At 54.6% G+C, this 140,604-nt stretch overlaps 2 protein-coding genes and 1 non-coding gene across 7 annotated transcripts; 1 reads left to right on the top strand and 2 right to left on the bottom strand.

Annotated features, from left to right (window-relative positions):
* Positions 1 to 25,968: 25,968 nt before the first annotated feature.
* TRMT44 (tRNA methyltransferase 44 homolog) lies at positions 25,969 to 54,029 on the bottom strand. The gene is made up of 11 exons (XM_055589224.1): positions 53,388 to 54,029; positions 51,129 to 51,243; positions 48,335 to 48,554; positions 45,891 to 45,959; positions 44,699 to 44,806; positions 43,588 to 43,659; positions 39,215 to 39,321; positions 38,055 to 38,238; positions 35,471 to 35,888; positions 33,127 to 33,243; positions 25,969 to 26,670 (listed from the first exon to the last, which is right to left on the bottom strand). Exons 1-11 carry the CDS (start codon positions 54,004 to 54,006, stop codon positions 26,438 to 26,440), a joined length of 2,262 nt encoding a protein of 753 aa, XP_055445199.1. The 5' UTR covers positions 54,007 to 54,029; the 3' UTR covers positions 25,969 to 26,437.
* Positions 54,030 to 70,824: 16,795 nt separating this feature from the next.
* Positions 70,825 to 70,896, bottom strand: TRNAF-AAA (transfer RNA phenylalanine (anticodon AAA)). The gene has a single exon. It is a non-coding gene; the product is annotated as a tRNA-Phe (tRNA).
* A 4,473-nt stretch (positions 70,897 to 75,369) lies between these two features.
* On the top strand, positions 75,370 to 124,216 carry ACOX3 (acyl-CoA oxidase 3, pristanoyl). 5 transcript variants are annotated; one of them, XM_055589221.1, is made up of 19 exons: positions 75,399 to 75,505; positions 75,892 to 76,105; positions 79,169 to 79,328; positions 79,631 to 79,864; positions 80,860 to 80,934; positions 81,438 to 81,527; positions 84,443 to 84,586; positions 92,660 to 92,748; positions 99,616 to 99,712; positions 101,683 to 101,865; positions 103,830 to 103,952; positions 105,514 to 105,634; positions 107,959 to 108,081; positions 108,325 to 108,438; positions 112,877 to 112,992; positions 116,808 to 116,982; positions 118,458 to 118,525; positions 120,910 to 120,996; positions 122,689 to 123,513. In XM_055589221.1, the coding sequence occupies exons 3-19, from the start codon at positions 79,185 to 79,187 to the stop codon at positions 122,896 to 122,898; spliced, it is 2,193 nt and encodes a 730-aa protein (XP_055445196.1). In that variant the 5' UTR covers positions 75,399 to 75,505; positions 75,892 to 76,105; positions 79,169 to 79,184; the 3' UTR covers positions 122,899 to 123,513. The 5 variants fall into 5 exon arrangements, 4 of the variants coding, with proteins under 4 accessions (XP_055445197.1, XP_055445195.1, XP_055445198.1 ...); XM_055589222.1 differs by lacking the exons at positions 75,892 to 76,105; positions 122,689 to 123,513 and adding an exon at positions 123,550 to 124,216 and having other exon boundaries at positions 75,370 to 75,505; XM_055589220.1 differs by lacking the exon at positions 75,892 to 76,105 and having other exon boundaries at positions 75,370 to 75,505; positions 122,689 to 123,512.
* The last annotated feature ends 16,388 nt before the right edge of the window (positions 124,217 to 140,604 follow it).

Here is a 140,604-nt window from a genome sequence, read left to right as displayed (position 1 = left end):
AAAGAGTCGGACACAACTGAGCAACTGAACTGACTAATTGACTGCCTCTCAGGTCCCGAATTGGCCACTGGGCGGTGCACACACAGGGTAAGTCACTGCAAAGACTGAAAACAGAACTGATGTTAAAACCATGACCTACAGAAAGCTGGCAGATTCTTGTGAGCTGGACCCAGCTGCACCCATTGCCTGCTATAACAAAATTATCAACATTCTGTACAGGATTTAAGCAAGACCCAAAGTCTCATAACATAGTATTCTAAATGTCCAGCTTACAATCCAGAATTACTTGGCATACGAAGAACCAGGAAAATTTCAGCTTGCCTAGGAAGAGACCACCAACAGATTATGAAGATTCCAAGATGTCATAACTGTCTGATTAAAACTTCAAAGCAAGTATTGCAAAAAATAACTCAAGAAGAAAAGAGGAACACTACTGAAGTGAAAGGAAAGAATACAAATCTAGACAAAGAAATAGAAGATATAAAGAAGAACTAGATGAAAATATTAGAGCTGAAAGAAAAATTGCAAAATAAAAAACTCATTGCACATGCTCAGTAGGAGAATGGACGTGATGGGAGAATACATGAGTGAACCTGAGGATAGAGCAATGAAAATTATCCAGTATGGATGAAAGAGATAACGGAGATTTTAAGATGAACATAAAGTCCAGTTCTCTTCCATGATGAACCCACTTAACGAGCTGGGACAGACCCTGATGAAGGACGTGTCTGAGACAAACACGCCATCATCATGCTCAGCGGTGAAGACTGAATGCTTTCCCCTCAGATCAGCAACAAAGCAAGGGCATCACCTTCACTGAACATCATCCTAGAGGCTCTAGCCAGGGCAGTCAGGCCAGAAAAAGATAAAAGGCATCCAGACTGTAAAAGAAGAAGTAAAACTATCTCCATTCATGTATGACATGATCTTATATACAGAAAACCCCAAGAATCTGCAAAAACTTCTATCAGAGTAAATAGAAAGCTGAACGAGGTTGTAGGATATGCCATTAACATACAAAAATTAGTTGTATTCTTATACACTAGCCATGGGCAATCCAAAAAATTAATTCCTTCAATAGCATCAAAAATAATAAAATACTTAAGCATAAATTTAACCAAACCACCAAAAAGTGTTGAAAGATATTAAAGACCTGTATAAACGTGAAGACATCTTGTGTTCATAGACTGGAAGGCTTAATATCTCAGGCAATACTCCCCCAAATGATCTACAGATTCAGTGCAATTGCCACCAAAATTTCAAATGTCTGTTTTGCAGAAATGGATACACTAATCCTGAAACTCATTGAAAGGAAGGCCAAATAGCCAAAACAACCTTTAAAAAAAAATAAAAAATTGAGGGATGCGCACTTCCCAACTTCAAAACTTACAACCAAGCTAGTGCCATTGAGACAGTGTGGTATTGGCATGAAGGTAAAGATACAGATCACTGGAATAAAATTGATAGACCAGAAATAATCTGTACAGTTACAGCCAATTGATTTTCTACAAGGACATTGAGACCATTCAGTGGGAGGAAAGACCAGTCTTTTTTAACAGATAGTGGAGGAATAATTGTATAGCCACATTTGAATGCAGAGTTCCAAAGAATAGCAAGGAGAGATAAGAAAGCCTTCCTCAGCAATCAATGCAAAGAAATAGAGGAAAACAATAGAATGGGAAAGACTAAAGATCTCTACAAGAAAATCAGAGATACCAAGGGAACATTTCATGCAAAGATGGGCTCAATAAAGGACAGAAATGGTAGAGACCTAACAGAAGCAGAAGATATTAAGAAGAGGTGGCAAGAATACACAGAAGAACTGTACAAAAAAGATCTTCACGACCCAGATAATCACGATGGTGTGATCACTCACCTAGAGCCAGACACCCTGGAACGTGAAGTCAAGTGGGCCTTAGAAAGCAGCACTATGAACAAGGCTCGTGGAGGTGATGGAATTCCAGTTGAGCTATTTCAAATCTTGAAAGATGATGCTGTGAAAGTGCTGCACTCAATATGCCAGCAAATTTGGAAAGCTCAGCAGTGGCCACAGGACTGGAAAAGACCAGTTTTCATTCCAATCCCAAAGAAAGGCAATGCCAAAGAATGCTCAAACTACTGCACAATTGCACTCATCTCACATGCTAGTAAAGTAATGCTCAAAATTCTCCAAGCCAGGCTTCAGCAATACGTGAACCATGAACTTCCAGATGTTCAAGCTGGTTTTAGAAAAGGCAGAGGAACCAGAGATCAAATTGCCAACATCTGCTGGATCACTGAAAAAGCAAGAGAGTTCCAAAAACACATCTATTTCTGTTTTATTGACTATGCCAAAGCCTTTGACTGTGTGGATCACAATAAACTGTGGAAGATTCTGAAAGAGATGGGAATACCAGACCACCTGACCTGCATCTTGAGAAACCTATATGCAGGTCAGGAAGCAACAGTTAAAACTGGACATGGAACAACAGATTGGTTCCAAATAGGAAAAGGAGTTTGTCAAGGCTGTATATTGTCACCTTGCTTATTTAACTTCTATGCAGAGTACATCATGAGAAACGCTGGGCTGGAAGAAGCACAAGCTGGAATCAAGATTGCCAGGAGAAATATCAGTAACCTCAGATATGCAGATGACACCACCCTTATGGCAGAAAGTGAAGAAGAACTAAAGGGCCTCTTGATGAAAGTGAAAGAGGAGAGTGAAAAAGTTGGCTTAAAGCTCAACATTCAGAAAACTAAGATCATGGCATCCGGTCCCATCCATCACTTCATGGCAAATAGATGGGGAAACAGTGTCAGACTTTATTTTGCGGGGGGTGCTCCAAAATCACTGCAGATGGTGATTGCAGCCATGAAATTAAAAGACGCTTACTCCTTGGAAGGAAAGTTATGACCAACCTACACAACATATTAAAAAGCAGAGACATTACTTTGCCAACAAAGGTCCGTCTAGTCAAGGCTATAGTTTTTCCATTGGTCATGTATGGATGTGAGAGTTGGACTGTGAGGAAGGCTGAGTGCCGAAGAATTGATGCTTTTGAACTGTGGTGTTGGAGAAGACTCTTAAGAGACCCTTGGACTGCAAGGAGATCCAACCAGTCCATCCTAAAGGAGATCAGTCCTGGGTGTTCATTGGAAGGACTGATGTTGACGCTGAAACTCCAATACTTTGGCCACCTGATGCGAAGAGCTGACTCATTTGAAAAGACCCTGATGCTGGGAAAGATTGAGGGCAGGAGGAGAAGGGGATGACAGAGGATGAGATGGCTGGATGGCACTGACCTAATGGACATGGGTTTGGGTAGACTCAAGGAGTTGGTGATGGACAGGGAGGCCAGGCATGCTGTGGTCCATGGGGTCGCAAAAAGTCAGACATGACTGAGCAACTGAACTGACATGCAAAAGGTAATTTAGAGCCCTACCTCACACTCTATATAAAAACTGGCTCAAAATTAACGCAAAGACCTCAATGGCCTATTAGGTATTAGTATTAGGCCTAATAGGCCTATAGCTATTAGTAAAATTACAAAACTCTTAGAAGGAACTAAAGATATAAGACTTGGTGACCTCAGATTTAGCAATCGTTTCTTAGATAAGAAACCAAAAGCATAATCAATCAAAGGAAAAAATACATACTGTACTCCATCAAAATTAAAAATTTTGATGCCAAGGACATTCTCAAGAAAGCAAAAAGGCAGCACACAGAATGGGGTGACGTGTCTGCTGACTGCCTGGTGTCCAGTACAAACAATAAAACCCAAATGACGCAACTTTAACATGAGCAAAGGCTCTGAATAGACACTGACCCAAAGAGACACAGAAATAGCCAACAGATACCTGCAGCCCATGGGGTTGCGGGATGTTGGACACAACTTAGCGACTGAACAGCAGCAACAGCAAAGTGAAAGAAGTCAGACACAAAAGCCTCACACTGTGTGATTCACTGATAAATCTCCATAAGGGGAAATCCATAGAGATAGACAGAGGATTGGGGGTGCTAAGGGATGAGGAAGAGGGGGTGCGACCAGTGGCAGGTGTGGGGTTTCCTTTGGGGATCATAGAAACGCTCTGGAATGAGATCACAGTGGTGATTGCGTAACACTGCGAACATACTCAAAACCACCTAACCGTGCACTTGAAAATGGCTAACATGGTGCCTTTTGTGTTATGTGAATGGTATCTCAATTAAAAAATTCAATTTAAAAAAAGGGGGAAAAAATGCACAAAGTTTCACAGACCTACGAGGAAATAAAGTAAGGTGAAATGCTTGTGTTGTCCGAGTCCTAGGAGGAGAGGAGGAAGGGGGGAGTGTGGAAAAAATCTCAAGAAATAATTGCTGAAAACTCCCCAAATTTGGCAAAAGACACAAGCTTGAGACAACCCAAAGGTCCTCCGAGGGTAAAGAGATGAAGAGCGAGGCTGCATCTGCAAGAGGGAGCACCTCCCGGCACACGAAGGGACCTCTCGCCAACACAGGCACCTCCTTGTCTGGCCCCCAAGGCGTGGCGCTGAGGAAGGAAACCCTCCAGGTCTCCCTGTCCCCTTTCTTTCGTAGTTGCTGCTTGGAGGCCTTTGTCAGATAATCCCAGGGTCTTATTCCATTTTATAAGACATTCAGGAAAAGACGTGAGGTGGTGATGGAGAGCAGGTCACTGGTTGCCAGAGCTCAGGACTGGGGGGACCACAGGCAGCACTGGAGTGGCTGACCGGACCACAGGGCCCAGAAGAGGAAGTCCCAGCTCCCAGGAGGGGAGAGTGCTAACGGTCGACCTCTGACGTGTGGGCACCGCACGGGTCAAGGAAGGAGCTGGGGGGGCACATGGAGAGGCCAGCACCAGCTCCCCAAGGAGCCACAGGAAGATACAGAAGCAGGGGGTGCCAAGACTCCAGTGCCTGGGGAACGAGACCATCACACTCACTGCCTGTCCCCACTTTGCCGTGTCCACCTGCACCCCCCCAACTCGAGCTCAGCCAGGCGGCCACCCGGACCCCTCAGCTCGTGGTCACTAAACGTGTCTTCAAAAAGGAGATGTCTGGCACTGAGACGAAAGTGCTGTGTCTGGTTTCCCGGGCAGTGTTCTTGCTCTCTTCCTGCTGCTGCTGCTGCTAAGTCGCTTCAGTCATGTCCGACTCTGTGCGGCCCCTTAGACGGCAGCCCACCAGACTCCCCCGTCCCTGGGATTCTCCAGGCAAGAACACTGGAGTGGGTTGCCATTTCCTTCTCCAATGCATGAAAGTGAAAAGTGAAAGTGAAGTCGCTCAGTCGTGTCTGACTCTTTGCGATCCCCTGGACTGCAGCCCACCAGGCTCCTCCATCCATGGGATTTTCAAGGCAAGAGTACTGGAGTGGGTTGCCATTACCTTCTCCGTCTTTCTCTCTTAGCAGCGGGGAAAAGCGGAAGCGTCCCGCAGCGGTCGTGTCTCAGCCTCAGTGGGATGTGCTGGTGGTTTACTCCTGAGGCTGACACGGGCAGCGAGCCTGCTGGGTGTCCCCCAGTAAGCCAGCAGGGGTGTGGGGTTCACTGAGGACCCAAGTCCCAGCCCAGGGCCGTGGACCCTGCAGTTCCACACAAGCAGGGGGAGTGAGGGTCCCACTCTGAGCTCAACTCCAGCCTGATCCCCCGCCCTCCCCAGACACCCACCCTGCCCTCCCCGAGCCCCTCTCCGAGCCCCTCCCCAGCCAGCTCCAGAGGCCTCCCCAGCCCTCACACCCCGGGAACACAATCCTTCCTTCCTCTTAAACTGGGAATATTTGAGATTCCACACAATGCCCCATTGAACTTTTCCAGAAATTATTTCCTGAGCAGCAAATTCTTGAGCCTCTTTTGAAATGCATTTTCCGTCTGTCCTGCTTTCTCTGCTGTGGCCCAGAAACTTCTCTGGTTCACGGGAAGGCCTGCGTCCTTTCGAGCAGGGTTCCCTGGAAGGGTCTGATTTGAGAGGTGTGAGTTTTCAACCTCCGTGGGTCCCACGAGCCTCCATGGAGACGGAGCCTGAACCTTGTGTCCCTTCGGGAAACACCTCCCCCAGGAAGCCATCCTGACCAATACTCCAGACCCTGAGGGCAGCACCCAGGCAAGCTGTCTGTGAGGAAGAACCACCCCATCCCAAGCTGGACCCTACAGGTCCTACTGTGTGTGTGCGTGGAGCCACGCCTCTGGGCCATGGCGGGGGAACTGACGTGTCTGCATCGGGATGCCATTCGATGAGCACGTGCTGCTGGGCAAGCTGTGACAAAGTCTCCCAATACTTGCCAAGGACACGGGACAAGCATTCACAGCCCCTAATGTGAATTGTGCAGAATCGCCCCTTGGGGACTCCCGGCTCTCCCAGGGAGCGTGGGCGCCACGACCGGCATTGATGGTGAGGGAGATGGCAGGGAGGTTCAGAAGGGAGGGGCTATATGTATACCTATGGGTGATTCATGTTGAGGTTTGACAGAAAACAGCAAAATTTTGTAAAGCTATTTCCTTCAATTAAAAAATTTAAAAAATAGATACGCAAAAAAAAAAAAGAACGCATGAGTGCATGTGAGCCAAGAAGCAGAAGGAGCCAGTGTGGGGGAGGAGGGAGGCGCTCGGCTTCCGGAAGGGCGCCGGGAGCGCTGGGTGCTGCGCTTCCGGTCACGTGCAGTGTGGACGCCCCTCCCCGTGTGTCTGCGCCCTGCCACGCTGCACTGTGCATCGCTGTGCTCCCTTACGGTCTGGCTTCCCCGTCCTGGTGATGAAATCCTCCCCTAATCCGAGATCTCCTGGATGTTCTTCTCAGTGTCTTGGAGTTTGGCTTTTCCCATCCTGACCTTGAATGCATCCAGAATTTGCTTCTGTGCCTACTGTAAAATAGGGCTTTACAGTCTTTCCTGCTCACACAGATAAGTGATCATTTGGGCCCCATCTGTCAAAGTGCCTGCCCTTTCCACACCTGAATGACAAAGGGAAGCCAATACCAGCTGTCTGATTTGGGGTCTAGAGTGCCCTCCCTCACCCCCTTCCCCCGACCAACTCTTATTCATCCCTCAATACCCAGCCGTGTGCCCACTGCTCCCAGGCAGACTTTTCTGATGCCACCTTAGCTTTGGTGCCTCTTTCTAGGCTCCCGCAACCTCTCTGCTTCCGTCTGCCATGGCAGAAAACACTGGGAAATGCAGTCTGACCACCTGGGATTGGTTATAAAAGGTTGAATTCCTGCTCCTCATTCAGCTGTGTGACCTTGGGCAAGTTCCTTAATCTCTCTTACCTCAGTTTCTTTGTCTATAGTGAATGAGTGAGTGAAAGTCACTCAGTCGTGTCCAACTCTTTGGGATCCCATGGACCCTAGCCCACCAGGCTCCTCTGTCCATGGGAGTCTCCAGGCAAGAATACTGGAGAGGGTTGCCATTCCCTTTTGCAGGGGATCTTCCCGACCCAGGGATTGAACTCGGGTCTCCTGCATTGCATCCTGTGCTGCAGGCAGATTCTTCACCATCTGAGCCACCAGGGAAGTCCTTAAAACGAGGGTAATAATACGTGCCTTCAAATTTGTCGCAAGTCTTAGATAAGGTCATCTCTATAAGTTTCCAGGAATATTAGAAAAGCCACATAAATGATCTTTATGGCTGCGGTGCTGACTGTGGATGCTATACCCACCTCTTCCCTTGTCTGTCTCCCCCAGTAGACAGAGCGCTTCCTGGGGGTAGGAACTGGATCTGCCCCATAAAGGGTGTGGTTTGCATTTGCTGAACAGAACACAGCCTGGCATCCTGGGACAAATGACGGGACGTGGCCTCGGCCATCCTGGTGGGGAGGAGATGGTTAAAAGGAATAGCGGCCTGGGCTTGGCTGGGAATGGGGCTCCAGTCCACGTGGCCACCTGACTCCTTCCAGAGAGTCTCTTCACAGTGGAAACGCCCTGGCGCCCTCCCCGCTGGAGGCACGGCCCTGGAGGGCCCTGGAGACACTTCTCCAGATGGCCCCCAGGCACTGCCTCTACATTCCTGCCAAGACCGCTCTCCACCCACAGCGGCTGCCCTGAGCCCGGCGCAGAGGGTGGGCTGCCCCCTGCCCCCTTGTTCCCCGCCCCCCACCCCCACCATGCCCGTTGGCCCACCGGGGACACGGGGTCAGCATGGGGACCCAGGACGCTGACTTCCTCTCCTGCACTGAAGGGCAAAATGGGAAAGCTGAAAAGTTTCAAACCCACTGGTCCTTTCAACAAGACCTCCCTGTCCTCTCTGTGTCCAGCCTGGGATAGGGGTGGGGCGAGAGAGGACGGAGACTGGCCCCCGCCCTCCATGCGGCAGAGCCCACCCACGTCCTGGGCCAAGACCCCGTTGCTGAGAGAGGAGGGGGCCAGACCCAGACACCCACAGCAACACGGCACAGGGCAGCCGCTGTCCAGCCCGAGAGGGTCTGTCCTCTCCACTCAGCACGTCCACACCGAGCTACCCACCTGCCTTCAACCAAACCCAGCTCTTCATGTCAAAGGACAGTTCCAGCAGAGCCCAGGTATGGCGGCCAAGTGTCCCTTCATCCATTCCTCCATCTGTTCATTCATTTGTTCCTTCATTCATCCATCTCTCTGCGCTTCCAATTCTGAAATGTGAGGACAATGATCGTGCCTGTCCCACAGGGATGGCGTGTGGTCTGCCTCCAGGAGAAAGAAGGTCTTCACAGTTGCACTCATCTGCTCTGCCCACGACCGGAGCCAATGGGGGACAAAGAAATCTGGCAGATGGGGCTGGGAATACAGCATCAGCTTTATCACTTCATAGTAAAAATCAGACATTACTTTGCCAACAAAGGTCTGTATAGTCAAAGCTATGGTTTTTCCAGTAGTCATGTATGGATGTGAGAGTTGGGCTATAAAGAAGGCTGAGCACCAAAGAATTGATGCTTTTGAACTGTGGTGTTGGAGAAGACCCTTGAGAGTCCCTTGGACTGCAAGGAGAACCAACCAGTCCATCCTAAAGGAGATCAGTCCTGAATATTCATTGGAAGGACTGATGCTGAAGCTGAAACTCCAATACTTTGGCCACCTGATTCGAAGAGCCGACTCATTGGAAAAGACCCTGATGCTGGGAAACATTGAAGTCGGGAGGAGAAGGGGATGACAGAGGATGAGATGGTTGGATGACATCACCAACTCATTGGACATGAGTTTGAGTAAGCCCTGGGAGTTGGCGATGGACAGGGAGGCCTGGCGTGCTGCAGTTCATGGGGTAGCAAAGAGTCGGACACGACTGAGCGACTCAACTGAACTGAATAAAAATACATGGTGGGTTTTATCAAAGCTTTTTTGGTCTCTATTGACATGATCGTGTGATTTTTCATTTTTAGCTTATTAACGTGATAAATTACATCAATTGCTTTTAAAACGTTAAACCAACTTTGCATTCCTGGGATAAGTTTGCCTTGGTCATAATATATGATTCTAGGTACATATTATTGGATGCAATTTGCTAAATTCTTGTTTAAAGCCTTTTCACCTATTCATAAGAGAGGTTAATCTGCACTTCCTCTCTGTGATGTCTGTGTCTGGTTTTGGTATCAGGATAATGCTGGCTAGAATGTTATTCCTTCCTCTTCTATTTTCCAGAAAAGTCTGGGTATAATCTGTATTATTCCTTCCTTAGATTTTTGGTAGAATTTTCCAGTGAAGCCACCGGGGCCTGAATTTTCTGTTTGAAGAGGTTTCAATTCAGTTTCTCTCATAGATATAGGACATTACTCAGAAAAAAGAATCTTTTTCATCTTGAGCTTTGGTATTTCATGTCTTTCAGGGAATCTGTCCTTTGTAGCCAGGTTGTTGAGATTATTGACATGAAGTTATCCATACCATTTCCTGTTTTCCTTTTAGTATCTGTGGAGTCTATAGTGGTGTTGCGACTCTCATTCCTGATATTGGTAGTACCGACAGGCTTTGCCCAGACACTATCTCCTACAAAATAGTAAAGACATGCTGAACAGACTTCTCCAGTAGCTACTTCTGGAACCCCTAACACTTCCCCTGCTTCCCTTCTGCTTGTACCATCTGGTCCTGCACCCAGTTGGGCCCCTAGGATGGCTGGGCAAGGGAGGACTGGGTGTGGCTGCGTTCAACAAAGTTCAGTCAGTTCAGTCGCTCAGTCGTGTCCGACTCTTTGGGACCTGATGGGCTGCAGCACGCCAGGCCTCCCTATCCATCACCAGCCCCCAGAGTTTACTCAAACTCATGTCCATTGAGCCGGTGATGCCATCCAGCCAGCTCATCTTCTGTCATCCCCTTCTCCTCCTGCCTTCAGTCCTTCCCAGCCTCAGGGTCTTTTCCAATGAGTCAGCTCTTCGCATCAGGTGGCGAAAGTATTGGCGCTTCAGCTTCAGCATCAGTCCTTCCAATGAATATTCAGGACTGATTTCCTTTAGGATGGACTTGTTGGATCTCCTTGCAGTCCAAGGGACTCTCAAGAGTCTTCTCCAACACCACAGTTCAAAAGCATCAATTCTTCGGTGCTCAACTTTCATTATAGTCCAACTCTCACATCCATAGTTGACTACTAGAAAAACCAAAAGACGAAATTAAATGGCTTAAACAAATCAGCAGTTTACTTTCTCAGGCAGAAGATGTCAGGAGGCGTGAGATCAGCAGAGATCCCAGAGCCTGCTCTCTTTCTGCTTCAACACACTCAGTGTGTGCTGTCTGTCTTCAAAGTCACAGTCTGGCTGCTGCAGCTCCAACTAGCACGTCTGCATCCCAGCCAAGAAGAAGGGACGAGCAGAGGCTAAGGGGTGAGCACCTGCTGTCTGTCCCCTTTAGAGAACATTCCTTAAGTTCTACTTGGGTAGCTCCGCTGCACTTCATGGCCACACCTGCAGCTCCAATGTGACCTGCTTCTCCCTTCAGCCTGTCTGCTGGGGTCCCAACCAAGCCCACTCATTCCTCAGCTCAACTCCGCCCCAGACTTCTGCACCCCATCTCCTTCCCACCAGAAGCTCAGAGGATTATCCTCACTCCCCATCACTCTACAGGCCCCAAGAAAAGAGGCTCACCCAGGGTCTCCCAAAGTTGGTGCCCCAGCAGGGTGACCTCCCCAGCCACTATTCCCACCCAGAACTCTAGCTGGCTCTGTCCACCTGGCTCTCTCAAGATGACATTCCAAGAGACTGGTTGCAGGGTCCAGGGCCACCCAGTAAGCGACTGGATGAGTCCTCTCACAGGAGGGTGCGCCCATGGGGGTTCTCTCAACCACTCCCCTAGCACAGGCCAGACATGGTGCTGAGCATGGGGATTCAGCAAAGGGTCCTTCTGTCTGCCAAGAACAGTGCTTTAGTCCCCAACGCAGCTCCATTGTCCCCATCTCCCAGAGGGCGGGAGCTGCTGACCCTTGACCTTGCTCATCTCCTGGGCTGAGGGCACACCGGGACAAATGACCCATAGCATGGGCCCATCCCGTCCTACCCTCCGATTGCCAGGCGAGAAAGACCTGGAGGAAGTCCTGGATGATCCTCCAGTGGCCCCTCCACCTTCTGCCACCACCCCCAGCCCCTGCTCACAGGCAAGGAGACTGAGGGTCCCAGAAACGCCTTGTCCAGGCTGAGGTGGCCACAGGCCTCTCTGTGAGCAGAGAGGCGTCCACACCGAGGACTACTCTGCACCCCTGGTTGTCTCCAGGCCTCCCTGCATGGGGAAGGCCCTTCCTCACTCTGCAGATGAGAACTTGTTCAAGTTGTAGAAGGCACTTCAGACCCCGAGCTCCGCTGTCCCGCCCAGAACCCTCACTCTCCGCCCGCGCGCCCCCCGCCGTCCCCTGGATCAGGAGGACCTCGACAGACTTCCTGCTCCCCTTCTGCCCTAACACCCAGCTGTAGCCTGGATGGACAGAGTCAGGCCAGAGAGGCCAGCGCAGGAAAAGGGCGCTGTCAAGGCGAAGAGATTCCTGAATGCGGCTCAGTTCTTGGAAGTCACTTTTTCCTTCCCTCTCCCCAGGCACCCGCCCTCTTCACGTCCTGCCAAACGTCTGTGCCTCATGTAAACCCTGAGCCATGGAGCCGCCTCCCAACACGGGCCTGCTGTTGACGTGGCCCCCGAGCCTGGCCACCGCCAGGAGGGCGAGAGAGCCCGTGTAGGGGGGAAGCTGAATTGCCCGGGCCCAGCCTCCAGCGGGCATGTCTTTGAGGGTTTTCTGGGCTGGGGGAGCTGGAGATGGAGCAGGCAGACCCCCTCAGTGGCAGCTGGGGCCCCCTCTGTTGTCTGGCTCCAGGGGTGCACAGACCCTGCAGAGACTTCCACCCCAGCGCCCGCCCCCAGCATGCCTGCCTACCCCACCTCCTCCCTGCAGATGGGACATGCTGCCCTGGCACCCACCTGTGCAGGTGTGGGCAGGGGGTCTGACCCAGGTTGCTCAGAGTGCATGGCAAGCCCAGGTGTCTGATCCCTGGGCTTGCTTCCTCTCCAGCCATGGACTCTTGGGGGCTGAAAACAGCCTCTGAAGGAGCAGGAACCCAGGAGAGTGTCCACATCAGAGGATACCTGAGCTGGAAGAACCAGAGAGCCCCCTGGCTTGCATGGTCCTCAGGGGAGGACTCGGAGGCCCAGAGAAGCTGGGGGACCCTGCCTCTCACAGCAGGTTGGTGGCAGGGCTGGGGCTCGCCTGCCATTGACTGACTTCCAAACCCAGGAGACCCTGCACTTGGTCGGCCCCTCCCTCTGCTCCCTTCCTGACGCCGGGGGAAGGGAGAGAACTTCTCCAGGGCCTGGCCCTGGTCACTACTGGAGAGAAATGAATTTCAAAATACATTTCTGGATGAATCATTGCACCAGGAAACCTCGAAAACTGCCCATGTCTGCTGAAGGCTCTGTCCTGCTGTCTCCCTTATAAAATCCTGGAAAGAACTCTCTGCTAATGGTCCATTTGGAAAAAATGCTGTGCGGCTACAGCGCTGGGGCCACCCAACCCGTAGAGCCGCGCAGAAGGCTCCTGGTAATGATGGCCGAGCCCCCAGGACTCCGCACCTTCCGCGGTTGCTGTTCAAGTCCGTTCTCTTCCCAGACGGTAACGAACCGGGTGACGGGGCCTTGCCCATCAAGAAGAGGCTCCACTCTCACGCCAACCCCCTTGTGCAGTGCTTAAAATCTGCTAGGAGAGGGAGGCAGAGCTTCTCAAGGAATCGATCGTGTGCTGGTTACACTGTTGCAAGGTTTGTTACCGGTCAGTCACCAAGCGATGCTGGACTGTTCGCGACCCCACGGACCCCAGCACGCCGGGCTTCCCTGTCCCTCACCGTCTGCAGGAGTTTGCCCAAGTTCACGTCCATTGAATCGGTGACCCCACCCACCCAACCATCTCAACCTCAGTAACCAGCACGACTGAGCACTTTCTTGAGAAGTTGCGAGGTTACATTATTGCAAATGTCACTAGGATGCCACACAGAATAACACAGTGCACAGTACGTGAGATGTTCCTGGTTCAATATCTTAAAAAAATTTTTTTTATTTAAATATTACAAAAACAATTTTACAACATTGTGTGGGTTTCTGCCATACAACAATGCAAGCCGCCCATAATTATACATATGCCCCCTCCCTTCCTCGCCTCCCTCCCCTCCCCCCACCCCATCCCTCTGGGTCATCACAGAGCATCCGTCTGGACTCCCTGTGCTGCACAGCAACCCCTCAGCAGCTGTCCAGCTTGCGCCTGGTATATGTGTTGACGTGTATGTGTCATATATACGTCGATGCTACTTTCTCTGTTTGTCCCACTCTCTCCCTCTTGTTGAACTGAAGGAAGAAAGCAGGGAGGGTGGTAAAGAGGAGGGAAGGAAGGAAAGAGGGGAGGGAGGGAGAGGGGAGGGAGGGAGAGTGAATGGATGGACGAATGGCTGATGGGTGGATAAAAGGATGGATGGATGAGTGGGTGGATGGATGAGTGGGTGAGTGGATGGGTGGATGGGTGGATGGATGGGTGGGTGGATGAGAGGGTGGGTGGATGAGTGGGTGGGTGGGTGGGTGGATGGGTGGGTGGATGGATGGGTGGGTGGATGGATGGGTGGATGGGTGGATGGATGGGTGTATGGATGAAAGGGTGGATGGGTGGGTGGATGGGTGGGTGGATGAGTGGGTGGACACGTGGGTGGATGGCTAAACAGGCAGATGAATGGATGGGTGGGTAGGTAGCTGGATGAATGGGTGGATGGATGGATGTTGGATGGCTGGAAAGATGGATAACTGTGTGGATAGATCTTGTGTCCCCGCAACACGTGCATTTGTTCATCCAGTCATTCATTCCATTCAGTTCAGTTCAGTTGACTTCAGTCGCTCAGTCGTGTCCGACTCTTTTCGACCCCATGAATCGCAGCACACCAGGCCTCCCTGTCCATCACCAACTCCCGGAGTTCACTCAGACTCACGTCCATCGAGTCGGTGATGCCATCCAGCCATCTCATCCTCTGTCGTCCCCTTCTCCTCCTGCCCCCAATCCCTCCCAGCATCAGAGTCTTTTCCATGTCAACTCTTCGCATGAGGTGGCCAAAGTACTGGAGTTTCAGCTTTAGCATCATTCCTTCCAAAGAAATCCCAGGGCTGATCTCCTTCAGAATGGACTGGTTGGATCTTCTTGCAGTCCAGGGGACTCTCAGGAGTCTTCTGCAAACACTTACTGAACGCCTATTAAGCACCAAATCCATTCCAACCACTGCGGATGTGGGGGTGATCAGGAAAGACAGACACTGTGTCTGTGTTTCTGGAATTCACAGCCTGGAGCCAAAAGGGGAATAAGAAGTCAGGCTCCATTTCCACAGAAGAAATGTAGAAGGCAGTTTGCCCATTTACATAAGCCAGTGATGTCCAACCTTGACTGAATACATCAGTGTTTGTGTCATGAACAAATGCACGTGTTGTGGGGACACGGGATCTATCCACACAGTTATCCACCTTTCCAGCCATCCAACATCCATCCGTCCATCCATTCATCCATCTACCTACCCACCCATCCATTCATGTGCCTGTTTAGCCATCCACCCACGCGTCCACCCACTCATCCATCCACCCAGCCACTGATCCATCTCAGTCGTAACAAAAGGCAGGGTGGTATGCCAGAAGGAGCCAGCCTCTGGAGTCCGATTGGGTTAAATCAATGCCTTGATGCTTACCTGCTGTATAGCACACACAGGTCAGTTCATTTCTCTGGGTCTCAGTTTCTTCACCTATATTGTGGAAGTGAAAGTGAATATCACTCAGTCGTGTCCGACTCTTTGTGACCCCATGGACCATACAGTCCTTGGAATTCTCCAGGCCAGAATACTGGAGTGGGTAGCCCTTCCCTTCTCCAGGGGATCTTCCCAACCCATGGATCGAACACGAGTCTCCCGCATTGCAGGTGGATTCTTTACCAGCTGAGCCACCAGGGAAGCCCAAGAATACTGGAGTGGGTAGCCTATCCCTTCTCCAGTGGATTTTCCCAACCCAGGAATCAAACTGGGGTCTCTTGCATTGGAGGGAGATTCTTTACCAGCTGAACTATCAGAGAAGCCCATAGAAGTAACTGTCCCCATTTGCAGGGCTGTCATGAACCCCCCGTGCCCCCAGGCTGCTCACAGACTCTGTTCAAGGGCCCCCTTTCCATCCCCCACCCCAGCAACCATCCAATCTCTTGCAATTTGCTGTCTTCATGCTGCTGGGCTGCCCTGGGCTATCGGAGGGGCAAGGAGCAAACCCTGTTCCCCCTTTCTCCCCACCCCTCATTTCTCGCATTGGCCCTCCTGCCCAAGCTGTAAAGAGCCATGAAACTCCCTCAGAAGGCTAAGAAACTAAAACGAAGGCTCAGAAACTAAAACGAAGGCTCAGAAACTGAAAGGAAGGTTCAGAAACTGAAAGACACTACAGGGCCAAAGGGAGAGAATTGAAACGTGTCCGATCAGCCTGATACCACGTGGTCCAAGGGGAGCCACCTCCCAAAGCTAAGCCCTCCTTCCCACCATTTTATCTTCGGAGGCAGCCTCTCCACCTGCAAACCTCGGCCCGCGTCCCCCTCATCTCTCAGGGTCACACCGGACACGGCCCTGGCCACTCCCAGGCACTCAATGACCTTAGCTGCACTAGGCCTGCAGCTCCGCAGGGACCCTAGCCTCCAGGACACTCAGGCCCCTCAACTCCAGGCCACTCGCCGTCCTCTGCCAGGGACGAGCCATCTTCCTGAGGCCGACCCCACTGGGCCAGCGTGACTCCGAGTTGGCCCTGGCCCAGAACCATCTGCAGACCATTGCTGCTGGTCGGGAAAAAAGACGCAGAGATTGAGAGTCAATAGAAGCGTTTGTGACAGTTTGACAAAGCGATTTTATGTCTGTTGTTAAATTTTACCTTTCAATAATTTTATCTACTTTTAACTGTGCTGGGTCTTTGTCACTCCACTTTCATTGAAGCAAGCAAGGGCTGCTCTCGAGTTGGGGTTCGAGGGCCTCTCATTGAGCTGGCCTCTCTTGTTGTGGAGCAGGGCACCTGGGGCACGCGGGCTTTGGTAGTCGTGGCTCTGGCTCTGGCGTGCAGGCTCAGTAGCTGTCGTGCATGGGCTTAGTTGCTCTGTGGCATGTGGAACCTTCCCGGCTCAGGGATGGAACCTATGACCCCCTCTGCCCCAGCCCCCAACTACACAAGAAGGTGAAGGTGGACTCCTTACTCCAGAGCCACCAGGGAAGCCCTGTTGCTAATTTTTTTAAATAATGATTTTTAAATGGGCCTGCCTCTTGAATGATTCTCTTTTTATTTCATTTTCTAACAGTTTATTATATTTTAAAGTATTGGTCTGACAGATTGGGAATTTTTTAAAATGGTTCTTCCCTACAGATCATTTGAGAAGGGCTGATCTGAACGTATAAGGGAAAGAGGATCTATTTCCCTGAGGGTCTATTTTCCTCCCGGCCACCACGTGGGGACTCAAGGTTGTTTTAGAAGAGGCAGAGGAACCAGAGATCAAATTGCCAACATCCGATGGATCATCGAAAAAGCAAGAGAGTTCCAGAAAAAGTTCTATTTCTGCTTTATTGACCATGCCAAAGCCTTTGACTGTGTGGATTACAATAAACTGTGGAAAATTCTGAAAGAGATGGGAATACCAGACCACCTGACCTACCTCTTGAGAAATCTGTATGAAAGTCAGGAAGCAACAGTTAGAACTGGACATGGAACAACAGACTGGTTCCAAATATGGAAAGGAGTACGTCAAGGCTGTATATTGTCACCCTGCTACCCTGCTTATTTAACTTATATGCAGAGTACATCATGAAAAACGCTGGGCTGGAGGAAGCACAAGCTGGAATCAAGATTGCCGGGAGAGATATCAATAACCTCAGATATGCAGATGACACCACCCTTATGGCAGAAAGTGAAGAGGAACTCAAAAGCCTCTTGATGAAAGTGAAAGAGGAGAGTGAAAAAGTTGGCTTAAAGCTCAACATTCAGAAAACGAAGATCATAGCATCCGGTCCCATCACTTCATGGCAAATAGATGGGGAAACAGTGGAAACAGTGTCAGACTTTATTTCAGGGGGCTCCAAAATCACTGCAGATGGTGATTGAAGCCATGAAATTAAAAGATGCTTACTCCTTGGAACGAAAGTTATGACCAACCTAGACAGCATATTGAAAAGCAGAGACATTACTTTGCCAACAAAGGTCCATCTAGTCACGGCTATGGTTTTTCCAGTGGTCATGTATGGATATGAGAGTTGGACTATAAAGAAAGCTGAGCACCGAAGAATTGATGAACTGTGGTGTTGGAGAAGACTGTTGAGAGTCCCTTGGACTGCAAGGAGATCCAACCAGTCCATCCTAAAGGAGATCAATCATGAGTGTTCATTGGAAGGACTGATGTTGAAGCTGAAACTCCAATACTTTGGCCACCTGATGTGAAGAGCTGACTCATTTGAAAAGACCCTGCTGCTGGGAAAGATTGAGGGCAGCAGGAGAAGGGGATGACAGAGGATGAGATGGTTGGATGGCATCACTGACTCAATGGACATGGGTTTGGGTGGACTCTGGGAGTTGGTGATTGACAGGCAGGCCTGGTGTGCTGTGGTTCATGGGGTCGCAAAGAGCTGGACATGACTGAGCGACTGAACTGAACTGATCTGAACGTATAGGGGAAAGAGAATCTATTTTCCTGAGGGTCTTCCTGAGAGTCTATTTTCCTCCAGCCACCACGTGGGGACTCAGGGTCTCTCATTCTCAAACAGAGCCAGGTTCCTTCCTTTGGCCCACCCCTCCCCCACCCCCGAACTTCACAGCTCCAGGACTTACTGGGGATAAAACCCAGCTTATATCAAGAGTCCTCCTTAACAGCTGCTCCCTGTAACCTCAGAAGCCCCAGCAAACCTTCATGATGACAGTGCAAGAGACCGCCCCCCTCCCGCAGTCAAGTCAGAAGGGCGTGGAGGCCAGGCCATCAGCAGCAGAGGCTGGGGGGCAGGGTCTGCCCCGTCTGTCTGCAGAGGAGGAGCCAGCGTCTCCACCACTCACTTGACTTCAGTAGAAGAAAAGCAGGCTGTTTACAAATAGAAGATAATGTTGGTGCAGATGGCGGCCCTGAGTGGAGCGGGGGTGGGGAGACACGGGCAGCCTGCACTGTATTCCTGGTCACCAGACCCGAGGCCATACAAGAGGCCATACAAGCGGCTGTGCCGGTCAGCATGTCAGCCCCCAGGGGCGCGCCGGTCCCTTGCAGGCGGTGGCCATGGTCCTGCCTGCTCGTCTCTGAGAGTCAAGACAGCCCGATCCTGTAAATAAACAGTCTCATGCAAAACAAGCCTGGTGTGCTGCAGTCTGTGGGGTCGCTGCAGTCCGTGGGGCGGCTGCAGTCCGTGGGGTTGCTGCAGTCCGTGGGGCTGCAAAGAGTCGGACACGATTCAGTGACTGAGCAACAACAACAAAGCCGCAGTGTCTCCTGCACCCTCTGAGCCCCTGCCGCGCCGGGCTCTGATCAGGGTGGGGGCTGGTGTAGCGCCCCAGAGACACCGGGGAACCCGAGGCTCAGGAAAGAGACGTGTTTTTATCCGAATCACAGAGCACTTAACAAGCCTTAGTGCTGAGACTGGGACTTGCAGTGTTGGTGGCAAAATCTCGCGTGTTTTTAGCCAGAAGGCCCGTCTCACAGGCACAGTAAAGCCGGCCCGGAGCGTGGGGGTCCTGGCTGCGACGCCAGCCAGTCTATCAAGCGTCAGCTGGACAAATATTTCTTGAGCCGCCAGGACATACCAGGCCCTGGGCTGGACCCCTAGGGTACCGTCCTGCTTCCAGAACCAAAAGTGAACCAGCTCAGACCATCCCGCCCAGGGAGGGGATATTTGAGCCAAGGCTGAGGGGAACAGAGTGAGCAGCTTGAGTACTTTGGGGAAAGGAATGCGGCAGCACCAACTCCCAGCCCAGCCCCAGCCTCCTTGAGGCTCATTCCAGGGTCACCTCCTCCTGGAAGCCTTCCCTGTTTCATCCCTCCTCCGCCTGGGCCAGGTGCTCCTCCGGCTCCCACAGCTCTGTGTTCTCTTGTTACTGTGTCTCTGAGTCCCCACCAGCCTGGGAGCAGCTTGGGGACAGGGGTTCGTCTGCAGTACTGTTTCCGAGCCTGGCGCTGCCAGCCACCAGGCACCCCTCACTGGTTGGTGAGCTCCGAATGGTCAGCTTGGCAGGGTTCAGCTCGGATTCTTCAAGATGGCTTCCTCTGAGCCTAGAATAGGACCCAGCCAGGGTAGGTGTTCAGAGTTGTTGTTTGGTTGCTAGGTCGTGTCTGATTCTGTGTGACCCCATGGACTGCAGCACACCAGGCTTCCCCGTCCTTTACCATCTCCCAGAGTTTATGATGCCATCCAACCATCTCCTCCTGCCCTCAATCTTTCCCAGCATCAGTCTTTTCCAATGAGTTGGCTCGTCGCATCAGGTGACCAAAGTACTGGAGCTTCAGCTTCAGCATCAGTCCTTCCACTAAATATTCAGGAGTTCTGCATTTGTTGAATAAATGAACTTGGAGTCCCGGTGCACGTGGACAGGCATCTCACTCGGTCCTCCTGACACACCTGTGTGCTGGAGGGTCTGGTAACCATGCAGGCTGAGCTAGGGGTGTGGTTGGTACATTTCTTCAGTTCGGTTCAGTTCAGTCGCTCAGTCGTGTCCGACTCTTTGCAACCCCATGAGCTGCAGCATGGCAGGCCTCCCTGTCCAACAGGGAGCCCACCCCAGAGCCCACTCTGGACCAACTCCCAGAGCCCACCCAAACTCATGTCCATTGAGTCGGTGATGCTATCCAACCATCTCATCCTCTGTCGTCCCCCTTCTCCTCCTGCCTTCAATCTTTCCCAGCATCAGGGTCTTTTCAAGAGTCAGCTCTTCACATCAGGTAGCCAAAGTATTGGAGTTTCAACTTCAACATCAGACCTTCCAATGAACACTCAGGACTGATGTTGCAGTCCAAGGTACTCTCAAGAATCTTCTCCAACACCACAGTTCAAAGCATCAATTCTCTGGTGCTCGGCTTTCTTTATAGTCCAACTCTCACATTGATACATGACTACTGGAAAAACCATAGCCTTGACTAGATGGACCTTTGTGGACCTACCCTTCCTGACTGAACAGCTGGATGAGGTCTCATGAAGAGGCCACACGCCTGAAGCCACCATCCAGATCAGAAATCGCAGAACAGAGCTCTGAGGCCTCTGCCCGCCTCCCGCAGTAGTACCATGGCCCCCCAGTAGTAAGCTGTCCTTCCTGCCGTAGACGGCCTTGCCTGGGTGGGACCTTCGTGAAGGCAGCATGCGACACGAGCCTCCGTCCGGCTGCCCACGCGGCCCTGTGCCCAGGACCCACCCGTGCCGTGCGGGGTGCTACATCACACTCCTCTCCGGCTGCCCACGCAGCCCTGCACCCAGGACCCCCCCGCGCCATGCAGGGTGCCATGTCACACTCCTCCGCGGTCCTGTCGCAGGTGTGTTGGATGCTCGCCGTTGGGAGCCACTCAAGGGGCTTCCAGTGGGCGGCTCCTGTGTGTTTCCGCTGGGTGTCCACCCGGGCGTGGGCGTGCCGAGTCACAGCCCAGCGCTGGGTGTCCACCCGGGAGCGGGCGTGCCAAGTCACAGCCCAGCAGATGCTGCCAGACGGGGCGACCAAACTTTGGCTCACAGCGCCAGAACCAGCTTCCCCCAGCAGTGACCTGTCTGCACATCTCAGGTCTTCTTTCTGGGGGGCGGTTACTGACCCTCGGCGTGGTTCGATCTGTACTTCCCCGAGGATGAAAAAGCTGAGTGCCTGCTCAGGCTCACCGATAGTCTGAATATCCTCTTTGCTCAGGTATCTTGTGTGTCTGCTTTATCTGCTTTCTTCCTTCATGATTCGCGGTTGTTCTCTATTCTAGATTCAGATTTGTTTTTGTTTTGGTCCCACGTAAGTACTGCGAACATCTCCATCTTTGGCTCGCGGGTTCCTGGTTCCGAGCCTAGAAGAGGACCCCGCCCGGAGCAGGCATTCCACTGAGTTGTTGTTCAGTGTCTAAGCTGTGTCTGACTCTTTGCGACTGCAGAGCCTGCTCAGGGCTCAGGGCGCCGTGGCCCCCTGCTCACGGCAGGGCAGGGCAGGCCCCATTCCGCCTCTTTCAGAGGGAATTGCCCAAAAGGGTTAGGGTTAGGGTTAGGGGAGTCCATTCCCCTGTCCAGCCCAGGGCACCAGGGGTACAAAGGGGGCCCTTGCTGCCAGCTGGGCTGGCTGGCTGGCTGGCACTGCTCCCACAGCTCCCGAGGGATTGGGACTCCCATGTGAGCCCACCCGAGACCTTTTCTTGCCTGATCCCTGGCCCTTCCCAGTCCTGACATCACCAGGATCCTGCCTCACGCTCCGCGTCTCAGGGAGCCAGACCCCTGCTAAGCCCAGGCTGAGTGTAGAGGTTACCAGGGCCTGTCTGGTGTTAACTGTGTGCCCCTTGTGCTGGGTGGCCCAGAGGTCAGCGGCTGCAGCCCTCAGCTGTCCTGCCCACTGGGACACGCAGGGATGGGGGGCAAAATCTACTGAGAAGTACAGGCTCAAGCCGCGGGCGCCCCCTCCCTCCTCACCTCCTTGGGCCCCCTTCATGGGAGGTGCTGGTCCTCAGGACGGTGCAGAAACCCCGCTGCTAAGCCTAGAGTTCAGATCTATGATTGCTTTGTGCTCCTTTGGTTAACGCCAGGAGAGGTGCGATCACAAAAACCTCAGGCTTATCTGCCTTCTGGTTTCTGTGGAAACTCCGAAGGCTCTGGGTCACGTGCTGGGGAGAGAAGTGGCTGTCTGGGCTCCCTCTGAGCCGGCCGGCTGCCAGCCCCTTGAGGGCACTGCAGGATGGGTTGCGAGGCTGGCAGGCCAGCGCCTGGGCTGGGAAGGGGCAAGGGCCCCAGAGGACCTGGGCAGCCCAAGGCCCTAGAAGTGACTGGCCTGGAGAGGGGCTCTTCCCTCCACTTTACAGGTGAGCAAACTGAGGCTCGGAGAGGGGAAGGGACACTTGCCCCAAACCCGGCGGACCGGAGTCTCAGGGCCCCAGGAAGCCTGTGTTGTGGGCACCTTGCTGGGAGTCACATCACAGTGGCTGTCCATCTACTGAAACTGTGTGACCTCGCTTGGGGCCGGCAGGGTTGAAACAGACCTCCCTTCTACCCGGTGCACCTGGGGCTGGAGCGTCCGCCTGCACGCCGGTGACCGGGGCCACCTTCAGATATGTCGGAGGCCTCACCCCCGACTGATGAGGGGGCTCCGAGGCTCCTGCCGCCTTCACCCGCCCAGTGCCAACCCAAGGCCACAGGCAGAGCCCTCAGCGCCCCCCGTCCCCAGCCCCCCGACGCGGGTCAGCAGCAGCGTGAGCTGCCAGGACGTCACCTTCCTGCCTCTCCCAGCCCCGTGCGGCTCCACTGCAGGGACTTAGTGCTGGAGGCAGGTGGGCGGTGTGAGGGGTGTGCTGTCCCCAGGCTGGGCTGGGGGAACCGGTGTGGTCACAGCTCCAGTCCTGCCGGGCTGACCCCTTGACCGGGCGCCGGGTGGGCTCTGAAGGCAGCTCCATCGGCCGCTGTAGGGGGAAGCCGCCGGCACCAAGGCCCGCCCACCCCCCTCACCCCCACCCCCAGGCTGCAGCCAGGCCCTCAATGAGCCCTTGAGTTGGGGTTTTCACTTGTGCCAGGGAAGGGCTCCCAACACCCCCAGCTGGGCCCCTGCTGGCGCCTGGGGAGTGCGGGGAGGCGGGCAGGCTCAGAGAGGAAGCGCCTGGCCCGCTTCCCTGGGCACGCTGGCTCACAGGGACCCCAGCAGGGGGAGGGACCTGAGGTTAAACCAGGCTAAGGGAGTGCTGAGCGCCCTGGGGCGCTGGCCAAGGATGGCTGGCGGTCCTCCCCGCTCCCAGGCAGCACCGGGCAGGCTGAGAGCTGGGCTCCGCTTTGTTTTTAGTGGCGTCGAGTCCCCATGGTTTAAACAGACTGTTTTAAGAAATGGGGAATTTGGGTAAAAATCTGGGGCACTAAGGATATAGAAGAAATTCCTTCCAACCCCCTGCTGTTGAGGAGTCAGGGATGGGCTGTCTGGCTCTGTGACCCACTCCCCCCACGGCTCCTGAATGTCCCACTGGGCGCCCCTCTCCTTGTGAAGTACCTGTGAGGGCAGGGAGCCCTCTCTTTTCATGACCTGTGTGCACTCCAGCCAGACAGCCTCAGTGCGGCCATTTCCTGTGTGGCCTTAGGCAAGTGTTTCACCCTCTCTGTCTCTGACGTCAACATACAGAGTGATGACAAGGACAGCCCTGGGGGTTGAGGATGAGAACCCGGCTAGGCCAGCTCCCTGCTCCTCCTCTGCGCCAGCTCCATTTCACCCCGTGACCACACCGCGCCACACTGCTGCCTCTCCAGGGCCACAGAGGAGCCCTGGGGGGTCTCCGCCCACCCCACGCCTGACAAGCCGAGCCTGCAGCACTGCCGCTACCCCCACGCAGGGCACGCACCCACAATCCATCTTCCTGGGCAGCAGAGGCTTGCCCTGCCCCTCAGCAGTGGGCACAGGACGCTGCCAGCCTTTCTGCCCAGGGACCCCCACCCCCCACATCTCGCTCAGAGTCCCACCGGTGAGTCTGTTGCTTCAGGCTGGTTCCCCGGCGTCAGCCCCTCAGGCCTGGTCCCATGGGCTGCGGGCCGGGCGGGTGTGAGGTTGGGACTTCGAGTGAGAACTGTATCAGGTGCGCTTTCCTGCTGGCTCAGACAGGCAGGAATCTGACTGCAGTGTGGGAGACCAAGATGGGCCGGAGAAACAACCACCTCAGATATGCAGCTGACACCAAAGGGCAAAGCAAAGAGGAACTAAAGCGCCTCTTGATGAGGGCGGAGGAGGACAGTGATAGAGCCGGCTTAAGACTAAATATTAAATAAAAGAAACAACTAAGATCATGACACCTAGCCCCCTTACCGCATGGCAAATAGAAGGGGGCAAGGTGGACACGGTAACAGGTTTCCTCTTCTTGGGCTCCAAAATCACTGCAGATGCTGACTGCAGCCATGAAATCAGAAGATTGCTTCTTGGCAGGAACACTATGACAAACCTAGACAGTGTACTGAAAAGCAGAGACATTACTCTGCCAATAAAGGTCTGTATAGTCAAGACCATGGTCTGGCCAATGGTCACGCACGGTTGTGAGAGCTGGCCTTAAAGAAGGCAGAGCGCCAAAGAATTCACGCCTTCCTACTGTGAAGGAGAAGACTCCTGAGAGCCCCCTGGACAGCAAGGAGAAGACTCCTGAGAGCCCCCTGGACAACAAGGAGATCACTCCTGAGAGCCCCCTGGACAGCAAGGAGATCACTCCTGAGAGCCCCCTGGACAGCAAGGAGATCACTGCTGAGAGCCCCCTGGACAGCAAGGAGATCACTGCTGAGAGCCCCCTGGACAGCAAGGAGATCACTGCTGAGAGCCCCCTGGACAGCAAGGAGATCACTCCTGAGAGCCCCCTGGACAGCAAGGAGATCACTGCTGAGAGCCCCCTGGACAGCAAGGAGATCACTCCTGAGAGCCCCCTGGACAGCAAGGAGATCACTCCTGAGAACCCCCTGGACAGCAAGGAGATCACTCCAGCAATGAACATGAACTTGGGCAAACTCCGGGAGACGGGGAGGGGCAGGGAGGCCTGGCGTGCGGCAGCCCATGGGGTCGCCAAGAGGTGGACACGACTGGACAACACCAGGCTTACCTCCACCAGGAGTGGAGTACTGAGTCTCAGGTGGATGGAGGCTGGGCCTGCACGGGGTGGACCACGCGAGCCTCCCACCTTCACAAGGCTGGTGTTCACATTCCCATCTCACAGACAGGAAAACTGAGACTCCCTAGCCTGCCCAAGGCACAGAGCTCAGAGGAGGGGGCCCACATTCAGACCAAGGTCTGCTTGGGCCAGTTTTGTTTTCTCAACACTGAGCTGGCTGCCTTTTTGTGCCCTGAACCTGTGCCCTCTGCCTCTCTGGTGGACAGTACATCCGGCCAACGATGCCTAGGTGTAGGGCAAGAAGCAGAAAGGCCCCACACCTGGGGCAAATGCCCAGCAGCCCTCACCCGGGTAAGCTGCCTGGATGTGCCAGGAACTGCAGCTCTGTGGCTTCAAGGATGGACACCCCTCATCTCTGGCAACAACAGCTCAGAGGCTGAGCAGGGCTCAGAGGCTCCGAGGACCTGGGCTCCTCCCAGCGGCCCTCGCCCCCAACAAGCCAACTCCGCCCATTCCTGGAGCCTGGCTGGGCACCTGCTGGCTGGCCTGTCCCTGACCTGACTACCACGGTGTGGGAGGTGGGGGGCGGGACCCTGGCCTCCTGGGGGTCTTCCTTAGAGCGGGGGCCTCACACCTCTCGGCAGCTCCCTCAGGCTGCCCTGAGCAGAAAGGAATGGGCTTTCTCATCCCCCATGAATGAACCCAGGGCGCCCCCAGGAGGAACCCTCCACAGGGAGAGGCCGGTGGGCACATTCCTGAAAATCAGGGGGCGCAACAGAGTCATTGACACGATCTTCTGTGTAAAACTGTCAACAATTTACAACAGAAGCACATCATCAGGATTTTTTTTTTTCTCCTGGAATCAAGAGTCAACAGTATCTGAGGGGCGAAGACCTAGCACAGGAGGAAGCCGGCCCCCAGGCGCTAGTGGTGGGGGGCTGGGGGTCGAGAAGGGCCGGCTCAAGTCCTTCCTGCACCTGAGGCCGTGGCTCTGCGACTCTTCGCGACCCCATGGACTGCAGCCCACCAGGCTCCTCCGTCCATGGGCTTTTCCAGGCGAGAGCACTGGAGTGGGGTGCCATTGCCTTCTCCGGAGGCCGTGGCTCTGCCTGCTGTAAAGACGCAGAGCAGGAGCGACGCCAGCATTGGGGCGGAGGGCGGGGGAGGATCGCAGGGTCTGCAGGGCGTGGTGGGCAGAACCTGGAGGAAGGCGGAGCCCACGACCTCCACCGCGGCCAGGACGCAAGCCCCCCGCTCGGCCCCTCACAGAGCCGGCTTTTTCTTCTTGGTGCGGGGCGCCGGCCGCAGCTCCCCAGGCCCGTGGGCGAACGGGCAGCAGTCCGCAGGCAGGACGCAGCCATCGGGGTGATGAGCGAAGAACCAGCAGATGCGGGTTTTGAAGGTGTCGGAGGACGGCCTCCGCTTCGCCTCCGGTTCCTCCTGCTTCCGCGGCCTCTCCTCCCTCCAGTCGCGGATGCGCACGCGCCCGTGCAGAACTGGGGTTGGAACAAAGAGACGCGGCAGAGTTAGCTGCGGGCCGTGGGCTCCCGGGGTGGGGCGGGGGTGGGAGAGGGCTCTGTGGGTGCAGGCGTCCCAGGCCGGGGGCACAGCCCCCAGGAGGCGTGGCAGGGGAGGCAGATCGAGCTCCTTACCCGCCTGAGGCCTGTAGTCCCCCCTAAAGTGGAGCCGGAGGCAGGGGTGAGGGGGAAGCAGGGCAGGGTGGAAGCGCGGGGCTGGGGGTGGTCAGGAGGAGCTGCCAGACACCCTGGGGAGAGGCGAGGAGCCTGTGCCTGAGACCCTGGTGATGACAAGACCAGAGTGACCACAGAGGGCTGGGCAGCACGGGTACCAGCTCGAGGGACGGGGCTAAGGACCGAGCGACCACGAGCATGGTCCTGATACGGGCAGGACATCGGGACATCTGCGAGGCAGCCCTGGCCCCGAGGACTCGCGGCCACATCACAAACAGAAGGCGGAGTGAGACGGGGTGGGGTCCTTTCTGGCCGGTGAAGACCAGGGGAGAGGTTTACAACCAGAGAAAGTCGGGGCTCGAGGCAGCCCTGTGGCGGGCGCTGGGTGGCGGAGTGACCGCAGAGCTGGGCGGCTGAAGGGCCCCGGGGAGGGGTGCGCCCGTCAGCTGACCATTGCCTAGCAGCCTCCTGAGCTGGTGCCCCGACTCGCGGAAGCTGCTCCGAGGGCTTCCACTGGCCATCACCCTGTCCCAAGTCAACATCCCCACAGAAATGGGCTGAAGTAGCCAAGCCCTGGTGGTTTCCCCTGGAAGCGCTAAAACCACGTGGAGACACAACGGCTCTGGGAGAAATAAAGGCCGCTCACTGAACAAATTTGGCTCCCCAACTTCTAAGGAAAACTTCAAAGTGGGAATGAAAGCTTGAATTTCCCCTGCAGATTGCCTCCTGTTATTGCAATAATGGGACTGCCTGTCTCTGGAGACTGATGATTTATTAAAACTGACCCTCGAAGCCAGAGGAAGGAAGCGCAGAGGCGCCTCTGTGTGTGGAGGACACAACGAGGGATTCAGCCTCGGCACGGCCGACAAGCACCTACGAAGGGCCAGGCAGGCCCCGCTCTTGGCGGGGCGGAACAAACAGCTTGGCTCCCCGGCCTGAGAGCCGGGCAGGAAGCCACGGCCTTCATGGTGTGCCCACAGCAGCCCCTCCTGGTGCAGCCGGGAATGACATGGCCGGCCGGAGCAGGGTGCCCGGGGCGCCCCCTGCTCCACACACGCAGGGGGAGCCCCGGGGCGAGGCGCCCCCAAACTCCAGCAGTGTGCATCTGAAAGACGGGGGGCCCCTCACTGCCTGGATGGGGTGCGAGGCACCCCCAAACTCCAGCAGTGTGCATCTGAAAGATGGGGGGCCCCTCACTGCCTGGACAGGGTGTGAGGCGCCCCCAAACTCCAGCAGTGTGCATCCAAAAGACAGGGGGCCCTCACTGCCTGGACAGGGTACGAGATGTCCCCAAACTCCAGCAGTGTGCATCCGAAAGACGGGGGGCCCTCACTGCCTGGACAGGGTGTGAGGCGCCCCCAAGCTCCAGCAGTGTGCATCCAAAAGACGAGGGGCCCTCACTGCCTGGACAGGGTGCGAGACGTCCCCAAACTCCAGCAGTGTGCATCCAAAAGACAGGGGGCCCTCACTGCCTGGACAGGGTGCGAGATGTCCCCAAACTCCAGCAGTGTGCATCCAAAAGACGGGGGGCCCTCACTGCCTGGACAGGGTGCGAGACGTCCCCAAACTCCAGCTATGTGCATCCGAAAGACAGGGGGCCCCTCACTGCCTGGACAGGGTGCGAGATGTCCCCAAACCCCAGCAGTGTGCATCCGAAAGACGGGGGGCCCTCACTGCCTGGACAGGGTGCAAGACGTCCCCAAACTCCAGCCATGTGCATCCGAAAGACGGGGGGCCCCTCACTGCCTGGACAGGGTGCGAGATGTCCCCAAACTCCAGCAGTGTGCATCCAAAAGACAGGGGGCCCCCTCACTGCCTGGATGGGGTGCGAGGCGCCCCCAACTTCCAGCAGTGTACATCAAAGACGGAGGTCTCTCACTGCTTAGACGGGATACAAGGCACCCCCAAACTCCAGCAGTGTGCATCCGAAAGATGGGGGGCCCTCACTGCCTGGACAGGGTGTGAGACGTCCCCAAACTCCAGCAGTATGCATCCGAAAGACGGGGGGCCCTCACTGCCTGGACAGGGTGCGAGCCACCCCCAAACTCCAGCAGTGTGCATCCGAAAGACGGGGGCCCCCTCACTGCCTGGACGGTGTGCGAGACGTCCCCAAACTCCAGCAGTGTGCATCCGAAAGATGAGGGGCCCCTCGTTGCCTCAACGGGATGCAAAGCACCCCAAAACTCCAGCAGTGTGCATCCTAAAGACGGGGGCCCCTCACTGCCTGGATGGGGAGCGAGGTGCCCCCAAACTCCAGCAGTGTGCATCTGAAAGACGGGGGCCCCTCACTGCCTGGACGGGATGTGAGATGTCCCCGAACTCCAGCAGTGTGCATCCGAAAGACAGGGGGCCCTCACTGCCTGGACAGGGTGCGAGGTGCCTCCAAACTCCAGCAGTGTGCATCAGAAAGACGAGGTGCCCCCCACTGCCTAGACAGGGTGCAAGGTACCCCCAAACTCCAGCAGTGTGCATCCGAAAGACAGGGGGCCCTCACTGCCTGGACAGGGTGCGAGGCGCCCCCAAACTCCAGCAGTGTGCATCCGAAAGACAAGGGGCCCTCGCTGCCTGGACAGGGTGCGAGGTGCCCCCAAACTCCAGCAGTGTGCCTAAAAGACGGGGACCCCTCACTGCCTGGATGGGGTGCGAGGTGCCCCCAAACTCCAGCAGTGTGCATCCGAAAGACGGGGGGCCCTCACTGCCTAGACGGGATGCAAGGCACCCCCAAACTCCAGCAGTGTGCACCCAAAAGACAGGGGCCCCTCACTGCCTGGACGGGATGCAAGGCACCCCCAAACTCCAGCAGTGTGCATCCAAAAGGTGAGGGGCCCCTCACTGCCTGGACAGGGTGCAAGACATCCCCAAACTCCAGCAGTGTGCATCCGAAAGACGGGGGGGGCCCCCTCACTGCCTGGACAGGGCGCGAGGCACCCCCAAACTCCAGCAGTGTGCATCAGAAAGACGGGGGCCCTCACTGCCTGGACGGGGTGCAAGGGCCCCCAAACTCCAGCAGTGTGCATCCGAAAGGCAGCCTCCCGCCCCCATCCCTGGACAGGCGCAAGAGAAATTTGGGGGAAGACAGTGAGGGGTTTGCTGCAACCAAAAGTAGGGACAGACCCTGGCGTCCAGAAGGCGGCTGGTCCCCGCCCCTCAGGGCCGGCAGGCTTGCAGCAGGCCCTCCACTGACCGCGTTTCTGGAGCCGTCCCTGCAGGGTCGGGAGAAGGGGTCCAGCCAGGACTCGTAAGGCTGGGAGAGTGGGTGCTCAGGACGAGGGGCGGCCCCCGAGAGGGCAGAGGCCAGAGGCCAGGGCGCCCCGGGGCCGGGATGGCTGATGGCCCCTCCATCCCCCAGGACACGGCCGCCTCTGTGCCCCCCACCCCCTGCCTGGGCAGGCCTGTGCCCTGCGTGTGTGCCCCTCCAGCCAGCTCTCGGGCCAGAAGCAGCCTTTCCCCGGGTGGAAACATGCCCTGATTTTCAGGGCGTCACAGGCAGGAAACAGGCCGTGCCAGGTCACTCTCTGCCCACCCGAGCCCATCGCCTCCCGCGAGTGCGAGCCCCACGGACTCACGAACCCACAGCTCTGCCCCTCCGCCATTTCTGACCACAGACGTCACCTGGACCAAAATATCCTGAGGAAACGGCAGGAGGGTCTCCCAGAAACTCTCTGCGGTGGTTTAGTCGCTCAGTCGTGTCCGATGCTTTGCGACCCCATGGAGTGTAGCCCGCCAAGCTTCTCTGTCCATGGCATTCTCCAGACAAGAACACTGGAGTGGGTAGCCTATCCCTCCTCCAGCAGATCTTCCCGACCCAGGAATCGAATGAGGGTCTCCTGCATGGCAGGCAGATTCTTTACCAGCTGAGCTACCAGGGAAGCCCCAGAAACTCTCTGCAACGGTAAATTTACTGGGTGCTGGGGTGCGCGCGGCAGCACCCGTTCTGGGGTGTCTCAGCCAGGTGACCAGCCCCGCCCCCGACTCACTGGACACCCTGCGCTGGGGACTGCCCTCCCTAGCTGGGTCCGCATCCTCAAGGCTGGGCGAGGACACCAGCCCAGCCCACGAGAGGCTCAGCGCAGGCGGAACTGAAAGGTCTGAAACTGCCTTCACCTCCTCACTCGTGTAACCGTGACTGGAAAACCAGCCATGTTAGTTAAAAAAAAAAATCTACAGAGAAAAGCCTGAGCTCAGGCATATTTATTGCGTGACTGGGAGCAGCATGTTTACTGGCACTCAACACCCAAGCCTCTGACTCAAAAGTGTTTCCAGAAATAAATGAATATGCCCCTCAATGCCAACCACACAGAAAGCAATCATGCACACGTGTATTTATGATGGGGGAAAAAAGACACGATTTCATGAAATCAAACCAAAAGTGCACCAGGAACAGCAGAGGGCAGAGTAGCGCCCGGCATGGTGATTTTTAAGCCGCTGAAGCTCTGTACAGCAGAGCCCAGCCAGCAGGGACGCCCCCGCATCTCCACTCACCAGTGGGCTGCCCGCCACAAGCACCCTGGAGCCGCAGCTCCTCCGCAGACCCCCCCACCCTTGCAGCAGGAGCGCTTAGTCCAAGTGGAAATGAAAACAGCCCCGGAAGGCCAGCCAGGCCACCCAGAGGCACCGCGGGCGTGACCACCCGCGCGCTCCTCCTGGGGGTGCTTAAGGGCTGTGGGAGGGGTCGGAGGTTGTGCTCCAGCCCTGCGCCTCCCCCCACCCACCCTGGCCCCATGCTGCTGCTGCTGCTAAGTCGCTTCAGTCGTGTCCGACTCTGTGCGACCCCATAGACGGCAGCCCACCAGGCTCCCCCGTCCCTGGGATTCTCCAGGCAAGAACACTGGAGTGGGTTGCCATTTCCTTCTCCAATGCATGAAAGTGAAAAGTGAACGTGAAGTCGCTCAGTCGTGTCCGACTCTTCGCCACCCCATGGACTGCAGCCCACCAGGCTCCTCCATCCATGGGATTTTCCAGGCTAGAGTACTGGAGTGGGGTGCCATTGCCTTCTCCATCGGCCCCATGAGAGGACCACAAAGGCGGGCTGGGAGGGGCACTCGCCCACCCCTGGGGCTTGGATGGCTGCCCATGTCCCCGCTCGGGACCCACGGGCCCTGCCCCCTCAGCTCAGGGCCCTGTGTGCAGAGGTCTCAGGAAGCCAGGCCCTCCTCCACATGGTCACAGGGGAGTCACCTCGCCCTCACCGGTCAGAGGCCCAAGGGCCGCAGCCCGCCAGCCCCAACCACGCCCACCCCCTGCCCCTTCCCACACGCTGCTCCCTCTGCCCGAAACGCTTCTCCTTGTCCCGCTTGGCACGACCAGCGCAGACGCCGCGTCCTGAGCGCAAGTGTCCCTGACAGGCCTCCCTGGGCAGGGACGTCACCCATGACACAGGGGCAGCGCAAGGAGACGCCCACTGACTTCAAAGCCACACACGAAGTACTTAGGAGTGAAGAGTACGCCAGCTGCGGTGTGCTGTAAGATACTTCCAGAAAAAAGAAAGTACACACAACCAACCACAGACCCCCTGGCGGAGGGGTCCGCAGAAGCCCCCTTGTGCGGCTGAAGGTAAACAGGCCTCCTCTGAGCCCCGGTGCCATGTACACATCTGTGACACACCCCCAGCAGACCGCAGGGAGGGTGGGGACTGCTCCCCACCCTGCAGAGCCCGCAGCCGGCGTGGAGGAGACTGCGGGCCCGGGCCCTCCTGCTGCTCGCCTGGAACCGGGGGCGGCAGGGCAGGGCTGGCTGGGAGCTCAGGGTGCTTCCAGTCTACAGGCAGCCAGAGGCCAAAGCAAAGCAGGTACTCGAGCGCCACCAGAAATGCTCCAAGACAGGAGGCCCCACCAGCAGGCTCGTCCCTCCAAGGGCGAAGGGGCACACCCTGGACAGGGTGGGGCTGAGCCTGGGGCCAAGGCAGAGGCCGGGGGCATCAGAGAGACAGCAGTTTGACCCACGCACCATCCCCACGTGAGATGTACATGAGGGAGCCACGATCTGGCTCCAGACTCCTCTAAGATGGAGTCACTTCCTCAGAAAGGGGACGGGGGCCCCCCAGGGCTGGAGCTGGGGCTGCAGGGCAGAGTCATTCCTCAGGAAGGGGACGGGGCCTCCCCAGGGCCGGAGCTAGGGGCGCAGGGCAGACAGAGTCATTCCTCAGGAAGGGGACGGGGCCCCCCCAGGGCTGGAGCTTGGGGCGCAGGGCAGACAGAGTCATTCCTCAGGAAGGGGACGGGGGCCCCAGGGCCGGCGCTGGGGTGCACGGCCGCGCCTCACCTTGGAACACCTGCGGGCTGTTCCTCAGCAGTGTCTGCAGGCCCCCGCACTCCCGCTTCAGCCTCTGCAGAGTCTCCCGGTCCAGCTCCCCGGCCACCTCCGCCAAGGACAGGCTCCCTGTGGGAGATGGGGTTGCCCCCAAACATGAGAGCCGTAATTGAGCCCGCAGCTCCTCTGCGGCACACAGCCAGTCGGCCCCTCCACGGAGCGCGGCTCCAGCACGGGCTGCCACTCAGGGCCGGGAGGGCAGGGCCACCCACCAGCGACCCCCAAGCCCCGCTGAGAGGATCAGGGGAAAATTAAATGCAGGCCCAGACAGTCCTTGCTGCCCCCGGGGCTGCCCCTCAGGGGCTCCCCGACGCAGGCTCATACACGCAGCCCCGCACGCTGCCTCTGGCTAGCCCTTCCACATGTGTGTGTCCCGACCGGACCTCCGGGGCCAGCCCACTCCCTTCCACCCCATATGCCCTTGGCCAGGCTGCGGAGGGCAGACACCAGGCCCTGGGTCAACGAGCCCTGGAGACAGACCTACTCACTGGTCATGCAGGGCTCAGACACACGGGGGTACTGGGCCCGGGGTCACCAATTCCAGTGACTAAGGTGGGGAGCCTGCAGCTCTGGGGCTAAGGGTTCCCCTGCCAGCACCAGGCAGACTTCTCACTGCTGGCCAGGCAGCCAGAGCGCCCCAGGGTAGGCCGACCCTCGAAGACCTACATGGGGAGGGGGGCTGCCTGGCTCCCTGCCATCTCCAGCAGGCGGGTGGCCTGAGACCCCATCCCTGGAGCCACCACCACCCAGTACCCCTGCACGAACCCAGGAAGAGACCCCGTGCTCACTCACTGACAGGGCGTCCCACCCCAGGCAGAGGCCAGCACCTCTTGCGCGCAATCATATAAAAGGGCCCCCAGAGGAGCGGGCCGTCCTGGGAACTAAGGGTCAAAGGCCTTACTTTCAGCGTCGCCCACAGGCCTGGAGGCTCTGGGCCCTTCGAGACCCCACGTGGAGCCCACCCCCCGCTTCCTCCTTGTCCAGCCTGGCCTGCCTCTGCAGGGTGCCCCGAGGAGTGGGTGCTGAACCCCAGAACTCCTCAGAGCCCCCGGGCCTCGTCCATAATTACCTGGCGGTCAGCCACCTGAACTGGGCCCCCAAGAGGCTCTCCTGGCCAGACGGCCACAGGGTCGGGGATCCCTGGAGGGGACAGGCTTGATGGTGCTGCCATGTCGCACAGACACGGGGGATGGGAGGGGTGTTGCGGTGAAGGAAGAAACTCGGGGCTATGCCCTCCATGTCGGGGGCCAGGGGAGACCTGCTGTTCACCACCGCTGGTCTGGCCCAACCACGGGGCCAGCGGGCAGCACCCCCGACTGACGGCGGGGCCTCGGCCTCCTCCCCGAAGGGCGAGCACCCCGCTCCCGGGCAGCCTCACAGAAGCCTCCAGTGGCGACAGGCGCCTTCCATCAGCCCGTCTGAACACTCCTGATAACTTGATCCCTGGTTCTTTAAGTGAGGAAGTCAGTGTTACTTGCTCAGTTGTGCCTGACTCTTTGCGACCGAACCCAGGTCTCCTGCACTGCAGGCCGATTCTTTACTGACTGAGCTACAAAGGGAGCCCCCTGGCCCTTTCGAGAGCCACAGATTCCAGCACGCTACTCACCCTATGAGAGCAATCAGATACAAACGTCTCCCTTTCATCTCTGGCAGCCAGCAACCTGGCTTTCTGTTTGTATCATTTCAATAAATAGAAAACAAGGAGCTCTGGACCCTGAGACTTCCCTGTGACCTCAGCTTCCTCCTCTGAGGCACCAAGGTTCTGTGTGTTAATAGAACCACAAGGAAGAGGGTTTTCTAATGAGCTTGTGAGAAGCCTCACCGCTTCCTTAAAATACACTTAATTTAAAAAGACCATATGGTTTCATGGTGGCTCAGATGATAAAGAATCTGCCTGCAATGCAGGACAGAGAAGGCAATGGCACCCCACTCCAGTACTCTTGCCTGGAAAATCCCATGGACGGAGGAGCCTGGTGGGCTGCTATCTATGGGGTCGCACAGAGTCGGACACGACTGAAGTGACTTAGCAGCAGCAGCAATGCAGGACACGTGGGTTCGATCCCTGGGTCAGGAAGACCTCTTGGAGAAGGGCAACCCCCTCTGGTATCCTTGCCTGGAGAATCCCATGGACAGAAGAGCCTGGCAGGCCACAGTCCATGGGGTTGCAAAGAGTCAGACATAGCTGAGCGACTAAGCAGATGTACACACGTACATATAGTTTCACACTCGGTCTGAAGAAGAGAAGAAGGAAGGAGTTCCTGCCTGGCACCCAGGGGAAGCTGGGGCTGGCGGTTACCTCCTCGATTCCAGGCCTGCACACTCCCGTCTGCAGGACTTCTCCTTCCCAGCAACAAGTGCGCCACTTGCAAAACCACTTGGTCCACAAACTCTCGAGGAAGGGCGGCGCAGTTCCTCAGGCGCTCGGCTTTCTCCCGGGGCTGAAATCCTGACAGCCAGAGTCCTTCTGCTGGGGCTCTGGCCCCTTGCTGGCCAGCTCCAGCCTCCGCTGTGTGCGTGGGCTGGGCGTCCAGGGCTCCATGCCCCTTGGGGCCAGGGGCGCTGCTGGGAGTGGCCTCAGGGGGCGGAGGGGCAGGACCCCCGCTGCAGGGGCTCCCGGGGCAGCCCCGCCTGCTGTTAATGTAGCGGGTCCTCTCCTCGTCCACGGAAGCCTCTCTGGCAGGCGGGTATGTCCTGGACTTCCCGATGAGACAGACCTGCACGTGGAGAGCAGAGAAGGGCTTTAACAGGTCCCAGCGCTACTTCCCCACGTAATTCTCTCATCCTGGAGAACAAACTCCTCAAGGCTTAGGGACCTATGTTGACAGGAATCCTTATTTTACAAACAAATACCAGCATCAGTGACCTCAAAATAAGCAACGAACAGCAAAAGCCCACAGAAAACCTCACTACTCAGACTCCCACGGCACCTAACAAACATACAGACCAAGGTCGCCTTTACTGAGCCAACCGGTCTCGCCCCATCTTGAACACGTTGATGTGTCAGCCCTCACTGCGCACCCCCCGCCCCACACACAGAGCCTGACGGGAACCCCCAGAGCCTCGAGGGGCAGCCCCGCTGGTGGGGGGGGTGCATGTGTGCCCCCAGCAGAGCGCCGGGCACTGCGTGGATGCCCTGTTCACACTGCACGTCCCCCCCATGCGGCCAGACGCAGGCTGCCCTGGAGCAAGAGGACCGGTCTGCAGATGCCGCCACGGGGACGGTGTCTCTGGACGTCCTCCGCGGGCCTGAACCTGATGGAAGTGCCTCCGGTCACATCGGAGCCCTCACTGCTCTGCAGCCGCGCCACCCGCCAACTGTGCCGCCCCGGGCAGGTGACGAGCTCCGTGCACGTGGAGGGAGAGCGCTGGACCTGTGTTCAGTCCTTGATTAACGGCTGCTGCGTGTGGACACCGAGGCTTGCATCCAACCCCCGAACCAGCAATCTATATGAAAACTGAGGCTCCGAGAGGTTGAGCAAGGGCCTGCGGTCTCCAGCTCCCAGTAACGGCAAATGCAAACACTGGAACTGTAGGATCCCTGCACATACACAACCCAAGCTCCGTGTGCGTTGCGTGCTAAGTCGCTTCACTTGTGTACGACTCTTTTGCAACCCCCCGGACTGTAGCCCACCAGGTTCTATCCATGGAATTCTCCAAGCAAGAACACTGCAGTGGGTGGCCATTTCCTTCTCCAGGGGATCTTTCCGACCCAGGGATCGAACCTGGGTCTCTCATGTCTCCTGCATTGCCAGGAGGGTTCTTTTACCTCTGGCGCCAACTGGGAAGCCCGAACGCTAGCCAAATTCAATTCTAACCTCAGAAGGCTGTGACTTGCCAAGATAGAGGGCATTTGACAGGATGACACGAAGGCTCTAAGGTGAGTGCTAAAGGACGTTTCCAAAACGATTCTGAGCAGCGATAGCGATGGTGTGCCTGAAGCCGACTGAGGGGCCAGCGCCGCCTGGGGCTGCCGCTCCTCCCGGCCTGGCAGCGCCGCCTGGGGCTGCCGCTCCTCCCGGCCTGGCAGCGCCGCCTGGGGCTGCCGCTCCTCCCGGCCTGGCAGCGCCTGTGCCGCCCTGAGTGCGCTTACAGCAAGTGGTGGGGCCCAGAGTTAAGCTCCATCTCCACCTCTCACCGCTGTCAGGCCGTGAAGCTGAGATCTGGATGATGGGCTTTTGTGTGTGCGTATTTTTTTAAAAGCACTGACAATCTAGAGTCTCACGGAAGAAAGTGATCAGAGGTTAACATAAATCCGATGTCAACACTTGCCCTGACTCCCAGAGGTTCAAGCCCCCTGAGTGGTGAGCAGGTCGGCCCCGACCGTCTGGCAGGATGACAGGCAGTGCAAGGGTCAATATCTCCCTGGACAAATTCATTTCAAGTAAATCTGAATTAATGAGGCTTTTAAAGAGGAAAATTTGAAATTATTCTTAAGTTTGGAAGTAATTTGAGCCCATTATTTGGGAGTCTAAGTCCATGGTGTTGCAAAGAGTCAGACACGACTGAGTGACTGAACTGAAGTCCAAACTTAAAGCATTCAGCCTCCGGCACCACTGAGCCCACAAACCAAAGCCAAGCTGACCTGACTCTGGGAGGTGCCCGAGGGCCACTCGCCGCCTTTGGGGAGGAGATGGGGACCAGGCGAGGGCTCCTGCAGGGGCCACTGGCCTGGAGACGGGGGTCCAGAATGCCTGTGCGGGAGGGACCGCAGACGCAGCGAGCCCCGGAAGCCACTGGCGCCATGCTGGGGGCCGCCGGTCAGAACCCACACCTCTGGGCATCACCGACTCGTCTACGGGTCTGTGACAAGGACGGCCTCACGCTTTCCATCTAAACGCCACACGTGCCCGCAGAGGACAGCCCCGGTGGCCGGCACACACCCGCTTGGTGGAAGGGATCCGAAGACAGTCCTCCTCCACGTGGAAGCCGCAGGCCGAGCCCACCTCGGTGATGAAGTCCAGGTACCCTCGGTACTGCGTCTTGCTGCTCTGCGTCCGCTGGAACTTCCCGACGAAGTCAAAGAAGCAGCAGGGCAGGACGAAGAAGCGGCAGTCGTAGGAAGACCTTCAGAGACAACCGGCGACACGGATGCTCAAAGTCCCGAACAGGCTCGGTGAGGAAAATGCCGCGGAGCCGCACGGCGGTGGTGTGTGCGGCAAATGCCGCGGAGAGCCACATGGCTGCGGTGGTGTGTGCGGCAAAATGCAAATGGTGCGCTACTGGCTAGCGGTGCTTTTCATATAAAAAAAGGAATCCCAGCTTTCCTCAGGTCAGATTCTACAAACAACGTGCACAGGACCTTTTCAATAGAATATGAGTGTAATTACTTTTATAAAAAATGTGATCATCAGCTGGAACCTAACACTTGCTGATGCACTTGGAGACTGCGGCTGTGGACACGGAATCTCAGAGGCAGGCACCACAAGGTTACGGCCTGCTGCTTGGCCTATGCTGCTCTTAAAAAGTCCACATTACGCTTCGTGAAATAAAGTCGGACAGAGAAAGACAAATACTGTGTACTATCACTTGTATGCCGAATCAAAAACAAACCGATAACAAAGCAGCAGAAAATAACAAAGGGGCAGACTGACAGATGTACAGAATGAAGCGGTGGTCACCATGGGGACAGCGGGGTTGGCGGGGGAGCAAGGCAGGGGTGGGGGAGAAAAGAGATCCAGACGACTCTGTAAGCTAAACGAGACACAGGATATGCTGTGCAGCACAGCATTTCATGATAGTTTATGATATAAAATATTCTATATTTATGGAGAAGGAAATGGCAACCCACTCCAGTGTTTTTGCCTGGAGAATCCCAGGGACGGAGGAGCCTGGTGGGCTGCCGCCTATGGGGTTGCACAGAGTCGGACATGACTGAAGCGACTTAGCAGTAGCAGCAATACACCATCATCTCGACAAGGTGAACTAGCCACGTTTAAGTGCTCAACAGCCACGAGCAGCCAGAAGCTATGGGTCTGGACAGCGAGACTGAGGCAACGGGACATCCCCAGCCACCACGGTGCCAAGAGGCCCACCAGCTCACCTGGCCGCGATGACTGGAATCCATGGCGTCAGCTCATCAGAATGGTTACCGATGAGCCAGTCGACATCAGGGAAAAGGGTCTTATCATTTGGTGTGATTGCACTTTCCTAAAAGAAAGACACAGAACAAGACTGAACGTCTAGTCCATGAAAGCAGAGCACGGGAGAAGACAAAGGCCGCAGCCCCTGCAGAACCGCAGCTGCCCGGAGCAGGTCTCAGCCCCTCGGGGCTGTGGGTCTTCACCTGCGAAGGTAAAAAGCTGGGCCAGGAGTGAGGAAGGCATGTGCCCAGCCCAGGCTCGCCTGAGGGTATAGGAAATGGCAACTTCGAGCATCATTACCCGAGGAGCGACCACCACCCTTCTGAATGCGCATGAGCTGCTCATAATTAAAAACACCCTTTTACATGAAGGAGATGGGGGACACGTGAACTGCCTTACTTTTGGCAGAGGATGGGGGCAGGGAAGGCTTCCCAGGCGGCACTAACTGTAAAGAAGCTGCCTGCCAACCAAGAGATGGATGCCAACCAAGAGACGGGCGCCGACCAAGAGACGGGCGCCGACCAAGAGACGGACGCCGACCAAGAGACGGACGCCGACCAAGAGATGGACGCCAACCAAGAGACGGACAACACGCGGGCCTGACCCCCGGTCAGGGAGAGCCCTGGAGGAGGAAACGCGACCCCGCTGCAGCATTCTTGCTTGGACGATCCCCAGGACAGAGCAGTCTGGAGGGCTGCAGTCCACAGGGTTGCAAGAGTCGGACACGACTGAAGCGACTTAGGAGTGCGCACACGGGAGCAAGAAATGGCCTGCAGAGCGAGCAGAAAGCAGGGAGGTCTGAGGCTGACCTGATGCGTAGCCTGATGCATTTACACAACCTCGACAGTCCATCAACCCACAGTCTGAAGCGCATCAATGAAAAGAGAAAGCACAGGAAGAATTTATAGACCCAGTGTACAGCAGCCTTTGCTACTAAAATACGATCTTGTGTGAACACTCGGGCAGCAAGCTTTTACCCATGGAACAAGCATGGTCACCACTGGGACGATTTCTGTGGTTAAGCTGGGAACAGCTTGTTTTTATGATTGAAGAACTTTCAGTGAACACCTATCCCTTCTGCTAGTTAATTAGCAGGCCTTCATTAATTACTTCATTAATTACTAAAGTCAACAGTCTCAATAGTTAATCTGTCAGTAAGAACTGGAGAGACAAAAGAGTCTATACAGCCACTCAAAATCCTAATTTTAAAACTGAAGAACACAGCCCCCAAGGCAAGCAAGCAAAGCCCCACCTGTTTCAGAAAAAAGCTTTAATTGAAAATTTGAATATAGAAAACTGCAATAATTCTTTTGAAACAGAGTTTTACAAACAAAATTAAGACATTTTGTGATCATCACACTGCTGTTATCAAAAGCACATGTTTTTTCCTTAACCATCTCTAGCTTACAATCAAATGAGGCATCAGAAAAAAAAAAGCTGTATCACAGACTTGGCCTCTGAGTGTCCAGACTGCACCTGTTCATGGAGATCACTTGTTTACTAGGAAACAGACAAGCATTGAGCACTTGTGTATGGACACACACACACACAAATGGGGCATTAGCTAATAGCTAATAATAATAAAAAGACTGAAATAACGCCATTTACAGCAACATGAATGGAACTAGAAATTATCATAGTCAGTGCAGCAAGTCAGATAAAAACAAACATCAGGTGGGATCACTTACATGTAGTATCTAAAATACAACATAAATGAACTTATTTCCAGAACGGACAGAGACTCACGGACACAGCAAACGAACGTATGGTCACCAAAGGGGAACGGGGCGGGGAGCGGTAAGTGATGGGTTTGGGATTAGCGTGTACAGCCCACTGCGCACACAGCAGATAAGCAACACGCCCGCTGCACCCACACTCCACACCCCGCAGCAAGCCGTAACGGGACAGGGCGTGGAAATATACACAGCAATGACCGAATCCCTGGACTGTACAAAAGAAACTAACCCAACATTACCGTTCCCTGGACACTCAAGACAGTAAAGAATCTGCCTGCAATGCAGGAGACCCGGGTTCAATCCCTGGCTTGGGAAGATCCCCTGGAGAAGGGAGTAGCTACCCACTCCAGTATTCTTGCCTGGAGAATCCCATGGACAGAGGAGCCTGGTGGGCTACAGCCCACGGGTTGCAAAGAGTTGGACATGACTGAGCAACTAACACTTTCATACTTAAACTTGAAAAAAAAAAGGCCCCCAAAGTCAAAAAAGTAGAATCCTCTACCTGTCCTGCAAGGGGCACAGCATGCCGGCCAGCTCCCATAGAGACAGGACTTGAACAGACAGCCTACTCAACTGCTATCTGAACTTTCCACATGAAGAAGTTATCCTGCTTCCTCACCTGGGACACATGGGATTGTGAAATCAACCATGTTACTCCCTTAGCTTTGATCATCAGCCTCGTATTGCAGTTCAGAGCCCAACTTCATTACCTGTGTAAGAATATATGGTCCGTGTATGCATCTGCAGAGCCCCCCTAGCAGGAGTCCGTTCCCTGCTTTACCGGAGTTCTTCAAACCTGAGGCTTTTTAGATGTTCTCATGTGTTGTAATGTATGAACATATCCCTGTTGCTAAGTCATGTCTGATTCTTTGCGACCCCATGGACTGTAGCCTGCCAGGCTCCTCCGTCCATGGGATTCTTCAGGCAAGAATCCTGGAGTGGGTTGCCATGCCCTCCTCCAGGGGATCTTCTTGACCTTGGGGTCGAACCTTTGTCTCTTGCAGAGCAGGGAGATTCTTTACCCACTGAGCCATCAGGGAAACCCTGTTTGACTATATGAGCAAGTGCAAACCCTCGTATCATAAAGCAGAGTGTAAATATATAATGAAAACCTGAGCAAGTAAAGAGGTGTCGAGCAGCTGCAATAAATGGCACTTCCTCCAACCTTTTTAATTTTTGGCAACAGTACTCTCACCTTTACAAGAAAGGCGAAGAGAAAATACAGCCTTGAGAACTTTGTTTTCTATTCACAGGTGAAATAATATATTGGAGATTTGTTTCAAACACAGTGAGGCTAATGCTGGGGCTATGGGGGAGGGGAGATGAGACAGAAGAACCACTGCTGAGCTGGCCCCTGAGTTTCTGGGATTTACTACAAGCTTCTCTCCACTTCTACAGGTTCCTGACGTCCTCCACACTGAAAAGTAAATGCTTCTCCCACTTGTCAGTCAGCGTCCTGTCCTCATGCAGAAGAGAGGTGGTGTCCTCGCCACAGCCACGCACCTTATCAGCTCGGGGACGAGGGTCTGGAGGCGATGTGGGTGTCTGGCAGCAGAAGCCCCCACGGCACTCCAGAGCCAAGGACGGAGCCCCAAGGCCAGGCGCTCCCCTGCTGACCTGGAGGTCTGGATGAGAAGCCAAGGCTGGGAAACGCTGGAGCCCAGACCTGCCAGGTGGGTGCCATGGGGGAGATTCCCACCTGCCTGCCCCCAAGAGACCTCCCTGTCTGACAGCTTGGACCTGCTCTGGACCTCGGTGGGGCTGACTGCAGCCCTGCGGCCACAGCTGAGACCTGGCCGCCAGACAGCTGGAAGCCATCATGCTGCCTCCACGAGACATCCGCACATCCGCAGGCCAGCCCTGCCCGCACCTCTGTGCTCCCTTCCTCTGACTCCCTGACAACTTGTCCCTACCTAGAGGCCTCTCCTGGCCACCCTGCTCAGAGCAGGACTACCCATGCTGCCCCCAGCCCTGACCCAGTCCCTGCAGGGAGGGCACCCACTGCCAAAGGAATGTTTCAGCTGCAGCCTGCGGCAGGCTCCAGAATGGATGCCCCCAAAGCAGCTGCAGAAGACCTGGGGCCAAGACAGCACCTTCACTCCGGAGGCCAGCACCCTCCCTTCAGTATAACCGGAGGCAGGGGAGTCTAAGGGGACATCCTCTCTTCAGTATAATCGGAGGCAGGGAAGGTCTAAAGTCAGTGTCCCTCTTTCAATATAACCGGAGGCAGGGGAGTCTAAGGGGGCGTCCTCCCTTCAGTATAATCGGAGGCAGGGAAGTCTAAGGGGGCGTCCTCCCTTTAGTATAATTGAAGGCAGGGAAATCTAAGGGGGTGTCCTCCCTTCAGTATAATCGGAGGCAGGGGAGTCTAAGGGGGCATCCTTCCTTCAATATAATCGGAGGCAGGGAAGGTCTAAAGTCAGTGTCCCTCTTTCAATATAACCGGAGGCAGGGAAGTCTCAGGGGGCATCCTCCATTCAAGCCTCCGAGCAGCGAGCCGAGTGTGGACTGCTGCGTTACCGGCACCTCTGACTGGCCCCCCACACAGACTCTCTCCTGGAAACAACCACACCGGGGACCACCTGCTGAGCCAGTACCTCCAGGCGGGTCTGGGGTCCGTACATGTCCCAGATTTTTCTTCTTCGGACGTCTATCCCTCGGCCTGGATGCTGAAATGATGAATTTCAAGAACCAAAGGTTAAGGTGGGAACGTCGTCAGGAATGAGCGAGAACAAACCAAATGCCACGGGGACGGCTCCCTGAGAGGTGCATGGCCCCGAGCTGCTGAGAAACAGATGCTTTCGGCCCGGGGCCCAGACACAACCCTGGCTACGGCGCCTTCACGAGGTGAGGCCTGGAGACACCGCCAGGCTCACTCGCAGCCCCGGGCGACACGCCTCCCTTAAAGGGAGCTGCCACCTCTGCGCTCAGCCAACCTCAGCTCCGGGCCCGCCTGCTCGTCCAGCCCAGACAAGCCCTGCTCCGGGGTCCCGAGCACCCAATGCACCCCGACCACCCGCAGCTCTCCCCGGGCCCCACCCCCGGCTCCCAGTCACCATGCGACGTGCTAACACCACAGACAGGCTGTTCCAGGACCCCCAGACTCTTTCTATCAAGCACCTCAGAAGGCGGCCCTAACAACCTCACCCCAAAGTCCCGCAGGCGAGGACACGTGTGTTCGTCCACAAGGCAGGACGGTACGGCCCTGGGGGCAGGGGGCAGTGGGCACTGCCACCTGTGTGCCCGGAACCTCTCCTGGGGCCAGGGCAGCTCCCGGTTCTCACAGCCTCTGCTTCACAACCAAGAAAATGGCTGCAGAACTGAGCATCACAGCTTCACACATGTGTTCAGTTCACGGGCGCTGGCCCGTCCCCTGAGCTAGACCCCAAGCAGAGCTGCCCTCGCCCCTTCCCCTCCCCGCACCTTGAAATGCTGGGTTTTACAAAGAAAGCACCAAAAAGAACACCCCTGCTGCTGAAAGGGTGTCATTCACAGGCCGCCTGTCCCCGAGGACCCTCTTCTCGTCCAACGAGGCGGCTGCCTCACCCTCCCGTGGACAGGCTACCTCCTCGACAGCGTCACCAACAGCCACTGCACCTCTGACAGCCCAGCCGCCTCCGAACCCAGGTTGCGCCGGCAGAGAAAGGCCTCGTGCTGGATGTGAAGACGCCCTAGAAAGGTCTAGAGACGGCCCCCAGCGTGCTTTACCCCCTCGCTGCTCAAGATGTGGACCAGGAGGCCGTTCCCGCAGCCGAGGTCCACGAAGGACTGCCGGGCGGTCTCTCCCCGTTCGGCTCTCTCTTCCTCCCAGAGGATCTAAAGTCAACAGGAAAAACAAGGTCAGTCTGTGGTGCGCTCTGCCCCGGAGTAATTCACACACAAGGCCATGTGGGACTGCAGTGCCCTCCCAGGAGAGGCGGAGAGGCCTCCGGGGCTGGGGCCCCACACAGGCGTTGCCCAGGTGAGCAGAGGGAGGTGGGGATGGCCCCCCGCTCACCCGAGGTGGCGCGCGCACCGAACCTCCTCGTCTCCCACCCCAAGCCCACGCGCGCGCGCAGTCAGCTCTGGGTGGGAGTTTTACAGATCACTGTTAGTTCCTTCCGGACTTCTTTAAGTTCTTCCGGTTTTGTATACTTTGAGAGGCCTTATTACTTCCAAGACTGAGAGAATTACAGTTGAAAGGAATCCAGAGATAGTCTAGACATTTCTAGACATTTCATAGATAAGGAATCCCAGACTATCAAGCTAAAGGCTGTGCCCACGTCCAGGTGGTCAGCAAGCTGGCCAGGAAGGCCATGAGCCTGAGTCACCTGATGTGAGGGTGGAGGCAGGAGCTCGTCAGATGGGCCCCCAAGGGCTCCCCAACACCAGCTGGCGCCTCCGTGTTGACTAGTAATTTGGAAAAAATCGAATTCCTGTTGGTTCACAATCCAAACTTGTTCTACATTCACACAAAAGCACCATGTAAAACTTAAAAAAAAATTACACGTGTATCCAACCTTGACAAGTGAAAATCACTCAGTCGTGTCCAACTCTTTATGACCCCACGGACTATACAGTCCATGGAATTCTCCATGAATACTGGAGTGGGTAGCCTTTCCCTTCTCCAGAGGAATCTTCCCAACCCAGGGATCGAACCCAGGTCTCCCGCATTGCAAGTGGATTTTTTACCAGCTGAGCCACAAGGGAAGCCCAAGAATACTGGAGTGGGTGGCCTTTCTCTTCTCCAGGGAATCTTCCCAACCCAGGGATTGACCCAGGGGTCTCCTGCATTGCAGGCAGATTCTTTACCAACCAAGCTATCAGGGAAGCCCAACCTTGACAAACAGAACTATAAAAACCCTGAGCTGCCGCAGGCAACCCTCCACCCTTCACCCACTCAGGTCACATACAGTCTTACCAGCAGGTAGGCAGCAATAGCCACATCTTCATATACAAACTTCTCAGGGTCAGTGACTTCAGGCCACACCTACAAAATTATCAAGAGCATCTGTAAATTTTCACCGTACCTGTGTACCAGGACACATGGAGAGCAATGGAGTCCAAAGCAAGATTTCAGAATAAAGACACTTAGATGAGGCCACTGGACATCAAAAGAAAAGGCTCAGCTACGTTACCTGCACCCCCCACCCTCAAAGACTGAGTCTGATAAACAAGGAATCGAGGGGTGGGGGTATCAAGGAAGCCAAGGAGCAGGGGTCATGGGGACAGGGGTCAGAGCTCCATCCTGTGGTCTGTTGGTGTCTTGCTGTCATTCGCCAGGAGTGTCCCTCAGCTGTTTTGTCCCTATCTCCCTATTTGTAAAGCAGGGATAAAGATTACGACCTAACGACCATGCAGGATGATCGTCAGGTTCCCTGAACCTAGAAAACACTGGCTGTGCAAGTGTGAGGTCTCACTGTAATACCAGTAATGTGCAGATGAGAAAAAAACCAATGGCCAATGTTAAAGTTCAGATTTCTGTTTCCAGTCTAGAGGATTAGACAGCTCACACACTCCATCTCACCAAGCACAATTTAAAAAGTTGGAAGAAGAAAGGAGTGCCTCCGTGAAGGTTCTAAATAGCAGGATAATGAAGGACTACTAGGCCAGGATCTGGGAGGAAAGAGGGGGGCACAGTGAGGTCAGCCAGCCTGGGACCAGTGCGTGATCCCCCAGGAATGAGCGGGTACTGCTCAAGCCTGAGACTTGGAGATGCTTTGTTATGCAGCAACAGCATATTAAGGATAAGGCGATGGCACCCCACTCCAGTACTCTTGCCTGGAAAATCCCATGGACAGAGGAGCCTGGTAGGCTGCAGTCCATGGGGTTGCAAAGAGTCACTGAGCAACTACACTTTCATTTTCAGTTTCATGCATTGGAGAAGGAAATGACAACCCACTCCAGTGTTCTTGCCTGGAGAATCCCAGGGACGGGGGAGCCTGATGGGCTGCTGTCTATGGGGTCACACAGAGTCCGACATGACTGAATCGACTTAGCAGCAGCAGCAGCAGCAGCAGCAGCAACAGCATATTAAAAAAAAAACACAAAAAAAACACTGCAGTGATAAATCGTGATTACTTCTAGAAGGGAGGGAGGCACACCAGGAAGAGGACAAAGGAGGTTCAACTGTCTGCACAGGCGCCTCGGTTCCAGACCCCACAGCAGAGTGAGTCCCGCAGCAAGGCGCTCTGCACATGTGCACTCAGTCATGTCCAACTCTGCGACCCCACGGACTGCAGCCCGCCAGGCTCCTCTGTCCACGGGATTCTCCAGGCAAGAAGACTGCAGTGGGTGCCATTTCCTACTCCAGGGGAAGTAAGGTGAGCCAGACAGACTTTTTGGTTTCCAAGTGCATATGAAAGTTACCTTTAAACTATAGTGTAGTGTATTAAGCATGTAATATCATTACGCAAAAAAAAAAGTAGGTTTTTTTTTAAAAAGTAGTAAAATACTTTACTGTTGGGACTTGTTGGCAGTCCAGTGGTTGGGACTCCATGCTTTCACTGCCGAGGGCACAGGTTCAATCCCTGGTCAGGGAACTAAGACCCCCCAAGCGGCATGGTGCAGCCAAAAAAAAATCTTACTCCCAAAAAATGCCAACCCTCATCTAAGTCTTCAATGAGCTGTAGTACTAACTTCAAAGGTCACCATGATCACAGGTCATCATGATAGATATATTAATAGTGAACAAGTTAGAAATATTGGACAAATTATTACCAAAAACAGACCCAGACATACAAACTGAGCAAGTGCAGCTGGAAAGCAGTGCCTGCAGACCGACCGCACACAGAGCCGCCACGGAGCTCCAGTCTGCGAAAAGCACAGGGCCTGCACAGCGCGTGCGCCGGGACACGCTCGCAGTGCTCTCTTTCTGAAGCGGGGTGTGAATACACGGAGGTTTATTGTTATCTGCCCCCCCACACATTTTAGATATAAAGTTTTAACATTTTATAAAATTGATATCCTTTTTGGAAGTATATGCTTTTGAACTTTAACTTTTCACATATTTTCTCCAAATGTCTTTTTCTTTATACTCAAGAATTATGGCAATTTAGTAATTAATTTAATATTCAATTATTTTTAACTAAAAAGACTTCCCTTTTGTTCTCTTGAAAAAAAAAAAAAATAACGTGCCAAAAAAAAAAATTCTTTTCCATAACATAATTGCCAATGTTTTTATGGTTTAGTATGTCAAAGTACAGGCTGTAACGGGGAGCCACAGGTGGGTATATTTTGACTTAATATCTGTGTCTCTATGAAATTGAAAGGCACACAGGAAAAGCGACGTTAGCTGCAGTCGTCTGGTGCGTCACCTCTTTTAAATGGGGGTGGGGGGTCCCAGACGTCTTTCCCCAGAATCACCTTGACCATGTCCTTGTACTTCTCTTTAAGCGCCTGGTAAGCCGTGCTGTACTTCATGATGGAGATGAGGGACAGGGTGCTTTTGAACCCACTCTGCCTGCTCTCCACACACCACCTGGCCAATCTGGCCAGCAACTCTTCTCCAAGCCAGGTGGGTTTGGGATACACAGTGCCATCTGAATGCCATCGTTCTGGACAGAAAATTAAAACAGATATGAACCTTTGAAAAATAAGAGAAATATGAATAAGCAGAGCTGGTTTCAGGTCTTGTTTTTAAACTCTACATTTATTTACCAAAAGAAGACAGAAGTTAAGGTAGCTATCTATGACTACCAAATATTGTACCCAAAACACAAAACAATCTCCAACTAGCTACAGAATTTTCATCCTCTAGAGAAAAACACATTTAAAAAGCAAAAAGAATTCCTCCTCTCTTGCAAATGTTGTTCAACATGCATTTACATATCTTAACAAAGCCCGCTGGAAGGAGGGCTAAACAACAAGGCTCCTCTCACATCCCACTCACATGCTAACCAGCCAGATTCTCGCGTGCCCGCGGTTTAATTTTTCTAAGTTTTATACATTTCACATGGGCAACCCAGATACACAGATCTGGTTCACCAAGTATTTCCTGGCCAGAAAGGCGATGCTCAGTCACCAAACTGAGGACATGCAGGCAGTCGCTGGAGCTCCCAGTGCATGTTGACCCCTGTGCGTCCCCACCAGGAGCGTGCAGGGCGGCTACGGCCTGCTCTGTCCAGCTCGCTGCGTGACCCGGCCCCAGCAGCACCTGGCCAGGGCACGTGCTCGATCCCGAGGACGCGGGTCAGGACAACATATCCTCTGGGGCTGTGATCCAGGCAGCACCATGCAGGGGAGAAGTGTCAGGATTTTCGGGCTACAGTAAAGGAGGTGGTGTTCAGTGGGGGCCCCCAAGAAGGAGCAGACGCACAGGCAGCTGGGTGGGGCGAGCACAGTGTAGGCCTGTGGGAGGGGAGGCCGGGCAAGGGGTCCCCGGCTGGGGAGAGCTGCGCTGTCATGCAGCCCGTCTGGTGATCTGTCGTGTCAGGCTTTTGCCACCAGGCACGTCAGAGGACACAGCTCACTCTCGTAAGAACCAGGAGCCGAGTCTCCACTGAGAGTCGCAACCAGGTACGCGTCACCAGGTGGGCGGAGAGAGGCGGAGAGGGGCGGGGAGGGGCGGAGCAGGCCTGGCTGCTCCCTTCTTCCCTGCCCTTCGGAAGCGATCCTTCTGGATTCACTTGGGCCCTTTCCCTCCTCTTCCTGGGCCTCGTGCTCTCTCCCATGTGACCCCGGGGCCCCCATAATACCTGTCACCTGCTCAGGCCTCGGGGTCATCCCCTGCCCACGCTGGTACAATGGGCACAGCCCTGCCCTGGTCAACGAGGGGACTCCTCTACCTCTGCGATTGGCAGCACTGGCCTCAGCGCATCCACCTGTCTCTGGGCCTTGCTGACCCCCGGGGCCCAGTGCGACCACATGGTGGGGAGACCACAAATCCTGCTGAAACGAGGCACTGACCAGGAGTGCCGGCCCCACGAAGGCAGCCACCAAAAGTCCATCCATGCTCCACTGAGAAGGGCACACATCCAGCCCCACCGTGACCCGCGCCCAGCGGGGCAGCAACGGGAAGCATCAGCCGGTAACGGTGTGGGGTGGCCAGCCGAGCACTCAGAGCTCGTGGAGGACGGGGCCGGATTTCACCACGTCAGCCACACTGGGCACCTGCCCAGCCAGGCCCCGGGCCGGGCTTCCCCACCGGGGCCGGCGGACAGTGGGCTCCAGGGCTCACCCCCCAGCGCCTGCATCAGCACCTCCAGGCAACCCCCAGGGGCACACACGGCTCTCCCCGCGGGTCTGCCCACACTCTCCAGCAGAGAGGAAGGGGCCCTCAGGGAACATTTAATACCTGTCAGGAGGCTCCCTGCCGGGGCAGAACCTGGGCATCCCACCCAGTGTCTGACCTCCACCAGGTCCCTGGGAAGCCCGGCCCAGCCCCCTCCCCAGGGGCTCACAAAGTATTAGACCTGTTTCAGAGGTGAGAAGAATCGGGGTCGGCCACGACACTCCCAAGGTCGCACTGCTGGGAAGGCCCACGTCTATGAGACTCCCAACCCCAGCTCTCCCACTGTGCCCTGGGCTCTTCGTGAAACCACGCGCACAGCTCATGGTTAAACAGACACGCTCCAAGGGCTGTCGGGGAAAAAGAGACCCATGCAGATCTCCAGGCAGGAAAAGAGCAGAAGAGCAACGCGTGATCTCCCTCTCCTCTGACTTTTCCATTTAAAAAGTACCAAGTGGAAGTAAACCAAATTTCATACTTTCTGGACAGGGCCAAACACCATGTGGATTTAAGGGAACAGATTAAACGGCTGCGTTTAGAATAAAACATCACTGAATGCTCACTACGTCTAAGACCACGTGAGCCTCAGCAGGAAACACAAAAGGATGCTTCCGCCTACCCCCGTTACCAAGGTGTGAGACGTAACAAAATAACAGAAGGATTGTGTTTATTTGAATTCGGCACTACAACCAGGTGCTGTGAAGCATCAAGACTACCCGGAAAGTAGGGGCCAAAGACTCCAGCCAGGCTGGGACCACCAGGATGTATCAGGGTAAAACATCGACCAGAAAGCAGAGCCCACAAACCCAATCTGCCTGAGAGCGAGTCCCTGTAGCTCCTTGGGGACCTAGAATCTTTCAGCTGCCCAAAGAAATCACTGCTTGAAACCAGAGATCATTGAGAAAGAGGAATCAGTTATCCAGTACTTACCATTCTCCTTCGCTATGACTGAGCTGAATTTGATACACGTTTCTCATGTTAACCTTTAAATTCCCTTCATCATCCTCTTCCAAAGGTAAAAAAGTTACAGCTCCATTGAGGACATCTGGGGAGAAAGAAGATAGGGATGATCAATTAAAACTGCTTAGTTCAGGGGCACAGGAAGTCTTAAAAGCACAGCACTGAATCCACCCCCATCATTGTGCCTTCAACCCCCAGGGCTTTTCCCCACTTGACTGACCACAGTGACTATCCTGGTCATGGCTGTATCTCCAAGCCTAGCCTGCCCCGCTCTTCACCGAGACCCACGTGAGCATGCAGACATCCACGTCTGAAGGCCTTGTGAGCATGGATGTGCTCATCCCCACAGGCCGGGAGAATTCAGCTCAGTCTGTCAGTCGGGTCCGACTCTTTGCGACCCCATGGACTGTAGCACACCAGGCCTCCCTGTTCATCACCAACTCCCGGAGCTTGTTCAAACTCATGTTCATTGAGTCGGTGATGCCATCCAACCATCTCATCCTCTGTCATCCCCTTCTCCTCCCACTTTCAATCTCTCCCAGCATCAGGGTCTTTTCAAATGAGTCAGCTCTTCGCATTAGGTGGCCAAAGTATTGGAGTTTCAGCTTCAGCATCAGTCCTTCCAATAAATATTCAGGACTGACTTCCTTTAGGATGGACTGGTTGGATCTCCTTGCAGTCCAAGGGACTCTCAAGAGTCTTCTCCAACACCACAGTTCAAAAGCAGATCTGTAAACGGTGCTGAAAGCCGAGGGCTCCTAAACAAAGTGTGACCATGAGGATTAGAGAGGGTCTCCAGGATGAGGGGACACCTGGGAAGAGGCCAGCAGTACTGGGGGGCGGGGGTAGAGGTATGCCCACCAGCGACTCAGCATCACGGCTTCTGGACAGAGCCGCGTCCAGGGCAGCCCACACCCTAACACCCAGAACCTGTGGCCACACAGTGTTACACAGCAAAAAGGGACCTACAACGTGCCAGGGTTACGGTGCGGGCCTTTGGAGAGAAAGAGGGTACCCTGGATTGTGTGGGGGCGGGGGGTGCCAGTCTAGCCATGAAGGCGCCAGAAAGCTGAGAAGTGTGTCCAGCTAGAGGCAGAGGAGATGCAGCAGCAGGAGAGGCCACCGAGGCTCGAAGGCCGAGAAGGATCCGGCGTGGCCGCTGGCTCTGGCACGCAGGGAGGCCGTTTTCCTCATCCCTTTCACTACTGGAGGCCTCCTGACCGCTCATCGTCCCGCCCTCCTTCACCTTCTCCCCCAAGCCTTCCAGACAACACTCCAGTCAACAACCCCATCCTCTGTGTTAAGGATCCACATTTCTACATGCCCCCTCCATAAACAATCTACAGCCTCCCTAGGGCATCATGAATTTGAGCAAACTCCGGGAGATGGTGGAGGTCAGAGGAGACTGGCATGCCGCAGTCCATGGGGTGGCAAAGAGTCGGACAAGCCTTAGTGACTGAAGGACAACAAGGCCGTCGTGAGGAAACAGGCAGACTAGGTGCCTTTAGTCCTTTTCACTTACTGACTGCTTTTTAACCCAACCACACCCCCTGCCAAAGATGCTCTCCTGGACCAAACTCTAGGCCTGCTCCTCTGTCTCTAGGGTTCAGCCATGGCCCATGAAGGCCAGAACAAACACTGTCACTGTTCCAAGAACCCAAGGCCACACCCCGAGCGTGACTCTGGGCCCCCTGAAGTGCCCACTTGGGAAAACTCAAGGCTGACAGAAGAACAGACTGTTCCAGCCCATACCTGAAGATGGGGTTGCTATGACCCCGGCTTCTGTGGGAGGGGAGGACCTAACTTCAGAAGGCACCAGTTAGCAAACCCCCGATGGGCTCTGCATGACCTATCCCCCACCTTTCCTGCTTTTTGTTAATGTTTAACCTCCCTCACAACACTGCCCCATTCTCTTCTTTCACTCTCCCTGTAAAATGCCCCATCACTTCTTGCACTAAGCAGAGTGGAGTTAGGTTCACGCTGGACTCTCCTCCCTGCCTTAACACGCCTGCGCCTTCTCTGAGACCCCCCCATGGACTGTATAGCCCGCCAGACTCCTCTGTCCACGGGGATTCCCAGGCCAAGGAGACTGGACAGGAGGTTGCCATTTCCCACTCCACCGCCTGACATCCTATCACCAATTAAAACCCATCCCTGCCACCGTAACTTGTGCCTGCCTCTGTGGGGAATCTCTTGACAAACTGCCACTATCGGAAACACACTCTATACCTTGCACGACCATTTCTCTCCTCGGACCACGAAGCGGGCAATGCAGATTCGTTTTGGGGATGACGGTTCTGAGCACCAAGTCGAGCTCGCGCCGACCCTCCGGCGGCGATCCTGCCCCGGAGCGGGTGAGGAAGGCTAGCACCTCTCGATTGTCGCCGGCGAGGCTCTGAGCGAAGGCGTCCCAGAGAGCACCCAGGTCGGCGGCGGGGAGATCGCCCTCCAGGGCTGCAGCCTTGCCGGGTTGCCCGGGGGTCCGTGAGAGCTGAGTAGCGGCGGCGGCAGCGGCGGCTTCCCCGGGCTCCTCCTCTGGCTGGCGCCGGCCCTGGGCCTCCTGGCGGCCCTGATCGGGGCCCACGCTCGGTCCAGGCCCCGGGCCCGCGTCGGGCCCACATCCCCCCGACTCCGCAAGCCTCTCGGGCTCGGGGCCTGCACTGGGCCCGGGGTGGGTGTGCCCGGTGTGGGGCAAGGAGACGCTCCGCCGGGCCTCCAGGCGGACGCCACACAGCCGCTTGTTGGCCACCTGCGGCCTCTCCACCCACACGGCCACCGCCGCCCAGAAGCCGCCCGGGAGCAGCCGCGAACCCGGGTCGCAAACCGCAACCCTACCAACCTCAGCCATCACCAGCCCTAGGCCCCCGGGCTCAAGCGGCGCGCGGCGATGACGCAATGGCCTGGCGCGGCCCTTTTGCGTCACGGGGCGGGGCGCTGGGGACCGGAAGTGAAAGGGAAGATGGCGGACCCATCGCTTCTCTTGTTTTGAGTTTCTTGGCGCGTGGTTCCGGTGGAGAGTTCTGAGCTGAGGAATATAACGTTTGCTCAAAGGTCCTCCTAGTCAAAGCTGTGGTTTTCTCAGTAACCATGTAGGGATGTGAGAGTCGGACCATAAAGAAAGCTGAGCGGCAAAGAATTGATGCTTTTCAACTGTGGTGTTGGAGAAGACTCGGGAGAGTCCCTTGGACTGCAAGGAGATCCAACCAGTCCATCCTAAAGGAAATCAGTCCTGAATATTCATTGGAAGGACTGATGCTGAAGCTGGAGCTCTAATACTCTGGCCACCTGATGCAAAGACCTGACTCATTTGAAAAGACCTTGATGCTGGGAAAGATTGAAGGCGGGAGGAGAAGGGGACTGCAGAGGATGAAATGGTTGGATGGCATCACTGACTCACGCACATGAGTTTGAGTAACCTCTGGGAGTTGGTGATGGACAGGGAGGCCTGGTGTGCTGCAGTCCATGGGGTCTCAAAGAGTAGGACACAACTGAGTGACTGAACTGGGGGTATATTCAAGGGTGTTGGTGCCGACAGTAACATGACCCGAGTTGACTTTTGGAGAATTCTGGCTGTGGTGTATTTATGGAATCATTTAAAGCATTCCTGTGTCTGGAATCTGGTTGTGTCCGTATTGGTTCCTGATCAACATCAAGGAGCCCATGTTTGTTAATGTTCAGCATTAGTCCTCTTATGAGAGCTCCTGCGTCTGTATTTCACTCTGGCCTTGCTTTCTTGTGTGAGAAAGTTGCAGCGGATGCATTCCTGCCTCTGAGTGCTGCCCTGTGGTGTTTATTAGGACAGGTGGTCAGCTGTCACCCGCCTGTCCCCAAGTGAAAGTGTTAGTCACTCAGTTGCATCTGACTGCAACCCCATGGACTGTGGCCCTCTAGGCTCCTCTGTCTTGGAATTCTCCAGGCAAGAATACTGGAGTGAGTAGCCATTCACTTCTGCAGAGGATCTTTGCCCAGAGGTCAAACTCTGATCTCCTGTGTTGCAGGCAGATTCTTACTGTCTGAGCCACGAGGGAAACCCTGTGTCCAAGGAGGAGCAGAAAAGGACGGCTACTGCCAGTGTAGGCGAACATCACCTTCACAGTCTGTAGAATCTAGTGATACTGAAACTGTTTACCTCAGATTGGGACTTGAACCCACATGGCTGAGACTCAAACCCAGCCAAAACCCTGCTTTGGACTTGAACCCACGTGTCTGAGACTCAAACCTAGCCAAAACCCACAGTAGGTGGTTTCAGGATCTAATGAAGCTCAGGTTCTTGATGTCTCATCACAGGATGAGTTCAATGAGAGACAAAGTGATAGGTAAGAAGTGGATTTATTCAGATACAGAGAGAAGCAGACTTCACAGACAGAGTGTGGGCCATCACAGAGGGCAAAGGCGGCCATGAAACGTGGCATGGTTAGTTATTATAGGCTGGGTAATTTCATATGCTAATAAGTTGGAGGACTATTCCAACTATTTTGGGGAAGGGGGTGGAGATTTCCTGGATTTGGGCCATCACCCACTCCTTGGTCTTTTAACAGTCATTTCACTTGCTGATTCAGGATCAAGGTCTAGTCTTGTCTGCCATCTTGGTCCCATTTGATTTTAATCAGTTTATGTTGTGTCCTTGGGGTGTGTCATTCTTTCAGAAGTTGTGCCCTGTCCCTTTCCCTCCTGTTCAGATCAGATCAGTCGCTCAGATGTGTCCGACTCTTTGCGACCCCATAAATCGCAGCACACCAGGCCTCCCTGTCCATCACCAACTCCCGGAGTTCACTCAGACTCACGTCCATTGAGTCAATGATGCCATCCAGCCATCTCATCCTCTGTCGTCCCCTTCTCCTCTTGCCCCCAGTCCCTCCCAGCATCAGAGTCTTTTCCAATGAGTCAACTCTTCACATGAGGTGGCCAAAGTACTGGAGTTTCAGCTTTAGCATCATTCCTTCCAAAGAAATCCCAGGGCTGATCTCCTTCAGAATGGACTGGTTGGATCTCCTTGCAGTCCAAGGGACTCTCAAGAGTCTTCTCCAACACCACAGTTCAAAAGCATCAATTCTTCGGCGCTCAGCCTTCTTCACAGTCCAACTCTCACATCCATACATGACCACTGGGAAAACCATAGCCTTGACTAGACGAACCTTTGTTGACAAAGTAATGTCTCTGCTTTTGAATATGCTATCTAGGTTGGTCATAACTTTCCTTCCAAGGAGTAAGCGTCTTTTAATTTCATGGTTGTAATCACCATCTGCAGTGATTTTGTAGCCCCCCAAAATAAAGTCTGACACTGTTTCCACTGTTTCCCCATCTATTTGCCATGAAGTGATGGGACCAGATGCCATGATCTTCGTTTTCTGAATGTTGAGCTTTAAGCCAACTTTTTCACTCTCCTCTTTCACTTTCATCAAGAGGCTTTTTAGTTCCTCTTCACTTTCTGCCATAAGGGTGATGTCACCTGCATATCTGAGGTTATTGATATCTCTCCCGGCAATCTTGATTCCAGCTTGTGTTTCTTCCAGCCCAGCGTTTCTCATGATGTACTCTGCATAGAAGTTAAATAAGCAGGGTGACAATATACAGCCTTGACGGACTCCTTTTCCTATTTAGAACCAGTCTGTTGTTCCATGTCCAGTTCTAACTGTTGCTTCCTGACCTGCATACAAATTTCTCAAGAGGCAGATCAGGTGGTCTGGTATTCCCATCTCTTTCAGAATTTTCCACAGTTTATTGTGATCCACACAGTCAAAGGCTTTGGCATAGCCAATAAAGCAGAAATAGATGTTTTTCTGGAGCTCTCTTGCTTTTTTGATGATCCATCGGATGTTGGCAATTTGATCTCTGGTTCCTCTGCCTTTTCTAAAACCAGCTTGAACATCTGGAAGTTCACGGTTCACATATTGCTGAAGCCTGGCTTGGAGAATTTTGAGCATTACTTTACTAGCGTGTGAGATGAGTGCAATTGTGTGGTAGTTTGAGCATTCTTTGGCATTGCCTTTCTTTGGGATTAGAATGAAAACTTACCTTTTCCAGTCCTGTGGCCACTGCTGAGTTTTCCTAATTTGCTGGCATATTGAGTGCAGCACTTTCACAGCATCATCTTTCAGGATTTGGAATAGCTCAACTGGAATTCTATCACCTCCACTAGCTTTGTTCGTAGTGCTGCTTACTAAGGCCCACTTGACTTCACATTCCAGGATGTCTGGCTCTGGGGCAGTGACCACACCAATGTGATTATCTGGGTTGTGAAGCTCTTTTTTGTCTGCAAAGATTCTTCAGTCTTTTTGAACATTAATCCCTCAGTTGGGATTTTTTTCTAAAGGGTCTCTATCAGAATCAAAGATTGAAAACTAACTCAAGTCATATAGTTTATCAGAGAAAAGAGCAAAGACCAATGTCTATGGAATCAAGAGATAAATGACTGCTGAACCTCATAGTCTTCACCATGTAATTGATTTTCATGCTGTTTTGGTTTTCTAGGGTCGTCGTAAGAATTTAGCACAAACGGGGTGGTTTAAAACTGTGGAGATTTGCTATCACAGGTCTGAAGGCTTGGTGGGAGGATCTATTTCTTGCCTCTCAGCTTCTGGTGACTGCCAGCAACTGTGAGTGTTCCTGGGCCTGTGGCCATATAACTCTAATCTTTTCCTCCATGGTCACTTGGCCTTCTTGTGTTTCTCTGTGTCTCTTCTCTGGCAAAGACCTGACTTCCAAGTAAGGTCACAGGTACAGTGGGTTAGGACTTTGGTATGTCTTTGGGGGGAGGCACAATTTAACCTCCAATGCTATCCAAAGATGTTTAGCCTGTGGGGCAGCCAAAAAATTAATCATTACAAACCTTGCTAGTTTCTCACATGTGAAGGGACCTGGGCTTAGCACTGAGGATGCAGAGCTAAATAAGATCCCACCCTTGAGGAACCTTGATCATGGAATATGAAATGTGCAACAGTCAAGACATATGGGATGCAGAGGTCGCAGAAGGAGGAAGTTTTTGTTTCTTTCTTTCTTTTTTTTTACACTATAAAACTCCTCCAATCTTGAAGGAAAGGCGTTGTGAAAGTAGGACTCAGTGACAGCTGAGTTAAATAGAACCAATTGTGGTCGGGGGAAAAAATTCTTCCAGGGAGTCCTGACTTTGGAAGACCCGGCTCCAAATACAGAGCGCAGAACAAAACAGAAAAGTTCACAGGGGCACAGTTTTGTTCATCCTGGGGGGTTGGGGGGTGGAGGGCAGCCTTCTCCCATGTCTCTCAGTTCTGCAAAGACCATTGCCTATCTGCAGTCATTGGTTTCACCAAAGCCAAGGGCAACGTTTTCATTAGGAACTTGGCCTGACTTGTATTAGTGGAGCTCAGGATGCCAAGTGCCATTGTTTTCTCATTCAACTTGTTATGTAATGTCCATAATCAAAACAGCATTGAGGCAAGGTGTCTACTTGGCTTCTTGTGTATAACAAGCATGCTGTTTGATTTAACTGTGGGCTCAGTTCTTCAGAAACAAAACAAAATGCCTGTTTCTCAGCCCCTGTGCTGTTAAGCTTCTGGGCCCTGAGGCTGTCGCCTTGTGGTCCTGACTGATTTGGTCCCTGCAGCCCTGGTGCATGTCACATACACAGACGAGAGTGATCTCCGAGCAGAAACCTGGAGGCCAAGGCCTTCAGATAAGAGTGAAACAGAGCAGGACCCTTAAGTCTTTCTCCTCCGTGTCCTCCACCTGCCTTTTGTCTGTAGAAAAACTTTAGCCAAAGAATAAATTAACCAGAGAAATAAGAAAATGCAGAAGCAAAGGAAAGCAGTCAAACAAGACCAGATAATAAGGGAGTTCCCCGGTGGTCCAGTGGACAGGACTCAGAGCTCTCACTGCCATGGACTGGGTTCAAAGCCTGGTTGAGGAACTAAAATGGTACAAGATGGATGGCATGGCCAAAAACACATAAAACAAAACAAAAAACTTTAAAAATACAAAATATTAATAGTTTAGTCATTAAACAAAGTCAACGACCTTTACGTCCTCCTCAAAAGCTGTAGATAATATTCTGAGCTTTATCCTTTGAGCTGTTTTGCAAATAGTGAACTCCCCACCCCCATCAAGTGGAAGAAGTTAAACTACATGATGACCAGACTATAGCCATAACATAAGCTGCCACAATTCTGAGAATTGGTCTCACGGAAATGGGAAGAAGCCAGCCTTGGAACTGGAGATGAACTGTACTTAATCAAGATGACACTGAGTAAGCGATGTGAAGTGAAAGCTGCTCGGTCGTGTCCGAGTCTTGGCGACACCATGGCCTATAGGGTCCATGGAATTCTCCAGGGTCGGGACCAGCCGAACAATGAACCAACCTGAGGGAGTGGTGCTGCAGAAGAAAAAGGAAACCTAAGTCTCAGAAATAAGGTGGGGATCAGGGGGCTGATGCCATTCGCAGGCAAAAGCCCATGTCCTAATCCTTGCATGCCCTTTATTGCTAACATCTCCTTCCTTGTATGTGCTCTAGAGAGATCTGTTTTTTACAATCTCGGATCAGGGATAAAGATATACAACGCACAGTCCTCAATGTCAAACCTTCAGGCCATCAGCCAGTGACGACCTTTCTCAGCAACTCCCCCAAGTCTTTGGTTATGACAACGGTCACTACTGGTTTTCCATCAGTCACATCAGTGCTTCAACATCTTGTTTGCGAGATGTTTTTCCACAATGTACTTTTTACTTGCTCCCAGCCTTTTGCCTGGGGGTGATGAGAAAGTCATTCTTATTTTTCAAAGAAGCCCTGTTAATTATAGTACAGGCCTGTGCATAGCATATTCCCTACATATCCCCCTTTTTTATTTTTTGAAGCTTATTTTTGGTGATTATTGTTGAGCATAGAAGCCCAAGCGATGGTCACTAATCGCTGTTGTTTTCCGTCGACTTTCTTGGTGATTCTCCGCCAGATGTGGTGGTTACCATAGATAACATAGCTGAGAACAAGGCAGCGAGGTCAAAGGCTGTCCCTGTCCTTTGGCCACTGTTCCCCCTTCAGCGGTCAGTGTCTTCAGTTGGCCTCAAGTGCGCGGTTGCTGATCAGCAGTCTTGTTGCCCCCGTCACTGGCGGCTCTCCGGGATGGTTGGTGTTGGCCCGTGTCCTCTTCTTTCCTTTCTTTGACGGGCCTTCCCGGTACCCAGTGGTGTTGTCTGTCATCTGAAATGACAGGAGCATAACCTCGTCCTTTCTTAAGTCTAAGGCCCTTATGCCAATCGGTCATAGCATTTTCCCACCACACCGGAGTATTATCTGCAATCATTTGACCAGGAGTGTATTTTTCACTAAGAAAGTTGTTCTGAAAATGCAGGGTTGCTGCTGGTGTTGTATGATCCAATCATAATTCCAAAAAATTTAAATAAAGCTTGGGCTAATTTCTATTTTGGTATAATCAATATGCCATACTTTTCTCCCTCTTTCTGTTTAAATAACATATTTTTTAGAGAACAATGAGTGTGTTCCTTAATAGCCTGGCCTTGAGAATTACATGAAATACGTAGAATGAGAAATATTCCAATCAGATAAGAATTTTGCAAAACCATGACTCACATATGCGGGGCCATTATCAGTTTTAACATGTTTTGGTAAGCCCTTGTAAGAAAAGGCTTGCAAAAAATGTGAGATAACATGAGCAGATGTTTCTCCAGAATGAGCAGAAGCATAAATCATGCCCGAATAAGTATCCACAGAAACATGAATAGCTCCCAAACATCCAAAAGAAGGGACATGAGTAACATCAGTCTGTCAAATACCGTTGGGATAAAGGCCTCTGGGATTAATCCCTGTAGTAGTAGGAATGTGGTGAGTAGGAGTACATGTGGGCAGGCAGAAACAATATCTCAGGCTTCTTGTCTGGATAATTGAAATTTATTCATCAAGCCATGTGCATTTATACATGTGAGTTGATGAAATTCATAAGGAGTAAGAAAAGCAATTAACAAAGAGTCGATGGAATCATTGCCCTGTGCCAATGGTCCCGGCAAATTAGAATGAGAGCCGATATGTGTAATGTAAAAAGGGTCAGAACGAAGTCTTACTATATTTTGTAATTGAGATAATATTGCAATAATAGATGATTTAATAGAAGCCTTTGGTAGAGATATGGTTTCAATAATTTGTGTTGTCTGTACAGCATATTGAGAATCTGATATAATATTTAATGCTGTAGAAACACCCTATAATACGGTAGCAATAGCCTCTAATTCAGCTTGCTGAACAGAGGTTAGGGTAGATTGCCAAACCTTTGTTGTGGGTCCGATATAACCAGCTTTGAGAGTTTTATTTGCATCAGTAAAATACACGGGAGCATTAACAAGAGGAATTGTTTTCGTAAGAATAGGAATTATTCATTTGTGTTTAGCAACAATAGTAATCAAAGGTGACTTTGGAAAATGGTTATGAACCTCACCTATGAAACCACCAATGGCAATTTGCCAATCGACACTGGTAACTGGTAACAATCTATGGATTTGATCCTTAGTGAAAGGAAGAACAATTTCTTATGGATCATAACCAGAAAGTTGTACACATCTGGATCTCATTTTTGAAAGAAGAAAGGAAATAAGCATTATGTAAGTAGTCATTATTTTCTTAGGAGTGTGGGATAAAAATCCCCATTCAAGGATACCCTGTGGTTGCCATAGTATTCCTGTAGGGGAGTCTAAAGTTGGAAGAATAAGTAAAGAAGTTGCCACCGTCAGATCTGCTTGTTTAAGTTGTCTTTGCTCAATAGATTGACTTACAAAATCCAACTCCTGTTTAGCCTGTTCTGTTAGTACCTGGGGGTTATTTAAATCAGTCTTCTTGTAGGATTTGAAATAGGTGTGTTAAGGAACGATTGGGAATTCCTAAAGACAGCCGTAACCAATTTATATCTCCTAATAATTTCTGAGAATCATTTAAAGTTTTCAAGGAATCAGTTCGAATTTATATTTTTTGTGGCTTAATAATATTTCTTTGTAATATATATCCTAAATAGGTATATAGTTCCTGCTCTTGTAGTTTATCACAGCAATATATAACCCATATTCTTTTAATTTAATCTCTGTATTTAAGAAGATATGTTGAAGTTACTTGGCAGAAGGAGACACTAAAAGAATATCATCCATATAGTGGATAATATAAACATGAGGGAATTGTTTTCTAATAAATTCAAGTGATTTGGAGACGTATAATTGACATAATGTAGGACTATTAAGCATTCCTTGTGGCAATACCTTCCAGTAATATCGAGACACTGGTTTTTTATTATTAATTGACGATACAGTAAAGGCAAAATGGATAGCATCAGATTCTTGTAGAGGAATAGGAGAGAAACAGTCTTTAAGATCAGTGATTTTTATTTTCCAGTTTTGTGGTGTCACAGAGGGTGACGGAATGCCTGGTTGTAAAGCAGCCTAGGTTTGATTAGAGCATTATTTTTTCTTAAATCAGTTAACATTCTCCATTTCCCAGATTTCTTCTTAATAACAAAGAAAGGAGAATTCCAAGGACTAGTAGTTGAGGCAATATGATTAAGAGATAACTGTTCCTCTGCTAACTGTTCAAGAGCCTGTAACTTTTCGTGTGATAGGGGCCAGTGCTCTGTCCAAATAGGCTCATCAGATTTCCATGTCAACGTAAGTGCTGTTTTTTGTTGTTCAGCAGTGGCCCGCACTAAAAAGCCTGTGTATTTTGAACAGGATTATATCCCATATTTGCCATAATTTGTTTAGCTTGAGGAGATACAGTAGGAACTGCTACGTAAGCTCCCCATTGTGTCAGTAGATCTTGTCCCCATAAATTAGTAGGGATAACTGCAGCTAAAGTCTGTGAAGCTGCAGGTTGTTGTTCGGGATGTGAACAGGTCAAAATATTAGTACCTTTTTGAATATTTTGCATAGTTCCAATTCCAGTTAACACAGTAGGAACATCTGTTAAAGGCCAAGAAATTGGCCAATGCTTTTCAGATATTATAGAAACATCAGCTCCAGTATCTACAAGTCCTGAAAGCTGCTTATTATTGGTACATACATATAATGTGGGTCTAGAATCAGATACAAAAGTTTGCCAATATACCCATTTTCCTGTACTTCCAAATCCTCCAGTTCTTCTAATATGAGATTTACTAGTAGTGACATAGGTAATAATAACAATTGAGCTATACAATCTCCTTTTATTATTTGATAAGGATACTCTGTTTTCATCATAACAGAAATCTCGCCCTCATAATCTTCATCTATAATCCCTATTAGGACTTGAACTCCCTTACTTGTTAAACTACTGCGTCCTAATAATAACCCCCCACTTCCTTTAGGTATTGGACCTTTAATTGCAGTAGGGATTTTATAAATTCTCTAGTTGGTGTAAGAAGTAAATTATCAATGGCGAGGATATCTAGTGCTGCGCTCCTGGATGTTGCAGGAAGGAGGTCGGTAAGCCAGGTGTATGGTTTGGAAGGGCTGGATGAGGTTGCTGTTCGCTGGCTGGGTACACAAAAGGAACAGTGTTGCAGGTTTGTTGAGAGCTCATATTGTTTGACAGGCCCTAAGCGGGGCCCTTCTTCCAGTTTCCCGACAAAGGGGATCCATTTTTATGAAATTTAGATCTACACTGATTAGCCCAGTGATGGCCTTTATTACAGCGAGGGCATAATCCAGGTTTCTTTTCGTTTGTGGGAGTAGTCTTATTAGGTGTATTTTTACTAGTCTTGCGATTTTTCTGCACATGTCCTCTCTTACCACAACTAAAACATTTAACCTGCTGACTCGCTTGTTGTTTCAAGCCCATGATGGCTTGAGTCAACAATTGCATCTTATAGGGTTCTGATCCAATATCATGACAAGCCTTAATAAAATCCTCTAGAGGCTTTCCTTGTACTTTGCTGCTGCTGCTGCTGCTAAGTCGCTTCAGTCGTGTCCGACCCTGTGTGACCCCATAGACGGCAGCCCACAAGGCTCCCCCATCACTGGGATTCTCTAGGCAAGAACACTGGAGTGGGTTGCCATTTCCTTCTCCAATGCATGAAAGTGAAAAATGAAAGTGAAGTCTCTCAGTCTTCTCCAACTCTTAGCGACCCCATGAACTGCAGCCTACCAGGCTCCTCCGCCCATGGGATTTTCCAGGCAAGAGTATTCCTTGTGCTTTAAGAGGCTGTAAAACGTTTTAACATTCTGAATTTGCATTGTCATAGGCAAGTATCGGTAATAACATATCCCTTATTTCAATTTGAGCAATAGTTCTGACCAGATTTTGTTTTAATCGGGTGATAAAATCAGTATAAGTTTCTCCATTGGATTGTTTTACATTAACAAAAGAAGGATGAGACTGTCCTGGGGGGCTAACCTTTTCCCATGCCCTAAGACAAATAAATCTAATTTGACTTATAAGCTGATCATCGAATTGTAGTTGTCTCTGAATCCCTTGATACGCCCGTGACCCCATTAATTGCTCCACAGTAATATTAAGAGGAGGATTAGCAGCGGCAGGTCTTTGAGCCTGTTGAGAGGCTTCATTTGCCACCATGTTTGGAACCGTGAAAATTCCAGAGTGGATAGGCAAGTCCTAGCAATCATTTCCAATCACATGGAATGAGTCGTTCAGACTGAGCCAGCTCCTGAATAAGACCTGTGGTGTAAGGAGATGTAGTTTTATATTGTGTGCATGCCTGTTTAATCTCCTTAACAGTTTTAAAAGAGAGAGGAGTATGCTCAAATTGTACTCCGCCTTGTGGAAGTTGAGCATCAGGGGGCACCTCAGTCACGATAACAGGCAAAATCAAGGTCACCTTCTCACCTAACTGCTCCTACAGCTTGCTGAAAAGATGAGAGAGCAGGCGCAGACGTCTTTGGAATTGTGACCGCGGCTCTAAACACCCCATCATCCCATGGTGTGTCGGGATCCAGTGGAGGGGATTCCTGAACTATGGGGGCTCCAGCTAAGGAGACAAAGACTGTGAGACTGCTGATAAAGAGAAAACTTCAGGATGTTGCTCAGTGCCATAGTTAACACCGGATTTAAGACTCAAAAACTGAGCCTCTCTCTCCCCTTCCAAATGATTATATTTCCCTTTATCCAGATTTTCATAGATATGAGGCGGCCGGAGAGGCGACTCCTGAGGTGCAGGAGCAGGAGTATCAGATTCTGAATCAGAAGAGTCAGACCGTTCAGATTGTAAAGGAGCCAAAGTGGTATAAATAAGGTTACGAAGAGACCACACACTTATAGGAATGGGTTCCCCGGGATAGGCTCCATGCAAACTGCGCATCACTTCTTTCCGCTCACTAAGACGCAAAGTCCCTTTTTCTGGATCCAACCAGAGACAGTGCTTATGAATTGCCTGAAATAGTTCCCGAAAATTCTCTTCTTTCGCTTTCACTCCAGAGCTACGTAGTAAGGTTTTTAGAAGCACAATATAGTCAGCATGCTTAGAAGGAGCTTGCCCCATGCGTCCCTGAGTGACAAACCCACAGGCGTCTGCTCACCACGCACTTTCACTGTCCTCCCATCTCTCGGCTGGAATTCCCCACATCTTCTGGTGCTGTCGAAAAAGCCTCGAAAGCTATTAACGCCCTCAGATCCCTGTTTGGGCACCAAACGTCGGGACCAGCCCAACAACGACCCAACCCGAGGGAGCGGTGCCACAGAAGAATTAACACAAATAAGACTCAGAAATAAAGAGGGGTTCAGGGAGCTGATGCCATTCGAGGCAAAAGCCCAGATCCTAAGGCAATGCCAAAGAATGCTCAAACTACCGCACAATTGCACTCATCTCACACACTAGTAAAGTAATGCTCAAAATTCTCCAAGCCAGGCTTCAGCAATATGTGAACCATGAACTTCCTGATGTTCAAGCTGGTTTTAGAAAAGGCAGAGGAACCAGAGATCAAATTGCCACCATCCATTGGATCATGCAAAAAGTAAGAGAGTTCCAGAAAAGCATCTTTTTCTGCTTTATTGGCTATGCCAAAGCCTTTGACTGTGTGGATCACAATAAACTGTGGAAAATTCTGAGAGAGATGGGAATACCAGGCCACCTGACTTGCCTCTTGAGAAACCTGTATGCAGGTCAGGAAGCAACAGTTAGAACTGGACATGGAACAACAGACTGGTTCCAAATAGGAAAAAGAGTTCGTCAAGGCTGTATATTGTCACCCTGCTTATTTAACTTCTATGCAGAGTACATCATGAGAAACGCTGGGCTGGAAGAAGCACAAGCTGGAATCAAGATTGTTGGGAGAAATATCAATAACCTCAGATATGCAGATGACACCACCTTTATGGCAGAAAGCGAAGAGGAACTCAAAAGCCTCTTGATGAAAGTGAAAGAGGAGAGTGAAAAAGTTGGCTTAAAGCTCAACATTCAGAAAACGAAGATCATGGCATCCAGTCCCATCACTTCATAGATGGGGAAACAGTGGAAACAGTGTCAGACTTTATTTTTCTGGGCTCCAAAATCACTACAGATGGTGACTGCAGCCATGAAATTAAAAGACACTTACTCCTTGGAAGGAAAGTTATGACCTAGACAGCATATTCAAAAGCAGAGACATTACTTTGCCAACAAAGGTTCGTCTAGTCAAGGCTATGGTTTTTCCTGTGGTCATGTATGGATGTGAGAGTTGGACTGTGAAGAAGGCTGAGCGCCGAAGAATTGATGCTTTTGAACTGTGGTATTGGAGAAGACTGTTGAGAGTCCCTTGGACTGCAAGGAGATCCAACCAGTCCATTCTGAAGGAGATCAGCCCTGGGATTTCTTTGGAAGGAATGATGCTAAAGCTGAAACTCCAGTACTTTGGCCACCTCATGCTAAGAGTTGACTCATTGGAAAAGATTCTGATGCTGGGAGGGACTGGGGGCAAGAGGAGAAGGGGACGACAGAGGATGAGATGGCTGGATGGCATCACTGACTCGATGGATGTGAGTCTGAGTGAACTCCGGGAGTTGGTGATGGACAGGGAGGCCTGGCGTGCTGCGATTCATGGGGTCGAAAAGAGTCGGACACGACTGAGCGACTGATCTGATCTGATCTGAATCCTTGCGTGCATTTTATGGCTAACATCTACTTCCTTGTACCTGCTCTAGAGATAACTGTTTTTTACAATCTCGGATCAGGAATAAAGATATACAATGCACAGTCCTCAATGTCAAACCTTCAGGCCATTCATGAGTGTGTTTAGACTTCAGCTAGTGATGACCTTCCTCAGCAGCTCCCTCAAGGCTCTGGTTACTGGTCTTCCATCAGTTAGATCAGTACTTCAACAGCTTGTTTTCAAGATGTTTTTCCACAATGTACTTTTTACTGCTCCCAGCCTTTCACCTGGGGGTAATGAGAAAGTCATTCTTATTTTTCAAAGAAGCCCTGTTAATAGTACAGGCCTGTGCATAACATATTCCCTACATTCAGGCCAGAATACTGGAGTGCCTTTCCCTTCTCCAGGGGATCTTCTCGACCCAGGGATCAAATCCAGGTCTCCCACATAGCAGGTGGATTCTTTACCAGCAGAGCCATGAGGGAAGCCAGAATAGACAATGACATGATTAATTTCAAGCAAGATGACTGTCAGAGCTGATGATCCATGTTGATGTATGGCAGAAACCAACACAATATTGTAATTATCCTACAATTAAAAATAAAGAAAAAAAAGATGACTCTCAGAGCTGACTGTGCTGTTTCTGCATGTAGCTCCTACCCACTGTGTACAGAACCCTGAAACTCCCATTTAAAAGTTCTTACGCACTGATTGGCAGTGAGGAGTTGTCCTTAGAACATGAGTCCACCTTCTTCCCTGGTTACTGGACTCCTAAATAGAGCCATTTTTCCTTTATACAAACACTTGCCTGTCGAACGTTGGCCTTCGGGTGGCAAGCAGCTGGAGCTGAATTCAGTAACAAGAGGTCATAAATCAGAGGTCAATGTTCAGAGGTGGGAGGAGAAGGGGACGACAGACGATGAGATGGTTGGATGGCATCACCCACTCAATGGACATGAACTTGAGTAAACTCTGGGAGTTGGTGATGGACAGGGAGGCCTGGTGTGCTGCAGTCCATGGGGTCATAAAGACTGGGACACGACTGAGCGACTGAACTGAACTGAATGTTTAGAGGGGGGGTGGAAAATTTTCAGTTCTATATGGGGTGTTATCCTTCCACAAGATCATACCAGTTCCTTGCCAGAAACCCACATGTTGAATTAGGAATACAGTTAACCTGCATCTGGGCTCCTGCCCCCAAAGTCCCATCCAGCCTGGCTCCTGCCCCCTCTCCCAACCTCATTTTCCTTCCCTCATCCCTTGAGCCCCTGCACAGGGTGTTTCTCACTCTTAGGATTTGGAAGGCCATTCCCCTCACCCCCACCCTGTTCCCTCTGCCCAGAATGCTCACCCTCTATCTTTTCCCAGTTGAAAACTCAGATTAAATGTCCCCTCCCATCGTCCAACTGAACATGGGCTTCAGGCCTGTTCATCAGCCCGCCTCCCTGTTACTTTCCAGATCCTCAGCCAGACACTCCCCTGATGCCAAGCTTCCTTCAGTATTTAAACACTTTGGATTGAATGTCTTGAGATTACAGTTTTAAAAAAATATTTTCTTGAGACTTCCCTAGTGGTCCAGTGATTAAGAATCCTCCTTGCAATGAGGGGTATGGGGCTTTGATCACTGGTTAGGGAACTAGGATCTCACATGCCTCATAGCAGTTCAGTTCAGTCGCTGAGTCATGTCCAACTCTTTGCAGTCCCATGAATTGCAGCACGCCAGGCCTCCCTGTCCATCACCAACTCCCGGAGTTCACTCAAACTCACGTCCATCGAGTCAGTGATGCCATCCTGCCATCTCATCCTCTGTCATCCCCTTCTCCTCTGCCCCCAGTCCCTCCCAGAATCCGGGTCTTTTCAAATGAGTCAACTCTTTGCATGACGTGGCCAAAGTATTGGAGTTTCAGCTTCAATATCAGTCCTTCCAATGAACACCCAGGACTGATTTCCTTTAGGATGGACTGGTTGGATCTCCTTGCAGTCCAAGGGACTCTCAACAGTCTTCTCCAACACCACAGTTCAAAAGCATCAATTCTTTGGCTCTCACCATTCTTCACAGTCCAACTCTCACATCCATACATGACCACTGGGAAAACCATAGCCTTGACTAGATGGCCCTTTGTTGGCAAAGTAATGTCTCTGCTTTTGAATATGCTGTCTAGGTTGGTCATAACTTTCCTTCCAAGGAGTAAGCGTCTTTTAATTTCATGGCTGCAATCACCATCTGCAGTGATTTTGGAGCCCCCCAAAATAAAGTCTGACACTGTTTCCACTGTTTCCCCATCTATTTGCCATGAAGTGATGGGACTGGATGCCATGATCTTCGTTTTCTGAATGTTGAGCTTTAAGCCAACTTTTTCACTCTCCTCTTTCACTTTCATCAAGAGGCTTTTTAAGTCTTCTTCACTTTCTGCCATAAGGGTGGTGTCATCTGCATATCTGAGGTTATTGATATTTCTCCTGGCAATCTTGATTCCAGCTTGTGTTTCTTCCAGCCCAGCGTTTCTCATGATGTACTCTGCATATAAGTTAAATAAGCAGGGTGACAATATACAGCCTTGATGTGCTCCTTTTCCTATTTGGAACCAGTCTGTTGTTCCATGTCCAGTTCTAACTGTTGCTTCCTGACCTGCATATAGGTTTCTCAAGAGGCAAGTCAGGTGGCCTGGTATTCCCATCTCTCTCAGAATTTTCCACAGTTTATTGTGATCCACACAGTCAAAGGCTTTGGCATAGTCAATAAAACAGAAATAGATGTTTTTCTGGAACTCTCTTGCTTTTTTGATGATCCAATGGATGGTGGCAATTTGATCTCTGGTTCCTCTGCCTTTTCTAAAACCAGCTTGAACATCAGGAAGTTCATGGTTCACATATTGCTGAAGCCTGGCTTGGAGAATTTTGAGCATTACTTTACTAGCATGTGAGATGAGTGCAATTGTGCAGTAGTTTGAGCATTCTTTGGCATTGCCTTTCTTTGGGATTGGAATGAAAACTGACCTTTTCCAGTCCTGTGGCCACTGCTGAGTTTTCCTAATTTGGTGGCATATTGAGTGCAGCACTTTCACAGCCTCATCTTTTAGGATTTGATATACCTCAACTGGAATTCCATCACCTCCACTAGCTTTATTCATAGTGATGTTTCCTAAGGCCCACTTGACTTCACATCAGTGCTACAAATACTGAGTCTGAGTGCTCCAGAGGCCTCATGCCACCACGAGGGAGCCCATGGGCCCCAGTGAAAGATCCCACATGACAGAACTAAGGCCTGGAGCAGCCCAAGAAAGAAAAAAAATTAAAAAAAATTTTTCTGCATTGACTCATGCCTGTAACATTTGCCAAGAAGATTAAAGCTTCAGGCCTTTGTATGTGCATCACATACAAAGCCTTACTGGAGTCTTAACTCCTTCCCATTGCCATTCTCAGCCACCTACTACTTGATGTAGTTTTACTCTGGGGAAGAAGGCTGCTGCTTGTGGTCCCGGCTCTCGTGACAGGTCCACGTAGGTGAAAGTGAAAGAAGGAAAGTGAGGTCGCTCAGTCGTGTCCGACTCTGTGTGATCCCAGGAGGCTACCAGGCTCCTCCGTCCATGGGATTTTTCCAGGCAAGAATATTGGAGTGGGTTGCCATTTCCTTCTTCAGGAGATCTTCCCAACCCAGGGATTGAACCCGGGTCTCCCGCATTTTAGGCAGACGCTTTACCGTCTGAGCCACCAGGGAAGTCATGCAGGTGAGTATGAGTGAAAGTCGCTCAGTTGGGTCCCACTCTGCAACCCCACAGACAATATAATCTGCCAGTCTCCTCTGTCCATGGAACTCTACAAGCAAGAATACTGGAATGGGTTGCCATTCCCTCCTCCAGGGACGGTCCGGACACAGGGAATAAACCCAGATCTCCCACATTGCAGGCAGATTCTTCACCGTCTGAGCCACCAGGGAAGCCGTAACAGGACCATACTTGGTACCAAGTCATTATGGTCCATCCCAACCCAGTGACTTGGTAACTCCTTCCCTACAACCCTTTTGTGGATCCTGACCCAGTGAGGGAAGTGGATGGGAGGCAAAGCAGGAAGGGGATACAGAGGGACAAGTGGCCAGAGTTTGGGAGGAGACTTTAGGGTTAATGTGTCCAAATAGCGGCAGGAACCAACACCAGCCAACAAAGCAAAGGGCTCAAAAGGAGCTGGGGACGGGTGTGCCCAATGGGGTGGAGGGGGAACAGAGGTCAAAATGAACCAAGGTAGGGGACTGACACCAGAGCCCTCACAGAGGCCTGGCAGGTGATGGCCAGCTGAGCTACTGGAAGAGTTCGCACTCTGTTCCACTGATCACACAATCCCCTGGTAGCTCAACCAGGAAGCAGCTAACAAAACCTGGACAAAACAGAATCCCCTCTCTCTTCCCCCAAGTAGCTCCTCCATGTCGGTCCCCACTGCATCTCTCCCCCACCAGGTCCCTTCAAAATAACCCCAAGAAGTGTGAGTCCGTCCTCTCTCCCTACCTCACCACCGCCCAGAAAAGTCTCCAAGTCCACTGAGTGCCACCAAGAGACATCCAAAGCACATTCACTGCCAAAGCAGGTCAAGCACTGTCGTAAATCAGGGAGGGGACAGGATCCCAGGGATTCTGATGCAGGAAGGCCCACTGGGGAGGGTCCCAAGAAGGCTGCCATTGTGGGCTTCCCTGGTGGCTCAGCTGGTAAAGCCTGCAACGCGGGAGACATGGGTTGCATCCCTGGGTTGGAAAGATTCCCTGGAGAAAGGAAAGGCTACCCACTCCAGTATTCTTGGGCTTCCCTTGTGGCTCAGCTGGTAAAGAATCTGCCTGCAATGCAGGAGACCTGGGTTCAATCCCTAGGTTGGGAAGATCCCCTGGAGAAAGGAAAGGGTACCCACTCCAGTGGGTATTAATCATGAACTCCTTTTTGCCAAATTCAGACTTAAATTGAAGAAAGTAGGGAAAACCACTAGACCATTCAGGTATGACCTAAATCAAATCCCTTATGATTATACAGTGGAACTGAGAAATAGATTTAAGGGACTAGATCTGATAGACAGAGTGCCTGATGAACTATGGACTGAGGTTCGTGACATTGTACAGGAGACAGGGATCAAAACCATCCCCAAGAAAAAGAAATGCAAAAAGCTAAATGGCTGTCTGAGGAGGCCTTACAAATAGCTCTGAAAAGAAGAGAAGTGAAAAGCAAATGAGAAAAGGAAAGATATACCCATTTGAATGCAGAGTTCCAAAGAATAGTAAGGAGGGATAAGAAAGCCTTCCTCAGTGATCAATGCAAGGAAAAAAAAAAGCAAGAAATGCAAGAAAATTAGAGATACCAAGGGAACATTTCATGCAAACGTGGGCTCAATAAAGGACAGAAGTGGTATGGACCTGAAAGGTTGTTGTTGAATCACATAAAGATGCCGGGATTCTTTGCCCCCGGAGGAGAAGAATTCAATCCGGGGCCAGAGACGAGGCTTGATCGCTCAGAGCTTTTGTGTAATTAAGTTTTATTAAAGTATAAAGGAGATAGAGAAAGCTTCTGACATAGGCATCAGAAGGGGCAGAATGAGTACCCCCCTGCTAGTCTTCAGCTGGATGTTATATAGTCACTAGCAGTCTGTTAATGAAAGAAAGGAATGTCTTAAAACTCAGAATAGCACCAGACCCCTCACCCATAAGATGCATTTTGGGATAATCTTGGCACCAAATGGTTTATCCTGGGCCATAAAATGATTAACTTGAATCTTGAAGAAGGGCAGACCACCATACAAATAGTTTCATTTACAGAGATTAGGCGAACAATATCTGAGTATAACATACTGGTTTATCAAGTAGGTTCTGAGCCAAGAGGCAGAACCGACTTGAAGACAGAGTTTGGGGTAAATGCATAGTACATTAGCATAGCTTAAGACAAACATTTCCATAAGAAAAAGGCATTGGTTATCTCTAGGTTTGAGAATAGCTAACATCAGGTGAAACCAGGTGTCATTATGGCAAAGCAGTATTTTAAGAGAAACTTCCTTTTAAATTTGTATAGAGAAGAAAAAAATATCACTAGTTTGTTTCCTCCTGCCACTTAAGAGAGATAAAAATGTCTGACACTTGCAGGCTATTTCCTCTGTTTGGAGACCCTGGCCTTCCTGCCTGTTACCATCTCAGACCTAACAGGAGCAGAAGATATTAAGAAGAAGTGGCAAGAATACACAGAAGAACTGTACAAAAAAGATCTTCATGACCCAAATGATCTCAATGGTGTGATCACTCACCTAGAGCCAGACATCCAGGAATGTGAAGTCAAGTGGGCCTTAGGAAGCATTGCTACGAACAAAGCTAGTGGAGGTGATGGAATTCCAGTTGAGGTATATCAAATCCTAAAAGATGATGCTGTGAAAGTGCTGCACTCAATATGCCACCAAATTAGGAAAACTCAGCAGTGGCCACAGGACTGGAAAAGGTCAGTTTTCATTCCAATCCCAAAGAAAGGCAATGCCAAAGAATGCTCAAACTACCACACAATTGCATTCATCTCACACGCTAGTAAAGTAATGCTCAAAATTCTCCAAGCCAGGCTTCAGCAATATGTGAACCGTGAACTTCCAGATGCTCAAGCTGGTTTTAGAAAAAGCAGAGGAACCAGAGATCAAATTGCCACCATCCATTGGATCATCGAAAAAGCAAGAGAGTTCCAGAAAAACATCTATTTCTGTTTTATTGACTATGCCAAAGCCTTTGACTGTGTGGATCACAATAAACTGTGGAAAATTCTTCAAGAGATGGGAATACCAGACCACCTGACCTGCCTCTTGAGAAACCTATATGCAGGTCAGGAAGCAACAGTTAGAACTGGACATGGAACAACAGACTGGTTCCAAACAGGGAAAGAAGTATGTCAAGGCTGTATATTGTCACCCTGCTTATTTAACTTATATGCAGAGTACATCATGAGAAACACTGGGCTGGAGGAAGCACAAGCTGGAATCAAGATTGCCGGGAGAAATATCAGTAACCTCAGATATGCAGATGACACCACCCTTATGGCAGAAAGTGAAGAGGAACTAAAAAGCCTCTTGATGAAAGTGAAAGAGAAGAGTGAAGAAGTTGGCTTAAAGCTCAACATTCAGAAAACGAAGATCATGGCATCTGGTCCCATCACTTCATGGCAAATAGATAGGGAAACAGTGGAAACAGTGTCAGACTTTATTTTGGGGGGCTCCAAAATCACTGCAGATGGTGATTGCAGCCATGAAATTAAAAGACGCTTACTCCTTGGAAGGAAAGTAATGACCAACCTAGACGCATATTCAAAAGCAGAGACATTACTTTGCCAACAAAGGGCCATCTAGTCAAGGCTATGGTTTTCCCAGTGGTCATGTATGGATGTGAGAGTTGGACTGTGAAGAATGGTGAGAGCCAAAGAATTGATGCTTTTGAACTGTGGTGTTGGAGAAGACTGTTGAGAGTCCCTTGGACTGCAAGGAGATCCAACCAGTCCATCCTAAAGGAAATCAGTCCTGGGTGTTCATTGGAAGGACTGATATTGAAGCTGAAACTCCAATACTTTGGCCACGTCATGCAAAGAGTTGACTCATTTGAAAAGACCCTGATTCTGGGAGGGATTGGGGGCAGAGGAGAAGGGGATGACAGAGGATGAGATGGCAGGATGGCATCACCGACTCAATGGACATGAGCTTGAGTAAACTCCAGGAGTTGGTGATGGACAAGGAGGTCTGGTGTGCTGCAGTCCATGGGGTCACAAAGAGTGGGACAGGATTGAGCGACTGAAATGACTGAGTGACTGACCCACTTCAGTATTCTGGCCTGGAGAATTCCAGAGAATTCCTGGAGAAGGGAAAGGCTACCAGCTCCTCCAGTCTTCTTGGGTTTCCCTGCTGGCTCAGCTGGTAAAGAATCCTCCTGCAAAGCGGGAGAGCTGGGTTCCATCCCTGGGTTGGGAAAATCCCCTGGAAAAGGGAAAGGCTACCCACTCCAGTATTCTGGCCCGGAGAATTCTGGCCTGGTTGCAAAGAGTCGGAAAGGACTGAGCGACTTTCAGTTTCATTTTCCAGCAGCCTGGGCTCGCCCAGGCGTCCTGCGTTTCCCGGGTGACAGGGCGCAGCGGAGGCCGCGATGACGTCAGGTCCGGGGACGACCCGGAAGGACTGTCTGCGGCTGCGCGCGCGCGCGCGCCCTCCCCTGCCTCTAGGATCTGGGTGGATCTCCACTGGACCAGCGTTGGGAGCCTGTGGTGTGTTCGCTGGGCCCTGCGGTGGTCGCGATCGTAGGGTCTTGGCGACATCTGAAGGTCCAGTCCGCCTTTGCCCAGAGGGTACGAGGGGGCGGCGCGTGCAAAGGGTGGGGTGGGGTGGGGGGGCAACCGCGTCTTCTTGCGGAACTGCTGGGCGCAGAGGCTGCGAGGGTCGGCGGCCGGGCGGGTAAACCCGCGAGATGTATCGAGGAGTTCAGACACTTGTCCCCTGAGGTCAGCGGACAGCTGTCACTTAGCGGCGGGAGCATGGTCGGGTCTGCATGTTAGGGTCCCTTCTGAAATTGTCTGAAAGCGACTGTTGCGCCCCCCAAATGGTATAGATGCCTCCCCCGCCCCAAATGGTGTAGACGTTCCCTTCCGTGCCTGGAACTGCTCTAGGTGCCCGGCGAGTGGTAACAGCCTTCTGGCCGTGCAGGATCCGCCTTGCCCGTGTTTCACCACCCCAGCCAGGTGCAGTGACTTTGCCGAGTTCGCGCCACGCCTAAGCTCTGTAGTTGGGATCTGGCGCCAGGCGTCTGGCTTCAGATGCCTGTGTGTAGCATCATGCGGTGATGTCGGCGGCTGCAGGTGGCCTTTGAAGGCTTAGGATTCTGGAGTTTGGACCGAGGTCGTTAAGGCCCTGCACAATCAACTAACACATTGACCTTCAGCACCTGGAAGGTGAGAGTACAGATTGCGCTGGGGTTCCTAGCATCTGGGAGTCCGCTGCTCCGCCCACCCTCAGTATTTGCTCAATACCTGGAGGTTGTAAGATTTCTTGGGCTCAAAGAGAAAGGATAGGATTTGTTCAGTATTAGAGAGGAGCAGTGAGGGAGAGGCTTGGTAACTAATTGGATTCTGGGACAGGGGGGAGAGAGAACTTGAGGGCTGGCACTTGGGTTTATACATCAACTATCTGTATAAAAAATGTTTTATAGTTTTCTGAGTATAAATTTTACACTTCTTTTGTTGAATTTATTTCCAAGTATTTTTATTATTTTTGATGCTGTTATAGATAGAATTGTTTTCTTAATTTCATTTTTGAGTTGTTTACCGTTAGTGTATAGAAATCAGCTGAGTTTTGCTCCCTGATCTTGTCCCCTGCAAACTGGCTAGACTGATTTATTAATTCTAATAGTTTTTTAGTGGATTCCTTAGGAATTTCTGTACAAAATCATGTCATCTGCAGAGAGAGATAGGTTTCTAATCTGGATGCCTTTTATATCATTTCTTGCTTAATTGCATTGGCTAGCACCTCCGGTACAGTGTTGACTAGAAGTGGTAGAGTGGACATCCTTGTCTTGTTCCTAATTTTAGGGGAAAGGCATTCAATCTTTTATATTTAAGGACAAGGATAGCTAGAGGGTTTTCGTAGATGTCTTTTATCAGGTTCAATAGTTTTATCAAAGTATTTCTAGTTTGTTGAGTTTTTATCATGAAAGGGTGTCTGGTTCTGTCTCATGCTTTTCTTCATCTGTTGATATGATCATGTACTTTTTGTCCATCTGTTTTGTTGATATGCTGTATTACATGAACCGATTTTCAAATGTTGAGTCAGCCTTACATTCCTGGGATATATTTCATGTGGTGGTGATATATAATCTTATAATATGTTGCTGGATTCACTTTGCAAGGTTTATTGAGAATTTTTACTTTTATATTCACGAGGGATATTAGTCTTCAGTTTTCTTGTCATACCTTTGGTTTGGTTTCAATGTAATGCTGGTTTAATGGAGTACTTTATAGGTGTGTTCCCTCCTCTTCTATTTTTTTTTTGTAAGAGTGCATAAATTTTAGTTTTTCTTCTTTAAATATTTGGTAGAATCCACATTGGAAGCCCTCTGGCTTTTCTTTGTGGGTGTTGATTCCTAATTCAGTCTCGTCTTTATGGATCCTATCACATGTTCCATTTCTCCTTCAGTCTCATCTTTATGGATCTGATCACATGTTCCATTTCTCCATGCGTCAGTTTTGGTAGATTGTGTCTTTCTGGGAACTTGTCAGTTTCACGGAAGTTATCTAGCTTATTGGCATACAGTTCATAGTATTCCCTTAGAATCCTTTTTATTTCTTTAAGGTTGGTAGTAATAGTCCATCTTTGGTCCCTCAAGTTAATAATTTGTGTTTTCCCTCTTTTTTTTTTTACTGGGTCAATCAAGCTAAAAGTCTGTCAATCTTGTCAGTCTTTTCAATAAACCAACGTTTGTTTTTGTCCCTTTTCTGATTTCTAGTCCATACATTTTGCTCTAATGTTTTGTCTGTTTCCTTTCTGCTTGCTCTGGATTTAGTCTGTGGTTCTTTCTCAGCATCTTTGTTTAAAAAAAATGTTTACTTGTTTTTGGCTGCGTGTCTCTTAGCTGCGGCATTTAGGATCTAGCCCCCTGACTGGGATTGGACCCGTTCCCCTCACACCAGGAGCACAGAGTCTTAGCCGCTGGGCCACCAGGGAAGTCCTCTCAGCATCTTAAAGTGGTTGCTAAAGAGCTTGCCCAGGGCTCGTGTTCTGCAGAGTTCAGATCCCTCTTCTGCCACTTCTCGGTGGTGGGAGCTTGCAAAAGACAGCGAGCTTCTCTGAACTGGGGTTCTTGCATCTTTTGAGAGGGACAGCAGTTCTTGGCCCGCAGTTTAAGGGATGAAATAAGCTGCTGTCTGTTGAGGGCACAGTCACTTTCACACAAAGTGAACAAGTCGCTCAGTCATGTCCGACTCTTTGCGATTTCATGGACTGTCGCCTGCCAGGCTCCAGATGGAGTTCTCTAGGCCAGAATACTGGAGTGGGTGGCCATTCCCTCCTCCAGGGGATCTTCCCAACACAGGGATGGAATCCATTCCCTTCTCCAGGGGATCTTTCTAGCCCAGGGATCGAACCCAGGTCTCCTGCACTGCAGGTGGATTCGTTATTGTCTGAGCCACCAGGGAAGCCCTCTGACACACAAGCAGGTCTTCAAATGTGCCCTGCGGATCTTTCCCCTCTCGCCCAGAAGACACAAGGGTCTCACCAGCAAGAGGGACCACTTTTCCATCGTGTGCCAACAGTGTTGACCGTCAAGCTCAGAGTTCGACCTCCCAGACTATCCTAATGTTTAACTACAGGATGTAAATGTTCTCATGGACCTTAAAGAGTTGCCCTGGGGGTCCAACCCAGGACTCTGCTCTCTGGGTGTCTCTCTAGGTCTTTGTTCACAAGCCCTCCCATCCGTGCCTTCATTGACCCAGACACTTGAAAAGGAGCTAGTCTGCTCAGAAAATTCCAGAATGATCCTTTGGTCAAGAGAGCTAGGTTGCTTTGTTAGTGGGAATCCAGATGCTTCTGTGTCAAGTAGAGTGACAGACTCTGCAGACGTCCCCCGTCCAGGTGGGCTCAAGGGGACTCCAGGGGTGTGGCTGGAGCAGGACGGCCAGCACTGGTTGGACTCTGGGGCGAGGCTTCCCGGGCTGTGGGGCTGGTGGCCCTGGGCCGGTGAGGCGTCCTGTGGCCACGCTGAGTGCTTCACAGCCCCGGCCACAGGGCTGCCCTTTGCCCCCGTCTGACTCCTGGTCACTTCGGTGCAGGAGCGGAACCCAGAGCACTCGCCGCACCCCCCCTCCTGGGAGAGTGGACGCCAGCTGTGCGGGGTCGTCCCAGCTGCCCTCCCTTCACGATCAGAGCTCGTCTGTCTGTCTTTCACATCCCGCGGCACGTCTGCCCTTGTTGGTGATGGCGTGAGAAGGACACGCACTGACTGGGGCTGCGTGTCTGCACAGGTGGTGGCTGGGAGTGATGGCGCCCCTCAGGGAGAGGAGCGATGACCCCGTGCTGCCGGACCCGCCCCCGGGGCCCCTGCACGTGGCCCGCGCCCGCGCTTCATTCCCCTGGAAGGAGCTGGCACTGTTCTGGGAGGGCGAGGACACGCTGCGCTTCAAGGTGAGGCTGGGCTGGTGGCCGCTGGGTGCCTTGGTGGCACGCGGGGAGGGGGCTCTGCTGAGCTTCTGGTTCATCTGCAGAAAGATGGAGCCCGGAATGAATGGACACAGACTGGGCTTCCTAAGCCTGGTGCCCTCTGCCCTCCCCTGAGAAGGCCTCTCATCTCTGTCCCTGTGTTTCTGGGTTAGACTGCCCAGCAGAGGCAGCCCATGGCCTTGAGGAAACCATATAAGCCAGAGCTCAGTGAAAAAATTCTGTATTTTGCCTCCAAATCCACTATTCCCCGCCTGCTGCGTTTCCAGAAAGCCATCTTCTCGGCTCTGGAGAACGACCCCCTCTTCGCCCATCCCCGTGGCAGCCGGCTCTCGGTGGAGAAGTACCAGGAGCTGAACTTCCTGCGCTGTAAGAGGGTCTTCGAGTACGACTTCCTCCCCGTGGGGGACATGCCGGGCAGCCTGCCGAGGGTCCTGGCACTGATCGAATGCCTGGGCATGTACGACTGGTCCCTGGCCGTCAAGTTCTTCCTGCACGTGCTGGTGAGTCACCCTGGGAGGGGGCCGCTCTCACCCCGCGCTCGGGGCTGAACACTAAGCTGTCCACTGAACCTGAGATACACTTGGCAGTTGCCTTTGTGGTTCCTGGTTGGCAGTGTTTGCCCGCTTTATGAGACTTAATGCATTTGGGAAGTGTTCATTTAAAGAGATTTCTAGAAAATGATAAAGGAAACCGAGACAGAGGGACTTCCCTGCTGGTCCAGTGGCTAAGACTCCGCGTTCTCAGTGCATGGGGCCCTGAGTCTCATGGCTGGTCAGAAACTAGATTCCCGCAAGCCACAGCTAAGAGTTTGCGTGCTGCACCGAAATAAAGAAAAAGAGAGAGAGAAAAAAGAAATTTTATGCAAAACAAAAGCAGAGATGAAAATATGTAGGTAGACCTTGTGACTTGTAATGAGAAGCCCAGTTTTTCTCAGCTGTTTATGCAGATTTGCACACGTCAGTCCTTGAATAACGCAGTGCAGTTAAAACTCCATAGAAATAGCAGCTCTGGGACTTTTATAAATGGAAGGAAGGGAAGGAGGGAAAATAGGTCAAAGGTGAGGCCTGGGTTTCCGCCTTTTCGATATGCAGGTGGAGATGAACTTGGGAAGGTGGTGTCGTCTACGTGCTGTCTGAAGGAAAGGTGGGCTCACCTTGCCCATCCCATACTCTCACCCCCCACCCAACTCCCACCTCCTTGCTGTTCACGGACCACCTCCTGGTCCTGTTCAGTGCATGTTAATGGCTTGCAACGAGGACCCGGGTCTCGTGACTCTGTGAGCTCAAGGCCAGGCAGCTGAATCCCAGGGGCTGTCCTGGGCCGTGGACCCCAGTGCTGCTTTGTCTTGGAAGCTGGAGCCCTTGCTGGGGGCTGGTGTGGTGCCGGGTGTGTGTGTGTGTATGTGTGTGTGTGTCGGGGTGGGGAGTGGGGTTAAGTCCCAGGGTGGCAGCAGCCTTAGCTTCCCCCTGTTTCCATGGTGATGTTGTGTTTTCAGACTTTTGGATCGGCCATTTACAGCTCTGGTTCCGAACGGCACCTCAAGTACCTTCCAAAGATCTTCAGTTTGGAGGTTAGCTGGCGCTCATGGGTGACCTCGGGTCCTCTTACGTGTTCTTCTTGGAGATGTGTGGAGAGGGCACCCTGCCGCAGAGGGTCTCCAGGTGGGGGGCCGCTCCTCCTTTCATGCTGTTCTGGGGCTGCTCACCAAATAGTTCATGCTGTTCTTTCCCAAACTGGGGTGTGCCAGATTCCCAGCACGATAGGAGCTGAGCTTTTTCTTATCGAGGAAGTGCCTTTCTTTTCTTCTGACGCCTGAGAGCTGCTCTTAGCCACTGTGCTGACTTAGAGAGGCCCCCAGCAGCCCACTTGCCAACTGCCCTCCTGGGTGGGAGCCGCAGCCAGCGTCTCGCATGGCAGGCTGGCTCAGTGAGCCCTCTGGGCGTCAGGCAGGAAATGGAGACTTGGGGCTTTGCTCGGTGGTCTAGGCCGTAAAGGAAGCCTGGTGGCAGGGTCCCTCCAGGAAGGTGCAGAGAGGACCTTTTCACCTGACCTCATTTTGTGTTTCCATGCTAGATTTTTGGATGTTTTGCTCTGACGGAAGTGAGTCATGGGAGTAACACCAAGGGCATACGCACGACTGCTCACTACGACCCCAGCACCCAGGTAGGTGATACCCGCCCTTCTGTCTCCAGGCTTCGAGCATGTGAAACATGGTGTTGTCACATAATTAGACCAAGAAACCTGGCTCTTGCCTAAATGTACACCGAGATCCATCACGTTGTGAACAGTAGAGCTTAGGAGATAAAGGTTGTGAGTGGTGAAACCTGGTCATACCTAGAAGCCTGCTGTGGTTTGGATTTGGCTAGGATGTGAGAGTGGTGAGGGCACAGGCTGTCTTTTTATAAAATCTGTTTGTTTACCAGGTTTGTTTGGCATGCGATTAGTGAGCAGTGCCAGCCGCTCTTGCTTTATAGGACAAACAAGGAAGGTTCGACTTGACCCTCATCCCTCTCTAGCAGCCTGTCTGGTGCTAGGCTCTCTGGACAGCAGCCCAGCCCCTCTGGTCCTGGGGCCGCTCCTGCACCCGTGGACTCTCCGTGGCACCTGTGTGGTTGGCCCCGCTCCCCACACTGTGCACTGAAGGCTGCTCTGTGCAGGCTCGCTCCTTAGTGCCGTGGGGACCCGGCAGTCCTCGGGGAGGGAACACGTATTCTGTGAGCAGACAGGGGCGTGGTGTGTCGGCTGGTTTGTGCTGTGGAGGGCAGCGGGGGGCGGGGGAGAGGGCGGGGCGTGCGGGGGACCCATGGCTTCTGCCGCTCCCCGTCCTGCGGCCCCTCTGCCATCACTGGCGTTGGGCTCCTTGGCCCCCACGTCTCCCAGATGGCCACATCCTCCTGCCCCTTCCTCACGGGTCCAGTGTCTGCGGCCCTTCCCCCGACTGGTCCATGTGGTTTGGCCGAGTCGCGTGCAGAAGGGTGAAGCCCTGCCCCGTGTGTCTGCTCACCGTGAGTTTATTCATGGGACAGGTGAGCTGTGTGTACTGGGGGCACTGTGGGCAGGGGGCTCAAGAGGATGAACCTGAGAAGCCCCTGGAAGAACAGGGGCGGTGGGGGCGTGGGTCGCAGTGTGTGCCCTGCAGGCTGCTGGTGGTGCCTGGGAGCAGAGGCGAGGGTCCGCCACACCCCAGGGCTGAGAGCAAGGTGTGTGGCCTCTTGGTATCCTTGTTGTTCAGTCGCTCAGTCGTGTCCGACGCTGTGACCCCACGGACTGCAGCACGCCCAGCCTCCCTGTCCATCACCAACTCCTGGAGCTTACTCAAACTCACGTCCATTGAGTCAGTGATGCCATCCAACCATCTCATCCTCTGTCGTCCCCTTCTCCTCCTGCCTTGAATCTTTCCCAGCATCAGGGTCTTTTCCAATGAGTCAGCTCTTCGCATCAGGTGGCCAAAGTATTGGAGCTTCAGCTTCAGCGTCAGTCCTTCCAATGAGTATTCAGGGTTGATTTCCTTTAGGGTTGACTTGCCTTGATCTCCGGAGAAGGCAATGGCACCCCACTCCAGTACTGTTGCCTGGAAAATCCCATGGACAGAGGAGCCTTATAGGCTGCAGTTCAAGGGGTCGCCAAGAGTCGGACATGACTGGGCGACTTCACTTTTACTTTTCACTTTCGTGCATTGGAGAAAGAAATGGCAACCCACTCCAGTATTCTTGCCTGGAGAATCCCTGGGATGGGGCAGCCTGGTGGGCTGCCGTCTATGGGGTCATACAGAGTCGGACACGACTGAAGTGACTTAGCAGCAGTAGCCCAGCAGCCTTGATCTCCTTGCAGTCCAAGGGACTGTTGTTTAAGCCATGAGATATCTTTATATGCACCTGAGTCTTTCTGGCTGTCAGCCTTCCTTTTCGCTCAGCTCACTGGTGTCCCTGGGCTCTCAGTGCTGGGCTGGGGGATGGGGAGGCCCTTCCTGACTCTGCAGAGGGAGGGTGGTACCTCCGTGGCCTCGGGGCCTGGGTGAAACTCAGTTACCTGCGAGGCTGTTGCTTCTGACTCTCTTCCTCTTGGCGTTGGTCCTTAAATGAAGATCAGCTGAGGTTAGGAGCCCCGAGCCTCCTGCAGGCTTTTTGCTGAGCACCCTACTGTGTACTCAGCACTGCTGCGAGAGACAGCTCCTGGCCGCTAACATGCCGGCGGGACTCTTATGCTGAAGGGGAGACGCAGTCCCGTCACCAGCACGGAACTTTTATGCTGGAGGGGAGACGCAGTCCCGTCACCAGCGGGGAGAAACTGGCTGGGCCAGGGGCTGTGGGGCAGGGATGGGATGGGACCGGCATGACCGATCCCATCTGGGAGTGTCACTACCTGATGTCACTTCTGTTGAGTGACAAGAAGGAGATGCAGCGTGTCGATGGGGAGGAGAGAGCAGTGGTGTGCGCTCGAGGGAGCCAGCTGGCTGGTTGACGCCCACAAGCAGGTGGGACCTCCCTGGGGGCGGGCCTCAGCCCTGCTTCCCTCTGCTCCCTGCTGCCTCCCCAAGCCCTGGGCCGTGTCCTCAGGGGACCTGTCCCCTCCTGTCTGTTCCTTCTTTAATTCCTGTGCGCGTCCACCCTGTGCTCCTGGACTCCCGGGGAGCTTGTTGGGGGACAAACAGGGTGGGCGAAGGAGCTGAACTTGGTGAATTGGCAGTGGGTGGGGGATTTAGGCAGGCATGAAGCCAAGGAGGGGACCCCCCCGCCCCAATCTGTGCTTGGGGAAGGCTCGCTGAACGGGTGCCCATCTGTGCTTGGGGAAGGCTCACTGAACGGGTGAACTCTACTGGGGTGTTGGCAGCTTGCAGAGTGTTTTACTATTTGCCATGTTGGTCATCATCTTCCACAGGAAGGTTCTTCTTTAAGTCGTAAGACCCAGAATATGCTTTTTTTTTTTTAAATGGGGCTCCCCTTGCCACATAGGAAATAACCTTCCATCGTTTCTTACTCATACCTCCAAGGTTTCGAACAGAGAAGACTGAATGTGTCAAAGAGATGAAGACTCCAGTGTGCGTCAGTCTCTAACGTCCATTTTTTTCCCTCGTGCAGGAATTCATCATCCATTCCCCCGATTTTGAAGCCGCCAAGTTCTGGGTTGGCAACATGGGCAAGACTGCTACCCACGCAGTGGTGTTTGCTCAGCTGTACACACCGGGGGGCCAGTGCCACGGGCTGCACCCCTTTCTCGTCCAGGTAGGGGCAGGTTTCACCCCTGGGGTGGGGAGGTCTGGCCATGTCCAGAGATGTTTTTATCACAGCTGGGGGCAGGGGTGCTTCTGGCATTTTGGGATGCAGACGCATGGTGCATACAGGTCAACACCCCGGAGCGCACAGGACGCCCGCCCCCCACCCCCAGGAAGAATGATCAGCCCCATATGTGAGGCGCTGCCTCTGAGAAACCCCGAGTCCAAGCTCATCTCGGGGAGAGCCTCCATCCTGCTGGATGGCAATGCCCAGGCTCTGGCAGCTGGTCTGAGGGGCTGCAGAAGTTCCGAGATGAAGTCTGACTCGGGGGTTTTCGTGTAGCCCCTTCCCAGGTCACAAATAGAGCCCTGGCTGTTGGGGGTGCCTGGGACAGCCGGCTGGCCCATTCCCCGCTGCCCAGGGTGGCTGCAGCGTCCACAGACCTGGAGCCCCCAAGTTCACCCAGGACCATTGTGCCTGGGTTGACTGGATACCGAATGAAACCCGGCTCCCGCCATTCCCAAACCTGTTCTGACATTTTTATTCTCTGAGACTACTCTGACGGTGGGGAGGCTCTCATGAGAGGAGAAGTCACGTCACATACAAAGGCTTCCCAGGTGGTGCAGCAGTAAGGGATCCGCCTGCCAGCGCAGGAGATGCAGGAGACGTGGGTTGGATCCCTGGGTCGGGAAGAAATGGCAACCCACTCCATTATTCTTGGCTGGAAAATTCCAAGGATAGAGGAGGCCTGCAGGCTATACAGTCCGTGGGGTCGCAAAGAGTCGGACATGACTCAGCGCGCACGGCTAGCCACGTGAAAGTGAACCATTCAGGGCACTGAGCATGTTCTCCATGTCCTACTGTTCTGGTTTCAGAGCGTCTCCTCTTTAGAAGACGCCCACACCCATGCCACATGCCCTCCCTGCCACCTCCTGCCCAGGCCTGGCAGTTGCCTGGCTGCCTTCTGCCTCTGCCTCTGCCTCCGCCGGAACGTTCTGCATGAAAGGAGTCACGCGCTACGTGACCTTTCTGTCCGACCTCATCCCCTTCGCCTGTGTTTGAAGTTTATCCACGTTGCAGCCTGTCCCAGAGCCCCCTTCCTTTCTGAGGCCGAATGACCCACTGCGGCCGGTCCACAGTTGGTGTATCCGTTCCTCCTTTGCTGGACGCTGGGTGCGCTTCACCTTTGGGCTCTTGGGCGTGGTGTTACCGTCAGCGTTCATGAGCACTGTCTGTCTGCACGTGGGTCCTCAGTTTTTTGGGGGGCGGTTTGTACCCAGGAGAAGAATTGCAGGGTCTTATGGTCACCCTGTGTTGAACTTTTTATCGAATCCCATACTGGATGCCAGCATTTTAAACAACCCACCAGCAGGGCTGAGGGATCTGGTTTCTCCACATCCTCACCAACACAGGTTATTATCGTTTTTCTTTTTTTTTAATTTCCGTAACCACCCGAGAGGTTGTGAAGCAGTATCCGGTTGTGGTTTTGATTTGCATTTCCTTAATAACCAACGGTGTGGACCATATTTTCACATTCCAATTGGCCATTTCTGTATCTTTTTGGTAGAAATGTCTGTTCAAATCCTTTGTCCTCTGGAACCAAGCAGGGATGCTGAAAGGAAAGGCTGTTTGCTCAGAGCTGGCTGAACTTGTGCTTGGCAGAGGCTCAGAGGCAGGCGGAGGACTGCACGAGCTTCCTAGTGGAGCAGAGGGTGGCTCAGGGTGCCTGATGGGGGCTGGGGACCCGGTGGGAGCTGGGCACGGCTGCCAGAAGAAGGGGTATCCTGGGTGACTGGTCAGGTGGGGCCTTCCCCGATTGATTCTGTGTTGGAAGCAGGACGACAGTTGGGGAGGCCATCAGTTATGAGTCCCGGCCAGTTGTCTGGCCTTGCTGTGCAGCTCGCTGGGCTCTGCTGTGGGTTGAAGGTCAGAGCGCTGCTTTTCCACGTGGTCTGGTCATTGTCCACGTGTGCATTGAGTCTCTCAGTTCATTTCTAGGTCAGGCGTTTTTGTTGTTGTTGAGTCACGAGGGTTCTTCGTGCACATTCAGCCTTCTCAGACAGATGAAGCGCAAATGTCTCCTCTCCTGTAATTATCTGCACTTTCTCAGTATCGTCTTCTGTGCACTAGGGTGTGAATTCCATGACGTCCAGTTGATCCATTTCCTCCGATGCTCATGCCCTTATTTTTAGTTTATTTGGCCACACCACATGGATTGTGGGATCTCAGTTCCCTGACCGGGGATTGAACCCCGTCCCTCAGCAGGGAACGTGCAGAGTCGTAACCACTGCACCACCAGGGAATTCCTTCGTGTTCTTAGTTTTCAATTTACAGTGATCACCAGCAGACCATGTGTATTTTTTGATACCTGAGGCCACCATACCCTGCTTCTGGAGTATAGATTTGTACCTGGAAACTGGACCCGAAGGCAGCGTCTTCCGGCATTTCTGTCTCTAGACTGTGGAGCTGCGCGTGATGTTCTGCGTTCCCTTACACGTTGCTCTTCAAACCCTCAGTGGGCGTAGTCGCCCTTCCATCCGGCCCATGCCCTCTGTGTACCTAGCATGTCTCCTGTGCGGCCCTGAGGGCAGCATGAGTCCTGTGCTCGTGGAGTTCACCGTCTACTGGGAAAGAGAGGTGGGAACAAGTCATCACAAAAACGGCACTGATGGTAACGAACCCGCCTGCCAGCGCAGGGGATGGAGGAGACACGGTTCGATCCCTGGGTCAGGAAGGGGCCCTGGAGGAGGGCGTGGCAACCCTCTCAGTGTTCCTGCCTGGAGAGTCCCATGGACAGAGGAGCCTGGCGGGCTACAGCCCACGCGCTGGCAGAGTTGCACACGACTGAGAGACTGAACACACACACCCCCGCACACACACACATGCTGTATGTCATTAGGTGATAAGTGGAAGAGTGTAATTTTTTGAAAATGTAACAGAATTAGTTTAATACACTGTAGTGACTTATACTCTCTAGGTACTAATACTCGATTTTCTTTTTTTTTTTTTCTGTAGCAGGAGACAGATTTATTACCTTATGTCCAAGATGTCATCAATTGTAAAATACACAGTTGGTTAGAAAACAGCTTTTTGAGAGAGGGGGCAGAAAAGCAGCCTCGTTAATGGACCCATCAGTTTTAAGACATATTCTGATTGATTAAAATGGGAGCGAGTGTATGTCTTGCAGTGGAGGAAATCCATCACGATACTGCTGGTTCCCACTTGTAAAGCCTCTGCTGGGTGCCAGGCCCCTCCTGAGCTGTTTCACTAAGTCCCTGACTGTTGGCTCCCCCAGAGGCAGACGTTAGTCCCAGTTCATGTTAGGAAACGGGATGGGGAGGGGTCCAGTCACTCTCCCAAGGCCACACAGTCAGGAAGCAGGGCTGGGAAGGCAGGTCCTCTGAATTCCAAAATGCTTTCCCCTGTCAATAGCTTGTTCTACAGGCTAAGGATTCAGAAGTGAGTTCTCTCCAGAAGAACGGTTTGTGCCTGTAATACTTGGAATATACCCTGACTCTTGGCAGGGGGACCAGGAAGGGCAGTGGTAACAGAGTTGTCATCTGATCAGCCTTCAAATACTAGACCTTAGCAGTAAGATGGTAACTGGAGAGAGGATTGCTCAACGTCCAGAGAGAGGGGAGCCAAGAAATGAGGCTGAGTCAAGCTTAACCCAGCCCCTTGCTGGGGGCGGGGGGTGGGCACCAGCCACCAGGCTCCTTCCAGGCCCGCGAACGCTGCCGCAAGCTTTCATCCTAGAGGCCATCCTGTGTCTTCCTCAAGGTCATCCTATGTCTTTGACTTTGACTCTTTGCTAAAGAAGTAGACGCCTTTGGAGAAGAATTGAGGGTTTCCCAAAGCCTTTCTTAAAGAGGGAGAGAGGCTCTGATGCATCGTCATGAGCCAGCTAGCAGTCACTTAGTGCTGGAACAAGTCATAAGGCAACGAGTCGGGTGTTTGGTTAATAGTCCAGGAGAGTTCCCCCGTGCCTGACTGTGGGGTTGAACATTTTGCTCTGTGAACTGTGGATGTGGCCCTTCCTCTGCGGTCACCCCAGGGCAGCCCCTCTCAGGAGCCTGTCTTGACCCCTGACTCCTGACCAGGAGGCTCCCCGGCTGTCTGTCTGCCTGCCTACCCGTCTGTCTAGCTGTTGTGTTTGGGGGAGACAGTCAAACCCATATCAGTGGATTCCCAACATAGCACAGCTTTCTGGAAGGGTGGTGGCAGGGATATGGACAAAGCAGGGGTGCGGCCAGGCAGGATGGGGCTGGGGGGTGGGTTTGTGAAAGAGATGCCCTCCCTGGACCTAACTGGAAGGAGCTCACAGAAACTGCCAGAGGAGGACTGTGCTTGGTCTTGACCGAAAGCTGTTTGGACAGTGGCCAAGACAGCATCGCAGGGGTGGGTGGGGTGGCGGTGGGCCGAGTCCCCACCTGGATGTCTGCAGGGCTGAAGGTCGCGGCGGCGGGTGCCGGCTGCTATGGCTTTTGGGGCCCAGGGCAGGAGGGGCGGCTGGCTCGGGGCCCAGGGGCTCCAGCCCCCGTCTCACCCTCGTTGTCCTGCTGTGCCTCTTCGGCAGGATCAGAACCTCAGTGGCGATGATGACGGGCCACCACGATGGCGGCAGCAATGCTCCAGAAGTCGCTCACAGTCCTCTCCCCTAGTGGTCATGGTCCGTGGGAATAAGGTGCTACACCGCGCTGTGCGCCCTGCAGGGGATGGCTGTGGTCATCCTGACCCACTGCTCAGGGGAGCCGTGCACACCAGCTGCCTCCCACGAGCACCACGAGGTTAATCGATTTACAGTGTTTTATTGTTATAGCCATGTTAGTTTCGGTGTATGACACAGTGGTTCAAAATTTATAGATTATCCTCCATTTAAAGTTATTCAATGTCGTGGGCTTCCCTGATAGCTCAGGTGGTAAAGAATCCACCCGCAATGCAGGAGACCCGGGTTCGATTCCTGGGTCGGGAAGATGCGCTGGAGAAGGGATAGGCTGTCCACACCAGTATTCTTGGACTTCCCTGGTGGCTCAGCTGATAAAGAATCTGCCTGCAAATGAGGGAGACCTGGGTTCGATCCCTGGGTTGTGAAGATCCCATGGAGAAGGGAAAGGATACGTGCTCCAGTATTCTGGCCTGGAGAATCCCGTGGACTTATGTATAGTCCACGGGGTCTCGAAGAGTCAGACACGACTGAGCGACTTTCACAAAGTTATTATAAAACACCGGCTCTGTGCCCTGTGCTGTGTGGCATCTCCCTGTAGCCTTTGTACTTTCTATGGAGCAGCGTGTACCCGAGGGCATACTTTACTGCAGGTATGTTGTATCTTATGAGATTGACAGTCTCCAATTATTATGGGAAATGTTATATGTACATCAGCTCAGTTCAGTTCAGTCACTCAGTTGTGTCCAACTCTTTGTGCCCCATGAACCGCAGCATACCATGCCTTCCTGTGCATCACTAACTCCCAGAGTCCGCCCAAACCCATGTCCATCGAGTCAGTGATGCCATCCAACCATCTCATCCTCTTCCATCCCCTTCTCCTGCCCTCAATTTTCCCCAGCATCAGGGTCCTTTCAAATGAATCAGCTCTTTGCATCAGGTGGCCAAAGTATTGGAGTTTCAGCTTCAACATCAGTCCTTCCAATGAACACCCAGGACTGATCTCTTTTAGGACTGCTTGGATCTCCTTGCAGTCTAAGGGACTCTCAAGAGTCTTCTCCAACACCACAGTTCAAAAGCATCAATTCTTCAGCACTCAGCTTTCTTCACAGTCCAACTCCCACATCCATACATGACCACTGGAAAAACCATAGCCTTGACTAGATGGACCTTTGTTGGCAAAGTAATGTCTTTTGAATATGCTGTCTAGGTTGGTCATAACTTTCCTTCCAAGGAGTAAGTGTCTTTTAATTTCATGGCTGCAATCACCATCTTCAGTGATTTTGGAGCCCAGAAAAATAAAGTCTGACACTGTTTCCACTGTTTCCCCATCTATTTGCCATGAAGTGATGGGACCAGATGCCATGATCTTAGTTTTCTGAATGTTGAGCTTTAAGCCAACTTTTTCACTCTCCTCTTTCACGTTCATCAAGAGGCTCTTTAAGTCTTCTTCACTTTCTGCCATAAGGGTGGTGTCATCTGCATATCTGAGGTTATGGATATTTCTCCCGGCAGTCTTGATTCCAGCTTGTGCTTCCTCCAGCCCAGCGTTTCTCATGATGTACTCTGCATATAAGTTAAATATATGTACATTGATACAATTAAATATGTTTGAGAGGAGGATACAGTTACCTAATTCTGCTTTTGACTTTAGTGAGGATCCTTTCCTTGGTTCCGGAAGTTAACATGAAGTCTGTAAGGACTTTGTTATTTATTTGTAGATGAACTGAAAACCGGCATCAGCAGTAGTTTTCTGTTTGATTCCTTAAAAATCAGTGGCTGATTTTTAAAATTCGGTCTCTATCTTTTTAAAACTATTGTCTACTTTATAAGGGTTTTAAAAATAATTTTTACCTTTTTTTTTTCTTTTTTTTAGCTGTCTGCACTGTTTGCCCTTAATTCCCCAACCAGGGATATAACCCATGCCCTGTCCAGTGAGAGCATGGAGTCCCGGCACTGTACCCCCAGGGAATTCGCAAGATTTTTTTTATGAGCTTTTATCTGAATCTTTCCTGAGCCTTATTGTTTGTCACTAGCATTCTATTTCATTTTAATTATCAGGATTATAAAGTTCAAGGATGATAACTAACTGTTCTGCTGAAGTCAACAAAAACTAGCAATTCATACAAATAGCTAAACTCCAAACAGTACAAACTCAGTGCTTCTTTAACGCAGATTTTTTCCCAGCCTTGGTGCTTTTGACATTGGGAACAGGTTAATTCCACGCTGCGGGGCTGTCCTGTGCCCTGTGAGGTGTGGGCGGTGTAGCTGGCCTTCACCCAGTAGCTTCTGTGGTAACCCCACTTGTGACAACCAGAAACGCTGGCTGATGGCCCTTGGTCGGGAGGGGAGGGTGATGGAGTTGGGCCTGGTTGGGAATCACTAAGGGTCTCTGAGAAGGGCGTTGCATCCCGTCCGCAGAAGGGTCACGCAGTGAGGACCGACTGGCTAGCCGTCTCTGTGTGTTTCAGTAACTGTCTTTGTTGGCAGCTCATTTGGGGCTTCCCTGGTGGCTCAGTTGGTAAAGAATCCGCCTGCAATGCAGGAGACCCCGGTTCGATTCTTGGGTCAGGAAGATCCACGGAAGAAGGGAAAGGCTACCCACTCCAGTATTCTTGGGCTTCCCTGGTGGCTCAGCTGATAAAGAATCTGCCTGCAATGTGGGAGACCTGGGTTCAATTCCTGGGTTGTGAAGATCCCCTGGAGAAGGGAACAGCGGCCCACTCCAGTGTTCTGGCCTGGAGAATTCCGGGTTGCCAAGAGTCGGGCACCATTGTGCGACTTTCACCTTTGGGGCAGCGGAAATTTACAAAAATAATCCACACACACGTGTGCACCGCCCTTTTGTCATTGCCTTAACACCCAGTGGAAAGTCCTGCGTCTAAATTGTGAATAGGAAGTGCCTGGTGTCCTGACACACACTGACCTGTGTCCTGGGGCCACGGTGACCAACCACAGTACCACAGGCTAGGGGCCCAGTCAAGGTGTCAGAAAGGCCACACACTGCCCAGAGGCTGCAAGGGAGGGTCCCTCCTGCCTCTGCTAGCTTCCGCTGACCCCCGATGCTGCGCTGTGGCCGATTCCAACCAGTCTCCACCTCCATCCGCCCGTGGCCCCCTCTACCCATGTCCTCTCCTCTGACCTTTGGAGGACGTGGGCCATGGGATTCAGGCCCCCGCGGGTAACCAGGGCGGTCTCCCCTCCAGATCCTAAGTCAATATCTGCAAGGACCCTGCATCCCAACAGGGCCACGTTTCAGGAGGTCAGTTTAACCCACAGCAGCTGCACGCAGGGACGCCGTGGCTTGGTCGCGGTGGTGGGCGGGGGGTCTTGGACATTTTCATCTGCTTTTCCACGTGGCCCTCACCGCTGCTGTCTGTCTTTTTTTTTTTTTTTTTTTTTTTTTGTGGTCTGTGCAGATTCGGGACCCGAAGACCCTTCTTCCCATGCCGGGGGTGATGGTTGGCGACATTGGGAAGAAGCTGGGGCAGAACGGCCTGGACAATGGGTGAGTCCGGCCCTTGAACTTGATGGTCATTCCTCTGGGGCCCGTACCGCGAGGCTGCCCACTCAGCACCGCCCACCCCGGAGCCCACTGGCCCCCTCAGTGCCTCCCCGCGCCCTGCAGGACGTGCCGCACCTCTGCACGCAGGACCGTGTTGGGAAGGGTCGGGTTCTGCTCCAAGCCCAGCCTCAGGAGCTGTTAAGTGGCCCTGCGTGCTGAGCAGCTAACTTGTCCCTGGCAGGTGGCCACTCCCGCTCTCAGTCCAGAATCAGGGGCTGAGCCCCAGGGTCCTCAGCCCGAGACCCCGGCGTGCTCCCCTGGACTGGAGCTCAGGCACCCAGCCCGCGCCCACGCTGTTCTGCGGGTGAAGCTGGGCTCTGGGTAGTGGAGGCAGTGTGGTGTGAGATGAGACCTGGGTTTGGGGAGCTGGAGGGAGCAGGTGGGCAGGAGAGCCACGTTAGGAGGGGCCTTGCAGCCTCCAGGCGGGATTCTCCGGCTCATTCAGGGCACAAATTTGGGAGTGAGACGATTTGGGTTCAGATCCTGGGTCCAGCCCTGCCTCTTGGTCTGAACTTCAGCAGCTTTCCCGGCCTGTCCCCTCGCCTGTCTGCTCGTCCGTGATGTCCCCGTGATGGGCCCCTCACATAGCCCTGCCTGGGGGCTGGGCGTGTCTTCCCAGCTGTGAGCCACCCGTCGGTGCCCCCTCACCTGAGCGTTCGGGCAGGACTCACCTGCCGTCTCCCAGAAATTCTGGCTGAGACGCTTGGCGCTCCTCTGTTCTGCTGAGATGCTTCCCATGTGGGGAAGCAGAGCTGGGAGGTTCCTTAGTCCTGTATGCCACACTGCATCTTAGGAACGTCTGTGTACCTGCCGCTTCACAGGGAGCCAGAGAACAGAGAAGCATGCCCGGCCGTAGTTGGAACCCTCTGGTTACGCTGACTCTGGTCGTTTTGAATGTAAATCAGGAGGCAGGTCTTCTCCGAGACAGAAGCCGGAGCAGGCGGTCGGCCTCCCAGCACCCGGAGGGTCCTTTCCACTGTCCCTCCCTGTAAGTTGGGGAGCTGGTGGCCTGGAGAGTGTCTCAAATCTCCGCTCAGACCCTCAGAACAGGTGAGGCCCCAGCCTGTGCCCGAGAAGGGGAGAACCATCAATTTTTTTACTCTGTAGCTTGAGGAGAAGACGGCAGGACGTTGTTAAAAAGCAAAACCAGGCCTGCACACGCACAAGCCTCCTAACTAATCGCCATCGAGAGTTCTGAGTGCCCCTCTTGCTGGCCTGTGAGAAGACCTGTTAGTTACCTGGTGGGGAGGGGGCGTAGTTCCGTCCATCGCGGCTTGGTGCGGGTGCATGGGGCCCCTGGTCCTCTGGGCAGTCAGCGGCATCGCCGGGGCCATGAGAGCGGTGCGGGTGGAAGGCCCTGTCGCCTTTTTAGATCCGCGTGCCCTAGCATGGGGCCCAGAAAGCTTGTGTGTGGCGGCGTGTCCGTGCTGGGTCTGTGAGCCCATGTGCAGCCTGGAGGCTGGTGACCCTCCAGCCGTGAATGAGTGCTACCGGGTCACTGCAGTCTGCAGGCGGCACCAGGTGGGCTCACGAGTCCCAGCCCCCATACGTTTTGGTTTTTACAAGTTAGAACCTTTAAGCTTGTTTGGGGACATCAGTGAAAGGCTCTGCACTTGGTTCCCCCCTCAGTCAGCTCCTGTTTTAAAGACTTGAGTACTGTGTCTAACTACAACGCCCCGCCCAGGAGACACAGTCACACCATCATAGCAAAAAAAAAGTGAGAGTGTTAGTTGCTCAGTCGTGTCCGACTCTGCGACCCCGTGGCCTGTAGCTCACCAGGCTCCTCTGTCCATGGGATTCTCCAGGCAAGAATACTGGAGTGGGTTGCTGTGCCGTCCTCCAGGGGATCTTCCCGACCCAGGGACTGAGCCCCGGTGTCCCACACTACAGGCAGAAGCTTCTCTGGACCACTAAGGCCCTCCTCCAAGTACGCGTGTCACGTGGCGGGAGCACAGCTCTTGTAAGTCTCCGCCGTGCCAGCCTGGGGAGCCGCCAGGGGGCAGCATGGTGACCACCCTGAAGCCAGGCCCAGAGCGGCTCCCCGAGATCAGAGGCACCGTTCCGAGAGGATGCTCCATGGACGGGACGTGGAAGCAGCCTCACTAGGTCCCTGAGCCTTTGAAGGTTCTGTAGCGCCTGGGGCCCCTCCGCCCCCTGCCCCAGGCTGGGGCTCGGATAGGGGCCAGGGGCCCGACTTGCTGGACATGCCGCTGTCCCTGCTGGCCGCGGGGCATATGCCCAGCAGAGGGCGCCCGGGATGGATTTGAGTCCCTGCTTCCCCCACTTGCCTGCCACTTGCAGGGCAGTGTTGTGATGGAGTGACTTTTTGTCCAGAGACCTCTTGTATTTTAAAAAAAAGCAGTAACGATGTGTAGGTAGATCACATGAGTGCCTGAGTCTGCAGGAAGGCTGTCTAGAAATCAGCAAAGTGAAATTTGCCCAGTTGTGTCCGACTCTTTGCAATCTCATGGACTATAGAGTCCATGGTGATTCTCCAGGCCAGAATACTGGAGTGGGTAGCCTTTCCCTTCTCCAGGGGATCTTCCCAACCCAGAGATCGAACCCAGGTCTCCAGCATTGCAGGTGGATTCTTTTTTTTCTTTTTAATTTATTTATTTATTTTAATCGGAGGCTAATTACAATATTGTGGTTTTTGCCACACATTGACATGAATCAGGCATGGGTGTACATGTGTCCCCCATCCTGAACCCCCCCATCTCCCTCCCTGTCCCATCCCTCTGGGTCGTCCCAGTGCACTGGCTTTGAGTGCCCTGTTTCAGGCATCAAACTTGGACTGGCAATCTGTTTCGCATATGGTAATATACATGTTTCAATGCTATTCTCTCAAATTATCCCACCCTCCCCTTCTCCCACAGAGTCCAAAAGTCTGTTCTTTACATCTGGGTCTCTTTTGCTGTCTTGCATGTAGGGTCATCATTACCCTCTTTCTAAATTCCATAGATATGCATTAGTATACTGTATTGGTAATATACTGGCTTACTTCACTCTGTATAACAGGCTCCAGTTTCATCCACATCATTACAACTGACTCAAATGCAGGTGGCTTCTTTACCAGCTGAGCCACAGCAGAAGCCCAAGAATACTGGAGGGGGTAGCCTATCCCTTCGCCAGGGGATCTTCCCGACCCAGGAACCGAACTGGGGTCTCCCTCATTGCAGGCGGATTCTTTACCAGCTGAGCCACCAGGCAAGCCCGTCTAGAAATCAGAGGCAGATGTAAATTACGTGGATTACTTTTAGTCAAATAACTCTGAAAGCAAGATAGTAAAGAGCCCTCAGGTGAGCTGTTGAGCCTCACCTTCAAGATGGGCTGCAGGCATCCTCGCACCTGCTCAGTGGCCCCTCGGGAAGCGTCTGGTGGTGGGCGGGGCGGGGGTATGTGCTGAGACCTGCTGAGTGTCTTTGGTCCCAGGTGGGGCTGGGATGGCGGTGGTGGGAGGCCTCAAGGAGCAAGGAAATTGTTAGGACCTGACGTGGGGGGCCCAGGAGGGAAGGGGTGCAGGGCCGGGGAGCCAGACACACTGCCTGTTCACATCCCCGTGTCACACCCGGTGCCCCCCAGCACACGCAGGCGCACACACACACACACCTGTGTCCTCCACAGACCCGGGATTCTGGCCTGCAGGCTGGGCGGCATTCACTGTCGGTGACTCAGAAAAGAATGTGTGAAATTCTGATTTCAGTTAAACCCCAAGCGACTACTTTTCCAAGTATAAATACGTTCAGCTTGGTTCCATCCCCTGTGTGGCAGGGGCGGGTGAAGATTTTCCACTCCTTAAAAAGGGTGCTCCGTGTCTACAGCAGCAGACTTGGAAGAGCATCTGGCGGCGTCCAGTCACGGGCTGGACCACACGGGGTCGTCGGCACTGCCCTAGGCATTCTCAGAACGCAGGGGTCCGAGGCCCACGGACGCCTGCTGCATGGCCACCTCCAGGCCAGCGCTTTCAGACGCCCAGACCTGACCTGTGTTTTGTACACCGGAGGGAGACCCCTCACCTGGACGCTGGTGGAGGCCTCGCGGCCTGACGTGCAGAATCCTAGTCGATTCCGAGGCATCTGGGAGCGGCCTCCAGTTGGCCCGCCCCCGGGCCTCGACTCTTCCCCAGGGGCACCGGCTGTGTCAGCCCCAGGCCGTCCCTGGACTTGGGGGTCCGTGCAGACTGTACCAGCTCCCAGGGGACGAAGTCTCACTCCTGGCTGGCTCATCCCCGGCCCTAACTGTCTGCTCAGTTCCAGGCAATGGCCCCTTATTATTAATAACAGGATGGCTTAGCTCCCATTGAGAGGCAGGATGACTCAGCGAGCGACGTGGATGGGACCACTGTCTCGTGCTGCTGTGGGACCACCCGGTGCTCGTCACGGGGAGGGGCGGGCAGGCGTGGCAGGCCTCTCAGAGGAGGTGGCAGAGCTCAGAGGAGCCACCTGCCAGTCTGGAGAGGGCCTGGCCGGCTTGAAGGTCGCACGCAGATGTAACGCGGCGGGGAGCCACGAGGAGCAGGCAGTCGTCCCGTCGGAGGGCTTACTGCATCCTCCTGCGGGTTTCGATTCTGTTGGTCCCTGGGATCCAGAGTTCTCGTGCCAGGCGTGACCATTCCGAGCTGAAGTGTGCAGAGGCCTCTGCCCCTGTGTGCAGGACGGGGGGCGGTGGAGGGGGGACGAGGTGGGGTTTGGAGAGCCCAAGGTGGAGACTGCAGAAGATGCGCAGACCGTGAGGATGCTGGGTCGGAGGTGGAGGTGAGCGTGCTGACTCTGGACGGTGGTGGGTGCCGAGCGCGGCCTGGGGATCCGGGGAGGGGCCGGGGGCGGGCTGGGGGCGAGGAGCCATCCCCCTTCTCTGAAGGGCGCTGCTCTCCCTCACAGAGCTGCTTCCTGTGGTTTAGTAAGAAGGGTTCCACATGGCGCTGAAAATGCTTAGAAACCCGATAAGGCTCTATGCTTGAGTGCCTTAAGTCATGTCCACTTTAGTCGCATCCAGCTATTTGTGACGCTGTGGACTGCAGCCCGCCAGGCTCCTCGGTCCATGGGATTCTCCAGGCAAGAATACTGCAGTGGGTAGCCATGCCCTCCTCCAGGGGATCTTCCCGACCCAGGGATCAAGCCTGTGTCTTTTATGAGTCCTGTATTGGGCTTCTCTTGTGGCTCAGCTGGTAAAGAATCTGCCCGCAATGCGGAAGACCTGGGTTCGATTCCTGGGTTGGGAAGATCCCCTGGAGAAGGGAAAGGCTACCCACTCCAGTATCACAGCCCGGAGAATTCCATGGACTGTATAGTCCATGGGGTCGTAAAGAGTTGGATATAACTGAGTGACTTTCACTTCACAATGGTCAATGATGCTAAGTGTATTTGGGCTTCCCTTGTGGCTCAGCTGGTAAAGAACCCACCTGCAATGTAGGAGACCTGGGTTCGATCCCTGGGTTGCGAAGATCCCCTGGAGAAGGGAAAGGCTACCCACTCCAGTCTTCTGGCCTGGAGAATTCCATGGAGTCCATGGGATTGCAAAGAGTCCAGCACGAATTAGTGACTTTCACTTTCCTAGATCACTCTGGGCTCCCCTGGTGGCTCAGAGGTAAAGCATCTGCCTGCAATGCGGGAGACCTGGGTTCGATCCCTGGGTCGGGAAGATCCCCTGGAGAAGGAAATGGCAACGCACTCCAGTATTCTTACTGGAGAATCCCATGGATGGAGAAGCCTGGTAGGCCACAGTCCATGGGGTTGCAGAGTCGGACATGACTGAGTGGCTTCACTGTCTTGGAGGCGCGTTCTTTCCCACTAGCACCACTTGGGGAGCCTACGGTGCTCCAGCAACCGTTGACATAGATGGTTTGGGGTTTTTGTTTGGCAGTTTCTCACCACCTGGTACTTTGTACAGCCTTGTCCCCCGGACGACTGTGAGTTAGATTTTCCTTCCCGACAACCATAGAAAACACCTTTGATCACTGACACATGCGCATGATCCCTGGGGACGTGTGGGCAGGCGTGTTCTCCAGCTGCTCAGGGGAGCTGACCCCTGCGTCTGGAGCCCCGATGGGACGCCTCGTCCTCCTGCTTGACTCGGGAGGTCTGAAGCCCAGTTTGCGGGCTCTGTCGCCCCATGTGGGAGACTCTGGTGCAGGGTCCAAGTGTAAGAGTCAGAGATCCTCACGTTTAGGAAGGGCTGTGTTTCCTGCTGAAGGGCCTCATCTGGGCTTGTCCAGCCACGTCGAGGGCGTTCCCTCCCAGCGTAGGAGGAGCCTGTGTGCAGCCCTGAGGCCTGAGCCTGGGGGGCAGTGGGGGCGGGGATTCCCTCCCAGCATAGGAGGAGCCTGTGTGCAGCCCCGAGGCCTGAGCCTGGGGGGCAGTGGGGGGCGGGGGTCTCCAACATTACCAACGACCGATTTGTTTCATGCAGAACCCGCCACTCGCACCACATCTTTTGTTTAAGCTTTCTCTGGGCAGGCTAGGCTGTCCAGTGGTTAGGACTCCACGTTCTCACTGCCGAGGGCCTGGTGGGTTCAACCCCTGGTCCAGGAAGTAAGATCCCTCAAGCCATGCAGTGCAGCAAACAACAGCAACAACAAATGCAAAAAATAAAACAGTGAATAAAGCCCGCTTTTACAGATAGAAGGATGTGTTGAGATGCCCCGTCTCCCACTGTCTTCCCTCCTGCGTCTGCTCTCGGGGTTTTCCGGTCTCTAGGGGGTTACCTCCCCTTCTGATCTGTCCTCCGCTTTGATTTGACCAGGTTTCAGGAGGGGGAGGTGAGCCCTAGGGCCGTCCCCGCTGTTTAACCAGAAGCCGTGTCCCCACACAGGTTCGCCATGTTCCACAAGGTCAGGATTCCCCGCCAGGACCTGCTGAACCGCTCGGGAGACGTCACCCCTGAGGGCGCCTACGTCACCCACGTCAAGGTACCAGAGCCTCCAGGGTAGGGGGGTGTCTGTGGGTGAGGAAGCCGTCCCCTCCAGGTCCGCAGGACATGCACCCCGCTGCGGGGGGAGGAGAGTTTCCAGGGGAGCTGGAGGCCTATGTGAACCTCTCCAGGCTCAGGTTCTGGAGCCTCCACCAAGGAGGGGGTTGCCTGGGTCCAAGCATGACATTTCCCCCTCCCCAATCCTCACCAGCCGCCTGGGGTTACAGATGGGGAGGCTGTCCCTACCAGCGCTGTCCCCCACAGTGGGGAGAGGAAAGGGTTGCTGGGCCGGGCACCCACGGGGCGACCACATCCTCCGGCGTCTGGGACTGACCTTGCCTGGAAGTTCACTGAGGGTGGACACGTAGGGGCCCGGCCCTGGGCCCTTTCCAGGCCTGGCCAGGTCAGGGTGGCTGAGCCCTCCCAGTCCTGAACCCACAGCCAGGATGACCCAATGCCACACGTAGGCTGCTCGGACCCGAGAGCAGGGCTTCAACAAATGTGACAAGTGCCTTCCGATCAGGAGAGAGGCTGGAGGTGACACAGGAGGCCATTCAGAAAAGGAAACAGTGATATGAAACCCAGGAGTACGGAGGCAGATGAGAGAACCCGGTGGAGGGGGTCGATCCAGCAGGGTTGAATATCAGTGAAGCAGGCGGCATGCGGGGATGGAGAGAGCCCAGAGACGGTTTGTAGAAACAGCGGAGACAGAGGTCTCTAAATTACGGAAGGAAGACTGCCTCGACTCAGGGGGCCCCACACAGTGGGTCAGGGGCTGTTTCCCCAGGCTCACTGTCAAGAAATACCAGAAGCTCAGAGAGAAGACCCTGAGTCCTCCCCGGGACAGGAGGCAGAGCAGCTCCCGTGGGATCCAAGCCCCTTTACCTCTGATTTTCCCCGCACGGTGCTGCCTGAAAGCAGTCAGGGAAAGGACATTTCTTACCACGGATGGAAAACAACTGTACACGTGCTTTTTCCAAGCGCAGCTAAGATGCCACTCGTGCGCGAGAACGCATGGCCAGGGGCCTGGAAGGCGGCCGCACAAACACCAGAGTGGACATAGTTTTGGAAGAAAAGCCTGAATAATAAAATAAATGAAGCGGGAGAAGCAGCAGGGGGTGAGGGAGGTGCACGTGATCACGTCACTTGGCGAGACTGTCAGGCCGATGTACCCAAGCGCCGCCGATGGGCCTGAAAGCCAAGCTGCTACTAGGGACCATGGTAAGCACCTTGGAACTTGCAACAGACTGAAAACAGATGCACACAGGCAGTTACCTAGTTTTAAACCCTGGTGCTGGGAAAGATTGAGGGCAGGAGGAGAAGGGGCCGATGGAGGATGAGATGGTTGGATGGCATCACTGTCTCAATGGACTTGAGTTTGAGTAAACTCTGGGAGTTGGTGATGGACAGGGGGGCCTGGCGTGCTGCAGTCCATGAGGTCGCAGAGTCAGACACGACTGAGAGACTTAACAGCAACAACAAAAGATCACAGAGAGTAACGGATGACCATTCCAATGACCACCCAGCCCTTGGGATGGTGGCTCAACGGGGAGGCAGGAATCCCGGATTCCGGGGAGAGGGCACCCTTTTTATGTACAAGATGTTGGTGCCAGCTCTGTTCTCTGCCCTCACCTCCAGCCTCGCTCTTGGCACAGCCGCATCTGCTCCTCAGTGAGGTCAAGAGCAGGGCTTCCTGCCTCTATGTGGCAGCTCGTAGGTCTGCACAGATCGTGTGTCTGCCCAGGGCCCCTTACCTCGTGTGGGCTGGGTGTCCCCCATACCGTCCCTTGATGGGCACACTGGCCCCCCTGCTACTCAGCCCTCCTGGCTCCAGGACCCTGTGTCTGGGGTGCCCTGGGGGCTGGGCCTGGGGTGTTGAACGAGGACAGGCACGCCCCTCCAGCCCTGTGCCCATCCCCGAGGTGGCCCACGGTCCCGGGTCCGCTGCCACCTGCTCTCCTCCCACAGGACGTGGGGCAGCGCTTCAGCGAGTCCCTGGGTAGCCTGTCGTCTGGCCGGGTCGCCATCGTGGGCATGTCCGTCGTGAACCTGAAGCTGGCCGTGTCCATTGCTGTGCGTTTCTCGGCCACCAGGCGTCAGTTTGGGCCGACGGACAAGGAGGAAGTCCCGGTGCTGCAGTACCCGATGCAGGTAGAGCGTCTGCGTGCGTGGGTTCGCTGGCTTTCCATCCATGTGCAAACACACCGCCTCTCTCAGGTCTCTACAGCTGGGTCACGGGGAGCTGACCGGGCCTCTTCTGGAGTTACGGTGCGACGCCAGGCCCCGGGAAGGGGTGCAGCCTCGCAGGCCACAGATGGGCTCCACGATGGTCTTTACTTGAAAGGAAATGAGGGGCCTGGAGGGTGCGCTCTGCTGAGGCGGGGGTGGGGGGCAGGTATGCACGCTGCACGCTTACCCTGTCTCGGGCCCTGCGCATCCAGGCTGCGCTCTGGCACACCCCTTCATCCCGGGACACAGTGGCTGAGTGGGCAGCGGTGTTCATGGTGGCGTCCTTTAGCAGAGGGGACACTCCCCTCTCCAGGCCCTCCACGGTCGAGGCAGCCTCGGATGGCAGGGGTGTGCCGCAAGCCGAGCATCACCTGATCAGCTGGCCGGGGTGGGGCCGGGCGTGGCATTGGATCGCAGTACGCCTCCACCAGCGCCTCTGCATCCCCAGCACTTCCGTGCCCACCACGCAGCTGCCCTGCGCACCAGGTGGGCTGCTGGTGGTCCCCAGGTCACCTCTGTATCCCCAGCACTTCTGTGCCCACCACGCAGCTGCCCTGCGCACCAGGTGGGCTGCTGGTGGTCCCCAGGTCACCTCTGTATCCCCAGCACTTCCGTGCCCACCACGCAGCTGCCCTGCGCACCAGGTGGGCTGCTGGTGGTCCCCAGGTCACCTCTGTATCCCCAGCACTTCTGTGCCCACTACGCAGCTGCCCTGCGCACCAGGTGGGCTGCTGGTGGTCCCCAGGTCACCTCTGCATCCCCAGCACTTCCGTGCCCACCACGCAGCTGCCCTGCGCACCAGGTGGGCTGCTGGTGGTCCCCAGGTCACCTCTGTATCCCCAGCACTTCTGTGCCCACCACGCAGCTGCCCTGCGTACCAGGTGGGCTGCTGGTGGTCCCCAGGTCACAGGTGGGGCCCCAGAGGCAGCAGGTGGACGAGCCCCAGTCTTGGGCCCAGTGATGCGTGAGCAAAGGCGCATTTGAGTGAGAGTTTCAGGATGTTGTAACTGGATCGAATGTGTTTAACCTTTAGGACCACGAACCTGGTTTAACACCAAATGAGCAAGCGAGGAAGAGCCTCGTGCCTAGTTTGTGCCTGGCTGACACGCAGCGTCCACCGCACCACTGGACCCCGTGGTCCTCGTGAGGTCACAGCATGCCCCGCTGCCTGGGCTTGAGGCCTGGCCTCAGCGGTCAGCTGAGCCCACCCGAGCCCCACGTGTGGGCTTCCGGCCGCAGTCCACCCAGCCTTGCTGTGCACCCCTGGGCGAGGCACTAAGCCTCTCTGTGCTTGGTTTTCTCCTTTGCACGTTGGAGCGGTGATCACACCCCTCTGTGGGTGGTTGCAAGGCTGAGCCATGTTAGGGCGGCGGCACGGCGACCACACGCGGGGATCGCTGGCGGTGGCGGTGGTGACTGTCTTCCGGGTCCTCTCAGCCCCCCGCCCCATCCACGCAGCAGCAGACGCGCTGGTGAAATGGACGCGCTCCCTCAGCCTCCGGGAGCCTGTTTCCCCTTCTGGCCCAGGGGCAATCGCTGTCTTCCTCCTAGGGTCACAAAGGGCAAGGCGTTGCCAGATTGGCCCTGTGCTCGGGCACGGTGACCTGGCTGTCTCAGTTGTATTCTGGTTCAGTGTTTACTCTGGCTGAGGGATCACATGGCCAGGACGGCAGAGAGAGCAGTGCAGGGCGGTGCCCGTGGGCGCCTCTCCTTGAGCAGGCCTGTCGGGGTGGCTGGGCATCAGGGGGCAGGTGCCGTGGTGGGGGGGTGGGGCGTCCGGGAGAGGTGAAGGGCCTTGTGCACTATCGGGACCGTGGGGGTGGGTTCCGGCCGCCCCCGCCCTGCTGAGGACGTGCGGTGTTCAGGCGGGAATTTGTCCATTTCAGCAATGGCGCTTACTGCCGTACCTGGCCGCCGCCTACGCCTTGGACCACTTTTTCAAATCGCTCTTCCTGGATCTGGGGGAGCTTCAGCAAGGCCTCCTGGGGAAAGACCAGAGCATCAGGCAGGTGAGAGCCCCCTGCTTTTTCTCTGCAGCGTTCATTCTCATTTAAATCTCAACGAGTTTGAACAGGGCAGTCTCAGCCTTTCTTTCAAAACAACATGGGTGTGTGGATCTGCAGGGATGACGCAGGCTTGTCCGACTTGACCCCTGGGCCGTGTCCTCCCGGAGCCCGTCTCGGGTATGGGGGCCTTTTCGGCACATGTCCGCATCCCCCGTTCTCAAGGACATGCTGACACGGCTCCTGGTTCCCGTCTGTGAGTTCAGCTGTTGTTCTCTTCTGGAGAACAGGATGCTTTTGCAAAATCCACATTACCGGCCCCCTCCATGGATTTCACGGTTCTGATCCTTTGGTAAACAACCCCACAAAAGGTCTGCGTCCAGCTGACTGGATGTGAGCTGACAGGCGTGGCTTTTTGCCAGATGCGAGCGTGCAGACCTGCTGAGATCAGCCCCTGTGCACAGAAAGGGTCTTCTGCTCATTTCTGTGTGTGGACGCCTCACGTGTTGATTTTTTTTTTGCTTCACACTGCCTCCTGGGCATTGCAAAAAGGCACAGCGCAAGTGCATCTGAAAACTCATCAGAAATGCTACAGAGGGCGGGCTTACCAACCACGCCCTGAAAAGCCTGTATTGAATTAGCACATTTTGGAATATCCAGCATAGACACCCAGGCGTCAGGAGGCGGAGGGTGAGGGGGTGGGGGGCTGGCAGGGTGCAGCCGCGCAGTCAGGCTGATGTGAGCCCAAGGACCGTTTCATCAGGAATGTGGAGCCGATGCATTTTTTTTTCCCTCAAACGTGAGCCACTGGCGCTTTGCCAGCTGACAATGGGACTGTCCTGTAACAATGTTTTCCAGTGTCACCACGATCTATTTTTTTTTCCCTGAAGCTCAGAAAAAGTAGTTCAACCCAGGCATGGGTTACAAGGTAGCGCTTCTGTGAAGCTGAAAATGCTGGAAAAGCAGGCCACCCTATGTAGCAGGTGTGTGTGCGGGCGTGTCTTTCTTGTAACTGTTGTTACTGACGATCACGTTGAAGTGAAAGAATGCTTACTAGATGTGTTAAAGCTAGGGACCCTGAGCCGGGCCTGCACAGGGGGCCCTGAATGGCCAGGGCTTTGTAGCCCTCTGGGGCTGCCCCCCACCTCTCCCCTGGGGGCAGCGTGTTGGCGCCGTGTCAGTCCCATCCCTTGGGGTTCCTCCTCGTCTCCCCGTGAACGACGGGAGCTTGAACAGCCGTCGCTCAGGCTCACGCTGTGAACTTCATATAAACGGAGTCATGACGCGTGTTCCTCCGCGATCAGCCTCCCCACCAGGATTCACCCGCTGAGCCGCCGCGGCGGTTTATCTCCGGCGCGAGGAAGCAGTGTGGCTAGACCGCAGGGTGTCCCTGAGTAGCTGAGTCCTGCTTCTTAAGCTAAAGCCGGGCTCCTGCTATTGCACTTTTCAGCCACCTGGGGTCAGACTGGAGGGGCGTAGGTCTTTGAGGCTGAGCTTGGACTGTCCCCTGCCCTCCGGGGTCGGAGCCTCTCTTCCCCTGATCTTGTGGGCTTCTCTCCCTCCCAAGGCCGAGCTGGGACGCGAGATCCACGCCTTGTCGTCGGCCGGCAAGCCCCTGGCCTCGTGGACGGCCCAGCGGGGGATCCAGGAGTGCCGCGAGGCATGTGGAGGACACGGCTACCTGGCCAGTAGGTCTCAGAGATACGTGGGCTGGTTTCTGTCCTCATCCCTACCATGTGACTCATACCTGACCAGGGGCCAGCGCACGACCAACCAGGAGTTAGCACACAGCAGCCTTTGGGCCAAAGGCTTTTGCTGTGGATAAAGGTTTCTGTAAATAGTGATTTATCGGCGCCCGGCCGTGACCATTCGTTTACACACTTCCTGTGGCCGTGTTCCTGCTCCCCCCGCAGAGCTGAGATGTCTCGGCAGAGCCTAAAACATTTACCGTCTGGAACTTTCCAGAGCAGGTTGGCCGGGCCCTGCGCTCGTCTCATCCCTCGGTTCCCTGCCACCTGATGCTCTTTGGCCGAAACCTGGGGGTCACGAGGCAGCATGGAGACTGAAAACCAGAACGGAAGGGAGCTTATCATGCATTCATCTGAGTTGGAACTTTCTGGTCGATGACTTGGCAGTACCCTGGCGCGTTTTGTTCCGATGAAGCACTCTGAGACTGGCGTTCACTTCTGTTGGCACTGGCGGCTGTTTGAGCAGCTGGTGGGTGGTGCACAGGGCAGGTGACCCACAGGCCAGGCCCAGGTCCTGTGTCCTCTGTCTCTGCCTCTGCTGGCCACTGGTTGCGTATCTGAGGGCAAGCTGACCCCACACAGCGCTCCTTGGTGTTCTTCTCCATAAGATGGGGCTGATGAGAGCATGGCACGACAGAGGTTCTTGCAGCGAGTGAGTGAATGAATATGCTTGAAGGGTTTAGACAATGTGGGGCAGGTGGCCTGTGCCCCGTTACTCTGATCTATTATTATTATGAAAGTGAAAGTGTTAGTCAATCCGTCGTGTCCAACTCTTGGACTGTAGCCTGCCAGGCTCCTCTGTCCAAGGGATTCTCCAGGCAAGAATACCGGAGTGGGTTTCCATGCTCTTCTCCAGGGGGTTTTCTCAATGCAGGGATCAAACCCGGTCTCCTGCATGGCAGGCAGGTTCTTTGCCATCTGAGCCATCAGAAAAGCCCATTATTATTATAGTCCTGCTTATTATTTGCAGCTTACCTGCCTAACTTCCCATGTGCTGACCTTCAGTCACCGATGGGTAAAGTCTGGTGACTCAGGCGAGACGCCAGTGGAATTGGCAGAGACCTGCCCTGACGGCTTATTACTCTGGAGCCTTTTAGCCCCTGGTTGAGTCTGAGCATCTTGGTGACACTCTGTAGATAGCCGTGAGCTTTTGGTGAAGATGCATCCCAGTTCCTCCTCGTGTGGTGGGGGGCGGGGGGGTGGTGGGGGTGGTGGTGGGGGGGCCCTCAGTTTCTCCGCTCTCTGTTCCTGACGTGTGGGTAACCACGGCGCCACAGAAGTTCCTCACCCGTGTGTTTTGTCTTCTGTGCACTGTTCTTCGTAGTTTTTGTTTGTTGTTATAGCTCATAGAGACACTATAAATAGTTTAGAATGAGAAGCTTGAATCATGCAGCCCGCAGACAGCAGAAATGACTGAATCAAGTATCATCACATAATTCCTTCTGGGCTGAAGCCAGTGTGGCCAAACTCAGGGATAAATGTAAAGCCCTTTAATCTAGATTTAAATATCAGTTTCTGGTCGTCTGTCTAAGGCCGCTCTCAGGTGTTCACGTTTAGGGCCCTAACTGTGGCATGGGCAGCCAGTCAGCGGAAGACGGTCAGGCTGTCACCGGCGGCCACAAGCCTCAGCCCTGCTACAGGGCACCTTCACACCCTCCTGGGCTGTTCACAGCAATATGAGAGTGTGAGAAGTTGGGGGTCCTACCCAGTCTCCCATCTCAGCCTCACATCTGGAGAACATTCTATTAATACGCCGGAGACCTAGGTGGGGAGGGTCTAGGAAGAATCCTTTATGAACTCTGCGAAGGAATTGGGTTATTTCACTGGTAGGAAAGGCAAGAGAAAAAGAAGCGTTGTCTTCAGATATTTGACGTCTTGTGTAAAGAGAAGGGTGCCTCTAGTTGTACGGGGAAGGAGGGCACCCGCCCAGACGGTCCGCGCTGTCGGTGGCCTCCCAGAGGGCGCCCTGCAGGTGATCCGTGAGACTCGTGGGGGTGATGCGTCGCTGGTGGCGGTGGGTGCTTCCCGAGTGCAGCACAGGGCTTCCCGGGAACCTTGCGGGTGCTCCCAGTCTGTCCTTGAAGAGGCAGCAGCCGGATGGGTAGGGCACACCACTGGCTGGGGGTGGAGCTGCACCTGGAGAGGGCAGGAAGTGCTTCGTCCCGTCAGACTGGGCCTGGGACCTGACCTCAGAGTCCCAGGTGGCAGGGGGTGGGGGCATCTCTCCCGCCCGCACCCCCAGTGATGCGCACACCCCCTCGCAGTGAACCGTCTGGGCGACCTCAGAGACGACAACGACCCCAACTGCACGTACGAAGGCGACAACAGCGTCCTGCTGCGGCAGACCAGCAGCTACCTGCTCGGCCTGCGGGCTCGCCGGGGCCCAGGTGAGGCGGCCGCAGCCCCGCAGCCCTGCGGCGCGAAGCCGTTCCCCGGGTCCGAGCCGGCTCTTCCGTCAGGATGGCGTCTGTGTTTACGGGCAGGAAACACGCCATCAGATGGGGCTGCACCAGCTTCTGAAGTGATGGGCCGGGGCAGGTGGCGGTGTGGGGGAGGGGGATTCGTCTTCCAGACACGCCCTGGGGTGGGGAGTCCTTGGCTCTCCCTAGAGTCACCGGCTGTGCCCCTAGGTGGTGCCCGCATCGAGAGCCCCCTGAAGACCGTGGACTTTCTGGATGGCTATGCAGACATCCTTGACAGGAGGTTCGAGGGCTCCAGCCCCGAGGACTTGTTGGACTCCTCAGGTAAATACATGCCCTTCCCTGTCTCCAGGTGCGCTGTGCCCGGCGGGAAGCAGCCTGTTGCTTTGCCACCTCATTCATTCAATGATGATTCATCCGCGGACACCTCCCTGTGTCCGGCGCTAACTCGGCTGCTGACGCCAGCAATGGAGAGAGGGGAGCTTGCTCCCCGCTCCCTGGAGTCCCGGCTCCCACCTGCCCCCTCTCCCGGCTTCACAGTGAGTGGTCAAGCAGAGACGTCACAGAAAGATCAGGGGTGGTTACAGCCCCTCCCCTCCCTACTGCGTGTGAATGACGTCTGAAGGATGCACCTTCCTCCCCCAAGGGCCCACGCGTCTTTCTGTCAAATCCTGTGTCCACAGCAGCAGCTTCACGCACAGCGGAGCCTTGCACAGTCCTCGCCACCCGCTCTGCGGGGTTCAGTGACCGTGCGTCCCTCTGCCCCTCCAGAAGCCCTGTGGCCAAGCACCTCGGGGCCCTCTTCTGTAGTCCCACCCAACCCCCAGGCACACGCTGCCCTCCCTCCCCCATAGGTGGGCAGAAGCTGACCCTCTGGCCGGTCACCCAGGAGCTGGAAAGTCAGCCCAGCTGCCAGAGATGGAGGGTGCTGGGCCCGCTGCTGGACCCGCACCAGCTGCAGGGCTTTGGGCGCGTCCCCCATCATCCTGCCTCGCCGCGGATTGGGACGGCACCGACTCTGCTGGCTGGTGAGGCAGGTGGGGACACACGGGTGTACCCGGCCCAGCGCTCGGCTCCGCACGGGGCTCGGGACCGGCCTGCAACATGCGGGCACCCCACCCTGTTCCAGCCGCAGTTTTCATCACAGAAATCGCTGTCGAGACGCCGTTACATCCCCCCGAACACTGTTAGCAAAGAGCCTTTGGCGTGGCAGGAGGGCACCTGGCTTGCAGAGTGTGCGTCCCCCGCGGTCCTCTGGATGAAGGAGCAGCCTGCATGTACCTGAAGGGCACGCGACCCATCACAGCATCCCCGGCTGTGGGCTGTGGGCAGTGTGTGTGTGTGGCCCTGCCAAGCCGCGCCGCCGCCCAGATCCCCAGGAGAGGAGCTTCGGCCGCCCAGTCCACGTCCGCGGCCGGAGCAAGCGTCGGACGCGGGCCGGGCCCACTGGCCAGCGGGTCGCTCCTCCATTTTCACCTACAGCAGCAAGCAGAGGCGTTTCTGCTCGTCACTGCTTCGGCTCCCTCACCACCCTTTGTCACAGCTTTTCTGACAGTACACCTTCTTCACCTCTCTTTTTAAAGAGCTGGGAAGATGCTGGGACACCCCCAAAGGTCTTTCTGATGGTTCCGGAGCCCCCAGATGTTGCTCCAGGAAGCCCAGGAAATGACCTCATCATCCTAGTAGCGTCCACCCCACCGGAATTTCCTCCCTCCCCAAAGCCGTCCCCCATGGTAAAATCAGAGTGTAAACACGTGGTCGGCCAGCTCTTGGACGTGTCACAGGGCCTGCCGTGCCCCCCGGGCCTGCTGTGTCCACCCCCCACCCCCACCTAGGCCTGCCGCACACACCCGCCCCCCACCCTGCTCGCCGGCGCTGTGAACGCAGAAGCTGCTGCGTGCACAGCGACAGGAAGGGTGCCAGGGCGGCGTCATCTGTTTTTCCTGCGAGTGCTCTAATTTTCACTCGTTCCAACCAAGTGAAAACATCTTCTGGAGGGAAGAGCGCAAGCAAAACTCATCTGGCAGAAGAGCCTTGGCGTGGAAGCAACCCTGATGACGTTCTCCACGGGGAGAAGGGAGCCCGAAGCTCGTGGCCCTCCCTTCATCCTCAGGGTGCTCGATCATTTAAACCCAAGACCTCGGGGCTGGGCCTCAGCTGCATCTTTGGTAGAAGTTCCACGAGTGACATGTGACCCTGGGGCTCTGCAGGATGGGACACTCGGGACCTTTCCAGGGTTGAGCGAGACCTGTTTGCAAGGTCAGGAGATTTTTTCTTTTTTTCCCTTCAGGAATTAGAAGGTTTATTTGGAGCGGGAGGGGCAGGGCGGCTCTCCGCCCGCTGCCTCTGATTTATGTGCTGTGGGTGCGTGTGTGCCGAGGATGCGTTGAACAAATGGGCCTGAGCGCTGGGGAGCCGCACATCACGTGATCACATGAGACCCAGTTCTTTCCTCTCGTTGGCTCCTCACTCACAAAAATATTAGATAATTGGAGTGCTGGGCTCTCCTGGCGGCTAAGACGGTGAAGAATCTGCCTACAATTCCGAAGACTGGGGTCCAATCCCTGGGTTGGGAAGAGCCCCTGGAGAAGGAAATGGCAACCCACCGCAGCATGCTTGCCTGAAGAATCCCCATGGACGGAGGAGCCTGGTGGGCCACAGTCTATGGGGTCGCAAAGAGTTGGACACCACTGAGCCACTAACACTCAGTGGGCTGGCTGCTCTGACCGCTGTGTGGGTCAGAGGGTCACAGGGCAGTGGGCGTGTGTTGCATCATGTGTTCAGAGAAACGGCTCAGGCTCTGGAGTCAGCTGTGTGACCTTGGACTAGATGCTTACCCTCTCTGATCCTCCATTTCCCCGTACAGTATTAGGAGGAAGTGCCCTCTCTGCAGAAGGCAATGGCACCCCACTCCAGTACTCTTGCCTGGAAAATCCCATGGACGGAGGAGCCTGGTGGGCTGCAGTCCATGGGGTCAAGAAGAGTTGGACACGACTGAGCGACTTCACTTTCACTTTTCACTTTCATGCATTGGAGAAGGAAATGGCAACCCACTCCAGTGTTCTTGCCTGGAGAATCCCAGGGACAGGGGAGCCTGGCGGGCTGCCGTCTATGGGGTTGTACAGAGTCGGACACGACTGAAGCGACTTAGCAGCAGCAGCAGCAGCAGCCCTCTCTGCAAAGACACTTTGTCCAAGTGAGAGCACATTCACAGGTTCAGGGGATCGGGACATGGATGTGACTTTGGGGGCCCCATTCCAGCCACCATACTTGGCAGAACTCTGGGACGGGTGCCCTGTGTCAGCTTCCGCACCTCCCAGCCTGCCTTGCTAGGCTCACACACACATGCTGTGTGAGCTGGTCAGGCTGCTTGCATCTTCTGAGCCCTTGACTCCTCAGGCCTGAGATGGAGCGTGTGCTCATTAATGAAAAGCTCAGCTGCGCTGTGCGGTTTGTTAACAGATACGGCAGCAGGAAACGGTTGGAGGTCTGCATCAGTGGGTACCAGGGGATGTCCTCCCAGGGAACAGGCTGTGCCACACGGAGGGAAATCCCAGGGCCCCTGCGTCCAGCCTTTGGGTCCAGGCCCAGTGCCCCCAGGTCGGTCCTGGGGGTCCAGAGCCCAGAGCAGCTGCGGGTCCCTCAGGCATGGGCCCTCTGCCTGGGGAGGGGATGAGAGTGTGGACCCAGAGCCTCGCGGCCACCCCCTGCTCCCTCACCGTGTGCCTGGGTGCCTCCTTTTCCCCTGGTCCTCACTGGAGGGCGCAGGAACAGCCCTGCCGGGCTGGGTGTTCTCAGTCACCCAAGCCCTCGGAACCAGTGAGACGTGAAGACAGAAGGACCCACAGATGCAGGCACAGCGCTGGGCCGGGCCGGGAAGATGGGGGTCTCCCTTCAGCCCCTTCCAGCCGGTCCCTGTCCATCCACACCCTGTCAGCAGCTTCCTCTCCTCTCCCCTTAAGAGCCGGAGGAGGGGGTGAGGTCTCAGGAGGCCTGAGGTGAGGCCCAGGGCCCAGGGCCTGGCCCCCCAGGTGGACGGGGCACCACTCGTCCACCACCTGCCAGAAAGTCGCCCTGATATCGTGCAGGTCCAAGTTTCATCCGGACTCTGTATCCTCATCGTGGATGAGGTGGTTACCCTCAAAGGACCACAAAGAAGGCTGAGCGTCGAAGAATTGCTGCTTTCGAACTGTGGTGCTGGAGAAGACTCTTGAGAGTCCCTTGCACGTCAAGGAGATCAGTCCTGAATTTTCATTGGAAGGACTGATGCTGAAGTTGAAGCTCCAATACTTTGGCCACCTGATGCAAAGGGCTGACTAATTTGAAAAGACCCTGATGCTGGGAAAGATGGAAGGCAGGAGGAGAAGTGGGTGACAGAGGATGAGATGGTTGGATGGCATCACCGACTGGATGGACATGAGTTTGAGTCAACTCCGGGAGACAATGGAGGATGGAGGAGCCACGGGGACGTAAAGAATTAGACACAACTTACAGACTGAACAGCAACAACCCCAGAAGGGGCTCCATGACCTCGTGGACTCTGGTTGCTAGAACCGTGTAGAACTAGGGCCGGCCTCACAGCAGAGCCAGGAAACGCCCTCCCCCTTTGCCTGTCTCAGCCTGACCACCATGGAGGGGTGGGAGGCGGGTGGGCGCAGATTCCGGGTCTGTGAACTGGACCCGTCTCACTCAGCATGAGGGCTGGGCCACGGCAGGGGGAGACGCCCTGCACTCACGTGTCTCTCCGTCTCTCACTTTGAAGTCCCGCTGGCGGCATACGAGTGGCTGGTCTGCTACCTGCTCCGTGAGAGTCACCAGAAGCTCAGTCAAGAGAAGCGCTCAGGGAAAAGCGACTTTGAAGCCATAAACAACTGTCAGGTACGTGTTTGTTTCAGAAGTTGCTTTTCTCAGGAGTTGCTCCTGATTCCCGCACCGCCGCATCCTCTCAGGCTCTCTGCTGCCGGGACCAGCGATACACCCGAGCCAGCCGAGCCCTGAGCCCATCCCTTTCCCCTACCCCATGTGGCTGGTGTCCAGACTTGGACAGCTCAGAGCTCGTCTCTGCCTGAGGTATTCGTAACTTAGGTTTCCCTGGTGGCTAAGCTGGTAAAGAATCCGCCTGCAAGGCGGGAGACCAGGTTCGATCCCTGGGTCGGGAAGATCCCCGGAGAAGGGAAAGGCTAACTCACTCCAGTATTCTGGCCTGGAGAATTCTGTGGACAGAGGGCCCTGGTGGGTCACGGTACATGGGGTTGCAGAGTCGGACGCCACTCAGCTACTGACACTTAGTCGTAACTTGTTAAAATGCAAACATACTCGGAATCAGAGCACACCAGAAATTGGTATCTGGGTCGGAATGTTTTTCCTGGGCCTGGAGGTTTATCGGGGATGAGGATTCGTGAGAGAGGGACCTGTGCGGGGAGCGGGGGGCGGGCCTTCCTGGCCTGCAGCGTCTAGCTGCCGGCGTCTCTCGGGAGTTCTTCATGATCACGGAGCAGTAGAAACACTGGTTATGGAGCAGCTTGGGCTGTGCAGGCTAGGACTGCCCCCGAGAGTTCCTGTTCTGTGCCCCCCACCACGGCCCCAGCGCAGGCAGCTCATAGGACCCCTCACGGGTGCTGGCCCAGGTCTGTTAATACTGTGGGCAGATCTCTGATGGCAAGGAAGGCCATCCACGAGAAGTCAAGGGTGGGCGCTGAGTGTGAGGATTCGGGAGGGAAGCAGGGGGTGCAGGAGCTGGAACAAGGCTCTCCCTTGTGGCTGTTAGAACTGTGTGATTTGGGGGGGCCCAGCAGCACCCAGGCCTCTGTTCACTAAGATGCCAACAGCACCCCTGAATTGTGACGACCCCAGACTATCTCCTGACGGTGCCAGACACCCTGGTGGGGCAAACTGGGCCTGACCAAGAACCCCTGAGCCAGTGGGGCCTCCAGTCCAGGGAGCAGGTCCACTCTCTGTGGCTCTGGGAATCTGTGTCCTAACGCGTCTCCCTTCAGACACTTCCTGCGTGCCCCTGGCCTAGTATGGCTGCCTTCCTGGGTCCCTGTGACCCTCCATGCCCCCCACGCCCCACCTTCCTGGGTCCCTGTGACCCTCTAGGCCCCCACGCCCCACCTTCCTGGGTCCCTGTGACCGTGCAGGCCCCCATGCCCTGCCTTCCTGGGTCCCTATGACCCTCTAGGCCCCCACGCCCCACCTACCTGGGTCCCTGTCCTGGGCCTCCAGGCCCCCCATGTGCTACCCACACACCATGTCCTCCACAGCTGTTCATTGGGATTCTCAGACAGCAGCTTGGTGGCCCGAGAAGCCAGGAGAGCCATCCAGCCTGCCCTTGGTGCCGTCATTGGGGTCAGCTGTGGACATGGTCTACACCTGAGCATGCTCCTGGCCTGGGCAAGGAGGTTGTGGAGGGCAGACCCGCAGGGCCCGTGTCCCCAGGCAGCTGATGGCCTCCTCTGAACTTCTCCCAGAAGGAACACACAGCAGCCTGTGCGTGTCCGATTCCAGGGATTGAGACTGGGGAGAGGAGCTCGTGGGGCACGGTGCAAGCACTGGACCCATGAGGTCCGTCGCTGCTTCTCACAGCGGCGCCCGCGGGCCGGCTCCCTCCTGCTCCCTCTTCACAGCCCTGGATGGGAGCCATTTGCCCGTGCGCACATGCTCGTAAAAGCCAAGTGGATTTGGAAGCTGGCCCCTCCACTCCAAGGACTGGGCCCTGAGCTGGCCCACAGGGACTCAGAGCCCGGTGGGACTCAGGGTGCATTTTTAGGGTGGCCACACCAGAGGTGGGGCCGCCTTTCCAGGCCTGCACCAACCGATGCCATGGCCGCAACTGACCTGTGTGCTGCTTTCACGGAAAGATAGGATGAACACAGTGTGACTGACTCTAGAAAACCCACATAGTTCAGAAGGAGCGAGTAGAGAAGAGCAGAGTTTGGACTCAGTCCTCAGCTGGGACTTGGCAGGGAGAATCTCCCCAAGTGGAGAGGAGCCCATGGCATGTGAGCACATCGGGGGGTGGGGATTAATTCAGGGACACCCGCTCTCACAGAGGCTGAGGGCGCACACGGGGGCCGGCCTCCCTGCGCCAAGTGTGTCTCCACCAGTCGCCAATGGCTTGACCTTGTTACACCCTCAGGATCCAGGGCGGATTGAGGTGATGCCCTGGGGGGCTCTTAGCTTAGTGCCTGGCCCGGGTTGGGGGGAGCACTCCCCGCCCACCTCCATTATCAGCTTCGTCAGCTTCCCTCCTGTGAGCACGCTCCCCTCTCTGCGTCTCTCTCCCTCCAAAGTCAAGGGTACCCACGACGTGGTGTGCACGAGAGGGCAGCTGCCCTGAGGGCCCAGCTGGCTGTGCAGGCAGGACACACAGACACGGGCCGTGGGACCTGGTGGCGTCAGAGGCGCAGTGGGGTCTTCGGATCAGACCAGGCAGACTGGCCTGGGGAACATCCTCCCCTGAATTCCCTCCTGAAGGTGCCTGGTTCTCAGGCCGTCCCTGGGAGAGCCTTGGCCTCAGAAGTGAGGACCCACTGCTTGCCCTGAAAGTCAAGAGGAGGCCTTGAGCTCAGAGCCATGCCTCCTTGGTGACCACGACCCATGGCCTCCCCGGAGCGTATTCTGTACCCTGTTCTTTGGATTCTGGCTGATGCACATGTGTGCCCAGCCGCTTCAGTTGTGTCCGACCCTTTGCAACCCCATGGACTGTAGCCCGCCAGGCTCCTCTGTCCATGGGGTTCTCCAGGCAAGAATACTGGAGTGGGTGGCCATTCCCTTCTCCAGGGGATCTTCCCAACCCAAGGATTGAACCCAGGTCTCCTGCACTGCAGGCGGATTCTTTACTGTCTGAGCCACCAAGGAATTCTGGGGCAAAGTTATACAGGCATTGAATAGGGATCTCTTTCCTCCCCCATCCCAGGTTACCTCTTTGCTTTATTTGCTTTATTTATTTGGATTATTTAATTTCAAAAGCAACGCATGCTCATTATAACAAATGAGAAATGCATGTGTAATTGTTCTAATTAAAAAAAAACCAGTAAACTGATAAACTAGAGAAGGGGAAAGAAAAGCTGGCAAGCAAAGCTAATGATGAGCAGATGTGTTGGCTATTGGTTAAAAAAGAAAAAGCCGGGGCCAGAAGACCCGTGGTGACTTCCTGCTTCCACAAACCCAGCCAGCATCAGGACTCACACGCAAGTGCAACCCGGCTGGCCCTCCGTGGAGCCCTTCCCTTAGTTCTGGACATGATGGGAGTGGGAGAGAGGGGCTGTTTCCTTGAGAAACTTGGGGGGCAGGGGCGGGGCCAGGCCCCAGGAGGGGCTGACGTCGCTTTCAGGTGAGTCCAGGGATCACGTGGAAAACCTTCTCTGTGGTTCCCAGTGCAAGAGAACCAACCTGTGCCCTCGGGGAGCCCACCTCCCAGGGGACGCGCCCGTCCCTAGTGCCAGGACGACCCGGGCGAGCTCCTGGTGGCTGTGTCAGCTGTGGGGTCACACAGGTCCCAGGTAGCGCTGAGCTGAGCGGGGTCGCTGGGCCCGAGGTCCAGAGCAGCTGCTGCAGGCGGGCTTGTGTTCCTGCCGGCCTTTCCCCAGGGGCGCTGCCCAGCCGCGGCTGGCTGTGCCCTCTCCCCCGGGTGCTGCCGGCGCGCAGGCCCCGGTGTGCCCTCCCCGAACGCGCGCACTGTGTGGTTGCAGGTGTACCACTGCCGGCCCTTGGCCCTGGCGTTCCTGGAGCTCACGGTCGTGCGCAGGTTCCACGAGCACACGCACCAGCCCCACGTGCCACCCCCGCTGCGGGCCGTGCTCCGGCGGCTCAGCGCCCTCTACGCCCTGTGGTCCCTCAGCCAGCACACTGCCCTGCTCTACCGAGGTGAGACCCCGCCCCGGAGCCGCGTGGGGCGCTCCTTCCGTGCGGCTTACTGAGCGCTCGTCACAGGGAGCAGATGAGCCCAGAGGCCATGGCGGGGGGCAACCGCCAGGAGCACAGCAGCGCCAGGGTGGTGCCCGTAGGGCTGAGCCATGGCGGGCAACCCAGGAGGGCTTCCTGGAGGAGGTGACGAAGGGCTGATTCCTGGAAGATGGGTGGAAACAGGATAAACCTGAGTTTTTTTGAAACTTTGTTTTCATTATCCTTCTAAGGAGCATTTTTTAGACGTTTTTGCAAAGCATCCCCATGGCATGTTAATACTAGAGCTGTCCTGGGTACTTGCTCATGCCCCAGGTGCATATCTGTGCTGTCTGAGGGGTACGTTTTCCCCTCCCCTTGCAAAGAACCCACATTTTCCTCCTTGGGGCTGGTGTTGCCCACCCCCTTTTTTTTTAAGTTGCTCAGTCGTGTCCGACTCTTTGCGACCTGATGGACTTTACAGTCCATGGAATTCTCCAGGTCAGAATACTAGAGTGGGTAGCCATTTCCTTCTCCAGGGGATCTTCCCAGCCCAAGGATCAAACGCACGTTCCCTGCACTGCAGGCGGATTCTTTACCGGTTGAGGTATACAGGGCTCCCTGGTGGGAGCAGTGGGGTGCGGGGAAAGGAGCCCACCCTCTGTGAGTGAAGCGGGCTCTGTTCTCTATGGCAAAGATGAGACAGCAGCCAGTTCTGCAGCAGACTCAGGGCTCCCTCCTGTGAGACACCTATGAGACAGCGCAGCATGGCCTGCCTGGGTGTGGGAGGCGAGGCCAAGGGGGCGGGTCTCCAGCCCATTGCCTGGTGGCTGCAGATGCCCCTGCATGCCCCTGGACACCACTTTGAGCCTGCAGGCCCCTGCCACCCCCCCCAGCCTCCCCGCCCAGTGCTCTACTTGGGGTCTTGTCCACTCTCGTGGACCCCCGCCTGCCGGCCCTGCCTCCTCCTCCACCCCGGCCCCCTGCGGCCGCCCTTCCTGGGCTTCAGCATCCCCAGCTCCTGGCCGTGACCGCCCCCCGCCCTCCCACCAGCGCCTGCTCAGTGAACTGGCCGGGAGAAGGACACAGACCCCAGGCCCGGCCTCACCTTTCTGGAAAGGGGTCGCAGCGGGACCCGGGCAGCAGGAGCGAGACATCTTCACACAGAATGGGCTGTTTCACGATGTGTGTGCTATTTGTGGGTAACTTGGGGGTTTGGGCTTCACCAGTGGCTCAGATGGTAAAGAATGTGCCTGCTGTGCAGGAGACCCGGGTTCCATCCTGGGTCGGGAAGATCACCTGGAAATGGGAATTGTAACCCACTCCAGTATTGTTGGCTGGAGGACTCCATGGACAGAGGGGCCTGGAGGGCTACAGTCCAAAGACTCGGGCACGGCTGAGCGACTGACGCTTGGGGGTGAGGGTACCGGACCCCAGAGTCACCCATGCTGTGCTTTCAGGCGGCTACTTCTCTGGTGAGCGTGCGGGTAAAGTGCTGGAGAGCGCCATCCTGGCCCTGTGTGCACAGGTGAGTCGTGAGCCCTTCTGTCCGTATATGACTTCCATGTGATCATACGTGTGTTAATATCTGGTGACCTTGGCTTCCCACTCATTCCTGTGTGTGCCACCATTCGGCTCAGTCGCTCAGCCGTGTCCGACTCCTTGCGACCCCATGGACTGCAGCACGCCAGGCCTCCCTGCCCATCGCCAGCTCCCAGAGTCCACCCCAACCCATGTCCATTGAGCCAAAGTAGTACCACCGTTCACACACCCAAGAAAACGACAGAGAATGTGCTTATGTCGGAACAGTCAGGAAGCACCACCCTGAGGGACTCGTGCACACCCAGCTCACCCTGATGCTTTCTACAGCGACATCGGCCTTTCAAGTTAGCCTCCAATTTAAATTCATTTCATGGCATTTTCTTTTTTTTTTTTATTGCGTCCTTCTGCCCTCGTCACCCAGAGGAGTCAGGTGGCCCCACATCCTGTCCTGGTGGTGCTCTGTCCGCTGGAGCTTGGTACAGGGAGGGACAGGTTCCAGGGCCAAGCTGTCCCGTGTGGTCAGCACCGGCCACCTGGGGCTGCCGGGGGTAGAGCCGCGTGACCGAGGCTGGGGGTTCTCTAGTTTTAGCTCCGCCGTCACGTGTGTCCTGGCTGCTGTATTAAGCAGTGCATTTGGAGGCAGTTCTCTGCTGTGGATGATCAGACATGAACCAAAGCCCCCCAGCGCTCCGTCCGTGGTATCGTCTGTAGGATACATGGCAGATATACGTACACAAGTGTCTCAGTTATGGGTGAGAGGCCGCTCGGCTCCTCTCCGTGCTTCTGAGCTGAGGCAGCTCAGGTGATGTCCTTGTTGGCATCAAGCCCCTCTCCCCCAGGCTCCTTTCTAAGTGCCTCTCTCCCCACATGGGCTCTGGGCAAGGGTGTCTCTGGGGTCACTCTGTCTGCTCGGGCCACGTCAACTTAAACGGGAGGGGAGTTTACCCTCTTGTGTTTTGTGGGCTGAGTTGCCTTTATAAAAAATAACAGCAGTCGTTTCCCTTGCTGTGCAACGTGACACTTGGATTGTGGAGCTGGCGGCTGGGGTAGTTGGAGGGGCAGTACCTGGGCCCAAGCTGCCTGGCGGACCTGAGTCCTGGTCCCGCCTCGGGGGTGGGGCGGGGGCTGCCGGCTCCTTCCCTGCTCCAGTCTGGGCCTGGAGCAGCATCGTCTGTCGGGGTGTCCTCACTGTCTCACGCTCAGCTCTGCTGAGAGTGGCCCCCACGGCCTGCAAAGACGGGCTCTTTCCCGCGGGCCCCCTGCATGAAACGCTGGCTTACCCCCGATCTAGGGCAGGACCCACCTCTGCTGTTGTTTCTCCCTGAAGCGACCCCCTGGGACCCTGGTGCCGAGGGCGTGTGGGACTGTGGAGCAGCGCCTGAACCCCGAAGCTGGGCTCCTCTCCTCTCATGACTCTTTGCCCAATGATCGCTTTAATCGGCCTTGTTCCAATCGCCCTGGCGCCAGCGTTCTGCTCAGTTCAGCTGTGGGGCCTGGATAGCTCAGTCAGTGGAGCACCAGACTTTTAACCTGAGAGTCCAGGGTTCCAGTCCCCGTTCAGGCATGCCGTCCTGTTTTATCTTTGGGCTTCCCCGGTGGCTCAGGTGGTAAAGAATCTGCCTGTGATGCAGCAGACCCCAGTTCGATCCCTGGGTCGGGAAGATGCCTTGGAGAGAGGAATGGGTGCCCACTGTGGAATGCTTGTCTGGAGAATTCCGTGCGCCAGGGCAGCCTGGCGGGCTGTTAGTCCCCGGGCTCACAGAGAGTCGGACGCGGCGTGACTAAGCACACATACTGCGTATGGCATCTCGCAATTATTTTAAGTAAAAAATGTTTTTTTGCATTTCAAGAAAATTCTTAGGAGTCTACTCATATAAATTCCACTTGTCATATTGTAGAATAATTTGTGTAACGGGGTGGGAGAGTAATAAAACTACCGCAAACCAAAGCACTTTGGGGTGATGGCTTTTCCAGGGGCTTATAAATGCTTTTTCTCTTACATTTTTTTTTTCTGGACATATTTTCCTCTGTTGGAACAGTCATTGCCCTGATCCGTCAGGGTTCAGAGACAAACCTCTGAAGACAGTTGCCAGTTAGTGAGCCACAGAATCATCAGTTTTACGAGCAGTCCCTACCTTGTTGGAAAAAAAAGAAAACGTTGGAAGTCTTGAGTGGATAGCAGCATGGTGAAAATATTCAGACGCACACTCGGGGAGCCTGTAACCCAGGCCAATGAAAAGACGGTGCCTGAGGAATGGAGCCTCGTGCCTGCTGGGGTTACCATTGCTCGTGGGTTGCAGGCTGTGTTACTCGGTGGTTGCCATGGAGATGCCGGGCGTTGCCAAGTGTCCGGACTTTGTTTTCTAACAGCTGAAAGATGATGCTGTTGCCCTGGTGGACGTCATCGCCCCTCCGGACTTCATCCTGGACTCACCGATTGGCAGAGCAGACGGCGAGGTATGAAGAGCGGCCTTCGTCCCGCGGGCGGCGGGAGGCGCTCCGGGCCCCGGGGCAGTTGTGGCAGAGCTGAGATGGTGACAGGGCTCGGGGCAAGGCGGGGGGGGCGGGGGGGGCGTCTCCAGCATCACGTGGGCGGCAGGGAGGGGGAGCGGCTGGGAGAAGTTGGGGTGGTCGTGGATGGGTCAGCTGCCCCCCAGCCTGCCCTTCCCTGAGAAACAGGGTGGCCCTGCCACTCTCTTAGGCCGTGACGCCGAGATCAGCGTGGGCCTGTGCGAAGCTGTGGTCTTTGCACACTCTCCTGAGGGCCCACCCCACTCCTGGGCCTTCTGACCCTCTCGCCCCTCTGCCTGGGCTTCCGGGGCAGCCCCAGGTGGCTTCCCAAGCTCCTCCCTTGCCTCCACCCCTCCCCATGCTCCAGAACGATTGCTTCTAAAGTAGACCTGCTCCTAAAGCTGCCCTGAAGTCCCCCACACCAAAGTGGTACCAGATCCCTCCCCACTCCCGCCCGCCGCCAGGCTGGCCTCTGCCTGGTTCTCCAGGGTCGTCGCACACCCCCTCCCGCCCTGCAGATTCCAGCCTCACTGTCCTTCCGTTTCTCTGTGGTTCTGGGCTCACTCCCACCCCAGGGCCTTTGCACCTGCGTTCCACTTCCATTCTAAGTGGAATGCCGTTCTTCTAAGAGGTCTCCTCCAGCTTCTAGGTGAAGCGTCCCCCCTCTTCCCCCGGCAGGTGGGTCCCCCACTTTGTCCTGCAGTGTGACCCTCGCAGCACTCCTTCCTGAGCCCACAGGCAGCCCTGTGTGACCTCCACCACGTGGAGAGGCCTGTGCGAGACGACGCCCACGGGCCTGCTCACTGCTCCCCGGCTCCGCACCACCCATGGGCGGTTGTCCCTGTGTTTCCATGGAGACGTGGCATTTCAGTGTTAAAGTCACGTGGCGAGGGCCCATGGCCATTGTGTTGTTTCTCCTGAGGCTTATCTTGCCGACCCAGGAGACTGAACGCTGGGGGACAGGCACCTTTTCTCTGTCACCAGGGAACATTCCAAGGGGACAGGAGCCCTCTGTCCTCAGGGGACACTGCTGTTGGTCCAGGGGACAGGTACCTGGACCTCTGCCCAGCCCAAGCCATACCCAGGGTTGGGATGGAAGTGCAGGCGCTGGGGTGGGCAGGTCAGAAGAGCCCCCCGTCGAGTCAGAAAGGCGGAGACCGCACGTCTGGGGACAGCTGGCTGTCCTCTGGCTGTCGAGCTGGGCCAGGCGTCCTCCCTTGAGGCGGCCACTCTGCCAGGGAGAGACCCAGCCTCTGGAGGGAACAGGCAGGTTCGCCTGAGTTGGCCCAGCTGGGAGGCAACAAAGATGGGCTCCTTGGAGGGAAGGCAGGAGAGTATGAACCTTGGTCCCTGGTGTGGCCGGGGCCCAGCGGGAGCATGAGGAGGGCGTGCTGACCGGCCCCCGGGCGGGGAGCTGGCCTCTGTGACGCGGGCTCCCGGCAGCGCTAGCCCCGTACGGGCGGCGGGGTGCTTCTGCAGGCGGCAGCCCTGACTCGCTGGCGGGTGGGCGACTGCGGAGTAGGGGAGGCCGTGCCATCCTGCCCTGGCCTGAGGTGGGGCCCTAGACTCCACACTGAGACCAGAGCACCCCAGGGCCTCGCCCGGCAGAAGGCTTTACGCGGCGCATGTCTCTCCCAGTGTTACGGGCTGCGGTCCACACCGGGTGCTGTACGAGATAGGAAATCCATCTTAGACGGACAAACAGCTGTCGGAGGCCGAGGCTCCGTCTTTAAGGGAAGCGCCACATCCAGGTCGTGTGGTGTCACCCGGATTACGACCCGCCGGGAGAGAGCCTTGTCTGTGTCTCCCTGGGAGCCAGGAATAGCAGCACGTGGGAGGAATCGCTGAGCGCGTTTACCAGGTGCAGAGAGAGGGCAGCTTCTTGAAAATAACATCTGTCAACGTCAGCCAGATGTAAGACTGGCCCCTTTCCTGCCTCCACGGACCTCGGCCTGGACGCTGGCCGTGCTGGGAGCAGGGACGGGTCAGGCGACTGCCTGCACACTCACGGCCTTCCTCTAGGGTGACTAATGAGACCAGTCCCGCCTGGGGGCCCAGAGGCGGCGGCTGGCTGGCTTAGGGGGCTCAGTCTGGCAGGGTGGGCAGAGAGGGGACCGGGCCTGCCCAGGCCTGGGGGCCCAGAGGACCAGCCGCCAGCCTGCTGCTTGGCCGTGCCACCACCCGCCAGCCGCGTGGCTGCCAAAGGACAGATTTCAGAGCAAATGATCAATGTCGACTTGCAGAATCCACCTTCCATGAGAATTTCCAAAGAGAAGGCCAAGCAGGATGTTTTCATCATAAGTGTACATTAGGGACCTTAATAGTTTGTGTTTTCCCAATTTTCCTCTACTGACAAAGAAAGGGCTTATGCAAATTGAATTTAAATCGTCTTAAAATGCTTCCAGGAAGTGACGGAGCTTCCTGTGTAATGCACAGTTGCATTGACACGCTCAGTCTTTCTTATTCCATCCGTGTGTATCATGTATGTATTTTTTACAGCTCTATAAAAACCTCTGGACTGCCGTCCTTCAGGAAAATAAGGTGCTGGAGCGGGCATCTTGGTGGGCGGAATTCGCGGTCAACAAGCCCGTCGTAGGACGTTTGAAGCCAAAGCTGTGATGGTACCGGCTCAGTCTGGCGAAGCCGTGAACACCTGGGCCTCACGTTCGCCTCTGGAAGCCCCAGCCCTGCAGTTCTACCTGGCTGCTTGTCCTGTCGAGTCCAGGGCTGGAGCAGCTTATCCTGGCCTGGCCCCGCCCCCCGCCCCAAGTCCCACCAGGACGGGTCACGTCCAAAGGCAGGACTGCTTTGGGTCATCCCTATTTGCTGGGTGAAAAGAAAGTTTATACATAGAATCATGTCTTCCTGAGAGACTGAACACTTTTGGATAATTAGAGCTTTAGCATACTTCTATTTTCATATGCTGATTATGAAGCTGACTGCTTGTAATTTGGGATTTTTCTGGCCGGGTGATCTTTTGCCTTCATCTGAGATTTCTTCCAAGGCTTTGCGTCACTAACCCCTGAACGATGCCAGTCCGATTCTTTGTTCACCCAAGTTTGACTTTCTCACGTCATCAAATCATATCATAACTTTACTAATTTGCACCGTGGACCACCCGAATGGCATAGTTGAAGATTTTGAAGGAAAATAAAATCAGTTTTATTACTTTCTTGTGTGGAACTAGAAGTTTCCATCAAAGAAGTGTTTCCAAAGGATAAAAAATGCATAATGATTTGAAGATCTAGTCATCCTTACGTCCTGACCTCCCTGTTGTATGCACATTATGTTGTCACTTTGTTACTTGAAAGAGTTTCTTTCTACAGGCAGTGGAGCTCCCAGGCTGCCTGGGCCCGTGGGGGGTTTGCCCCACGCTTCTGCACACTGTCCACCCTCAGGCCCAAGCGCCCTGCGGACAGCGGGGGCTGATGGAGGAGGCTGATGGCCATCTCCACCCATGATTCCTTCGTCCCAGGTCAGGACGACGGTGGGTGGGTTCTGACTCTCCGCCCTGTCTCGTCCTCCGCTCCCCCTCAGCTTCCGATCTCTCCAGAAGGTTCAGGACCTCTGACATCAGCAGCCCCGTGCCCTCCCCACCCTGCCATGGTGCCCACGGAGCACACTGGTACTGAACAAAGGTAGCTCTTATTTTCCAAAAGAGTCCAGAAAAACCTCTGAGCACTGAAGGGCCTGAGAAAGCATTATTTTGGGGGACCTTCCGTGGTGGTCCAGTGGTTAAGACTCCACCTTCCAATGCTGGGCAGCGGGTACAAGTTCAACCCCTGGTCAGGGAGATAAGATCCCACATGCCTCGTAGCCAAAAAACCAAAACATAAAATGAAAGTCATATTGTATTGAGGTTGGTGCGGAAGTAACTGGTTTTGCATTGTTGAGCTCAGCTGTTTGATGCTGGAATACTTTCTTAAATAAACATGGTTATGTTGTGGTGGTGTTCAGTCGCTAAGTCACGTCTGACTCACTGGAGCGGATCCTCCTACAACTACACGGGACGTTGTCGGAGACCTCGGTGTCAATGAGTCAATGTCAATGTCAACTCAGTGCCACTCTACGGCATGCGGCATTGGAAGCAAATTGGAAAGGTGAGAAAGCTCAGTAAGTGGGTGCCTCGTGAGCTGACCGCAAATCAAAAAAACAGGTTTTGAGGTGTTGTCTTCTCTTTTCTATGCAACGACAATGAACCGTTTCTCTACTGGGTCGTGATATGTGATGAAAAGTGGATTTTATACAACCGGCGACAACCAGCTTAAGTGGTTGGACCAAGAAGAAACTCCAAAGCACTTCCCTAAACCAAACTCACACCTAAATAAGGTCATGGTCACTGTGTGGTGGTCTGCTGCCGGTCTGATCCACTACAGCTTTCTGAATCCTGGTGAAAACATTACATCTGAGACGTATGCTCAGCGAGTCTGAAAAACCGCAGTGCCTGCAGCCGGCATTGGTCAACAGAAAGGGCCCAGGTCCTCCCCACGACAACGCCTGACCGCACATCGCACAGCCGAGGCTTCGGAAGCTGAACAAGTTGGGCTACGAAGTCTTGCCTCATCTGCCGTATTCACCTGGCCTCTCGCCAGCGCAATTCCTCTTCTTCAAGCATCTCGACAACTTTTTGCAGGGAAAACACTTCCACAACCAGCCGGAGGCAGGAAATGCTTTTGGTTCATCCAGTCCTGAAGCACGGACTTTTATGCTACAGGAATTAAAAAACTTATTTCTCATTGGCAAAAATATGTTGATTGTAATGGTTCCTATTAATGATTAATTAAGATGTGTTTGAACCTAGTTATGACTTAAAATTCATGGTTCAAAATTGCGGCTACTTTTTCACCAAACTCCTTAACAAATGTAATAGACTTTAAAGATAGTCCACATCAAAAAAACTCCAAAAAACCTTAAAAAAAAAAAAAAAAAAGAATTGGCTTTTGAGAACTGAACTACATGGGTGGAATCATGTGGGTGGTTCCTTAACTTCCTGGCCTCAGTCTTCATGCCCAGAAAAGGGGTGCACACACCCCCACCAGGAGCGTCTGAGTGGGTGCCAGGGTTAAGGGTTAAGGTTAAGGAGCGTATGGCCTGTCCCTCGCCCTGTTGAACTGTCACTCATCTGCCAGAAGTCATTACAGGACACACTGCCGTCCACATGTGAATAGCCCAGGGCTCTGGACACAGTGACTCGTTTGTAGACAGTCTTCCCACTGCTCTGGAAGCTCTTTGAGGTCAGGGACTAGGTCTGAATCATCTGTTTCCAGCTCCCGGCTCAAGGCCAGGCCACACACAGGGGACGTGTTTGGCAAGCCCTGGAGGGAAGGTATGGATGGTGGGTGGGGGAGAGTGTGGGTGGGTGGTGGGTGGGGAATGGGTGGGTGGGGGATGGGTAGGTGGGTGGGTGGATGGGTGGGGGATGGGTAGGTGGGTGGGGGGATGGGTAGGTGGGTGGGGGGATGGGTGGGGGATGGGTAGGTGGGTGGGTGGGGGATGGGTGGGTGTGGGATGGACGGATGGGGGATGGGTGGGTGGGTGGGTAGGTGGGTGATGGATGGCTGGGGGATGGGTGGGTGGGTGGGTGGGTGAGGGATGGGTAGGTGGGTGGGTGGGTGGGGGATGGACGGATGGGGGATGGGTAGGTGGATGGGCGGGTAGATGGATGAATGAATGAGTGAATGACTTGCGTGATGAACAAATGAATGAACAAAAGAAAGAATGACGAAAAGGGGGATTTGGGTGGCTCTGGATGCTGCTGAAAGAAGGAGGGCCTGTGGGCCAGTGCCCAGTGGTGGCGTATACAGCTGTGGTCCCTGTCGCTCCAGCAAGTGGGGCTGCTCCCCCTTCCTGTATGAGACGTGGGCCATCCATCCTGTCTCCACCCTGGGCTTGTGCTGTTGCTCTGAGCCCACGCCGACCCCCACCCGCCTTTCCAGCTCTGCTTCTGGCTGCCTGCCGCTCCTGGTCAGCCCCGTTCCACAGAAGGAGCCAGGGGTTTCTACCCTGGGTGGGGCTGCCTCCCTCCTGGATCCCTGTGACCAGGGATGGTCTCCTAGCTCAGCTTCTCACAGGGCCCTGCCCATGAGGTGCTCCGGGGGGGGGGAGAGGTGAGTGGAGGAGTGGACACGTCCCTCACACTGAGGACCAAAGCATCCTGTCTACAGCAGGCAGGGTGTGTGAACCACTGTGAGAACAGTGCTGGAATACAGTATGGCGTGACAGAGCCCACTCACCAGTGTAAAATCCATTTTTCATCTTGCAATATCCTTGCGGTTGAAATTCTTTAAAAATCATCACACAGGAAAGAAAAGCCAAAGCCGCTGCTCCCCTCCGGCCCTATTAAATGAACAGATGCTGTTTCCAGAGCTACTCGCTTGTCAGCCTCAGTAACAGGGTTTTTTCAGGGTGTGCATTTCTACTCCCATGTAGAAAATCCTGCCTCTAACGGCAGAACACTGGATACGGCTTCGCGAACATAAACTCTGACCTTGGCCAAGGAAGCAGCGGTGGTCATGCTCAACCCTGGCCATTCAGGGAGCAGATGCCGGCCTTCCATGGGAGCTTACAGGAGGGGATATGCAGGAGGGAGTCGGCGTGCAAAGGGCGGCACGTGGGGAGGGGGGTCCTCTGTGTCCTTTGAAGAGGGGGGTGCTCGGCAAGGAAGACTTGGGGTCCTGGGGCTCCCTTGCGGCCAGAATGCTCCTGCATCTCGGATTTGATGTCCTCTTTCCCTAGAGGAGGGCTTCCCTGGTGGCTCAGACAGTAAAGAATCTGCCTGCAATGCAGGAGACCTGGGTTCGATCTCTGGGTCGGGAAGATCCCCTGGAGAATGAAAGGGCAACCCACTCCAGTATTCCTGCCTGGAGAATCCGATGGACAGAGGAGCCCGGCGGGCTGCAGTCCATGGGGTCACAAAGAGTTGGACACGACTGAGTGACTTAACACTTTTCTTTTTCCTAAAGTTGTATTTCCCTGGTGGCTCAGATGGTAAAGAATTCACCTGCAATGTGGGAGATCTGAGTTCGATCCCTGGGTTGGGAAGATCCCCTGGAGAAGGAAATGGCAACCCACTCCAGTATGCTTGCCTGGAGAATCCCATGGACAGAAGAGCCTGGCGGGCTACAGTCCACGGGGTCACAAAGAGTCAGACATGGGTGAGCGACTAACACTTTCAGTTTCACTTCCCTAAAGACCACACAAGGTGTTAGGCTTGAATTGTGCACCCCTCCCTGAAATCCATGCACCAGAGCCCCACCCCAGCACTCAGATGTGACCGTACTTGGAGATGAGCCTTTACCCAGGTGATTAAGGTAAAATGAGGTCACGCACGTGGTCCTGCTCAGACTGCTGTCCTCATGAGAAGAGGAGGGAATCAGGACACAGACACACACAGAGGGTTGACCGCATGAGGACCTGGGAGAAGACAGCTGTCTACACACCGAGAGAGAGGTCTCGGAAGACATCCTCACCTTGATCTTGGACTTCCAGCCTCCAGGGCTGTGGGGAGTCAGTCTCTGTGGTTTGGAAGCCCAGACAAGCTAGCACACAGGACCCATTCCCATGCGATGTCTGTGAGCCCAGCCAGCGGCCAGGTGGTTCCACCCATTTCAGAGGGTGGTTGGGTGGCTGGCCCAAGGTCCCTCTGACTGTGGGCACTCTGCATCCAGAGTGTGCAGTTTTCCACTTCTGTTAGCGTTGTCCAGAGGGAAGAGGCTGAGGGGACAGGGATGATGCGTGTCCAGGGAATTCCCGGGTGTGCGGATGCTGGCCAATGGGGACATTGAAAGGGGAGCCGGGAAGAGGTGTGTGTGAAGCTTGCTTGGGGACGGGGCCCAGGTGGTGCCTGACCTATAGTCAGCGTCCCCTGCCTGCAGCCAGGGGTGGGGGTGGTGGCCAGACCGAGGAAGTGGGCTCAGGGGTCAGCAGTCCACGGTCAGGGCCAGGGGTGCAGACTCAGGTCCCCTGGTCCACAACGTGCCAGGCTGCCTCTGGGGAGAAATGCAGCCACCCAATTCCAGGGGTGGTTTGTCCCCACTTTCCAGGTGAGGATGTGGCTCCTTGAGAGCTCAGGTGGCCCGCCTATAGCCCCAGGTGCTTCCACAGCCCCCGCCGGGGGAGGGGGTAGGTTCCCGGCTGGGGGCTGAGCCCCTCCCTTGAGGGCTAATGTTTGTGAGTCCAAAGGAGGCTGCAGGCCCGCTGCCCGTGTGCTAAAAAGGGTGTGAGAGAGGAGACCGGCTGCCTGGTGTTCTGTCTGGGTGGTCTGCTGTGAAATCATCTTTCCAGAAGTTTCCTTTCTCCTCCCTCTCCAGGCGATGGAGATAGCAGGGGCCTCCACCAGTGTGGAGGTTCTGTCCAGAGCGCTGTGTGGGTAGGTGGGTGTTAGGAGTGGAAAGGACGAGAAGCTGGGGTGACAGTCCTCCCCAGGAGCGCGAGGAACCACGGGCATCCGCCCGGCCCCCAGGGCATGTTCCAGGCCCGAGGTTGGGAGAGTCTCCCCAGGATCCCGGGTTGGGGGCCAGGGATGGCATCACCAACACGATGGAGATGAGTTTGAGCAAGCTCTGGGAGCTGGTGATGGACAGGGAGGCCTGGTGTGCCATAGTCCACGGGATCGCACAGAGTCAGACATGACTGAGTGACTGAACTGAACTGAGGCTTCCTCCCAGAGGGTGGGCTCTTCCAGGAAAGCACCCTGTGTCCCAGGGATGTCCTGGAGGGGTGAGGACTGCAGGCTTGCTGGCACCTCTGCAGGACCCTCACTCACCTCTCCACGTGCAGCCTCGAAGGTGGTGACCACTCTGCAGACCGGGCCACCCCACCCCACTGGGGCCACAGGCATCAGAGACAACACTGCTCAGAGCTGAGACACGGGTCCAGCTGGGGGGACACAGGGCCCTTTGTGGGGACGGGAGGGAAGCAGGTGCGGGCGTCCTGCCCAGCCGCCGGCCTCAGACACTGTCTGGTCTGTGTTTGCTTCATGTCTTCCCTCAGCTAGGCTGCAGAAGCGCCCCACCGCGGTCTGGCCACCGGGGAGAGGTTTCCTCTTCCCACTGTGCTCCAGGACCACAGGGGTTTCAACAACCCTTAGCCTTGGACCCGGTGCCACTCTTCCCTGAAGCAACCTCGAAAACTCCAGGGTGATAAGCTCTGTCTCAGAGGCATGAAAATCACTGCAGATGGTGACTTCAGCCTTGAAATTAAAAGATGCTTACTCCTTGGAATGAAAGTTATGACCAACCTAGACAGCATATTAAAAAGCAGAGACGTTACTTTGCCAATAAAGGTCTGTCTAGTCAAAGTTTTGGTTTTTCCAGTAGTCATATAGGGATGTGAGAGCTGGACTATAAAGAAAGCTAAACACTGAAGAATTGATACTTTTGAACTGTTGTGTTGGAGAGTTCTCTTGAGAGTCCCTTGGACCACAAGGAGATACAACCAGTCCATCCTGAAGGAAATCAGTCCTGAGTATTCATTGGAAGGACTGATGCTGAAGCTGAAACTCCAATACGCTGGCCACCTGATGCGAAGAACTGACTCATTTGAAAAGAGCCTGATGCTGGGAAAGATTGAAGGCGGGAGGAGAAGGGGACAATAAAGAGTGAGATGGTTGATGGCATCACCGATTCAATGGACATGAGTTTGGGTAAACTCCGGGAGTTGGTGATGGACAGGGAGGCCTGGTGTGTTGCAGTCCATGGAGTCGCAAAGAGTTGGACACGGCTGAGCAACTGAACTGAACTGAGAGGCAGGAAAAGGACGAGCACCCCATCCTCCAGCCCCCACCTTTGTCTGGCTCCACCCAGCCCCGCCTACAGTCATCCGGCCCCTCCCCACCCTGCCCCCAATTCACCCCGCCCCGCCCCCACTTCCACCCAGCCCCGCCCACAACCAGTCGGCCCTGCCTAGCCACGCCCCCAAGTCACTCAGCCCCGCCCCACTTCCATGAAAGCCTCGTCCCACTCCAAGCACCGCCCTCACCACTCAGTCCCGCCTCTTGCGCCAGCAACCACTTATTCAACAAACACCTACTAAGCATTTTTGGGGCTTTGCTTGTAGGTCAGCTGGTAAAGACTGCAATAGGGGAGACCTGAGTTCGATCCCTGGGTTGGGAAGATCCCCTGGGGAAGGGAGCAGCTTCCCACTCCAGTATTCTGGCCTGGAAAATCCCATGGACGGAGGAACCTGGCAGGCTGTAACCCATAGGGTCGCAGAGAGACAAGACTGAAGCGACCTAACATGCAGGCATGCACTAAGCCTCTGCTGTGTGGTCTCTGCACAGGTGAGTACGTGGGGGTGCTGGCCGGTCACTGCGCTCGGAGCCACCCCGCAGAGAGAGGGCTGGCCGCCCTGGTGCTCTTTGCTGCAGCCCGTCACCCGTCCTCACGCTCTCAGGCGCTGTGGGGACGGTCTGGGACGCAGAGCAGTCCGAGTGTCACCAGTAGGTGGCCGGGCCCAGCAGAGCTGCGAGGGCCAGGGCAGGCTGCTGCTGAGTGCGTGGCTCCCCGCATTGCTGCGGGTGGCGCCCTCCAGCGCCAGCGGCTCCTGAACCCCTTGACCTTGGGCGCCCGGGGGAGGCCGGGTCTGCCTGCCTTCCTGCCCCCCGCCCCGCCGCCCCCAGCCCCTGCACTTCTCACACCCGCGCTCTGGCGGCTCATCTCTGAGGCCCTGCTCTTGGTGGTCCTGGCGCTCACGGCTGTCCCCCACAAACAGGGCCGACTCTCCACGGCGGCTGATCCATCCCAGACGCGGGGTCCTGGCCGTCCCTTATCACCGAGCCTGGGCGTTGTGCGGAGCCGCCCTTGTGAGGCCACGACTGTCCAGTTAATCAGCCTGCTTGTGAGTCAGGCCCAGGCCTGGGAGGCAGGCGGGCTTCTGAGACGGCCCAGGCCCACGGGAGAATGTCTTGGGACAAAAAGCCCCTGGTGAACTCTTGACAGCACTCCTTTGGCAAACTCCCTGCCTCTCACCAGGCGGCACGTTAACCACTCGGGTCCCCCAAGCTCGGTGTCACAGGTGAGCTGCAGGAGTCAGTCTGCCTCTTGGTGAGCGCCGACTGTATACTGCACCCTGAGGCTGGGCCCGGCCCCTCAGCTAATGACCTGTTGAATCTCCCGCTTCCCCAGATTTCGAAAGCTGGGCTCAGCAAGGTCATGAGCCTCACCCCAGGTCACATGACAAGGCAGTGGGTCCCGTCAGACCTGCTCTCTCGGGCCCCCTTCAGTGGCCTGGGCAGACCTGTGGGTGCTCAGTCCAGAGCCAGGATGGGGTGGAGGAGGGATGGTGTGCAGAGCCGGGTGACGTGGGAGCACGAGGAGGATGGATGACCATGGTGAGTGGGCACGTGTGCGCCCCACCCCCAAAGCCTGCAGAAGCAGACAGAGGGCCCCAGGCAGGATGGGGACTGTGGGGGTGAGGGGCGGGGAGGTCCATTGCCCTGCTGGGCTGGCAAACTGGGGGGCTCTTAAAGCAATTTTTAAAAATATAAGCAACAATGACTGTGTGCCCACTGATGCCACCCATGTAAGTGGCGTGTCCTCTGGGTGTGTCGTCCCTGCCCCCCATCTCACTCCAGCTGCTCATGGTTCTTGCCTAGTATCCCTGATCTCAGCCTCAGGCCTTCACTCCCCACAGTCCCTCCCCCCACCCACTCCTGCCTCCCCAGGGCTGCCCCTGCCCACCGGCCCACACCTGAGCTTCCAGCCCTGTCTGCTGCTGCCTGCAGCCCATCTGCAGGTGGCTGGGGCTTGGAACGGTCTGCTCCCTCTGCCTGGGACACCCTTCCCTCTGCCCTCTGGACAGTGGCTCCACAGGAAAGTCACTCCGGGGGCCCCTGCTCTGTGCTCCCAGTCCTGCTGCCATGCCAGGCACACGCTAGGGTGCTGTCGGTGCCAGCAGAGCTGCAGAAGCCCTGGCCGTGGAGGAAGCTGGTGGGCTTTCCCACCTTGCTACCTTTGTGCAAACGTCCCGTCGCGGCAGAGCGCGTGCATATTGTCCAGCTGAAACAGCCGCAGGAAACAGCCCAAACAAGTCAGCAGTCAGGAGTGGAAGGTCTCATGGCCGTGCGGGGGTTGGGGGCTCTGTGACCTTCCTGCTTCCCGTGTGCCCTTCACCAGCCTCGGGGCAGGCGGCAGGCCCGCGTGCGTGTGGCCTGCAGCCGTTTCCTCCTCTGTGCGGCTGGGCCTGACCGGCCTGCTTTCCCAGCCTCCCTTGCAGCTAGGGGCAGCCGTGTGTTACAGGCTGGATGGTGTTCCCAAATTCAGCCCCTAAGCCCAGTACCTCGGAGTGTGCCTGGCTTTTGGGGTTAGGGCCTCTAAAGAGGTGATTAAGGTAAAACAGGGTTCTGAGCATGAGCCTCCATCCAGTATGACGTGTCCTTTCAAGAAGAGATGACCACAGAGGCATGGACCGCGAGATGAGCCATGAGCAAGGTGGCTGTCTTCAGGCCGAGGACAGAGGCCTTGGAAGGAACAGCCCTGCCCGCATCTTAGACCTGCAGCCTCCAGGACTGAGGAGATGAACTGCAGCCTGGTCCTTTGCTCCAGGGGCCCCAGGACCACTCAGCACAGATGGAGCTTGCCTGTCTCCTCTCGATGGGAATGGAAACACGGAGTGTGCCTGGTGACTGGCCCCCTTCGCCAGGTGCTGCATTTGAGCATCGCCTGCTAATGTGCCTGGTTGTGGATGGCTCGTCCTGTTGCCGTGCTGTTTTTCCATCATGTGGTTATCATGTGGTTGGTCCATGCTCCCGATGATGGGCATCTGCGCTGTGTCCACTCTGGGGTCATTGTGAGCAGAGCTGCTCCGAATGTGTCTCATATCTGCTGCATGTTCACCAAGGGGACCAGCATCTGCAGGTGACCCTGCTGGACAGTCTCCAGAGTGGCTAGACTGATTTCTGCTCCCACAGCCTCACCCACACACAGCCCCATCCTTGCACTCCATCCCCCGTGATGGTCCAGAGGAGCGGCTGGCTGGGGGTCCAGTCTGCATTCCCTGGTGGCCCCGGGGAGAGGGGCGGGGGGAGCGCCTCTCCATGTGGACGTTGGGACATCTGCCTGTGTGGAGCGCTTGTCCGCGTCCTGGTCTCTGCAGCGGTTCTGTCCCATGGCCCATTGTGCTCTTCCCATCGGGCTGACAGCGTCTGCACTGGGGTACTCGACCCACTTTCCTTAAGGATTTCAAGATGTAGACTTTTGTCCCTGGAGACCCCAGCTTGTGGCGATGGGCTGGAGGAGGAGGAAGTCTCTAGCTTCATTAGTATTGGGGAAGTGCATGGTTCCAAGTTGTGGAGAGCAGGTTCCCAGGAGCGCTCATCTCTACCCTGGGGGCCTGTCTCCTAGTCCGCCCCCCAACCCTGTCCCTGCCTCGGAGTCAGACCCCCTGGAGCCCTCACAGCTCCTGGTCCAGCAGGGGTCACCTGGGCTTGGCGGACCTCACCTCGCCTTTTGCACACCAGCTTCCCCAGGGACCATATGTGTGTGTTCAGTCACTTCAGTCCTGTCCAACTTTTTCCCACCCCATGGACTGCAGCCCGCCAGGCTCCTCTGTCCATGGGATTCTCCAGGCAAGAATACTGGAGCAGGTTGCCCTGCCCTCCTCCAGGGGATCTTCCTGACCCAGGGATTGAACCCATGTCTCATGCATTAGCTAGCTGTACCTGGGAGGCACGTGTGAACTCAAAGCTCCGTCTTGAGCATTCGAGCTGACATCATCTCTCTCCACTTAGGGATTTTAAAATCAGGAATACAATATAAACACATTGCATAAAATTTTCAGCTCAAGGAAGAGTCAGTCGCCTGGAGCCCTAGTCACTCACCTCCAAACAGCAAATCCTTCATCATAGGACATTCCACTCCACACCTAATTTTCTGAACATAGTTATGCTCCTGGGCTCACCTGGTTTTTTCCTCATTTCCTCTGTAAATATTCAATACTCAGTATTCCCCGTGGCTCCATGCAGCACCCACATCCGTCTTTTTAAAGAGCTGCATCGTATTCCGTCCAGCGAGGGGGGCCGTGGTTGCCATTGCCATTTCCCCGCGGTTGGACAGGAGGCTGTTTCCTGGTTCCTGCTGCAGCTGCTGGCCCAGACAGGGGTGGACAAAGCTGTGTATGTGTCCTCCCCTCTGTGTTTGGGATTATTTCTTTAGGGTGCCCTCCCAGAGTGGGAGGTCTGGGTTGAGGTTGGCATACATGATTGATGTTTTAATGGCTTGTATGACTTTGCTTTTCACACCCGTTACCCCAGTCCGTAAAGTCAACAGTGAGGCTTGGGGATGCGGCTGCCAGCTCACTCCCCGGCATGGGTGATGCTGCTTCAGGGCATTTAACTTTAATAGGTGGGAAGAGACAAACCACCCCACCCCGCCCCCCGCCATGGCTCTAACGTGCTCTGTTTCTTGGCGGCTCAGAGGATCCACACTGAAGGTAGGTTTTATTCTGCACTCTCTAGTGACTGACCCTCGTTCCCATGGCATAGCCAGGACTCGGGGGAGGTAGGCTGGACACAGAGAGCTCAGGGCAGGCCGGCAGCCCGGTCCCCATCTCTCCCCCAACGACTGCGGTCGGTTTACCCCTCTGTTCCCCAGGTCTCCCTCCAGGAAAGGGCACGGCGTGGGAACCCCCAGCCAGACACCCCGGGGTCACCGTCGGCCCCTAGGGCCTGGTTCTGACGAGGCCCTGGGGGGCCCCTTCCCTTGGAAGGCCCTTCGCCATGCCCACCCACACCCCTCCCCAACAGCACTCATTACCTGGGCCTGAGGCAGAGGCCACGTTCTGCTCCCCACCCCTCCGGGTCAGGTGGAGGGTCCTTGGACTGGCGTGCAGGGCCCTTCATGGCAGTCTGTGGACTCCCACCCTTCACCTTGTCCCCCCCTCGCCCCCACCCAGCACCAGCCATCCCAGGACACTCACCACCCCCTTGGCCAGCTCCACGTGGACCCTCTCTGGAGCACCGCCTGCCTCGCCCACCCAGGGAGGCTCTGCTTAACCTCTGAGGCATGTGGGGACCCTCCTTCCTGCCCTGGGCATGGGAGGGCAGCAAGTAGAGGGTGGAGAGAGGTGGGGGCCCCACCCTAAACCTCTCTGGGGGGCACTGATGTGGGAGCCCGGCTGGCAATGCCAGCCTCTGTTCCCAGGCCTGCACTGTTGCCCGAATCCTGCTGCTTCTCGCCCCTTGTCTAGGCTGGACCCACACCCCGGAGGGGAGAAAACTTGTGCATCGGCGTCAGAGGTGCTGACCCCCTCTCCGGGGTGCAGGCAAGCGACACAAACTGCTGGTGCCTCAGTTGCCACACCTGTAAAGTGGGCAGCGCCGCCTACCCAGCCCGGCTTCTGTAAAGACTAGGGGAGCGAGTGGGCCTGGCTCCTAGGACATGTCTAGGAGGCGGTGACCGGCCGCCGCTGTGCAGGGTCACAGCACAGTGCACGGTGTTGTCTGGGGCTCTGGGGGCATGGAGGGTGGTCCCAGGTCCCGCAGATGTTCAGGGTGGAGCCCCAGGTTGGGCAGCTGAGGACTCAGACCTGGGATCAGCCTGGCCAGGATGAGCTGGGCTCCCAAGAGTGTGGGAGACACACCGAGCGGCTCTGCCTGGAGGGAGACCCTTGCTTTGAGGCCAGTGTCATGCCGGCCTGAGTCTGAGGCCTGCATGGGCGGGTCTGTCACCCTGCCTGGCGGGGCAGTGGGCCAGCCCTCCCGGGTAGCCCTGTGTCCAGGCCCGCGGGAGTCGGTGGGGGAACCAGCGCTGGCTGGGCCCGTGGCCTCAGGAATCTCTCCAAATGTCCATGCTCTCCTGGCCTCCCAGCTGTTTCTCCTTAAAAAGAAAACACAAGCCCAAACCCAAACAATGAAGCAGGGTTTCAGCGGCACGTTTGCCAGGCCGCTGGCGGCCACATGAGCAACACCAACAGCTATGCTGGAGAAAGTCTGCTTGAAAGGGCCCTGCACACACTCGTGCCCTCTGGCTGGAACTGCTGTCCACCCCATCATCCCACCACGTCCCTCCGAGGACAGAGGGGCAGCCGGGGCCTTCTGCTCAGAGCCTTTGCATGGGCTGTTCCCTCTGCCTCCAACATTGTTCCCCTCATTGTCCTCCCAGCAGCTTCTCTTCCCCAGACCTACCTTTACCGCATCTCTGCATCCCAGGTGGCCTGCCTGTGTTCCACGGATATTCTCTGTTGCAGAAGTGGGCTCTGTGGTCCCCCCTCCAGGCCCCTCAAGCCTCACACCTATACGACAGGGTCCTGTCAATACTTGCTGGATGGACGCCTCACCGCATGGATGCCGGTAGCTCCTAAGGCCCAAGGCCGCATGGCAGGGCCTCATCCGATGCTCCTTCAAAGCTGCGTCCTGAAGAGCAGAGCTGAGGTGCCTTCCTGAGAGCCCTTGCCAATATGAGCCACTGAGTGTGGGCGACGAAGCCCACGTAGCTGAGCACCACCTCTCCAGGAAGCCCTCCTGGGCCCCTGGGTCAGCGCCTTTCCTTTCTCCATCAGAACACCGCGCTCTGGGTGGGCCTCCCTGCCCATGCCTGCCCTCTGATGTCTTTCTGGAAAAGGCGTGCATGCGTAGGGAGGAAACAGAGAGCGCTACCCCTGGGGGACTGATGTCCCGTGGGGAGAGGTCGACTGAAGCACAGGAAGCACAGACCACCGGCCGCATGCTACGGGGAGAATAAAGGCAGGATGGGGCCGGGCTGTGGGTCGTGAGGGCAGGAGCAGGGAGACAGACACCAGCTGACGGTGGCTCCAAGCCGCCAGGGAGGTGGGCAGGTTCTAGGTCTGCTGGAGGTGGAGCCTTTGGGACTTGTTGGTCAGATGCTTGAGATGGTCGGAGAAAGAGGGGTGATGGCCAGTCTCCTGAACGCCGAGCCTGAGTGGGTAGATTGATTTTTAAGGTGGCGGGGAGGCGGATTCTGATGGGCCTGAACCCAGCCCTCTGACCCTGTGACTTGGGACAAGTGGCAGGGCTTGAATTTGCTTCCCGATGGCAGAGGGGACACCCGCCACTGGGCAGGTCTGGGCACAGCCCCTGCCCCGAGAGCGTCCGACCCGCGGGTCTATGTTTGGGGCCGTTCCCGTGAAGGCTGGTCCTCTGCCCCGGCCCCAGGCCTTGCTTCTGGGAGGGCTCCGGGCTCTGCCTCCATGGGCCCGCTGGGCTGCTATACAGCCTCCCTGTCCCTGTCTGGCCCGGAGCCTGTGGCCCTGGACCCGGGTCCCACTCTGAGCGGCAGGCCTGGGGGGCCCAGCAGAGGGTCCCGCACGTGGAGCCCTTGAGCCACACCCATTACGCTCCGCAGCCCTGCCTGGTACGTGGCACGGGGCTGGGGGCAGGACGCAGCCCTTTGTGAGGCCCCGGGGCTCACGGGCGTGAGCAGAGTGTTCCCAGCTGTTGTCACAACTGGAGGGTTTGCCAGAAGCCAGCCCGAAGCCTGAAGGACACATGGGGCCTAGAGTGTGATTCTGTGTGTGCGTGCACACAGACACACACACACACACACACACACACATGCTTCGAGGGTTGTTTGTTCCCACGCTCGGGACAGAGGGACCAGATATTATATTTTTCTCAGAATACAAAGGCACCTCGGCCCTCATTCCCGTATCCTCCAAAGGGCAACAACCCAGTGTTGACTTTGCATCTGGTGGAAGCAGGAGGGCAGAGTCCCCGTGGCCCCGGGGGTGGCCGAGTCAGCTCAGCGACGGACGCCAGCAATTGCCCAGGCCCATGTCACCCCCCACCCCGACCCCGAGGGTCTCCAGTTAGGACAGAAGGGCAGGCGGGACCAGAGGGGGAAGACCTGGGTCCCATCCCTCACGGTCGGTCTTGCTGTGACTCCTTGAAGGCCTCTGGGCCCCTTAGCCGAGGGTCTTCTCCCGAGCTGCGATGGGAGGGGGACACCCCCCCCACCGGAGAAGGTGCCCCACACCGCCTGGTGGTCTCTGGGACTTCCATCTCCACCAGGGAACCTCCCTCCCACCTGCCGCTCAGGTGAGGCAGGGTCTGCACCCACCTCCGGGAGCCGAACGCTCTCTAGCTGCAGTGAGCGCCCCTTCCGTTGTTCACAGAAAAACCTTGTCTTTACGGGCTTTAAAATCTAAATTGTATGTGTGCATAATCTGATGAGCTAAGTAATTCCCAGGGCTTTTGTAAAAACAGCTATCCCCTGCCCCCCACCACAGTTATTCTTCCCCAGAGGCAGCCACTTCCCCTTTCTCAAAAAAAAAAAAAAAAAAAGCATTTCTTTTGGTATTTATGTCTGTATTCCTAAATAACATTCTCCTATTTCTCAATCTCGTTTTTATCAGCTTATGTGGCATCTACTGACATGCCTTATGGGGGAGAGGCCTAAATTTCCTCTTATCCACTGCCCCTCCCTCACCACCTCCCTCCCATCGCCAGCCCTGCAATGCAAAGAATGTGGCTAGATTTACATGATCGTGGAAATGGAACTGACAGCAGAGCCAGGTAATATACTAAGACTACTTGTCCTGCCTTATCTTTTTCCCCTGAAGTTATCCATGGCTAACTGGATAGTTGTTTGTTCTGTTCTTCCCCGCTCCCTGTTCTGTGCTTATTGTTAATCCAACTTCAAATCCTCTGCCTCTTGTCTAAATCTCCAGGCCTCAGACACATGGGGTGTGTCCTCCTTGGTCTGGATTTGTTCCCTTTTCTGAGGAGCTTGTACTCTGCAGGCTTTCCAACAGGAGAGCTGGGGAGAGTCCGACTGTGTGAAAAGCCTCGTCCTGCCCTACACTGACCAGGAGTTTTGGTCCCAGGATGTCTGTGGTGCTGCAGCAGAATGCCCCCGGGTGGCTTGGAAACAACGGGCACGTATCTCTGACGGTTTGGAGGCTGGAAGTCCAAGATCAAGACCCCAGCAGACTCAGCATCTGGCAAGTGAGACCAGCTTCCCGCTTCACAGATGCCGCTGTCTTGCCGTGTCCTCACATGGAGCAGGGGTCAGCGAGCTCTCTGGGTCTCTTTGTATAAGACCTCCAGTCCTGCTCACAGGGGCTGCACCCTCATGACCCAGTGACACACCAGCACACAGGAGGTTAGGATTCCAGCGTGTGAATTTGGGGGTAGGGGACACTCCCAAACAGCATCCAGTCTATTGCACTGGGTATAAAATTCTAGTTTGGAAAGCATTTTCCTACAGGAAAGGGTGGGTGGACAGAGGCCCATTTTGCAGAGATTTCGCCATCATCTTCTGGTTGCCAGCATAGCCACTGTCAAGTCCAGAGCCATCCTGATTCCGAATTCTTTATGTGTGACCTTTCCCTTTTGTATTCAGTTCAGTTCAGTTTGGTAACTCAGTCATGTCCGACTCTTTGCGACCACATGGACTGCAGCACGCCACGCCTCCCTGCCCATCACCAACTCCTGGAGTTGACTCAAACTCACGTCCATTGAGTCGGTGATGTATTACAAGAGTCCTTCTTGTATTACTTATTCAGAAATGAAAATAAAGTCATTTTTAGAAAATAAAGTAATTTTGAACAGTCTCACTGGGCCCTCACTCCTGCATCTTTCAAACAGGCAGAAGCAAGATT

Source organism: Bubalus kerabau, chromosome 7 (genome assembly GCF_029407905.1).
Source record: "Bubalus kerabau isolate K-KA32 ecotype Philippines breed swamp buffalo chromosome 7, PCC_UOA_SB_1v2, whole genome shotgun sequence".
NCBI lineage: Eukaryota > Metazoa > Chordata > Mammalia > Artiodactyla > Bovidae > Bubalus > Bubalus kerabau.
The sequence above is the reverse complement of the archived record's forward strand: the minus strand, read 5'-3'. Positions and strand labels throughout refer to the sequence as shown.

Coding starts and splice junctions, on each gene's coding strand:
- ACOX3 (XM_055589221.1), top strand. CDS start 79,185: ATGGCGCCCCTCAGGGAGAGGAGCGATGACCCCGTGCTGCCGGACCCG. Junction 79,329..79,630: donor AGGACACGCTGCGCTTCAAG/GTGAGGCTGGGC, acceptor CTGCGTTTCCAG/AAAGCCATCTTCTCGGCTCT. Junction 80,935..81,437: donor CAAAGATCTTCAGTTTGGAG/GTTAGCTGGCGC, acceptor TTTCCATGCTAG/ATTTTTGGATGTTTTGCTCT.
- TRMT44 (XM_055589224.1), bottom strand. CDS start 54,006: ATGGCTGAGGTTGGTAGGGTTGCGGTTTGCGACCCGGGTTCGCGGCTG. Junction 38,239..39,214: donor ATTCCAGTCATCGCGGCCAG/GTGAGCTGGTGG, acceptor TTGTCTCTGAAG/GTCTTCCTACGACTGCCGCT. Junction 33,244..35,470: donor GCAGGCCTGGAATCGAGGAG/GTAACCGCCAGC, acceptor CATCTCCCACAG/GGAGCCTGTCCTTGGCGGAG.